General features: G+C 39.1%; 3 protein-coding genes and 1 long non-coding RNA gene across 4 annotated transcripts; all 4 read right to left on the reverse strand.

Annotated features, from left to right (window-relative positions):
- Positions 1-3,595: 3,595 nt before the first annotated feature.
- Positions 3,596-6,257, reverse strand: hoxc11a (homeobox C11a). The gene is made up of 2 exons (XM_061903311.1): positions 5,344-6,257; positions 3,596-4,477 (listed from the first exon to the last, which is right to left on the reverse strand). The coding sequence occupies exons 1-2, from the start codon at positions 6,113-6,115 to the stop codon at positions 4,245-4,247; spliced, it is 1,005 nt and encodes a 334-aa protein (XP_061759295.1). The 5' UTR covers positions 6,116-6,257; the 3' UTR covers positions 3,596-4,244.
- hoxc12a (homeobox C12a) lies at positions 4,355-16,672 on the reverse strand. Its single transcript, XM_061903312.1, has 3 exons — positions 15,888-16,672; positions 14,716-14,975; positions 4,355-4,477 (listed from the first exon to the last, which is right to left on the reverse strand). Exons 1-2 carry the CDS (start codon positions 16,522-16,524, stop codon positions 14,737-14,739), a joined length of 876 nt encoding a protein of 291 aa, XP_061759296.1. The 5' UTR covers positions 16,525-16,672; the 3' UTR covers positions 4,355-4,477; positions 14,716-14,736.
- A 7,783-nt stretch (positions 16,673-24,455) lies between these two features.
- On the reverse strand, positions 24,456-28,096 carry hoxc13a (homeobox C13a). Its single transcript, XM_061902251.1, has 2 exons — positions 27,290-28,096; positions 24,456-25,541 (listed from the first exon to the last, which is right to left on the reverse strand). The coding sequence occupies exons 1-2, from the start codon at positions 27,951-27,953 to the stop codon at positions 25,285-25,287; spliced, it is 921 nt and encodes a 306-aa protein (XP_061758235.1). The 5' UTR covers positions 27,954-28,096; the 3' UTR covers positions 24,456-25,284.
- Positions 28,097-44,446: 16,350 nt separating this feature from the next.
- On the reverse strand, positions 44,447-121,572 carry LOC133553916 (uncharacterized). Its single transcript, XR_009807011.1, has 3 exons — positions 121,438-121,572; positions 74,187-74,248; positions 44,447-44,740 (listed from the first exon to the last, which is right to left on the reverse strand). It is a non-coding gene; the product is annotated as an uncharacterized LOC133553916 (long non-coding RNA).
- Positions 121,573-138,581: the final 17,009 nt, after the last annotated feature.

Genomic DNA, 138,581 nt, shown 5'->3' on the forward strand with positions numbered 1-138,581 from the left:
GAGTAACATTTACATTAATTTACTGTGAAGTAAAATTCTGTATACATAAATACAAGGGCGCTGTATTTTGTACAGTAATGTGTTGTAATATGATATAATACTGTTTTGTTAAATGCTGATAAAGTGACCTGTGGTAAACTTCACTTCAAAAAAAACAAAAAAAGCAATAGCACTTTAGATAGAAACTGAACAGATACATGAATGAATAAATAAATAAATGACAATATTGCTGTGTGACATTCTCATAATACAAATGTTCCAAAATATTGCGTTTTTTTTTTTTTCAAGTTTCGTGATTTACTGTGATTGATTGTGATTCATCAAAATTACTGATAAAAAAAAGAATAACAGCACTAATAAAAACATGAGTGTTTAAAGTTAGATTTAAGTTATTTTGTTTGGTTATGCATGTATTAATTCTAAGGTGGTAAAAAAATAATAATTACCAAGCATAGTTTTCCTCACATCTGAGTCATTTTTATCATGTATCATCTTGGGGGCGGCATAGCGTAGTGCAGTGCTTCTCAAATGGGGGTACGCTTACCCCTGGGGGTACTTGAAGATATGCCAAGGGGTACGTGAGATTTTTCAAAAATATTCTAAAAATAACAACAATTCAGAAGTCCTTTAATAATATATTTATTGAATAATACTTCAAGAAAATATGAATGTAAGTTCATAAACTGTGAAAAAAAATGCAACACTGTAATATTCAGTGTTGTCAGCTAGATTTTTTTGTGGACATGTTCCATAAATATTGAGGTTAAAGATTTTTTTTTTTTGTGAAGAAATGTTAAAATTTAAGTTCATGAATCCAGATGGATCTCTATTACAATCCCCAAAGAGGGCACTTAAAGTTGATGATTACTTTTATGTGTAGAAATATGTATTTATAATTGAATCAGTTGTTTATTTTTCAACAAGTTTTTAATTATTTTTATATATTTTTTTCCAAATAGTTCAAGAAAGACCACTACAAATGAGGGATATTTTGCTATGTTGTACAATTTAATAAATCAGAAACTGATGACATAGTGCTGTATTTTACTTCTTTATCTCTTTTTTTCAACCAAAAATGCTTTGCTCTGATTAGGGGGTACTTGAATTAAAAAAAATGTTCACAGGGGGTACATCACTGAAAAAAGATTGAAAACCACTGGCGTAGTGGGTAGAGCGGCCGTGCCAGAAACCTGAGGGTTGCAGGTTCGCTTCCCACCTATTGACATCCAAATCGCTGCCATTGTGTCTTAGGGCAGGACACTTCACCCTTGCCCCCGGTGCCACTCACACTGGTAAATGAATGAATGATTGGTGGTCGGAGGGGCCGTAGGTGCAAACCGTCAGTCTACCCCAGGGCAGCTGTGGCTACCGATGTAGCTTACCACCACCAGGTGTGAATGAATGATGGATTCCCACTTCTCTGTGAGCGCTTTGAGGATCTAACAATAGAAAAGCGCGATATAAGTCTTACCCATTATTATTATTATTATGTTATTTTAAATGTCAAGACTGTTGACTCCCAAAAAAAAAAAAGAGAAAGAAAGTAACTCTTAGCAGCGCGGCTTGCTTAATTATAAAGCTGATTGCTTTGTTTTCCTGCAGTATATTTTCTTTTTCCCTTTAAACTTGAGACAGTTTATTCCGCCACATAAAAAACACGGTCATTTGACTCCCACCACATACACGCAAGTGCAAAAGTCACACTGAGGAGGACTCATGATGTCAGCGCGCACGTCAGGAAACATGTTCCACATCCCTGCTGCAGGAGAGCAAAAACCAGCACAGAGGAAAAAGAAGCCATGGGCGAATTGGATCTGGGCCCCCGTGTGGCAAAGAGTGGCAACACCACTACAAATGATCCAGGGCCAAGGTTGGTGGGTGTAGCCAAGGATGGGGGAAGGATGCGGGGGAGGGGATCCTGCAGCCTTGATCTCTGCTATGCTTGCCCCCCCCCCCCCCCTTATGACATTGTGCATATTATGGATGATCTTGATAGGACTCCACATACACACAAAAAATAAAAACATTCAGCAGAATACAGGTAAATGATACAAACCACGTAGGCAAAACAAGCTCCACTCATTATCATCCCCCTCCCCCCCATTTGAGATTTGACCACTGGGTCAGCCACAAGCAAAAATTAGTCGTATTCATGCAGAATTAAACACTTAACTATGCATGTAAGATAGACATAATTTAACAGATTGTTACAGGAGGTAAAAAGGCGGTAATTAAATGACACACACACACACACACACACACACACACACGCACACACACACTAGGAGAAAGTCTCCAGGCACAATAAAGACTATTTACTGGGCGTCCCAAAGCAGGCTAAGTTACCTGCTGTAGTTTTTAACGCCAGGGGTCAAAGTTGAAGCCTGCACACATTCCAGGTTCTGTTCCCACTCATTCTCATTGGCTCTTTCGGACAGACACACACACACACACACACACACACACACACACACACACACACACACACACACACACACACACACACACACACACACACACACACGCACACACACACTTACACACACATACACACACACACACACACACACATCCGGGCTAAAGGAGGGAGGGGAGAAGGCTCCTTGATTCCACTTTATTGCAGCGGGTTAAAGGTGAAGGCCTTGACATTATTGAAGTTCAAAGACTAGATTTCCTTATAAAATGTTGTGCAGTGGATATATTAGGAATAATATGCAGATATTATGAGAACAACATGATGGGGTTGGCGGAAAAAAGTTTAATTGTTTATGATGTTTGAATTGTTTGATTTCATGAATAATAAAACAAGTGCTGCAGGTTGTAAAACATGGGAGAATGTTTTTTTTTTTTGTTTTTTTTTAATATGCATGAAGATGAGTTTTAGGGGTATATGCAAAGTTACAGTACGAGTTCATGTCGAAAGCGTCTTGGCAAATGTACCCCCCTCGGACATGCGGCCTTGCATGTTTACTATTTACTGCGGAAGAGAACGCCTTTTCGGCCCGAACAGAAGGTGCAATTAAGAGTAAAAAATAGCCATTTAGTGCCTGTGTCTTTATGGCGGTGTCTAGACTGGACAACAAGAGTGGGGATTCCATTTAGTGGCCACTAAAAGAGCTTATCGTTGCACTCTCTGTCTTTCCAGTTTTTTGGGTGCAAAGCATGCATTGCTCCTCTTTTTTAAAGCGGCTTAAAATAGCCAGGAACAAAATTGGGGCAAGGCTGCGTGAAAGTGATCTGTTTTTACGTGTCTCGATTATGGACGTGGACACAATTTACGAGAGAAATCCGTCACGAATGCAGGTCATATTTATAGGCAGATGTTATTTCAGGTGCAGTTCAATAAAAGCACAAAAAAAAGTCAGAAATTTTTGCCTATATATTCTTTGAGTTTATTTGATATTATATTAATGATACACAGGTCGACAGTATGCCCGCCCCCTTCCCTCCCACACACACTTTCGCTCCCCACGTTATATGAAATCAAAAGCACCAAATAATTTAACAAGTATTGGTATTAAAGCTGTTAAAGGTGAAGGATAGCAGCAGTGAGATGTAGAGAAACGTATTTACAAAGTATACAACGGTGTGTGTGTGTGTGTGTGTGTGTGTGTGTGTGTGTGTGTGTGTGTGTGTGTGTGTGTGTGTGTGTGTGTGTGTGTGTGTGTGTGTGTGTGTGTGTGTGTGTGTGTGTGTGTTGGGTGGGAGGTTATAATTTCACAGATTGGACGTCACATTTGTTATTGCAGCTTGGAAAAATGTTTATATATATGTGTGTGTGTATATATACATATATATATATATAGTATATTCTGGTCGAGAAATAATTACAATTATATGATATATACATGGACCAGAGAGCTGGGGGAGGAAATATGTCCGCGCAATAAGGATTATTGTTATTACATTATATAAAAAAACTAAACAAAAAACATTCGGAATAAACATAAAAAGAGACAATACCAGCATCAGTGAATATTTGCAATAATTATAGGCCTATTTTCTGAGAACCAGCTAGAAATTCACCGCCACCCGTGCGCAATATAAGAAAATGGCAACTTTTTTTGTCAACCTCATGCAGGCCCTTTAAAAAAAGTCCACATTGCACTGTTGGTGATACAGTGGGTTTTTACACCCCACCCCTTTTTTGTTGTTTTTTTGTGAAGCCCAGTTTACTATAGTTTGAGTGGAACAATTGGCACTGACCGAGACTGTGACAATGCACGCTCCTCGCATGCCCACACTCACAACAAAGGGTTCCCGGAGAAGTACTGCAGGCGGTCCCTGCTCAGCTTCTTCTCCTTCATTCGTCTATTTTGAAACCAAATCTTCACCTGGCGGTCGGTGAGGTTCAACATGCGGGAGAGCTGCAGACGTTTCTCCTTGTTGATGTAAACGTTAAAGAAAAACTCTCGCTCCAGCTCACGGATCTGGAACTTGGAATAGGGACACCTCTTCTTTCTTGTGCGCGGGGTGCCTGCAAATGTAGAAAAAAAACAATAACAACAATTGAGGAGAGAACAGTGTGCAGAAAAAAAATTGGGGAATATAAAGTGTGGCTGTCGTGGAGAGCGTTAAAAATATCGAGGTAAATAACAGCAAGTGACAGCATCTAAGCATGTGTTTATCTCTTATAAATTGACGACAGCAAAAAGCATTCATCTGGAGCTCAACTCACAATTTACACACTCTTGGAACTCAGCACGAATTTGCAACCTTTGCAGTTCTACCTGGGTGATTTATTTATATATATATTTTTTGCAATAAACTATATATACATATATATATATATATATATTATAATATTGTGGTTAAAGTTGAGAGAGGGAACATTGAAAGTCCTTTTTACAAGAATCCACATTTCCTCTTATAAAAGTCCCACATATCCTTCTGGTGGTGTTGGGGCCAGCATGCATGCTAAGTGTGCAGCATGGCTAAAAAAAACATGCAGCCTTTTATATATATATAAATATAAAATACATTTCACAAGACGCCAACAGCAATGTTCTGCCCAATTGGTTTTTACACATCACACACACAAAAAACTCTTAAATGCAAGTTCACGATCAAAGTTGTCAAAATAGCTGTGTCTCTTTATAATAATAATAATGATAATGATAAGAACAATAATAATAAACACAACACACTCTCCCAGTGTGGTGTGTGTAAAACATGGCCATTTTTTTTTTGCGTCGTAAAGATTATTCTCATTGCAAGAAAGAGCTTTTTGTGAGGTTATAATAAAATCCTTTGAATGCTTATAAAAGTCCACATAAAGTGAGAACGACAAAACAGCGGGCTAGTCCCTTTAACCTCTTCCCCCATTTTACAGCTTCTACCTACTGGAGTGGCTGCTCTTGTTTCCGGTGCCTTCCTTGGTGGCTGCGGAGGACGACGTGCACGAACCGGAGTTGGTGTGCTCTTCATCCGGATCATCGTCGTCCGCGTCCGCGTCTTTGTCCTGATCCGAGGCAGCCGGGAGAGAGCCTGCCGAGCCGGACTGCTGCTGCTGGGGGTCGTTAGCTGCAACACCGCCTCCTCCACCGCCGCCGCCGCCTTGCAGCTTCCCCGCCTCGGCCTTTTGTAAACAAGAGTCCGTCTGATTGTCCGTGCTGCTACAGTACGCCGTCTCGAAAAAGCGGTCGAAGCCCTGCGGGAGGACGTTGTTTTTGGCCACGCCGGAGTAGAAGCCCGCGGAGGGGTGTCCGGAGCCCGGGTGGTGGTGGTGGTGATGTGCGTGATGGTGGCTGTACACGCTCTCGTTCTTCATCAGCATTTCTGTCATGGTGGAGGGCGGGAGGCAGTCCCGGTGCACCAGCTCCTCTCCGGCCGAGTAGCACGACGCGTAGTTGCTCCGGTGATGCCATTTGCTGGCCGCGTCCAAACCGTACGACACCTCCCGCACCGGCTGGGAGAGGTTCGTGGAGTACGGGTAGCTTATCTGCCGGGACGGGGCCTGCGGGAGGAAGGACGACACGGCGGAGAACTCGGGCACGTAGTAGGTGCAGCTGGGGAGGTAAAGGTTGGACGCACAGCCCGCCCTGTCCCCAAAGTCGGATGTCCGGTCCTTGCGCGTCTGGGAGCAGAAGTTGCCCAGGTTCACAGAGTTAAACATCTTTCGCGCTCCGTCGATAAAGATGTTTTGGATACGAGCTGCAGCACTCGAGAAAAATTTGGGAAGGCGAGATGACGCGCAATCCGTCTAAGTCGCCTGGCGGACACGTGATCGAAAGTAGATATTGTCATATATCAATTTGGAAGAGTTGCATGTGTAGGAGTGGTTGGGGTTTGTTACATCCACGGGGGGTGGGTTGGTGTGGCGGTGGTGGTGTAGGTGTGGAGGGGTGGGGGAGGAGGGGGGGGGGTGGAATGCTTCAAACGAATCATTTTCATACACAAAATCGAACACATGCGGAATTTTTTTGAGGGGGGATTTTTTTCGGACAATGTGACGATTAGTCGGCCATACTTTTGTTGGCGTAATGTATGCGTTTTCCGGCGTGTCGTGGCAGCTCACAGGTAAGACATGGTGTTGTTTTCGTGATTATTAATATGTGACATATCCTCCAACATGACATTTTATCCACAGCATTATTGACACTGACATTTACGCAGGGTAATATAAAATATGCCTTTGAAAATTGCGCGCTATATAAAGCATGTCAGTGCGTACAGCAGTCAAAGAACAATTGCGTATCATAATAAACAGGCTTAATCATGATTGTTTTCTCTGTGTGTGTGTGTGTGTGTTTTTTTCAGCAGGTATAGGGACTCTCACGTGCAGTCCACGGGCGCTGGTTTGTGCACGGAGGACCATCCTGCAGGACACTTTCACGCTGATCTGTCAGTGCATTCGTGATGCGTTTTGATTCCCGTTTTATTTCCACACCGGTGGCCAGGCAGGGCGAGCCTGTTGCTCCAGAGAGTATATTAAACACAGGTGTCAGCAGGCTTTACGTAACGTATTAATTTCTTATAAATGGTATTTTACGGGAGAGGAGGTGGGGGTGGTGGTGGGGGGGGGGGGGGGGGGGGGTCTGCTCAAATGAAAACACTGGCATGCATCTTGCACTTCATCGTCTATAATAAACGTGCTGTTAAACTAACATGCAGAATATACACACAAATGTGAGGTACATCTACTCGGATGTGCTTTGACTTTGGATCAGAAGAACCACCAGCTGGGACCTCTTTGCCTCTCCTTCCAGTAAGAAAATGCAACACCTCAGCTACTTTTATTCCTACTATGTTGTCGTTTTGCTCATTTCAGGTGACATAACATTTTTGCATTTGTTATTGGGATATTCAAATGTGTCGATTTTTATGTTTGGCTGATCCCTTTCGATCTAAAAAGTAAGTCCCAGCTTGCTGTATTTTTGCAGCTAAATTTCGAAATTAATCAGGCAGTGTGGTTGTTTTTTTTTTCTAATAAATTAACGAGTGGTTTTGAAAAAAAAAATGCGTTTGTGTGTTCTTTCCAGCCTCGTTGTAAACTTTTAACAGTTCTGTTGAGGGCCGTCTTGCACTCTATATAGACTAACAGATACAATAACACGGTGGAATTAATATAATGGCCTATTGTTTATGATTATTGGACACTTCCGAAATCCAACAGTGGACTTTTGAATTATTAGCCAATATTTTGATAGCACAAAAACGCACCAATGATTACTATACGAGTCAAATAACAATATCCATTTGGAGTTTTAAGATATCCCAGCTGCACTTGAAGGTAACACACAAGAAGACAGTATTGGTAGTAGTAGAAGTAGTAGTAGTAGTAGAATATAGTGTATGTAAGGAAAAAAGGTGGTAATGGCATTAGCTTGTTTACTGCCCTTAGTGACAAAAGCTTGTCTCACATGATGCATCCAAGTACAAAGAAAGCAGACAGCTGTCCAGACACAGCACTTGAATTTGACCACTAAAATCGTCTCTACGTCCACCATAAAACTTGCAATGGTTCTAGTAACACTAAATCCTTTTGTTCTACAAAAAAAAAACCATAAAGGCTGAGAATGAGGGGAATTTGGATTTCAGTCACCTGTAGATTATCTTCACGAAATACTGCGGTGCACACATTTTGTTAAAAAAAATAAAGAAAAACGTAAAGCGTTCAGTTAAAAAAAAAAATCTAAGTGAATGTAAAAAGTATCCTAGATATTTCCTTGAGGTCTGAACAATAGGACTAAAACAATATTTACGCGTGACGACATATGCACGGCAGATGCTATACAAGACTGGTAAGAAAATATTATTTCTTTTTTTAATCGGACATGCTATCAGGTTGCATCCACGGTGTCGTGCATTGACGTCGTCGTCAATCTATGCCATGAATAAGTGATCCAGCGATAATAATAAAACAAGAAATGGAATAAAAACTTATGTGGTGCAAAGGACTCCCCGGCATGAATTAAAGCGTCTAAAGCGACGGCCAATGGGCCCTTTTGCAGCATTTACATCGGGGCGTTTGTCATAATGTGTCAAAATGTGAGCAGCAAACGTCCATCACTTGGAAATATTTGTCTAGTGGGGGTTTTAAGGCTGCCTATCGCCGCACTGGTGCGCGCAGATTACCAAAGAATGAGGTTTATCATGTGTTTATTTCCTTGGATGGCTGACTCACAGCAGCTGATATTCTGCTCGCAGTAGGACCCTGGACAGCCTGTTTTGCTTGCACCAAAATACTGTTTGCACTCGAATGTCAGACCTTGTATTATCGATACCATGGAGACTCTAAAGCTTGCTTTAACTGATTATGCAATATTAGAAGGTGTTGTCCCAATGCATTCAGCCCACTTTGCGTGAAAGCCTTCTCTGTGGAATTTAAGCAATTTAAGCAAACTCGCTGCTTAATTACAATAGTTCACTGAGTTGTCACCCTCTTGTTAAGCTGATGTGCTCCAAAATAAAAGCGTTTTTTTTCTTCTTCTTTTTTATGAAGTTGCACAACACCAATTTAGAGCGCCTCCACCCGGTTAACACCGAGGATCCAAAACAGGAGCAGACCCTGCACGCAGAATGGCCGCCCTCTCTTTGCCTGTGGGCCGGCTCACCGTGGGGGGAAAGCCCGTGTAATCATGTTACTGTCCCCTCATGGCCTAGATAAGTTTAATTGGATGTAAGTCGGCCTGTTAAACTTGGCTGCGTGAGGTTGCGAACACTTTCAAGCCACACTAAAGAGGCTTGTTTTTTTTTTCTTCTTCCTTTTTTTTTAACTGAGCTCTCCGTGAATGCACCACGCGTGAAGCCTCTGTGGCTATAACAAAAGCGCGCAAGATAAGAGACTTTCATCTCCAGAGTGTATTTCTCCGACCCCTGCGAGCACATAAAGCTCCCACAATCACTTGGTGACTTGCCCCTTATTATTATAATTAAGTATGTAATAATTGCGCGTCACTAGCAATCGGTCGCAAAGGAGGAAAAAAAATGTTTATTATTTTTTGAGCGTGCACGTTAATTTTTCAGCAATTTAGAAAATAATTTATAAAATTTTCTGTGGTCTTCTCCGCCAAAGGAATGGCTTGAATATTTCTTTGCAGACAGGTGTTGTCAAAAAGTGGAATATATTTTAGAGCTGCTATTTTTGCCTTTAAAAGATATGTGGTGATATCAGCCAGTAGCTTATTGCTTAAATATCATTTTAGGTGACAAACGAAACATAATATTATTATTTTAACATTTAACACATAGACGAATTGGCTACTTTTCATTATCATGTCAAATATGCGGTCCGAAAACCAAAGAGCTTTGGAATGGTTAAACTAGTATTCTAGTATATGGATATTTATAAATAATTTAAAAGTGTTCCCACGTCAAAGACAATTATTGGAAAAACTATTGTTTAAACATATGTGTTTTTATTTCTATTTTGTTTCCTAACTTTTCAAGTTCCTACAAAAACACAATAATCTAATCCATTATTATTATTATCATGGTTGTTATTATTGATTTGTTACTTTTCAGTGACAAAGAAAATCTAAAGTTTGTTTTAACAAAACCCTAACGCAAAAAAATAGTTAATTTTTAACACACAAAATAGTTCATTTTTAAAACTAGAGAGACACACAAACACGTTTTTACACACGAATTAGGCATAAATTAAAATGGATGATTTTGACAAAATGTGTTTGTGTTCGGAGGGCGAGGAGGCAGTAAAGTTAACGTCAACTGTATTTGTGTTAAGTTAATACATGACGACGAGCTATTAAACTATCTTTAGTGAGGACCTAGAAAAAACAATTTACATTTTCTGCAAAAGTAAAAGTGGGTTAAGTAAAACTATACTTTGACGTTTAGTGAATTGTTTTTTGGGAGTCAATTGAAGAACGATGCGGAATGAATACTTTTCAAACTTTTGAGAAAAGAACATGCGTTAAAGCTCCCATATTTGCTCTAACATGATAAATTCAAATAATATACAATACAGAACAAATAATTGCAACAACGTCACTGCACCGACCTGACACCTAAATGCTCACGACAGACCAAAAACTACAATATTATAAAAAAGCTGTAGTGGTCATGCACGACGCCTTCAATGTGGCCGTTTTTTGTTTGTTTTTTTCCACACAATGTTTTCCCCCCTTCTTTTCTGTCAATTAGAGACAAGTGCTTGGTAGTGTGAAGGCAGCAATGAAACATTACACAAGCTTGTTGCGAAGTGAGAAGATGTGAGATATATATATGGCAACTCATCTAAACATCATGTCAAAATCAATAAATGAGAGCTTGGAAAGAAGAAAAGCGAATTGGACCTCTTCTGTTTTTTTTTTTCTTATGTGAACTATTCGACCAGTGCAGGAGACACACACACACACACACACACACACACACACACACACACACACACACACAAACACACGCACACACACACGCACACAAACATATGCACGCGCACTCACACTCATGCGTGCGGACCCACACACAGCAAGGCAGGGACAACACTGCATGGCGTCTACTTTTCGCGCCACGAAGGTATAAGGAGCAGCTCTATATGTGGCCCATGTGACACAAGTTCTCTGCGAAGGGCACCGTGAAGCTCACTGACCTTTGAGACGTGGAGACAGGCCGCCATAAACACATTTGGTCAGTCTCAAAGTCAAACTTGGTCCTGAGCATGCAGTGACACACAGCTATTGTTCCAAAGTCCTGCAAAGCCCCCAGCAGGCTTTTACTATCCGGATGTTTCAAGGTTCCCCCGCACTGACCACTGTTTTCTTTCCAGGGGGGTTTCTTTTATCGGGGGAAAGTGAATGCAGCCAATTAGAACACATGCACACACACACACACGCACACACACACACACGTACACACACTACAGGCAAATGTGCTAACGCAAAACTCATATTGGGACAAAGGGAGAAGAAGCCAAAATGGGGAAAAAAAGAGGCAACGCAGCCAAAGTTTGCTTTGAGAAGTTCAAGTTAAAGTTGCGTGTTGAGACCTCATGAAGCCTCCCCAACTTAACAACACGTTTGCAGGAATCCACAAACATTTCTGCAAGTTTTGGCACACATGTAGAGATACTTGCAAAAAAAAAAACCCCAAAAAACCCTTTAGGCATATAAAATGCAATACAATCTCATTATCTTCGAAAATGTCTGAGTTAGATTTTAACGATGCATTTTTTGGGGGGGTGTTTCGGTGTCTGGGACTGACCTTGGTTGTTTAAATATGTGCCCTATACAGAGTTGTGTAGGCCAAGCAAAGGTGCAAGATGGAGCATTTTGCATCCATTACGCACCGGCAGGTCACTTCACAAGGCAGCAAACAAACATGAATGAACCTGTTTATCTCCCTTCATGGCCAACTGCGCGTTTGACAGCTAAAAATATTCCTGATGGACTCATATCACTTCTTGTTATTCCATCGCCGTTTGGGCGTTGCGTTCGATGCGGGATGTATTTACTTCAGCTATGATTAAAAATTGCTTTTGGGAAAAAAAAAATCAAAGCACGTGGAGCGGGTAGGGACGTGACGAGTGACGTGGATTTAGGATTGAAGTCCTGCGTGGACTTATTTGAGGAATTCCATGTGCGGGATTCTTCAACTCCAGCTGTTTGTCATCATCTGCGAGCCACAAAAAAAGTGGTTCTCCAAAAATATGCCAACGTGGAGGGTTATTTTTTCTTTGCAAAAAAAAAAAAGCATCCTAAGTTGTCCCACCATTTCAAATAATACACAATTTAGATCAATACATTTTATCAGAGCGGATTTGTGGTGAATTTGAATATGCACGAGTTAACGAAATAGCTCACTAGAGGCCACGATATAAGAAAATACACAGTCAGCAACTATGAGCTCAAAGCCATTCGTGCCCTGACAAGTCCATTTCCACTGGCTTAATTAATGACATTTCGCGGTGTAAGACATAGTTGGCGGGTGAGAGTGGCCTGAAAAGACAACAAACAGCAAACGGTTCCACTGCTGAGGACACACACATGCATGCAGCTCAGAAGGAAGGGACATACACACACAAACACACACAATCTCAATCAAACACACACACAGCAATCCATTGCTTTACTCTTCCTTACCAGTAGGGAGAGCTTTGCGGGTGTTACGTTTATGCAATAAAGTCATTTAATATGCATGTGTGAACACTTCTACAGGGCAGGGGGTGCAAGTTAAAATAGTATGTGTCCGGTGGGCTTAGAACCCCATTAGTGACTTTACACATATTTAGCTGCATCTTATAAGCATATGTTAAGGTTTTTTTTTAATCACAAGAAAATGCATATCCATATTCCAAGACCATTTGTCATGTTTTTTTGTATTTTTTTTTAGTTTATTTATTTATTTTTTTTTGAATGTAGAGTTGTTATTTATTTTTATGCATATAAGGCGTCCCTATAATAAAACAAGGCCGGCCTGTGTGGGCTCCTATTGCCTCTCGTGCACAGCGTGTGCAATTATGTGCCAACAAAACACCCCTTCAAATACTTCCAAATGTGCCATTTACTGTTCAGATCTGCACTTCATTGCCGCCGACGCGTATATTTTGGGAGCATGTCAGGGTCCAGTAACGTAATCACACAAGTCGGGCCCCAATGACAAGACTGAGGGAACAAGCCATAAACATTGCAATATTCTGTTTATTGAAGACCGTACGCATATACATTCATATCAGTATTACTTTATACAAGACAATGAAGCAATCCTTACAAGCGCAAAGAAAGGAATGCAAATGAGGGACGAAATCAAATGAACCATCATGACAAACGACTACTACACTGAGGGTACTATGTCTATTTTTTTTTTGGGGGGGTCGGGGGGATACTTTTGTTTATAAGAAACTTTGGCAGTATATAATATAATAGGCCTTCAATTCCAACCCCTCTACGACGACAGATAGGCTATGGAATGCAACATTATTGTTCAAGACGATCAATAATATAAAGTTCCATTACGTATAGCAATAACGGACCCTGCGAGGATAGCTGGATCCAAACAATCGAGTAACATGAGTATAATTACATTTTACAAAGTTATACACGAGTACAAGGTGGGGGGGAGACAACACGGAGAAAGGCCCCCGCGAGATCGCGCATCCTTCCGCCTCCATATTTGTTGGCCCTTCCCAAAATATCATAACGTAAACAATTATACATTCGTTGTTGGTGACGAAAAAACGCTTGTTCATGTTTGAAATTGTACAAGAAGAAAAAATGTTTAAAAAAATATATAAGAAAATATAGAGATGAAGAAAAAAGTCACCTAAATAAAAAAGTGTCCCGCTTAATATGACTTATAATTATTTCACATTAATAACATGCTGCAAATACACTGCTCACTGCTACAGTTTACTCGTTAGACTTGACAGATGGCGCACTGCATTCGCCCCGCTATAAGGTCGCACACACGAACTGATATTATTGGTATTATTCATTGAGATATCTACTTATGTGAGCACCAAAAAGTATACAAAGGCCTTGTTTTTTTTTTTTTTTTTTTTTTTTTTTTTTTTTTTTAAAAAGGGGCGCACCTTCACAGGCACTAAATACATGAATTAATATTGTTTAGTCTTCTAAAAATCTGGACATGGACATCAGTTGCCTGGTATAATATTGTTGTTTTTAAAACCAATTGAATCATTGCAATGCATGTCAACAAAGGCGATATATGCACTGAGTTTGCGCGACTTTTAAGCCTTCGTGCAGGCTTCCTGCCCGTGACCATGAACGTGCGTGGCCCAGATATGGGATGTCCTGCACACATTTTGTGTGTGTGGAAGTGGATTCCACTTTTAACACATTCACGGAATGATTGCGTGGATGCAACCACCCTAAGGGGCATATTTATTTTTCAATTGTATTTTTTTTCTTTCAGGTTTTTAAACAAAAATAATAGGCCTTATAAAAAACTTCCCACTCTCGCGCACACACACACGCGCACACAGAAACGCTCAATTAGGGTGTTGTTGCGAACACATTTTCCTCAAATTAGGGAGTTGTAGTCAACTCTAAAACTATAGAAGCCCCCCCATACCCACCCACCCACCCACCCAGAAATTGTGCGATGGCAGCAAAAGTATAAGAGAATGTGATGAAAGAGGAAAAGAAAAACTATGAGCGTAATGTGAGAGATGGACATGAAGGTGTGCATGCACAGAAAGAAGACCCATATGAGAAGGTTTGGCTCTTTTTAGTACTTTTTCTTTGTTTTTCTTTTTTTTTTTTTTTGTTGTTGGGTTTTTTTCTATAACGGATTCACCTTCCCGCAGCCGCATCACCACTAAAAGTAGGCCAGAGCTTGCTCCCTCAGCATGAGTCTCTTCTTCTTCATCCTGCGGTTCTGGAACCAGATTTTGACCTGCTGGTCGCTGAGGTTGAGCCGGTCCGAGAGCTCCCTCCGCCGCTGCCTGGTGATGAACTCGTTCAGCATGAATTCGCCCTCCAGCTCGGCCAGCTGAAGTTTGGAATAGGGCTTGCGCTTCTTCCTGGTCCGGGTGTGCATCGGGTACCACGGGGCACCTGGAGGAAGGAAGAGGAGGAAGATGGTGAAGAAGTAGGGGAGGAGGAGGAGCATGCACCGCATTAGTCACCACAGTTGCAAAATCACGGTCACCTCCAAGGTTATGGAGAGTCTGGAGGGGCGTCTTGTCTATAGGGGGTGGGGGGGGTGTGGCTCTCTGAGAGTTACTAATTCATTTAACAATCTAAAATAATCAAGGGGCATGAACATATCGCATCATGTTTGCAGACATGAACTCTGCCTTGCATTAGTAATCAGACAAAGCCTACAATGCCATTTGTTTTATCCCTTCCTGCGTGGATGACATCTCCACATTCCAGCAGGAAGCGAAATGCTAAATAAACATCTTTCATTTCTGCCCCTCCACGCAGGCCAACAGAGCGCTTTGTGTCGCCCAAAGTTTTACTGTTGCAGTTAAAGTTGCATTAACGTGATAATTAACCCGGTGCCTGCTTTATTTGCCAGTTTCCCAGCACGTTAAATTAGTCTTGAGTACACATGCAACAGATATTAATCCCGTTTACAAGTCATTAAACAACAAGGGAGAGGGTAAAAAAAAAGTCTTGGAGAGGCGGATCTCAGCTCCCTTCCTATGTTCCATCATGAACGTTAGCGCGCCATTTCTAAGCACCAATTAAGAGGCAAAAGTGCCAGGGATGAGGTGCAGGCATGCAGGAAGATGATGACGGCCTTGGGAAGGGGGGAAACGGGTTCTCCACGGTGGAGTGGACGCACAAAAAGCACATGGCGTGAGGAGTACTTTAGGGCAACCCCTAGTGGCGTGTGCGCACCACGCAAGTCTTATAATGATGCGTTTCTATACATCCGTGCAAACGCAGTGTGCGTGTTTTTTAATTAATATTATTATCATATATGGTTATAAAGGATGCACAAAAGGATGCAGCACCTACCTCCGCCTGCGGCTATGTTGTTCGCATGGCTTCCCGGGGACACCAAGCTCTGCGTGTCGCTGGATGGAGGCTTGCTGTTCTCATTCAGCAATGACGAGCTGGAGTCGGACTCCATGGATTGACAAGACGGAGGGTCCTGCGTCAACTGCTCGCTGCCGTACTCGTATTTGGAGAAGGCGGCCGCGGCTGTGGCGGCTGCGGGGCCGATCCCGGCGTGCATCCCGTGATCGGATGCGAGGGATGAGGAGGATGTGTCCCTCGCCCGGCTGTCCTCCCGCTTCAGGCCACCTGAGCCGCCGCCGCCGCTGCCGCCGCCGCCGCCGCCGCTGCACGCCTCCCTGGCTCCGTTGCCGTAGTAACACTTGGCCTCCTCGGCTCTGCTGATCTCACACGAGCGGTTGAAGGAGGGGTTAATGGACACCGGGCTGCTGAAGTAGGACTGGGAGTATCCATTGCACGGCTCCGAAGGATTCCACGGGAGGGAGCAAACGTTGTCCCTCCTCGGGTAGGAGAGAGACGGCAGCCCCGCCAGTTGTCCCCCCGAGGCTCGAAAATTGGGAAAATAAAAGGTGTCTCCAGTGTGGATGTTTACCAAAGGTCCCACAAACCCCGGATTAAGGAGATTATGCTCGCCCATTTCCGCGGGCCCGACCAACAGCTTCTAGTTTATTGCAATCTGACATTTAACATAGTTAAACCTGGGGGGCCTCCTGATTGGTCACCCTCAGACCACGTGTCCGGGCCAAGTTCTGCTACACGGGGTACCACCCACTCTCCGTGGCTCAGACAAAACAAAACGTTAACTCCTCTATATCACCGCTATATATGTTTTTTTTGTCAGTTTTTTTTTAAATGACCGTAAATGTGTTTTTATTTAAGAAACAAAATGTACAATCTTGTTTCATTTTCAGATTTGAGTCACGGGGCCGAAAGGAGGCAGTGCTGCTGCAAACGCCTTCTTTTGTTGAAAAAAAGAAGAAGAAAAAAAAAAAAAAAGAAAAGAGGAAGAAAAAAAAACCTCCCACACTACTAAAGGAGCTGTCCGTGGCCTCGTTTAATACCTTTACAAGCTGGCAAAAGTTTTTATTTTTTCTTAAATGCTGTATCTCGTGAAAACTGTGTTCTTTCTTTCTTTCAATGATGCTTCTATGTGGCATCTTGTACCAAATTATGGTTGAATTCCTTGTCACATAAAGACGTGATGTCCCAATTTTACAAGCCTGTTTTAAAGAAAAGACTGATGCTCATTGCACTATTTACAGTATGAGAGGGTCAGCAGGTTGAAGTCAGTGGCTCTGTAAAAAAAAAAAAAAAAAAAAAAAATGGAGGCGACGCCATTCTATACAAGGTTACTTTAAGAGGGTATATTTCACCTAATATTCTATAGTACACCTCACATGAACACGTTTAACAGATACCTCAATAAACTAACTCTGATGGGATTGTTATAACTCTCACAATTCTTTTATATGATTTTTACTGGATAACAGGGGACTTATAACCAAGACTCTATCGTCCGCGCTAATTAGTTGATTTGTGGAGTCTCTTCAACAAACATGTGATCATTTGATAAGGGCAAGCCTGTTTTTGAAAAAAAAAAAAGACTTTCAAAGCATTCACTAACTTTATGGGGGGAAATGTAGTTTTTATACATGAAAACTTGCATCATAACGATTTAATACTCAAACATCTATACGTGCAAGGAACTATCACGCCAAAATGCATCCCAAATTTTTTTGCATTAATTCAACAATTCCACAACTGCTATATGCAATATGTATAATTTAAAAACGTGAAAGATATAACAAAAAAAGTTTAAAAATAGACACGGCAAACTAAACAATATTACATATTGGTATTGGGGATGTTTAAAACCTTACGAAAAGTTGCAAAATAAAGGCAAACAGTGGGAGTTGTGCAAGAGGGAAAGAAAAAAAAAGTTGTTATGATACAGGCCGGCGGCGCGCAAGTTATAATCAACCCAAGTTCACGTGTGCTTGAACTTGGTTTTGAACTCAAAATTGTTAAAATAATACAAACATATATGTATGGAATTGATAGTGAGAATAAAGTTTTATTCACATGTGTTCAACGTGTGTGCACTGCTCGGATACGCATATTGGACGCCAAAGTAGTAGTTAAAGACGGCCTAAAATAAAAATGCAAAGAATTTAAATAAGCGGAGAAAAAAAACAGTGATATAATTAACTGTCAGCTCTGGCAACAACAAGTGAGCAGAGCTGCTGCGTGCTTTAAAAGTGCTCGTTACGTGCTTCAAATGTGCCAGTGCAGTGTTATGTGAGAACTCCAGCAATCGTTGAAACAGTATTTGGGGAAACTTTTTTTTTTTTTTTTTGCAAGCTAGTTGACATTTGAGAGCCGTAAAGTTAATGTCATCTCATGCGTATACACAAATAGAGAGGGGAAAATAGTGAAAAGAAGAGAGTTAATTTGGTTAATTATCGCTGCGTCTCTGTCAATGCATTGGCCTATATTGCTTTTTTTTTTTAAATAAATCTATATTTTCAGAGTGTACTTGTACATTCATTCTTAATGCTTTGGTCTTATGTGGAGCGTTAATACGCCATAGCGCTTCAAACCCTTATAATAATAAATAGCAGAAGCCAACCAGTCCAGTGTGACGTTTACAGCAAAATGGCCTTGCACATGCAGGCAGCCATATGTGTGTGAGTGTGTGTGTGCGTGTGTGTGTGTATGTGTGTGAAGAAGAGAGAGACAGAGAGAGAGAGAGAGAAAGAGAGAGAGAGATAGGGAGAGAGAGAAAGAGGGAGGCTGGTGTCGTCTCTTTACCTTGCGGAAAATAGGGCCATGTGTCGGGTCTCCTTTTACGCACAAGTGCAGTTCTCAGCTCCCAAATGTCCGCAGTTGACTTTCCAACTAATGCGGGGTCTGCTCGGGGCATCTCCCGCTTGCTCTGGATGATGTCATAGCTGGCTCCAACATCCATTTGCTCTCATTAAGGGGGAAAAAAGCCCAGCAAGTGATAAAAAAAAGCCAAGTATATCGAGCATAGAGACAGTCAAGGTCACTGTCTAGTACACCGTCTCCTCGATAATGGAATTACCCTCCTGGAATCCATTGGTCCTGTCCAGACGGGGCAATAGCCCCAAACAAAAGGCCTTTCTTCCCATTTTCTCTCTTTGATTCTGTGAAGGCAGGTTGTTATGGCCTTGTGCAATCCTTTTTAAAGCTTCCTTCAAGGGAGAGAAACAGCCAGGAGAAAGGCCAACAAATTCGCACAAGCAAAGTGCTAAAGTTTAACTTGAAAACTTCACTCGGGATTATCTTTTAAACGGGCTCACATAACACGCAACGATACACGCCCGCACAAATCATCTAGGAATGTTGATAAAAAAAATAAAAAAAAGGTTTTGTTCATAAAATAATATAATTCAGGAAATTCATAAAGGTGCCCCTTTATACTATGACATGTACTGTACATCACTTTGAAATAAAAAAAAGTTGTATAAAGTGATTATTTAAATAGGTAACATAAAAATAACTTTTTTAAAAGTATATTATTTTCACGTCAATATGAGTAGTAGTGAAATGTTAAAGCTATTTTCCAATTACTTAATTAACTCACATATATTGCCCCCCCCTCCCCCCCAAAAAATTAAAACGTCCCCTTATTTATCCATAATTATCTCACTCCACTTAATTACAGCCGGATTTATCAAAGTGCGTAAAAAAACCCTAAAGTGAGCACAGGACGTGAACAAATGTGCTAAAAAGTACTATGACATTTAAAAAGGGTAATACTAAATTTGATCAGCCTCTTCCTACTTCTTTTCGGACATGTACTGAGAAACTGGAAATACGTCATGTACCATTTTGTCAATGTATGCATGCTCAAATTAAATCAGGCATATTTCAATATCAACGAAATAAATTAATAAATCCAACCGTAATTAATTGTTCAAAATAAGCATATGTTTGTCTGTTTTATTTGTATCCCTTTCGCATCATATGCACTCAAGAATATTTATATTAAATTGTAAACTAAGCCCTTATTTCTTTACTGGCATTTATGTAAAAAAAACAAAAAACGTGTATTACATTAGAATTCCACACATGGAATAAAAATACTACTCCTGGCTGGTATTCATCCATACACAATTATATTCTCTCTTGAATTGTCCAACTATTTATGCTGACATTTTTATAAAAATGAAAAAAATCCATCACAAAGTCAAAATGTCAGAAAAATACACTGCTGTGACTTACACTGTTATTTGTGTTTCTATTGCAGGCAAGAAAGCAACTGCACTTCCTGATATTTTCCACTGGTCACCACCAGAGGTTATCAGCCCCCTTTCCATAGCTCTCACAGAGGCCTGGTGCGCCACGCACACACACACACACACACACACACACACACACACACACACACACACACACACACGCACACACGCACACACGCACACACACACACGCACACACACGCACGTACGCATGCACGTGCACGCGCGCACACAATGGCAGAAGCACTGTTTTGATTTAAAGAAAAACAAAACAAAAAAACTGTGTTTAAACAATTTACTAAATAAAGACTAGTCTTCATTTATGTAAACGTGTGTATGTGTTATTTTTTGAAAATTATGTCATATTTGTCTTATACGGGGATACATGATTTTGTTGTGAAACACACACACACACACATACACACACACACACACACACACACACACACACACACACACACACACACACACACACAAAGATTAACCTAGAATTCATGAGTTGGTAGATTCTACCGATAAAGGATTAAAAATATTAACTTGTTCACAACTTTTCCTATTAGCAATCATGTTGTTGCCGTGTTTTACACTTACATTCAGTCGTTTAACAACATATACTATTTGTTGTACGTTTTTTAGGTTGTCCTATGAAATGCTAACGTTTAAAGATGCATTTACCATTGAATAACATTGCACTTCTTCTATCCAAACGTTGTGTTTAATTAGTACTGCAGAATTATTTGGAGCTAAAGTTAAATAAGTTTGCCAACATGTTGCAAAATGTTTGTAAAATACCAACAATTACAAATGTAGTTTATGAAACTACTTCCACGTATAAGCTTGCTCTCAATTTTTTATTAACAAACAGAACACTTTTTGTTCAGTATTTTGTACTATGGTGAACAGTTGTCAGTACTTAGTCGGTTTGGAGTGTGATTGAAAAGATAAATAATCAAGTACAAGTCCAAGTGGGCCCTGCTGCCACACACACACACACACACACACACACACACACACACACACACACACACACACACACACACACACACACACACGCACACATATGTGTATATATATATATATATATATATATATATATATATATATATATATATATATATATATATGAAAGGAGAAAAACATGCTTACCTTTAATGGTTGAATTGAGGACGACGTGGTGATATTATTCATTCCCTCTGGCTGCTCGCTGGGGCTTATATGTTGCTGGGAGGGCTTCAATGTGCTACCTGTGCTGCCTGGTGAAAAATACACCACCTCACTATCAAGCACTGGCGACTTCCAGAGGCCACAGGAGCTACTTTTTTGTGGGCTTCTGTTTAAAAAAAAAGAAAAAAAGAGAGAGACAAAAGAGCAGAGACCAAATGTTAATGCAAGGCTCTGAGAGATGGTCAGAAATGCAGGTCAGAGGATTTTCTCCTCACTTCCCCTTTTTTATGTATTTATGGCATGTCATTAAGCTCGTCTGTCTAGACGAGAAAATAACACCTTGTTTGCACGCAAACAAACCGCCGGCATTGGTGTCCAGCCCCCTATCTATTATGCACAATCTGCCGCCATGTCAAGGTCAAAGTGACTGCATAGTCATGGTCAAGGGTAAAATCAGGAGACTAACAACTTTTTTTTTTTTTTTTTTTTTTGCACGAGAACCCCAAACAGTCCTGCATGGGACCAAAAAACAAACAAAAACAAAGTCAGCTCGTGTTCAAATCAATGACACCATAAATAAAAAAAGTTGCTATATTTTCAAGTGGATGCGTCACAACTTTTCACCTATCAAATTACAGCATGGTTATCGATCAGTTTGGGCGACAAAAGAACAATTTACAAACTTGCAAATGTAAAGGAGCTAAAGTTGCTTTGAAGTACTTCGCTGTGACAAATTTATGATAATCCGACTTTATGATGGAGAATTGTGGATGTGGCATAACATTTGGTAATTGCTTTGCATGTTTGAGTAAGATTGTTTTTTGTTTTATTAAAAATATCAGAGTTGAACATATAACTATACTATTATCATGAACACTCAAGTTCAGAGAAAATTTGTGAATCTCATGGATGTAAAATCGAGTTTGAACTCTCTCAAATACGCATGAATATTTCTAAATACGTGCATGCGTGCTGCAGCTCATAGAGACAATTCATGACCGCAAAATACTATGATATTTACAATAATGAACTATAGAAATGTATATTTACGAATCAAAAAGCACAGAGTGAGATATCAATGTAATAGGTCCGCACAATATGCGATAATAAAGTATAGAATTGTTTATTTACAAATGAAGAAGCACATATCGAGATATCAGTATAAGTCTGCAAAATATGCATTAATAAAGTATCGATTTTTTTTATTTACAAATGAAGAAACACATAGTGAGATACCAGTGTAATAGGTCTGCACAATATGTAATAATAAACCGTAGAATTGTTTATTTACAAATGAAGACGCACACAGTGAGATATCAGTGTAATTGGTCTGCACAATATGCAATGATTAAGTAAATACTTTTTTATTTGCAAATGAAGAAACACATAGTGCGATGTCAGTGTAATAGGTCTGCACAATATGGACTAATGAAGTATATAATTGTTTATTTGCAAATTAAGAAGCACATAGTGAGATATCAGTGTAACAGGCCTGCACAATATGTAATAATAAAGTATAGAATTGTTTATTTACAAATGAAGAAGCACGTAGTGCGATATCAGTGTAATAGGTCTGCACAATATGCAATAATCAAGCATATATATATGTTTTTTTACAAATGAAGAAGCACACAGTGAGATATCAGTGTATTAGCTCTGCACAATATGCAATTATAAAATATATAATTGTTTATTTACAAATGAAGACACACACAGTGAGATATCAGTGTAATAAGTCTGCACAATATGGACTAATGAAGTATATAATTGTTTATTTACGAATAAAGAAGCACATAGTGTGATATCAGTATAATAGGTCTGCACAATATGCAATAATCAAGTATAGAATTGTTTATTTGCAAATGAAGTAGCACACAGTGAGATATCAGTGTAATAGCTCTGCACAATATGCAATTATAAAATATATAATTGTTTATTTACAAATGAAGACACACACAGTGAAATATCAGTGTAATAGGTCTGCACAACATGCAATAATCAAGTATAGAATTGTTTATATGCAAATGAAGTAGCACACAGTGAGATATCAGTGTAATAGCTCTGTACAATATGCAATTATAAAATATATAATTTTTTATTTACAAATGAAGACGCACACAGTGAGATATCAGTGTCATAGGTCTGACCAATATGCAATAATCAAGTATATATTTGTTTTATTTACAAATGAAGAAGCACACAGTGAGATATCAGTGTAATAGCTCTGCACAATATGCAATTATAACCTATATAATTGTTTATTTACAAATGAAGACGCACACAGTGAGATATCAGTGTAACAGGCCTGCACAAGATGCTATAATCAAGTATAGAATTGTTTATTTACAAATGAAGAAGCACATAGTGCGATATCAGTGTAATAGGTCTGCACAATATGCAATAATCAAGTATATATATTTTTTATTTACAAATGAAGACGCACATAGTGAGACATCAGTGTAATAGGTCTGCACAATATGCAATTATAACCTATATAATTGTTTATTTGCAAATGAAGTAGCACACAGTGAGATATTAGTGTAATAGGTCTGCACAATATGCAATAATCAAGTATAGAATTGTTTATTTACAAATGAAGACGCACACAGTGAAATATCGGTGTAATAGGTCTGCACAATATGCAATAATAAAGTATAGAAATGTTTATATACAGATGAAAAACCCAAGAGTGAGATGTCAGTGTTTCCCCCCGGCAGTAGCCTACTCTCTGCACATGCGGCGATATAGGAGCTGTGCATGTGCATCAGCAAATGAGTCCGGGTAGAAAAATGGGCATCGCTGCCGTGCTATATAGCACACGGCAAGAAGACGGTGCAGCATCTCGCATGCCATCACTTTGACGCCATGATGCCTGATAGGGTTTTAATCACCTACTTTGCCAGGAGGCACGTCAGGCTGCACGCACATCCGCTTGATGGTGCCGGGAGCCGGGCATCGTCGTACAGCAGTGATGGTGGGTGGCGGTGGGTGATGGGGGGAAGAGTGCCAGTGGCTGAGTGATTGGAATATTTGATCATTTTCATTATCATTTATTTATGAAAACATAACTGCAGGATATGCCATTCAACACCACAACATTATAGTGCAGCAAAGTTACAAGATTGGCACGACACAAATAAAAGGAGTGTGCATCCATGTGTAATACGCACTGACTTTAATGGTTTACAATCATTGCAGTTGCATGACAGAATCCTTCTTGGACAAAAAGGAAAAAACATACAGGTATATTGTAGTTTACAGTTCGGGCCATACTACATAATATGTTTTAAATAATAGAAAATGCATTGCACTACACGGATAAACAACATAGCATTGCAGCCTCGAGAACATACAGTCGAACATACAATAAGAGCCTCTGAAATTTTTAAAATGAATAATAAAAGAAATAATTTCACCCAAAAGTCCTCTTTTTTTTTCTTTTTGTCGTTGAAGGATATTAAAGTATCCTGGATTCAACCGGTCTTTACGTCCAAAACATTCCTGTCTGCATGGCGATTATCTTTCCACAAAAGTCAGCAAAAAATCAGTCTTGATGGGTTTTTTTTTAAATGTGGTCGATCCTTTTTGTGATTTGGTTTGGATTAGAGAGAGGGGGACAGAAAGAGAGAGCGAGAGAGGAAAATGGGAAATAAAAAAGAAAAAACACGCAATACTGGACTTTGAAATACAGATATCGTTTTAAATATTATATATTTATATATGTACAGTCATATAAAACAAATAATTCAGCATTTTCACAGTTTTTTTAGAGACATGCTCTCTAAATCGAAACCGGTGGGCTGCGTGTGTTGTTTGGATGGCAATGGCCATGGAGGTTAAATTAAAAAAATAAAATTAAGATGATCTTTGATCTTTTCTTTCCGATGTGAGCCGGATGCTGCAGTGGAGTTAAGTGTAAAATAATAATTATTTTTTTTGGGGGGGGGGGGGGGGGGGGCGCCATCTGATCAGGTGGTGTGCAGGTGGTTGCTCTTGGATTTACTGACGAACTTCTTCTCCTTGACCCGCCGGTTCTGGAACCAAATGGTGACTTGGCGCTCTGAGAGGTTGGTGGCGGCCGAGATGCGCCTCCTCTTGTCTTTGGTGATGAACTTGCTGGCTGCGTACTCCTTCTCCAGCTCCTTCAGCTGCACCTTGGTGTAAGGGACGCGCTTTTTACGGCCACGCCGGTAACTGCTCACCTCAGGCTGCAGGGGCACCACATCTGCATGCGGGGAGAAGGACATGGTCAAACGGAGAGCCGTAAATGCAGGCAAATGTCAACGCCTAATGGGGACAATATGACCGTGTTTTTACGAAAAGGTTTATGAATGGAGACAATGTCCTGACCGCTTATAGAATTATTAATAGTAAAGTGCATGGCGCCCCCTCTGCTTCATTGCATTTGCATGGGGCTGGGGGCGCACAAACCCACGGTGACCACAATGAATGTACGCACAATACAAACATACACTTATAGTCTGTTTCCATGGCTACCAACATTTCCACCTTCTTATATTCGCCTATCTTGATCCAAGTCTGCCTGCACGGCTGCACGTCACTGTGCAACCTGCTGTGCCAAGCTAAACAACTGCAGGCTTGCTGCATTTGTGCAAGACCTGTCCCAGGGAATTGTGGGTAATACTGTCAAGAACACAAACAATGGCAGTGGAGGTACACACAGGAGGGGGGTGAGAGAGAGAGAGAATTCTAAAAGTTTATTTTATAGCCAAGATGCTAGAAAGTTATGGGGGGATCTACATGGTGAAAATTCCATGTTGTATATATATATATATATATATATATATATATATATATATATATATATATATATATATATATATACACCATGGAATTATATATATATATATATATATATATATATATATATATATATATATATATATATATATATATATATATATATATATATATATATATATATAAAGACTAATAAGTGATGTGTACGTCAGAGCAGCTGACATATTAGCAAGATGATTATCCTTATCTTTACTGTGGGTGCATGGACTCTAAGTGCCAGTTTGGTGCCAATCAAAATGGGGTGATTACTTCTTGTCCTCTTGAAGCAAAACAGTTTGTGTGAGTGTGTGTTTTGAGCAAGTGTGTATGATTGAATGCATGCCCGTCGTGCTTGCGTGGTTCTTTTTCCATTATGGAGAGAGGGGGGGGGGGGGGGGGGGTATCAATGTAGTATATGAAGTTGAGCCAATGTGTATTTGCCCTATATGTGCATGCATTTATACCACAGAAAGCTGCTATACAGCAAAACATTTTAGTGGCATATATATGTTGTTATATGACATATCATGCCTTGGACATGGTCACAAGTAAAGCAAATGCATGATTCTTAATGAGAAGAGCCATTTTTTGTATGTAACATGACACTGAGTTGTGTGTGTGCGCACGCAAGTGTGTGTGTGTGTGTGTTTGTGTGCAGTGAAACAAAGTGTAGATCCTGATATATGCAACACATCACAGGGCGTTGAGATTTATTGGCACAGTCCAAACAAGCTAAGCCACTATCTTGTCATAAAGAGGGCAAAGGTGTTTCTTATTCTGCGTGACTGAAACTCAACTTGTGTTCATCCATCACATGACCTCAAAAGGTGGCTTTCTGAGGTCATGTTATTATGCCTTTCACTGTTACTCGTGTTTTTTTTTTGTTTTTTTTGTTTTTTTGGGGGGGGGTTATTTTCTGAAAAGCATGCAGGATTTGGTGCATGTCAGGCTAAAGGACAATATAGTCTTAAAATAGATTTGTTGTTGATAGAACATTCTGAGTATATTTTAGTATCTTTTTTTAATATAATGGAACACAATCATTTTAAATATGTCAAAATGATACAGCGTGCATGGTCACGTGAAAAATATAGCTCATCTTTCAACAAAACTGGCGACGAAGGGAAAAAAAATATTTGAATTTTGAATTTTTATTTTTATTTATTTTTTTACCTGGAAACGGTGACTTCCACAGATGGCTGGACTGCGTTTGTTCCTTGGAGCAGTACACCTGCCCATCCCAGCCATTGGAGAGAGCCCAGTGCTGGTAGCCCTCCATGGGGATGAGAGCGTCGTGCCGCGGCTCGGGGTGGCCACTGATGCTGGGCACCACCGACACGTCCAGATAGCCCGGCACGGCCTGGTACGAGCTGGCGAAGCTGGGGTAAAAGGCAAACTCTTTGGCCCGGCTCGACAGTTCCTCGGTGGGGAGCGCGCTGCTGGGCTCGGCGTATTTGTCTGCGGGGTGGTACGAGCACGGCTTCTGCTGCAAGTTGACGTTGTGCGAGTGGGACAGCCTGCAGCCGTAGTAAGGGCCCCCGAACGGGTAGCCGTAGCTGAGCGAGGCGCCCGAGGACGACTGCGGGGCTGGGCACTGGCGCGCGGAGTCCGGCGTGGAAATATCCGAGTAGACGGAGCCTTGGTGGCTCGCTATGGTGCCGGAGTGTCGTCCCAGGGCGGGGTGCGACATCAGGTCCCTGCAGTGGGTCGCGGGGCAATTGCCGCTCAGTCCCTCCATTGCTTGGCTCTTATTCGGTCCGCTTTCATTCGGGCTTTTTTCATAAACGTACATCAAGGTGTCCGCCCAGCGTGGATGCACAAGCAGCGAAGTCGTCATATCAGGGGCTGCCGATGCTTTTTAAAAGTCGACTTCTCCAAGACGGACACCTCATTTCCAACTACATTTAACACCCGGCGCATGCGCACAGGGGTGCCCCTCGTGTGTCCACTTCATTAAGGATGTGGCACGTGATACGCTAACAGGTCCTCGGCACACAGAGCCAGAGAGCCGGGCCGGAGCAACCCTTTAAAGAGACACTGGCTCGCCTGCTAGAGCTTCTCCTGCACAGCACGCCGCGCTGCCATTGGCTCCGAACAGCCAGCCTCACTCCCTTAAAGGGAAGTTTGCACACTAGGGGCGATAGTGGCAAATGAAAACAATCTGTGGATTTTAGCCGGCTTCCAGGCACTGCAACAGGCCATCTCAGGCAAATCCATCACTCTCATCTTCACATTTTTTTTTCTTCTTCACCTCACGACACCCTATGCTAAATAAACCCTGCAGAGGTCTTCCAAATTGCCTACAACGTGTAATTTATATGTTTTTTTCTAAATAAGGCACACCATACTCGCTTTGCATTTGTTATAGCGATCCATGAAAAAGCTATGTCAAAACATATGCTTTGATTCTAACACTGCGTTGTTATTTTCATCGACATCTTCTAAAAGTACGCATTTGAAGGCTGGAGCTACACCTTAAAACATTATGGGTAAAAACGCACACCATTCACATTCTAAAATAATATTCCAAAAGTGCGTCAATTGTGCCTTAACAGTGGCATTACAGGTCTCTGGAGGCACGTCATTCCATATTTTTATGAATCATCCTAAAGTTTTTTAGAAGAAAGTAGGACTTACCTGTTGATTTAAGGCATGTGTGTGACAAGTGCATAAATACATGATTCACATTCCCCTATATTTGTTCACAATAAATTGGAATTTCACTTTGCTGTGGGCAAAAATGCATCATTGCATTATTTCGTATTCACGAAATTAGTCAAAAGTCTTCAGAAGTGCATAAAGTGGGCATATGGGCGGGGTGGGGCAGAGGTAGTCACCTGACGGAATGAATATTGTCAAACGGGCTATACTTGGATAAAATAAATAAAGAATTAAGCTTGTTACTTTTAACTTCAAGTTTCCAATAAAATTAAGTTCTGAGTATACGTTTGTTTCATTAACAAAGCAATTGCATGCATCTATGTAACTCAAATAACGTTAGGTTTAATGCCATAGAACAAAAATAAAGATACCATTCACAATCCACTGGCTCGTCGTTCAAGCAATAAGACTAATACATTACCAGAGCAACTTTACGTGTGCACATGTCAAAGTAAAACATGAAATGTAGAGCAACCATTGCATGCAATAATAGCTAAAAACATATTACAAATGATCATGATCCTTTTAGGAGCATGAGAAATAAAGGCTTATGTAAATATGCGTGCAATATCAGAGCAAATCAGTGTGTTGTATGGCTTCCTACGCGCGCTATGAGCTATCACAACAACTGTATATTCATACGCAAAACGTCAATGTTTAACACTCACTGCAGGTCAAAATGAAAAACAAATAATAAAATAAGTATTGAATGCAATAATAGTGCAAAACATATTAGCAGTCATGATCGTTTTAATGTGCATAAGAAATATAGTCCCGTATGTAAATATGCGCGCAGTAAACTATATCGGAGCAATGTGGTAAATATGCGCACAACAAGCTATCAGAACAACTGCATATTTACGCAAAAAAATCCATGTGCAATGGTCACTGCAAGTCAACTAAAATATAAATTATACAGGATCAATTGTATGCTCTCCATTTTCCCAACATACCAAAAAGAATAGTTCAAATCATATGACCTGTCATGCATTTCGGTGCATGAGAAATAGAGTTATTTTAGTGAATCTGGTACTATATACTTTCATAGTCCAGTGTGTTATGGATAATATGCATGTGCACACTAATGTATCAGAAGAATACTCACAAAACAAGGCTGTAGGCATGCAGGATTATTCATACACGAAGTGCTTTTTACAAATGCTTGGAATAACACGAAGGCAAATAAAATAATAAATAAATATGAAATCGACCTCAAATTAATCCTGAATTAATTAAAATTAAAAGCAAAACGTGTCAAAAAATAATATCAGTTGTATGCACAGCTGAAAATAAATGCTTAATGGTCACTTAAAAAACACAATATTGACTATAAATGAAAAGTTTGCATGCTATAGTCATTTTTCCCAAAATAACATTTTAAACATGATGATCGTTCTAAGTGAGAATTAGTCCTCTGTGTTATATAAACATGCGTCCACGCTAATAGAGCAGGTCCTGTGTTGATGTAAATGTGTGTGTTTACAGGAAGTCATTCCAGGTAAAGCCGTTGCCAGGATGCTAAATGGTGATTCTAAGTTTGACAGTTACCGTAGAAATGAAAGTAATATACTTACAATAACCCCTCTTTTCAACGTTAGTGTAACTTAAAAAAAAAAAAAAAGACCATTCAGTCATTGTCATTATTATTATTATAATATTTTCTGTAGGTCATACCAGATAAAGTTGTTGCAATGACACTAAATGCTGATTCTTAGTGTGACAGTTAAATGAAAGTAATATATGTAATAGCCCTTCTTTCCAGTGTCAACGGGACATTTAAAAATACCATGCAGTTATTAACTATTATTATTATTAATAGAGCCAGACAGTTTGTATACACATACATGAGCACCACACAAGTTGCTGACGCTGCAGGCAAAGAAGAAAAAAAAGAAGAAGAAAAAAAAGAAGAAGATTGCGTGCAGACGCACAACTTTTTTAATTAGACGCCATGCTAAGAAGGGGACAACTATTTGACAACATGGCTTTATTTGATCGCAGCTAGCATCCTAGTGCGAAGAAATGCAAAACCAGAACATGCGCCACATCCTTCTATAGTGTCTAGGTGTTTATTTGGAAAGACAGGCGGATTAATTTCTAGCCGTGGCACTATTTGGAGGTGAACATGTCAGCCATGGGAGAGGCCCACGCACCGAGTGTCCATAAAGTGGACTTTTTGTGCTGCCTCTCCCTGCACGAATCGCTCCTATAAAGCAGCTTTATGCTATCTATTTATATGCCGCATGTGTGGGGAAGAGGAGCCTCAATTTGCTCAACATTTTTGTGCTGACTTGTCATGGGAAAGGTGGCCGCAGCGTTTGCCTGCATGCACGCCGCTAAGGAAGCAGAGCCCCCTCTATCCTTTTTTTTTTTAGGAGAGGGACTATGGTTCTTTTGTCTTAAGGAAAAACACAAGCACGAAGGGCCCATAGGCGGCAGCTGCACGGAAGTCCAAGGTCAAGGTAAAAAAAAAAAACTCAGACAAACAGGGTCGTAATCAGAGTCTAGACGGACAAGAATGAACTTCACACTATGTAAACTAGCTGTTATTTGAAGGCGCTTATTCTCTAGCATTTGCTGTGTGAAGGCACATCATCCAGAATTTTAGATGGAAATTCGACCAGAGGGTTTGTTTATATAAGTAGTTTCCCCCCAAACTAGCTCGCAGTACCAACGAGCTGATGCGTTATGCTTTTATTATTATATCTTGTATAGTTCATCATTTTAAAAATTGCAACAACAACAAAAAAATACCCATATAGTGTTCCAAATATATTGGACTTTTTTTCCCATAACTATGGTAACAACAACAACAAAAATACCCATATAGTGTTCCAAATATATTGGCTTTTTTTCCATAACTATGGTAAAATGCTACAAAATAAATATGGAATATTACAAGGTATTTTTCTTTAAAAAGGGGCACAAATTACTTATATTAAAAAATAGGGATGTCTTCTGTTTTGTTTGTTATGGTGTCTTAATATTTAATAAATAATAATACACCACAACACTTATCCACTTAATCGATTTTACAAATGGCATCACTTGTCAACAAATAATTTTAAAATATACACTTCTAATTTACAAATTCCATTGAACCAACAAATTAAAACCTATAAACGATAGGACTAAAAATATATAAAAACAAGCCAGGAAAGTAGGTAGGTATGCAGTAAAAAAAATACACATGAGATAGTAGTTATCAGACATACATCAATACAAATTTTAGTCCAACAACAAAGCAACAAGTTTTCAAAGTCTCATCATATGAAATATAACTTACTTCACCAATTATAATTTATTCATTTATTTTTATTGAAATTAATTATGGAGTACATTGTGAATACATTGAGAACAGGAAGTGAACACAAGTTTTTGCAACTGTTATGTAAAAGAAAAGGGGTTAGGATTAAATAAACTCTGCTTCTTCCTACTCCTTTTCGAACATGTTGAAAAGAGAAACTGGAAATTGTGATGTATCATGTTTTATGTTTGCATGTTCGAAATAAACTCAACTCAACTCAAAGTGTGTGAGACGAGTTTAATATGTATTATACATAATTAACCCTGCTAAAAGTAGGCTTAAAATACCCTGCACAAGTAATTTTTTTTCATTATTTTTGATACATATGAATACATTTTCCCCGTTATATTATTTTGTCTCTTTGCAAATTGCACTTTGCAAGTCCCCCCCTCTCCTCAATGTATTTTAAATGCTTTATAGATATGAGAACTGCAGCATTCACCACTAATCTCTGCATGCAACTTCTCTTATACAACAGGCCTACATGCCAACTATGACTATCTGGACAAGCAGTCGTGGGGTGTTGTTGTAAATATCTTAACAAGCAGACTTCATGTCCTTCCAGACAGACACTGTATGTGTGTGTGTGTGTGTGGGTGTGTGTGTGTGTGTGTGTGTGTGTGTGTGTGTGTGTGTGTGTGTGTGTGTGTGTGTGTATGTGTGTGTGTGTGTGTGCGTGTGTGTGTGTGGCATCCATACCCACACATATGCTGCCTACCTGCGGCTTCCGCTCTCAGGAAGCTTGGCTGCATGGGCACAAGACGGCGCTCAGACCTCATTAGCGGCGTGAATTTAGCCTGCTTTAACCTGGGAACTGGAGATATCTCTATACCAGTATTCTCCTTACTAAAACAAGTTCACAACAAGTTGAATAAAAATGAACAGGGATCAATCTCAGAGTGATGCAAGAGGTGGTCCATGCAGGTAAACATGAAGGCTGCAGTGCACACATCCACTGGACAGGGGGAATAATAAAGCCACAAAAGCGTCCACGTGTATGAAATATAAGGTGATTTTTTCCCCTGAGAAAACCATCATGTGAATGACTAAATACTTTACAGGAAATAAGGCAACTGCTCACCCGGTAAGTTGAGTCACTGCAGCTATGAGTGTGTCTGTGTGCCTTTTAGCTTTTAGACCAGACTGGATGCAACCTGGGCTGCTGCAAAAAAAATAAGTTTCTCCGACATTTCACCGGCGACGCCATTAGGCACACTTGCCTGGAAATATCCATTAAATTAAGCTTTTGCCATAAATATTTATGCTCATGTTTGTACGTGCATAATTGTTATTGAGGCTGATACAGGTGTGTTGCGTCATATGTATCAACACATTGAGTATGCCTTATGCGTAAAACAAGCAACGCATTTACAATAGTAAACATAATTGTAGTGTTTAAAAATGACCGTGTAAGTCAAAATTGAGCATTGTTCTTTCACATCTCGTTCGATTGTGCATGTGCAGGTGTGTTGTAATATATCAGTAAATGTGCAATTGCCTGACTGTGTGAGCAGATGAGGGCGTTGGAAATATGTATCTGAGAACCAAAAACGCCATTGCATTACGCTTCAGGGTTGTGTTCAAGATCATAAATGTTTGCATAAAGCTATCGACGCATATTGGACGCGAGGGGAAATGGAACGAACATGCACAACTGTACGGGTTTAGAATTGAACACAATGATAATTTACTAATAACAAAATGGTGGGACGTTAAAATGTGCAATTGTGCAAACTTGTCTTCTGGTTTTTATCAAGCATTAGGATTGGCAAATTCCTGCCACATTCCTCATCACGTTGCTCAAGAACTTTTTTTTTTTTTTTACATGTTCCACATCACGCCACACTATTGCTCAAACTCAATGAACTATCACAACACAAACTTCATCCACGGGAAGTTGCCTGATCCAAATATGTGACTATAAAGTGGTCACTTCAGGCCTCCACGGCGCCTGGTTTGATTGATTGATTGAACGTTTTATCAGTAGATTGCACAGTACAGTACATATTCCTAACAATTGACCACTAAATGGTAACACCTGAATACGTTTTTCAACTTCTTTAAGTCGGGGTTGACGTTAATCAATTCAGGTTGCCAGGTGTATAGCCGCTGCACATCCATATTCCAGTCAAATCTTGAAAACATCTGACAAAAACACGTTTTTTTTATTTATTTATCGCTGACTCATGTAGCACAAAAGGGTTTTCTTTATGTATATATTTTTTCCAAATAAAATACCGACATGTTTGCGCACCGTTCATTTGCGCGCAGTGTGTCATTAGTCAAAATAAACACAGAAACCCCCTTATTAACATTCCAAAGTTAACACGTTTAAACTCCTATAGCCAGAGCTGCAACGCAAAAAGACGAAGGTATGAAAAGAGCGGGCGTCGCCATTGCACTATTCCTATTCATATCATATACGTTATGGCCCGGGCATGGTGAAAATCCAGCAAAACCCTTGCTTCTCCCTACACGATATTTCATCACTGCACACTTCATTCTGTATAAATAATCATATCCAATGCAGAAGGGGTAAAAAAGTTAAAATGCTCAATTGTATATACACTTTCCATTAGGGATGGGCGCATGAAGTGTCCTGGAACACACTTTACATATTTCATTTGAGTGAAAAGTTGTTTATTTCTCAATTATATGCAACATGTATCCAATTGCTATACAGAGTTCACAAAGCATATATTGTCAGAAGCACCTGCACACATGCACCTATTGCAATCTATATGTATCATATATATTTACAAAAACAAAAATAAGACTTAAGTTTTGTTAGTCAAAGGGGGTGCACAGTGTTTGCATTTTGCAATGCATCATCAGTTTCTAGTAGTTTGCCTCTCGCATGAAACTAAAACCCCGAAATCAACAACTTTTTTTTTTTTTTTTTAAGGCATATTTATTTTTCGGAATACAACACTGGAAAGCATCATAATGCTGCAGGTTAGTCTATTTTTGTGCTGGCTTTCACAAAACATCCAATATTGGTGCATCACAAGTGAAGGAGGGGAGTTAAGGGACGTTATTTTTTTAAATTCTAAACATTACATATTGCAATGAATGCGTGCATAAAACACGCAGCTACCATTAGATATGTGCAGGCATAGTCAATTATAGGACTCTGCGACAATGTTTGCACATTGATATGAACTATTAGACCAGGGGTCGGGAACCTTTTTGGCTGAGAGAGCCATGAAAGCCAAATATTTCAAAATGTATTTTCGTTAGAGCCATATAATATTTTTTAACACTGAATTCAAATACATGCGTGCATTTTTAAGTAAGACCAACATTTTTAGAGTATAACAAGTCTCTTATTCTTTTTAATAACATTGTTATTCTAAAGTTAACCAGAAATAAATATAATACTTCTTACCAATAATGCGACATCTTGGTCAGGTGCGATAGAAAACGGATTGTTGTATTAAAATGCATGAGAATGTTTTATAATTTGAATGTTATTTTTAACACTGTGATTACCAGCGGAATTATTCATTACTTATTCTGTTAAGCAACGTCAGCTAAGAGTTATCTGAGAGCCATATGCAGTCATCAAAAGAGCCACATCTGGCTCTAGAGCCATAGGTTCCCTACCCCTGTATTAGACTGTGGATGGCAGTGTGAATGTGTGCTTCTTTATTCCCATTGGATAAAAGCCACATAAGGGGTGTGATTTAGACAAACTAGTGCATGACTCTCGCCAGCTCTGTCTTTTAACTTGCTCATTTCCAACCTAAATATTCCTTGTGGTGCAGGTTATTTGTGTTGTCACATAAGAGGTGTCCGGCTCGCAGTGAGGTGCAGGCACACACAGCAGACTAAATAAATCCTCGTCGGAAGTCCAAGTTCAAGTTAAGAGAGGCGGTGGTGGCTGCTGGCAGACAAAAGACACACACGTTCATCGTCAATCATCTCAGCCTGCAGCCTCCATTATGGCAGAAGAAGTCTGCAAAAAAACTGTCCCACATTCCGAAATTACCAATTTAAAAACTCAAGCATTTTAATGTTCTGCAGATATTTTTGTTTGTGTGTTCTCCTTTTTCTTTTTTCTTTTAGTGATGAATAAGTCCATGTAACTAAAACAGGTGTCGATGTGCAAAATCCACACGCAAAAAAAGAAAAATAAATTCTAGAACTTGCCATTACTTTTCATCCTGTGTATACATTATTATTGAGCAACATAGTGCAGTGTTAATCAATTTTCTTCTCACTGGGAACATTTTTCACGTATATGCATGCCCCCAACCATACAATTCTCTTTTTTCACTTTATACTCTATGCCAGTGGTTCTCAAATGAGGGTACGCGTACCCCTGGGGGTACTTGAAGGTATGCCAAGGGGTACGTGAGATTTTTAAAAAAATATTCTAAAAATAGCAACAATTCAAAAATCCTTTATAAATATATTTATTGAATAATACTTCAAGAAAATATGAATGTGATTTAATAAACTGTGAAAAGAAATGTAACAATGCTATATTCAGTGTAGACAGCTAGATTTTTTGTGGACATGTTTAATAAATATTGATGTTAAAGATCTCTTTTTTTGTGAATAATTGTTGGGAATTAAGTTCATGAATCCAGATGGATCTCTATTACAATCCCCAAAGAGGGCACTTTAAGTTGATGATTACTTCTATGTGTAGAAATCTTTATTTATAAAGGAATCACTTGTTTATTTTTCAACAAGTTTTAGTTCTTTGTATATCTTTTTTTCCCAAATAGTTCAAGAAAGACCACTAAAAATGAGCAATATTTTGCAGTGTTATACAATTTAATAAATCAGAAACTGATGACATAGTGCTGTATTTTACTTCTTTATCTCTTTTTTTTTTTCAACCAAAAATGCTTTGCTCTGATCAGGGGGTACTTGAATTTTAAAAAATGTTCACAGGGGGTACATCACTGAAAAAAGGTTGAGAACCACTGCTCCATGCAGATTATTCTTGTGTCACTTTTGACTAAGACTGTCACAGGGGTTCAACTGCCAGCATGTTCGTTTTGTGCACGCACGTTACTGTTACCTAAACCAAAATATTACAAATAGTTCTAGCCATGCATGACACACACACACACACACACACACACACACACACACACACACACACACACACACACACACACACACACACACACACACACACACACACACACACACACACACGCACACACACACACACACACACACACACACACTGCAACCACTCCAGCCGCAATGATAATTCTGTTAAATATCTGAGCCGTGTGAATAAATGTTTATGACTAATCCACAGATGTACATGTGTACCTAATGTTTTGACCAATACATTGCATGCTGTGCCTCCTTTCTCGAAGGGCAGCATCGTGCTCTTTTCGTGCAAGTAAATGAAGCCACCAAAATATTAGCAACAAAGTGTGTTATGTAGTATATTGAAATGTACAAGCACACCACCATTAAGGACATGTCAAATTAATTGAGACATTGCATCATTGTTTTAATGCAACGTCACGCATAAGCCCCCCCGCCCCCTCTAAAAAAAAAATCCCTAAAAAATAGAATCCTCCATGCTGAATTATAGAAAATACTGTCTGTACGCACAATAAAAGTCCCGCCTGGTTATGAGGGCTTATTTGCACCACAATATAGATGCATACTATTGAAGATGACATTTAGACTATATTATGAGTCATTTAAGAAAACACACTCCAACTATAACACACGCATTCTCACAGGAAAAAAAAGTGCAAAATAACCTGATCACGCAGAAAGACGCAGGCCTGCAACGAACAGAACCATGAAGTCTTTGGGCCGGGCGTTTGGTCAACTAATGCTGCAAAGGAAACACAAACTGTGCGTTGAGAGATTCGATCAACACAATACAAATATAGCAGTCCCCCCCCCCCCCCCCCCTGTATAGAGGCTGTTTAAATCTAATTTGAAATAAGTGTAATTTTAGAAATATAATACAGTAAATATAGTGCATTACTTTTGCGTGCATGAAGCAATTAAGTGCAAAACACACTCTTTTTTGTGCCATGCAGGCACTTCACTGAAGCCATTTATCACGCGTTTCCATTGCAGCAATTTATAATTAGAGCTATACAAAATGATGGCAAATGATGGAAAATCCATTTGAAGTATTTTCAGATGGTTGATAAATAGTTATTCACAGCATCACGTACAGTAGTCAAACTATGCGCACTTTTAAGCCATTTTTTTGTCTTTTTGAAGCTGGCAAAGCTTTGACTTAAGGGACTTCAAAGTTGCGTATTTTGGGAAATAGCGTGTCTTATTTCAAATTCCTGTTAAACACAAGCAAGCATGCATCTTCAATGCGGGGGCAAACATGAGCTTGACATTGTCTCGTTGGGGACGAGTTTATTTATTTATTTTTTTATGTTACCTGTTGCCTGAATGTCCAAAATTCATTCTGAGTTGAGACGCAACTACGTCCTTTGCGCACATGACGCACCAATCAATGCAGACAAAACAATTAGTGCAGCCTCATTAGTGCCGCTGCACTGCACACATCATTCATGAAGTTCAAGTTCAAAGTCACTACACACACACACACACACACACACACACACACACACACACACACACACTGCTCGGCTGCAGCAGAGCATCCTGACCATGCAACATGGCACGATGCAGTAAACAAGTTCGATCCGTTAAACACACAAGTCCCTCTTAAAATACACATTCTAACCAGCTTTTATTATAGGAAAACAGAAAATACTTTTATTCAGTAAAAAAAAAGTAGTTTTGGTCAAGAAAAATCTGCCATTTGGACGCAAATAAATCCCAAGGAATCTCATTTATTTCATATTCGATTATGTTATTGCGCTTTCTGAATTTATACAGCATGCAAGAATAGAAGAAAAACAAACGAAAAGTTAAAAAAAAAACACACTCTGAAGTAACATTTAGTATCTTTAGGTCACGTGTAAAGTGCGCATGTGCGCGCAGGGTTATTTCAGACTTATTTAATTGCAGCGTGGGTTCATTAAATACACACATAATTATAATGTAATGATAAAAAGGCATATTGTGAATGAAATTCAAAGTGTACAGTCTTCTATTACAGACTAACATGTGAGAAAAGTGTCTGCTCCATGGCACCGCTGTGGGACGTAAAAAGCAAACCTTGGTCCACATTTTCCCGCGCTATTATGAACGCATGACCGGGACTGCAAATAATATTTCGTAATTTTCGTTCACGGGTGGCCTTTTTTTGACGAAAAATAAAAACATAAAAAAAGGCACGCCAAGATTATTATTACTATTATTAGTAGTAGTATTATTATTATACTTAAATAACGGTTCCAGGGCTTCATTTCGTTGTCTATATAATTGCATATGTGTACTTAAAAATTTGTTAGAGGGGTTTATATCATAAATATTAAAAAATAATAGAAACAGACATTTTCTTTAAAGGCCTAACAACCTGTTGACTTACAATGCTTAGTACAAAAAGTGTTGAATTGGGTTTGACATATGACATCTAATAACTTAAGATAACAGAAATGTCAGAAATAAGAACACAAACGAGCACAGTAATATTGGACTGGACGTCATGGGGCTAATGCTGATATTAATATATAAAACATGAGAGCGTAAGTACTGTTTTGATAAGCCATATCTGCAAGCAAGCCATTGTTTGTTGCCCACAAACATAGTTTATCTGACACAAGCTGTTTAATGGTTTGGCGTGAGTGCATGAGCATGCAGGATAAGACCAGAGCTGAATCCAGTCTCTGTTAAAAGGGATTTATACTTTTCACTGAGCTGAACATGTGATCATGTATTACATATTGCAAAGGCCGCACTTCATAAGGCAACTTAGGACAGGAATTCACTGTGCATTCTGTGGCTCCTCTGAACCCCTGAGGGATGCATTGCTTGTGGCAAATGGGTCTTGTGTAAACTCTTCTCAGATTGTCTTGTGAAACACTGGAAATATCCCCAATGTGAAATATTTGTTCACAGTAAGAAGGTCGGGAAATACTTGGAAACCTTCAGCCTGGCTAAACCTGCTGGGAAAGTTCTTCAAACGTGTTTCTTCTATGCTACGTATGACCAAAGCAAAGTCATGGTGATCTTCCAGCTAAAAACCGCAGGAGTGGTGACTTTGCAGCTGAAAGCCGACGTGGCCGCCCCAAGCTCAATAACTGCAGCAAAACGTTGCCACTGTACATTTAATATTCATGCTTTTTACAGTTTGGATCCTACTGCAAGGTTATTTGTTTTTATTACATGAGCCGTAATGGTTTGTTGCTGCAAACCTATTGGTATGATGCAGTGTCTCACCAAGTTTAAGATGTATTCTTATGCTACATAATACATTGCATTTGATGTTGGTCTTCTGTGTGAATATTGCTTATGGAATTGCATAATTGTATAACCAACTTGAACAAAAGGTCAATTGTCATCTGTGGATTAGTTGACTATGAATTCTACAAAAATGTGTTGCCTGAACTTTGTCATTCAACTGAATTAAATTTAAAAAAAATACTGCATTGTTCCACGGTACTTTTAGAAAGCAGTTCCCCAGGATTTAATAGCTGCATGTCTGTGTGCTTTTTACGTATAAGGAACATTACAGTCTTGATGGAAGCCATGCGCGAGAGACATCATTATATGTACCTGCATCAGGTATTCAATTAACAACATGTTTGTTATTGTGAGGGTAGAGGTTAGTGCAACTTCACTTACTCCACTGAGAGATTTTTCTAATATCCTGAAACACCAAAACAGCTCAGTAGGGCAAGAACATATTAAAAACAGCTCACGGTGATGCAGGCTGTTCTAACTGCTAACAAACATTTTAAAATACTTTTCTCCTCAAGGAAAGGCTTTCAATATATGTATTTTTCAGTGTAGAGTAGACCTTTTGGATCTCATTACATTGTGCAGGTGTAAAGTGTTGGTCACAGTGTTTACTTCACTGCCACGCACACAAACACACACACACACACACACACACACACACACACACACACACACACGCACACACACACACACACACACACACACACACACACTGTGATTATTATGATCAAGAACACAACCGACTCACGAGTACTTCTGATAGCAAATTATTTTACACAAACAAATCTCTTGCAGTATTTGCTGTAAGGTGATGACATAATTAGTAAACCAATACACAAAAACAATGACTAAAGCCTGGAATACCTTTACTGTACATTTATTTTGTGCTTTCGTGCCTCATAGTGTAAAGTCATTTTGGGTGCAAATAGTGTGTGAAATATTTCCAAAAATAAAGTTTTGTGCTCCTTTTTTTGCCCTATTTGAGTATGTAGGTTAACTCAGAGAGGGTATTTTTTTGGGTGGACGTTTACAATTCCACCATTCACTGTGTATATTGTACATACATCATTAAGTTATCTTCAAGGTCCATTCAAAATTCTCAAAATATTTATTTTTTATCTGTGATTTCCCAACATGTAATGTTGACATGTTTATATGTGATTTGTCTCGGAATAAGACACACCAACACTAAAGTAGAGCACACTTTGAATAAATGCATTCAGTCAATTGGAATATATCGATAAGATAACACTATTTATGGAAATGTCGTGATCCTCGTGACATAATAATGTTTATACAGTAATTGCATTAATCTTCTGTGTAATTTTGGATATATTTTCTTCTCCATTCATAGTTAATGCAAGTGAAAGTGGCTTACTGAAGTTGTAACACATGCTGAGGTGATATTGATGTACAGTATGCCTACCAGTTTGTGTTTTACATATTACTGGTTGCCTTACTGTTTTGTTAGGTTTTTTTGTTTGTTTTGTTTTTAAATAACCTTGTACTGCTGCAGGCAATGTTTTACTGTTTAAAACATATGTGGTTAACATTGTACATGAATTATGTCACGTGGAAGAAAACCTGTTAAAATATCATGAGTGTATTTTAATTAGCAGCGCTTTAAAGAAGGCAATTATTTCATTGTACACAAATGCAATATTAAACTTGAGGAAATATTCAAATGTTAAGTGTGAGCATGTTCACATTTCCTTTGACTGAGGAAAACTATTCCAACTCCATTTAGGTTTTGATTGAACATAATTTTAGTGGATAGTGTTGTCACTCAAAAATATTGTTGTGTGGGGATTGATTGTTTTAAGACGTGTGCATTATTTTTGACCTTGAGTACTAATGTGATCCCATTAGATCAAAAAGTAAATGTAAGTATTTGCTTCTTTAATCCTATGAAAAAATGTTCTTTGCTAACTACATTCCATTAAACCTACAGGCACTTCTAAATTATGCACAATAAGGATGCAGTCAATTCAGATTAGCATCCAGGTAGATGGCAATAATGGATTACAAACGATGATGAATGAAATATGATGAATTATTAATTATTCAACCCAACAGCGGAAGCAGATACTGTATGCCAATTTCAAAAATACAAAGCAATAGAGTTCATCTATTGGTTATTATTATTCAACATTGCCAACAGATTTATACTGCATAAATCATTTATTCATTCCTTAATTTCTGATCTCTCGAATGATTTAAAATAGCCATTTATTTACTTTCATTATTTACAGAATAATTTCATTTTTAATTGCAATTTTGGAGAGGTTTGGATCCCGGTCAGAGTTCAGACGACCTTGCCGTTAAGTTTGCTAAAACCCACGTATTTGGGAGTGCTGCGCCAGAAAAGGTTGTCCAAGTAAAAACTAAGCAAAACAAATCCCACAGACTGACTTGTTATAGTGACCCTGACAGGAAAAACAGAAATACAACATCTTAATATATTACACCTTTTATATTTATTTATCAATGCATAACATTTTTTTGTTACTCCTAATTATTAGTTTTATATACTTATTTTGCAACACTGTTTCTTTCACTTTCCTTCCCTGCATATTGTTACAGTTACACAACCTCCATTTTTTTCTCTCCTTATTGAAAGTAGTGACACCTGAAAATAGGAAGTGAAGTAAAGCAACATGAAGAAGTGTTATAAATGAATAACCAGTCATATACCGTACATGATTAAAGGCGTAAAAGTGAATAAGATCTGCTGACTTCTAAACCTTTTGGACATGTTGAATTGTGCAAGTGCAATCCTGTGACAACACTAAATGCAACTCTTCCTAAGCATATCTGAAACAATTAAACCATGGCCATGACCATGACCATGACCATGACCATGACCGTGACCGTGACCATGACAGGAGGCTCCACCAAAGATGCCAAAACATGAACACCAAAGAACACACACAACAAAGTTAATGATCTAACATGCATGAAAAGAAAACATTCTGACCGTCAATGTGAATTGCACACAATACAAAATGTAAAACAAAGCAGAGGAAATCTGCAATGTATATGATCTTAATAGCACCGGGGTGGCCTTCTGATGAGTGTTCACACTGCAGCAGCAGGAAGTGACCATGCTGATCTACACAATTATTTTGCCAGACAGCAGGAATGAGCCCTGGAGGTTCCTGCCTGCAACCAAGCTGGCAATTTCACATTCTGCACAAGAAAAAAAGGAATTCTTCTTCAAGCCTTGGCACTCTGCTGTTACATCGTGCTTTGTTGCACTCCTGCTGTGCTAGCACCTATCTGACATGGATTAGACTGTTTTCTGTTTTGAAAGTACAATTGGAGCTGTTGTGGAAACCCTTGCAACCCAATTAATGTAAAGTGTGCAGCTTTTAGTATGAAGACCGCATCACAAATGAGTTGCCGAGGTCCAAAACGTGTTTCTTTTTGCCTTAGTGTTTATTCTTGTAAAAAAGGTACACTATAAAACTATTTGACGAATACCATACAAGGTCAAGTTAAATTAGTTTATTGAGGAGGAATACATCTGTGTTAGTATAAAACCAAAACATATATTTATATTTAGGCTTGGCCTAAATATATATATATATAAATATATATATATATATATTTAGGCCAAGCCTTTCCATACCAGTAAAATAGGTCTGTTTAGACACCATGACCCAAGTGTACTCTTTAATCACAAAAAATAGTACCATTTTGTATGAAACTACAAAACAAGTGTTTTTATTGTTTAAGTGTGTCACGAACATGCAAAAAGTTACAACATTATACATCCAATATTTCCACTTTGTTATTATATGGCCAAAACAAGTGCGAATAAGCACATCTTATTTCATCCTGCAGTACACTTTTCCATTCCATAGCAATTACTGACACCTTCTTTCCCCTCCTCTTACCAATTTTTACACAAATTATATCCATAAATAATAAATAATAATTTTCTTAATAAATAGTTAAATATGTTGTGATTCACATTGAGATGAAAAAGATTCTAATTTTTTTAAATAATGTTTAAACATTTTATCAAGATTTTTTTCTTTGTACTTTGCAAACACTTTGAGTTTGAACAGTTTCCTAAGTTGGGTCATATTAGTACATTGTTTTTACTTATTTGCTTAATTCATTCCATAATTCAATTCCACATTCTGATATACTAAACATTTTAAGTGTTGTACGTGCATACACGTGTTTTAAGTTAAAACATTTCCTAAAGTTTGTATTTCTCATCTTTAGTTGAAAAGATTTGTTGAACATCTTTGGGTAGCAGGTTATAGTTTGGCTCTGCGCTGAGATGGCGACTTGACCAGGCTCGATCACCCCTTGCGACTCTGAAAGGGACAAGTGGTAGAAATGGATGGATGGAAGGTCATAGTTTGGTTTGTACATGATTTTAGCTGTTGGCAAATGCACAAACTTATTGAATTTCAATATTTTTGACTCAATAAATAAAGTGTTCTCTTTATCCAACATTATGTATTGTTCTAACTGACCTCTTTTCTACAACGAGTAGTGAATGAAATTGTATGACATTTGTAGTTATTTTACACAATAACTTAGAAATGGTAACTCTAGCAAGCAATAGAAAATCGAACCGATTTTTGGTCCAAAAGATAGGTCATTATTTAAATAATTATAGTCACCTTATGTTTTATATTTTTAATGAGATTCACAAACATTTCATCATGTATTATTACACCCAACAACAAACTGAATGTCTCTTCTGACTATTTGTATTTGTGTTTGACTTTCTCTTCTGCTGTTAATGAATAGCATAACTTTAATTTGACTGAGATTCTAAGGTTTGTTTTTGTTAAACCATTCCTTTGTTATGTTAATTTCTTCTGTTGTTTGAATTAGTTTACGTGTGTTCTCTCCTGGAAAAAAACACTGTTGTGCAATCTGCAAATAATACTAACTTTGAGTCTTTGGTGACTTTACAAATGTCATTTCCATAGAGATTGAACAAATGTGGTTCCAGTTTTGATCCCTGGGGTACGTCGCAAGATATACCCAGCTCTGTTGACATATCACAGAGGTTCTCATATTGATCCCTGTTGGTTGAGTGGCTTCTTATCGATTTCAAGACCAACCCTATGATTCCATACCAAAGTGATTTGTCAATTAACATCTTATTATTAATTGTGTCAAATACTTTTATAACAGTTGATCCATATACACTTTACTTTCACATTATTTTTGATATTATGTATTGGTAATCTCTTCTGTAATTTTTATGAATGCATTGGTGTTGAAATGTTGGCTCTGTATCCATATTGGTTCACCGAGAGTGTTCTACTTATGTGTTCTATTTGTCAAACCGTTTTTCAGTAGAGTTAAAACATTGTGGAAGTAAAGAACTAGGTCTATAGTTTGTAAAGTGGTGATTGTCTCAAGTCTTAAAAAATGAGTAAAACTTGTGCTATTTTCATTTTGTTTGGGAATTTTCCTGTTTTAAATGATAATTTGGGGATTTAAGTTGAAGGTTCTGAAATTGCTTCAATAAACATTTTAATCGTTTCCATATCAATTACGTACAGGTGAAGTCTTGGATTTACTTTTATTGGTCATGCTTTGGCTGGCACACTTATTGGGGGACAAATATACAGTGCATACATACATATATACATACACACACACACACACACACACACACACACACACACACACTCACACACATGCACGCAAACGCACGCACACAAACACACACACACACACACGCACGCATACCCACACACACACACTGTACATACATCCACATGCACAGTCACTGTACAAACATACATTCTTTATTATGTCTGGTATCATATTTGGATACGCCATATATTCTGAGATATTTCTTTTGTTGTTACTTTTTTGTTGTTGTTGTGTCTCTCTCTTGTCTCCACATTTTTACCCTCTGTCTTATTTTTTTCCTCTTTATTCTAACCCTTTTTGCTCCAGTCCGTTCGTGCCAAAAAAACAATTTTTCCATTTAGTAAAGTCAAATACAATTAAGTAAACAAGATATATTTCCCACTCTTCTCTTTTCTAAAGTACGTTTGTACAGCAGACGTGGGCAGACATAAACAACACAGTGGGGTGACGTTTAGCCACTATGTCCGACCCCCCTTCTGGTACAGCTTGCCAGAGAGCCTTAGGACTGCAAAGAAGGCTAAAGACACACCATTTTAATCAGGCTTTTTACTAAACTCCTATGTTTTTGTTATTCATTAGTGTGTTGTTTTCTATCATAATAATTAATATCGCTACTATTATGCTCCCAAAGTTAAGTTGTTATTAGCTTATTGTAGTAATATTTAGATTATTCACATTTTATTTTTACCAATATTTTATCATGGTTATGGTTATGTTATGAGTTTATTTCGAACATCATACAATTACAATATGGTACATCGTAGATTCCAGTTTCTCTTTTCAACATGTTCAAAAGGGAGTTTTATTTAATCCTACCCCTTTTATTTTACATAGCAATTGCTCACAATTGTTTTCACTTCTTGTTATTAATGTATTCACAATATACTCCACGAATAACAATATTAAAAATAAATAATTAGTGAAGCAAGTTGCATTTAATATGGAAAAATTATTACGATTATCAATAAATTCAGGATCTGTATTATGGTTCTTCTTCTTTGTACTTTGTAAACACTTTGGGTTTGAACAGTCTTTTGAACTGGAAAATGTAACTGGAACATTGTAGGATTGACCCGATACCAATATTTTGGTACCGGTGCCAGTACCAAAATGTATTTCAAGACTTTTCAATACCCTTCGGTACTTTTGTAAATAAACAGGAGCACAAAAAAATTGCATTATTGGCTTAATTTTAACAAAAAATCTTAGGGTACATAAACATATGTTTCTTATTGTAATTGTGTCCATAGATAAAATAGTGAACATACGAGACAACTTGTCTTTTATTAGTAAGTAAACAAACAAAGGTTTATAATTTAGTTGCTGACGTATGCAGTAACATATTGTGTCATTTTCCATTGTATTATTTTGTCAAAAGTATGAGGGACAAGTGGTAGAAAATTAATATTTAATCTACTTCTTCATTTACTGTTAATATCGCCTTACTTTCTCTTTTAACATGTACTATCTACACGTCTGTTAAAATGTAATGATAACTTTTTCTTCCGTTGTTTGATACTTAACATTAGTTTTGGATGATACCACACATTTGGCTAAGGATCTGATACCATGTAGTTACAAGATCATACATTGGTCATATTCAAAGTCCTCATGTGTCCAGGGACATATTTCCTGAGTTTATAAAAACAGTATACATGTTTAAAAAAAGGAAACAAGATTTTGTGATGCTGCAGTGAAATCATGTGTCGTGAAGCATCTTTAACTATTCCTCATCCTGCAGGGATGAAACTTGTAAGAAACATACATCATTTGTCGCCATGGAGGCAAGGATTAGTGATTTAGAAGTAGTTAAAACACTGCCAACTGCGGCTGGACATTAGCCGTTAGCTAGCTAGCCATGTCTTAAAGCACCTCTTGCTGGGGGCATGTCAGTGTTTCAATTTAACTTCACCTTTATTGTTAGTTTTTAAGCCAAAATGCATCCGTTCATTCTTTTCTGTCTACACAAATTGTCTTTTTGTAAGTACTCCATGATTGTGCGATGCCAAACATGCTCCTCTCCTCGTAAACCAGCAATGGGCCTTCTTGCCCGTTAAAAAAACGGGTGAGCGGGCACCGGTCCATTTTAGAGGCAGGATAATACCGAATATAATTCATTAGCATCGCAGTACTACATTAGTACCAGTATACCGTACAACCCTACCCTAGTACATTGTTTTATTTCTTTACTTCCATCCATCCATCCATCCATTTCCTACCGCTTTTTGGCGCCTAGCTCAGCTACAATCGGGCGGAAGGCGGGGTACACCCTGGACAAGTCGTCACCTCATCGCAGGGCCAACACAGATAGACAGACAACATTCACACTCACATTCACACACTAGGGCCAATTTAGTGTTGCCAATCAACCTATCCCCAGGTGCATGTCTTTGGAAGTGGGAGGAAGCCGGAGTACCCGGAGAGAACCCACGCGTTCACAGGGAGGACATGCAAACTCCACACAGAAAGATCCCCGGCCTGGATTTGAACCCAGGACTGCAGAACCTTCGTATTGTGAGGCAGACGCACTAACCCCTCTGCCACCGTGAAGCCCTATTTCTTTACTTAATCCTTTCCATTATTTAGTCTACATAGTGACATACTAAAGGTTTTAATTGTTGATCGTGCATTCAAATGTTTTTAAGTTACATTTTTCTTGGAAGTTATATTTCTCCTCTTTTGTTGTGAATAATTGTTGTGCATTCTTGGGTAGCAGGTTATAGTTTGCTTTGTGCATACATGTAGCTGTTTGAAAATTCACTGTTGTGGAATTTCAATATTTTTGATTCAATAAATAAAGGGTTTGAGTGTTCTTTATAGCCAACATTACAACATGTATTATTGTAACTGATATTTTCTGTAACACGGTTAATGAATGAAGTGTACTTTTGTAGTTGTTGCCCCATATTTCTGCACAACAACTCAGATATGGTAACACTAGCGAGCAGTAGAGAATATTAACAGATTTTTGGTTGATGTATTTCTTATCACCTTGTTGTATATTTTTATATAAGCTTTACAATTACTTTTTATCATCAATCATTATGCCAAGTAATTTGATTGAATTTACTCTTTCAATGTCTACTCCGTCTATTTGTATTTGTGTTTAACTTTCTCCTCTGCTGTTACCGCATAGCATTATTTTAGTTTTACTGAGGATTAAGGATAGTCTGTTATTGTCAAACCACCTTCTGTGTGTTCTCTCCTGAAAAAAACTCTTGTATCGTCCGCGAATAATGCAAACTTTTTTGTCTTTTGTATCCTTACAAATGTCATTTATATAAAGATTGAACAATTTTGGTCCCAATATTGATCCCCGAGGTACGCCACAGGATATAATTAGCGTTGAAGCTACAGCTTCACGTATTGCTTCTTGTTGGTTAAGTAGCTTTGATGCCATACCGTTCTAATTTTTTGATTAAAATATTGTGATTAATTGTGTCAAATGCTTTAGTTAGAGCCATAAACACTGCCGCTGCACATTTTTTACCATCTATTGCATTAGTAATCTCCCGTTATTTTCATTAAAGCCGTCAAAGTTTAAATATTAGCTCTGTATCCATATTGGTTCTCAGCGAGTATTTTATTTTTGTTTGTGAAACTCTTTAATCTGTTACTGAACAGTTTTTCAATGATTTTTTTTTAAATTGTGAAGGTAAAGAAACCGGTCTATAATTTGTACGTTAGTCTTTGTCTCCAGCCTTTTAAATTGGTGCAACTTTAGATATTTTCATTTTGTTTGGGAATGTGCCTGTTTGAAATGATTGGTTACTGATATACATTAATGGTCCTGAGTTCTCTTCAACAACCTTTTTTGTCGTTTCTCTTTCAATCCCATTACAACCAACTGAAGTCTTGAATTTGCATTTTTTTCAAGATTTTGACTATTTTCTCTCTTGTCCCTTTCGTGAGGAACATTGAGTGGGTATTTCTATATATCAATCAATCAATCAATGTTTACTTATATAGCCCTAAATCACTAGTGTCTCAAAGGGCTGCACAAACCACCACGACATCCTCGGTAGGCCCACATAAGGGCAAAATATATGGTGTCATTGACGTCCTCAGTTGAAACTGGGTCTGGAATAATTTCCTTCAATTTAGGTCCAATATTTACAAAGTAATTATTGAAGCTTTCAATTACTTCTTTCATGTGTTCATTATTTATGCTTCTGTCTGAGAAGTATTGGAGGTGATCCCTCTTAGTGCCATTTTTAGTCATGCTATAAAAAATGCCCCATGTGTTTCATACCATGTTTTAGATGGCGTTAATTTTAGTTTAGTCAGTGACCTAAGTTTTTCCTCAAATCCTTAGTGCCATGACATTTTAGTTTTTTGTTTTGTTATTGTCAATACAGCTGTCTCTCTCTCTCTCTCTCTCTGTGTGTGTGTGTGTGTGTGTGTTTTCTTGTATTTCTACCCTTCTTGAGACATAAACAAGTAAAAGTACCTTCAATACGAGGACTGGTGAACAAGTTAGGACCAAAATCATGGGGCCGATACAGAAAACCATTGCATCTAATAGAGAATGTCTCATTTGCATACCCTCGTGGTGAAATCTATCAAAATTAGGGTGGTCCCATAAAAGAGAGATTTTTCCAATTGACTGTGTCAGTTTTAAAAGTGCTCCTCCTATGGTCAACATATGAAATAACAAGTGTGTGTAAACATTTGAAGTGCTCCCCCTCTGGCCAACATATTTAATAACAAGTGTGTGTAAGAAATTGAAATGCGCAGCCTTTGGCCAAAATAAAAAAAATTAAAAATATATGTGTTTAGGGATATACTGTAATAACTTGAAGTAAATAATGAAGATTAAAACACATTTACAAACAAAAAATTGCATAGTTTGTATATTTTATGAATGTTGTAAATAAAAATCTTTATATATCTAGAAAGGGTGGTCCTAAAGAAGATAGGTGTTTTTCTGAGGTCTCAAGAAGGTTTGATTGATTGATTGATTGTACAATGCAGGACATATTAATAAATTAATGGTAACAAGTACAAGAACGTGTGTGTGTGTGTGTGTGTGTGTGTGTGTGTGTAAGCACGCGTGTTAGCATGTGTGTGTGTGTGTTTGTGTGTGTGCGGGTGAGTGTATGAGTTAACGAATGTGTGTGTGTTTGAGTGTGTGCGTGTCTGTGTTTTGTTCTCTTCTTTTTTCATACAGCACTTTGTGTCTGACACTGAATGAAAAGTGCTATGTAAAAAATGTTTATTTTGATTTGATTTTATATGATTTACTCGAGTGGCTGGGCAGGGCTAATAAAAAAAAGGATCTTTTCTTTTTCACAATTTTGATAATTTCCTTTTCTGTCTCATCAGTGAGGAACATTGAGTTGGGATTTATTTATTTGGTGCCAATCAAGTTTTCAAATGACCCGGGTTCTGGAATCTTTTCCTCCAGATTTTGTCCAATATATACAAAGTAGTTATTAAAGCTTTCAACTACTTTGTTCATATTGTCAATTGTTATATTTTTGTCTGGGAAGTATTGGGTTATCCTTCTTAGCACCGTTTGATGCCCGATGTTGTTCCAATGTTGATTTTTGTTCCTGGCGAATAAAGGACAATAATATTTTGCTCCACATGTTCGTAGTCTGCTAGTTGGCTCGTTTTTATATGTTTTGTACTCTAAAGTGTTATAAATGTTCCGTATAATGTATTCTCCTTATTACAAGTATTTTTCAATACCTTTGTCATCCATGGTTGATTGTTTATTTTATGCTTTTTACTCATTTGTTTCCATGGACCATGTTAGTCATAAAGCATCATTAAAGTGTTTTAAAAATTACTTCATCTACATCGATTTTACCGTACAAATTGTCCCCACTTTGCCCTTCTATATCATTCTGAAAAGCAATTATACTCTTCTCTCTGTGCGTAGTCTCTGAAATTTATTGTTGTCATACATCTTCCTCTTCTTGTAGTTTCCGTCAAAGATTGAGAAAACTGGAAAGTTATTCACAGACCACATCTAGTGTTATTATTAAAATTATTGGTAAAATGTTGTACTGTACATTTATTTCGGATAGGTTTAATAGAAAAATAAAGAAGATAAAACAGAACAAACCTAACAACAACAACAACAAATGAGCAACATTATACATTATATATATATATGTATGTATATATATATATATATATATATATATATATATATATATATATATATATATCCTTTTTTTGGTCTTGTCTGCCTCTTGTTCCCACATTATCCCCCTCTTCCTTTTTTGTTTTTCTTATTTCCATCCCCTCCTGCCGCAGTCCAGCTGCACCAAGCACTAAATATTTTCAAACATGTACTAAAGTCAAATACAAATAAGGCAACATCCCACACAGCAGATAAGGGCATCTACATCAACAATATGATTTGGCTGAGCGGCTGGAAAGGACAGATTTTGTAATTAAAAAAATACAACAATTTATATATATATCTATATATATATAGATATATATATATAAGAAGAGAAGAAAAAACACACAGACACACACACGCACACACACACACACACACACACACACACACACACACGCACACACAGCACTATTAACAGTAACAAAACAAAACATGGCATGGCACTGAGGATTCGAGAATAACTAAAATCAACGCCGTACATGTACATATATGTTATTGTATGTTTTATTTCATGTATATATATATATATATATATATATATATATATATATATACATATATATATATATATATATATATATATATATATATATATATATATATATATATATATATATATATATATATATAGGGTAAAACATATGACCAAAACACATGTAAAAATTAAAATGTAAAAAATATAATAGAACTACTACTTTAATACGTTAATGAAAAAAAAAAAACAACAACAGCAAAATAATAAAAAACAGATAATTAGTGAAAAACCGGATTAAAAAGTTCTGTTTTTAGCCTTTTTTAGAAAAAATTCTACGCTCTCTGGAGTCTGCAGGCTCTCTGGAAAGCTGTTCCACAGGTGGGGGCCATGGTGGCTAAATGCCGCCTGCACCGTGGGTCTTTGTTCTGATTTTTGGTCAAGCTAAAAGGCCAGTGCCAGAGGACCTCGGGATCCGCGAGGGTTGATACGATAAACCAACACTATTAGTTTTTGATGATCTAAATTCCACCTGATGTCATTTAAAATTTTTAAAACAGCTGTCTCCGCCCTGTGGTTCATGCAGACTGATGTCTTTTCTAAAATGCTATATTTATTTAAAAAGTCATTAACTTGGTTAAAACCAAGTTTTTCTAAAATGTGACTTAAAAACAGTAAGTTAGATACAGGTCGGGAGTTATTAAACACGTTTGGGTAAACTGCTGTTTTTCAGAAGGGGCCTCACCACGTTTTATATATATATATATATATATATATATATATGTATATATATATATATATATATATATATATATATATACATATATGGGTAAAGTGGGCTAGACTTGTATAGTGCTTTTCTGCCTTCAAGGTACTCAAAGGGCTTTGACACTATTTCCACATACGCCCATTCACACACACATTCACACACTGATGGCGGGAGCTGCCACGCAAGGCCCCAACCATGACCCTTAAGGAGCAAGGTTGAAGTGTCTCGCTCAAGGACACAACGGACATTACTAACATAGCGGAAGCCGGGGATCAAGCGGGAACCCTCAGTTTGCTGGCACGGCTGTTTTATAAACCGAGCCACAATATACAGTAGGATATTCTTTAGAGCGATATTATCTTGTTGCAGGACCTTAATTTCTTGATACATGGCTATATTTTCCACTTGGAGTATCTTTATCTCTTGTCGTATTTATGTTTGTTACTTTAGAAGATTCATCACCAGTGTTCGGAAAAAACATTGTCACATAATAACGACGCTACTAACGCTGTTAGTTTTTCCAGTGATGAGTAATCTAATTCAGTAGTATCATCAAGTACCACCTCAGAATAAAATGTGGCTCTCCAAGTATCACCATAATGACCAACATTAAAATACAGTAGCGTAGTAGGCCCAAGTAGTCATTAAAAACAAGGCAGTATAAAAAAAAAAAAAAGTACATTTATTATTTTTGTTGACACACAGTTTGAACAGTAACATTGTATCTATACGTGTAAAGAGAGAGTATGGCCAATTAAATGAGAGGCACAATCTTTACTACCAAGGACATGTGCTGCTATGTTCGGAACCATGCAAACGCAGTCTTTCTGACCTTAGTTTTCCTGACAAAATCAATCAAAATGATAATTCTAAATATAATTTTTAACATACTACAGCTCATAAACTTACAATAAAACATGCTTTTATTTCGTCAAAGTATAATTGTGCGGCCATATTTTAATGCACTCTGTTGAGAAACCATAGCACGCACACAATGGCACAAGAAACTCCAAAAAAAATACACAGAACGACCAAAAAAAATTACTTATTCCCCTCTTTTTGCCAAACTCTTCATTAGCTTTGGAACAAAAATCATGGAGAAATTGTGATTTTTGTGTGAAGTATGTCAACTGTGCTGTCTGCTTCATTGGACACATTCTTTCAATCTCTGTACTCCAACTATTTGTATATATGTTTGACTTTCTCCCTACTGTTAAGGAAATGCAATTTCTTAATTTTACTAAGATTGAAAGCTAGTCTGTTTTTATCAAACCATCGCTTCAATTTGCTAATTTCTTCTGTTATTATTTGTATTAGCGTCTGTGTGCCCTCTCCTGAGCAAAACACGGATGTTTTGTCTTGTGTTTACCTCTCACAAGACAATGTATTTGGTGGCTCTGCAGTGTTGATTACGAACCTTCACTTCCCATAGCTGTTTTCTTTCCGGGTTGCGACGAAAGCGACGTAAAAGCTTTGCGCAATTTTCGCGGGTGGAGCAGCCCCATGCTGCACAACAGGGCATTTTTACACGTCAACAAACGAACAAGGAATCACCGCGGACACATAGCATCAGCCAAAGCTGGTAGGAGTCATGGCGCCCTCTAGTCACATACGTGCCTTTTCGACCAATCAGTGAGGTGATGGTCTGAAACCGGGTTGACCATACTGTCTTACACTCAGACTAATGAGACCCGTACCACAGATTGAGAATCTGATCGAATTATAATCAAAATTACTGTTATGTACGCTACAACGCTGTTACCGATATGTTTGATCTAACATCATTTTGATGCAGACAAGACAGCTTTATGGTGCGTGGGAAGTCTGAATTTTTTCAGTTCCTCGTCTGAAATGTCAACTGGAACACTTAGAAAGTCGGAGCCTTTTCACCAACTCTGAGTTGGCTTCAAAAATGCCTGCTCTGAATTTAAACAAGAATATACGTTTCTACAATATCCGATATTAGCACTAGAAAACTGATTAGTTTTTGTCACACTAGATAGATAGATAGATAGATAGATAGATAGATAGATAGATAGATAGATAGATAGATGGATAGATAGATAGATAGATAGATAGATAGATGGATAGATAGATAGATAGATAGATAGATAGATAGATAGATAGATAGATAGTACTTTATTGATTCCTTCAGGAGAGTTCCCTCAGGAAAATAAAAATTCCAGCAGCAGTGTACAGAATTGATATCGAATTTAAAAAGTAAAAAGTAAAAAATGAGGGTATAAATGGAAACAAAACAGAAAAATATTACAATAAGAAAAAAAATAAAAAGCAACAATGAGAATAAAAATATAACAGTACAATAAGAATATAACAAGACAAAGTAGGCAGTAGTGACCATGTTATGAAAACGTATTGCACTGTTATTGTTTTGCATCCCCTGTCATCCTAGTATCCCCCCTCACCCCCAGAGAGGAGTTGTACAGTCTAATGGCGTGTGGGACAAAGGAGTTTTGAGTCCATTAGTCCTACACCTGGGATGAAGCAGTCTAGCACTGAACAGGCTCCTCTGGCTACTGATAACTGTATGCAGAGGGTGACTGGTCATCATCCAGGATGCTCACTAGTTTGTCCACAGTCCTCTTCTCTGCTACCGTCACCAGTGAGTCCAGTTTTATTCCAATTGTAGAACCGGCCCGCTTGTAGAACCGGCCCGCTTGATCAGTTTCTCCAGTCTGGAGCTGTCCTTAGATGTACTGCCCCCCCAGCACACTACCATGTAGTACAGAACACTGGCAACCACAGACTGGTAATACATCCACCAGAGTTTTTTTTACAGATGTTGAAGGATCAGCCATATACAGTACATTGCTGAATGCTTATATATGGTAACGTTAGTTAATGTAAATAAACTACATGTTCTTAATGTGGTTTATATGTTCCACATCTCCAGCAATAGCCCCTGGATTTCCTTTTCATCCATCATGTTTGAAGGTTGCAGAAAGAGTACATATTTACCCATAAGTTGTTTCTATTTAGGCAAAGCAAGTGCAAGAATAGTTTTTGTGGATCTTTATTTTCCAACCTCGTAACTGTAACGCTGACACCTTGGCTGTGACGTCATTCAGAGGTCTAACTTCAAAGTCTGGAGGTAAATGGAACGCGCCATTAAAATCCCAGCTAGTTCATTTCTGGAAGTAGCTCTTTATTAGTGGAAATGCCAGATGCCACAGACAGACACACACACACACACGAACACACACACACACAGGCAAACACACACACACACGCACCCCCCCCCCCCCCCCCCACACACACACACACACACAGACACACGCATGCACACACACACACACGCACACACACACACACACACACACACACACACACACACACTCTTGCATGCTACTACTACTACTACGAGGGAATAATGAACATTTAATAAAGTGACAATCAACAATAATAATAATCCTACAATACCCCACTTGGGTACTATAGGCACAGCTATTGACACACGTTCAATCACTTTAACTATCGGTAAAATAAAAAAATAACATAATTACTTTTTAAAAGTAATTTTTCTAACACTGTCCACCACATTATCTTTGCGCTTCCAAAGGTCCCTTTTCAAGCTGTCATTCTTGGTGTGCAGGCTGTTTATATTTTCTATATATGTTCTCTGATCCAATATTCTTAGACTTGCCATGTCTGCTTTCATGGTTGATGTCAGCTTGTCTATTTTTTGCAAGACCAATATGATGTCCTGCTTCCAGTCGTAAATCTTTTTTAGCAGAAAGTCATTTGACGAGACTGAAAGATTGAGATTGGTTATGTAGCTTGGGTTTTGGCTCCCTTTGATAGCTGCTTCGTGACGGCGGTTGCCTCCTTGGCAACATGCGGCACTTTTTACTTTGAATTAATTTTTTACATTGCGCCGATCAGAGCTCAATTGGAGGTTTCAGCCCGTCAACTGAGATCACTATGTGGTCAGAAACACTTGCTGGTGTTATGTTAATGGTCTTCATTGTTTATGGGGGTGAATTTAAACTGAATCATTTTTGAGATTACAGCGTTTTTGTGGCAGGGTGTAAATATTGTTATAGTATTAGTTTATGATGAACATGAAAATACAATATGGTATATTACATATTTACTTACGTTTCTTAATACAGCATGTCCGAAAAGAGTAGGAAGAAGCAGAGCTTATTTAAACCTACCTCCTTTTCATTTAAAGCAATTTCAAACCCATTTGTTTGAATTTTCTGTGCATAATCTGTTAGAGGAAAAAAAAAAGATTAAATAAATAAATTAATAATAAATAAATGATCAATAAACTCTCAATAAGTAATAGTTATATAATAGTTCCTGTTCTGTCTCCCTGTAATGTTTGTCTGACCTTGAATGGGATTGTGCTGAAAATTTTAATTTCCCCTCGGGGATTAACAAAGTATGTCTGATTCTGATTCTGATTTTTTTTTAAATTATGATTCACATAATGAGATGAATAAGATTGTCTCATTTTTCAATAATGTTCATGATGTTAATCAGGATTCCTCTTCCTTGTACTTTGTGAGCACTCATTTTGAACAGTTGTTTTTAAACTGGATCATATTAGCACATTGTTAAACTTTTTTACCTATTTTTTCCATAAGTCTATTCAACATACTGATATACTAAAGGTTTTAAGTGTTGTATGTACATACACATGTTTACATTTGTTATGGGTACATTTCCCCCCCAAGGTTAAATTTGTCCTTTTTTGTTAGGAAGAGTTGTTGTACATTCTTGTGTAACAATTTATAGTTTGCTTTGTGGATAAATTTAACTGTTTTATCATTGATTCTTATTCAATGAATAGAGGGGTTTCAAAGTTCTCCATGTCCAATATTATGTATTAGTCTTACTGACATTTTTTGTAATGAATGAAGTGTACTTTCGTAGTTATTTTCCCATATTGTTACACAATAACTTAGATATAGTGAGACATAAAGAGCAGGAGAGAAAATTGAGTGATTTTTGGTCTTCAACATATTATGTGCTTCATTCATTATTGAAATATTATTTGCCCCCTAATTGCATATGAGATGTCCAGTGAATTGTATTGTCTATTATCACACCTGACATTTTTGGTCTTTTACCCCATCAATGTGTACACAGTTTGTTTGTATTTGTGTTTTTTTCCACTATTACCAAATAGCATTATTTTACTATTACTCATATTTAAGGGTATTTTGTTTGTGTCAAACCATCTTTTTAATGTATTCTTTTTTTCTATTTAGTCTTTGTATTAGCTTGTCTGTGGTCACTCTTGAACCAATTGGTTGAATCCTTTAAGTCCTTTGTAACTTTTATAAAATGTCGTGTGTATAGAGATGATTAGTAGCTGTTAATGTGACGATTACGGGGCATCGTGGTGATGGGGGGTCGTTCTTTCTTGATGCGGTCGGGCTCGAACACAGCGTGAAGGTAAGAAATTGTGATTTATTTAAAATTAAATCAGACTATGAAACTGAAAACTTGCACAAGGCACAAAGGGCAAAACAAACAGAACTAGCATGGGAGCTAGAAAAAAACAAAAGCGCTAGCATGGGAGCTAGAGAAATAACAGGTATTTAGCGTGGAAGCTAGCTGGTTGCGAACAGGTACACAGGATTGGGATCAGAGTCGTCACTGTTGTGAAACACAAACTAGAAGGTAAGACTGAATGAAAAGAAATGGCAGGCTTAAATAAAGACGTAATCATAAGAAACAAGTGGCAGGTGAAACTAATAAGTAACCATGGAGTGTGAGTTTTTCTTGCCCTTATGTGGGTTCTTCCGAGGAATATCGTAGTCGTAGTGGTTTATACAGTCCTTTGAGACATTTGTGATTTAGGGCTATATAAATAAACACTGATTGATGATTAATGGAGACAAGATGAACAAGTGCGACCAGGAACTAAGACAAACATTAGCAGAACAAAGTACAAAAAGACTCAAAAACAAAACATAATATGATCTGGGCAGCGGATCATAACATAACCCACCCCCCTTATGGGACAGATTCCAGATGTCCCCCAAAAAATAACATGAACCCCCGTCCCCCACGATAAGAAAGTTCAAGAGTGAAGGGAGGGCGGAGAGAGGACATGGCAGAGGGTCGCCAGGCCATGTGTCCTCGAATCCACAGGAGACAAGTCAGGTGGCGGCGGAGAATGGAACGCCGCTGCCGCAATTGTCTAGGTGGGCGACCTTGAAAAGGCCACATCCGTGGCCGACGGGGAGGTGGGTACCCTTGGCGAGGCGGACGACCAGGGCATGGCCACATTCCGTGGCCGACGTGGAGGTGGGCGCGTTGGCACCGTCGTCATGGCGGGCTTGGAAGCAGCAGACGAGTCAGGCGTGGACGCAGCAGCGGACGAGTCAGGTACGCGGGTGCTGGAGGCGAAGCAGGCTCGGGTGCAGCAGACGAAGCAGGCGCGGGTGCAGTAGACGAAGCAGGCTCGGGTGCCGCAGGCGAAGAAGGTGCGGGTGCAGCAGACGAAGCAGGTGCGAGTACAGCAGACGAATCAGGCGGCGTCGTCGTGGAAACAGACGGCATCTTCGTCGTCGTGGAAACAGGCGGAGTCGTCGTCATCGTGGAAACAGGCGGAGTGGTTGTCGTGGATGTGGAATCAGTTACTAGAGTGTGATCCAGCCTTGGGTGAGGTGCTGGAGTGTGATCGAGCCTTGGATCAGGTGCTGGAGTGGGATTCAGCCTAGGGTCAGGTGCTGGAGGGGGATCCAGCCTAGGGTCAGGTGCTGGAGTGGGATCCAGCCTTGGGTCAGGTGCTGGAGTGTGAACGAGTCTTGAATCAGGTGCTGGAGTGGGATTCAGCCTAGGGTCAGGTGCTGGAGGGGGATCCAGCCTAGAGTCAGGTGCTGGAGTGGGATCCAGCCTAGAGTCAGGTGCTGGAGTGGGATCCAGCCTAGTGTCAGGTGCTGGAGTGGGATCCAGCCTAGGGACAGGTACTGTAGTGGGATCCAGCCTAGAGTCGGGGGCTGGAGTGGGATCCAGCCTAGAGTCGGGGGCTGGAGTGGGATCCAGCCTAGAGTCAGGTGCTGGAGTGGGATCCAGCCTAGGGACAGGTGCTGGAGTGGGATCCAGCCTAGGGACAGGTGCTGGAGTGGGATCCAGACTTGGACTTGGACTAGGAATAGGACTAGGACTAGGACTAGCACCAGGACTAGGACAATGACTATGACTGGGACTTGGACTATGACTATGACTTGGACGAGGGCTAGGACTAAGACTTGGACTATGACTAGGACTTGGACTAGCTACAGGTGCTAGCTGTGGTGCAGGTAGAGGTGTCCTAGCTGGGGGCTGCAGCTTGGCGGGCCGAAAGACAGGTGTAAGCTTCTTACTCAAAGTTCCCACAGATGCTCGCTGGACGCCAGTGGTTCAGGTTTGACAGTAGTTTTAATATATTCAGTTTTTCTCAGGATCACGCTTTTCTGCTCGACTTTTCAGTCTCACCAACAGCAGCAGCCCCTCCTCCGCTGGCCGTTTACTGTTAAAGACAACAGTTGATTAGATCAGCGCGTACCACCTGCGACATCTAATGAACTTCTAGCTGCGTCTCGCCGTCCTGCCCATGCCACCCCCCCGTCTGAGGGTGCGCTGTCTCCAGCCACCCAGACGGGGTCGCTGATCTTTCTACCTGCAGTGTGCTAATCAGAACTTCCCTCCACAACAGGTAAAGGAGGCCGCGCAGGAGGTTGCAGCTTGGCGGGTCGAAAAACCGGCGGTTGTGGCCTAGCTGGGGGTTGTGGCTTGGCTGGGCGCAGATGTGCTACCTCCTCAGCACATATCCCAGCACTAGCTGCCTGTTGCTGGCTGTGTTTTGGAGGGAGAAGTTGCGGGGTTGGAGCGTCACTGTCGCGAGGCAAAGCCCCTTTTGTGCAACTTCTGCCATCGCTGACGAGTGCGAGCAGGTTGAGAGGGGACATCAACGGGCCAGACGGAGTCGAGCGGGACCAGGAATCCTCCAGGGCCCCACAACATGTCCTCATCTGCCGAACAGCGGAGCATCTCTTCCTGCATAGCTCGAAATACAGCCCATGTTCCTTCGTCGACCTCTGAAAAGCCCGCAGCGAAAGAACCTTTTTCTGTTTGCCTCCTACTGTGACGATTACGGGGAATTGTGGTGATGGGGGTCATTCTTTCTTGATACAGTTGGGCTCGGACACAGCGTGAAGTTAAGAAATGATGATTCATTTAAAATTAAATCAGGCTATGAAACAGAAAACTTGCACAAGGCACAAAAAACTAAACAAACAAAACAAGCATGGGAGCAAAAAAATAAAAACAAAAGTGCTTGCATAGGAGCTAGAGAAATAACAGGTACTTAGCGTGGAAGCTATCTGGTTGCGAACAGGTACACAGGATCGGGATCAGAGTCGTCACTGTTGTGAAACACAAACTAGGAAGCAAGACTGAATTAACAGAAAAGGCAGGCTTAAATAAAGACCTAATCACAAGGCAGGTGCGCGTCAAGAAACAAGTTGCAGGTGGAACTAATAAGTAACCATGGAGACAAGATAAACAAGGAAGTGCAACCAGGAACTAAGACAAACAGCAGAACAAAGTACAAACAGACTCAAAACGAAAACATAATATGATCCGGGCAGTGGATCATAACAGCTAACTTTTTATCTGTATTGATTGTCTACGACCCTTCCACTTGTATTTATACATTTGTCCAATCCAATTTTTCAAATATTTAAAAAAATACTGTAACAGGTCTATAGTTTATAACTCTTCAGTCTTAGTGTGTGAAGTGAATTATATTGATATTGCGCTTTTCTCTAGTGCAGACCTGGGCAAACTAAGCTTTCGAATCTGGCCCGCCGGACATTCCCAAATACGTTTTTTTAGATCTTTAAGATGGAAAGTGTAGCTGCCATTATGATGTGCATTGATGTTTTCTAATGACCGTAAGTCTTCAACTGTAAAAAGTATTTTAATGGTTGTAATTTGCGCTTTTGGATGATATGCTAGTTACTATGGTAATCTAATTAGTTACTATGGTCATTTACATAACAGCAACTCAGACGAGCCATCAAGCAGTGTGGGTGGAAAGCGTTTCCACAGAGGCGGAAGGAGATTTTCACAACACAGTTCTAATGAGTGAAGTCTCCAGAGGGCTCAATGGTGTACCCAGCGTCCCAAGTACACCCCTCTCCATGCCATACCCTCCATATCCTGTTGGACTCTGCATGGCAGGGTCGTCCTTTTTCCTGAGTCAGGCCTAAGCCTGACCGCATACCATTGTCTCTTATTTTACTGCTCAGTTGGGGTCCTTGCGTTTAATCCGGAGCCAGTTGCTGGCTTTTTCGGCAGCACTTGACATGGACTTGATAGCCTGTTGGAGGGAGTGTCCCTTCATCCCCATTTTTCTCAAAAAACTGATGGTAAATGTGGCAATAAATCCCCTGCATCCCACCTCTACTGGTCTTTCAGCCGTTCTGGGATGCTTCAGCTGCCAGGTCAGAATATTTGTTTTTTTTCCTCTCGTAAGCCTCTTCAATCCCTTCTTCTCATGGTACTGTCAGCTCCACGACATAAGCCAGCTTTGCTGTTGGAGACCACAGGACCATGTCTGGCCGGAGTGTTATAGCCATTTTTTCTAGGGGGAAACACAAGCTTTTTATCAAGGTCTACTTCCAATTTCCAACCTCGAGCCGACTGCAGGATGCTTGCATTATTTGGTGTCGTTTGACACTCTTGATGTTGGCCAGCTGGTACAAAATGTGTGAAATGGACCTTTCCTGCTGGTGTTTGTGGGAGATTGTGGTGGTTCGCCTCTGTTCCAGTGTTAATGCACTACAACTTGAGTTTTCCTGGCAACAAGGTTTTATTGATGCAATCCATGTAAGTGATGGTATCCTTTTTTGGTTGCTCAAACTGCTCTGTGTCTTTGAGCCTTGCGTTGTACCACCTTCCCAAGCTCTTTACTGGCATTTCTGAAACAGTTGGTACTGGTGTTCCGCTGACATGAAATCTCTGGTCTGTGACTTGGCCTTTCACAACGGAGATACTTCTGCACTTGCTGGGCTTTAACTTAATCCGTGCCCATGTTATATTTGAATGAAGTTTCTCCAGCAGTCTCTTGGTGCAGGGAACAGTTGTTGTGAGTGTTGTTATATCGTCCGTATAGGCTCGAATTGGTGGTAATCTCTGACCACATTGGAGTTGTTCTCCTCCAACCACCCGTCTTGAGACTCTAATAATGATCTCCATTGCCATCGTAAAGGCCAATGGGGAGATGGTGCACCCAGCCGTGATCCCTACTTCCAGAGATTGCCATGTTGTGGTAAAGCCTGATGTTGTGAGGCAAAACTGCAAATCCTGGAAATTGTGTTTTACGAGATTTGTGATTGTAGTTGGCACTTGGAAGAATTCAAAGACTTTCCACAGCAATTAATGAGGGACTGATCCATAGGCGTTGACCAGATCAAGGAACAAGACATGAAGATATTTTCTTTCTTTTTTTGAAGTCTGGATTTGATGCCACATGATGCTGTTATGTTCGAGGCATCCAGAAAAGTCTGCTATGCCAGCCTGTTGGATCGATGTATTAATTAAGTGGTTTTGCTTCAGATACTTTTTTAGTCGCTGTGCCAATACGCGAAAGAAAATCTTTACTTCGATGTTCAGAAGGTTTATTTGGCGAAACTGTTCAATAGTGGTCGAGTTCGCCAGGCTTTCAGGATGATCTGCTTGTCCCACACCACTCTCATGTTTTTCCACAGGAATCTCAGAACCTCTGGAGCGGTCTTGTAGACACTATACAAAAAACCATTAGGCCCTGGTGCAGATGCCAATCTTGCCTTTTTTACTGCCTGCTTCACCTCGCTCAGCTTGGGAGGGCTGACATCAACCTGATATTGTGCGGGTGATATAGGAAGGCTATCAGTGGGGACAATGATCGGTTCATGTTTTTTCTCATCGGTATAGATGGTTGTCAGATATTCTTCAACCTGATCTTTTGATGTTTTCAGAGATCCACTCTTCTCTTTTGTGAAAATCCCTTTCACAAATTTAAAGGGGCCTTTGTAGAAGTCGGTTCTGGCTTTTTCTTTCTTCTTCCGACGCATCCTTAGGCTTTCCGCTCGACGGAGTTTTGAGAACCTCTGTTTCAATTCCTCTTGAAGGAGGTCGATGCCTTCCCTTTCTTCTGCTGTCGCCTTTCTCCACAACTTTCTTAGCTGTCGCCTTTTTTTTTTTTACAAGTAGATGGATTTCTTGAAGCCGACGAGATTTGGGGGCGGGAAGCATGTCTTTCTTTCTGCCTTGTTCCTTCACTCCACATTTCTTCTCTCTGTAGCTGTAGATTAGGTCACCCATCTTCTCCAGCTTCTTTTCGGCTGATCCTTTGATGTTAGTTAGGATAAGGCTTAAGTCTATGTTGATGGTTTCCCACTTCTTGCTGTTAGACTTCGGCCATTTCACCAACGACTTACGTCCTTGCATGTTTTCCTTTTTGCGGTGTACTGGGTATGGTCTTGGACTGGTGGTTCTGCCTGAACCTTCCTCCTCATCCTGCGGGGTGCTGATGCTCTCCGGACTGTGGGTTTCTTCATGTCGCTCAGTTTCATCCGACAGAAGCCGGTCTATACGGGGCCCTGGGTTAGGGGTTTTCAGGCATTTCTTCCGTCCTTGGTGAACTTTAAGACCATAGGTTGATGTTACTTTAGCCCATCCACACAGAAACGTCTGAAGAACATGACCAACTGCTAGTTTCTCAAGAGTATTGATAATACCTTCATTCATTGTTGTGTCCATTCCAGGGGTCGTTACCGGGAGATCAGCCTGTGAGTCTTCTTGCGCCCTTGCTCTTGCAGACTCTAGGGGTATTCTTCTTCTTGAACTTTCTGTAGCCAGTTAAGGTGGCTCTTGAGCCCTAATAGGGTGACGGAGCCTGCTGCTGTGGGTAGCTAGCCCATAACAGCCCCGTTGGGGTCTATTTCCTCCTGTCAGCTGTCTATCGAAGCTGTCACATGGCCTTTCCCTTGTCGTCAGCTGCACTTTCACAACAGTCACTGGGTTTTTCTTCCAGAAGATCAGTAAAGCAAATAGAACTAGATGTTTCAATCCCTTTGGTAAGTAGGGAACAATCTTGACGGTAGCAGTCGGTGTGGAGTGGTGAAAGGGAGGGTAAGTATGTCATTGGGGTTTTCGTGTGGGCACCCTGCTTCATCGAAGAGGACTCAACGGTGTACCTAGCGTCCCAGGTAAACTCCCCTCCATGCCCTACCCTCCATATCCTGTTGGACTCTGGATGGCAGGGTCGTCCTTTTCCCTGAGTCAGGCCTAAGCCTCACCCCATACCATTGTCTCTTATTTTACTGCTCAGTTGGGGTCCTTGCGCATAATGCAGAGCCAGTTGCTGGGTTTTTCGGCAGCACTTAACATGGACTTGATAGCCTGTTGGAGGGAGTGTCCCTTCAACCACATTTTTCTCAAAAGACTGATGGTTGATGTGGCAATAAATCCCCTGCATCCCACCTCTACTGGGAAAATGCTTAGTGATATATCAGATATATCAGATTGTAGGTGGGTTTATTTTGTACCCTTTGCGTTATTATTTCACTGTTTGTTGCGTTTTACTTGATTGTAAAATATGTCAATCGAGAGGGGGTGTGACGTTTATATTTTGTGTTTTATCGTTCGTAGAAAAATGTAAAATTCCATCACGTTTTTTAAAGCGGTCCGTCATAACGTTTTTAGCATTCATTTAGACATTATTGTGAGGTTTTGTATTAGTGTTCTTAAAAATAGATATACCGGCCCTCAGACACATTTTTTCTCTCTAAATGTGGCCTTCGAGTCAAAATAATTGCCCAGGCCTGCTCTAGTGACTCAAAGCACTTTACGCAGTGAAACCCATTATCTAATTTACATTTAAACCAGTGTGGGTGGCATTGGGAGCAGGTGGGTAAAGTATTTCCCAAGAGACTTTACCCATGATAGTGACTCATTGATGATGGAAGCGGGGATCTATCCTGGAACCCTCAAGTTGCTGGCATGGCCACTCTACCAACAGAGCCACGTCACCCATAATAAATTGGTCCAACTTTTTCTAGTTTCAATTCGTCTGGAAAATTATAGGTTGCAATCTTTTAATATTTCTGAGGTTTCCTTAATAATAATTGTTTACTGTTTCCATATACATTTTGTTGTGTCTTCACTTTACATTTATTCAAATGTTTGATATTTTTTATTTTTTGTCAGATCAGTGAGATACATTAAGCCGGGATTCATCAGCCAAGTTCTCTATTGATAAAGGCTCCAGAATAATTTCTTTCAGGGTTAGTTTTTTTAGCACTGCAAACTTCACTACGATTGTGCAGCGCATAGCAGTAAGACTAACCATGAAAGTGAGTTGCTACCTGCTTTTTGCACGTAAAACTCAAACGCTCCCGCTGCTGAGAATGAGAATAAATATAGAGTTCAATTATATTCACTAAATGTCCCAAGTAAATTCTCATGAGAACATGTTGCCAAGTAAGAAATTCTCCGTACATCAGATACACCCTTGGGCATGTGTATTTGATGTGGCGGTCTTTCAGATAACTCCCACAGAATATTAATTTGGCATTCGACATCCACATGTAGTGCAGACTGGCGGTCTGCTTAATGGTCTAAGCTTGTGGGTCAAGGGTCATTCTAGAAGGTGCGGCATGTTCGAGTAAAGATCGGTCTGGTATATTGTTTTCGTATAAACACTGAGCAGTTCCAAAATACAGTGTAAGTTTCACATTGATTTCAAATAAATGTTTCCAAACGGGATCCATTCTAAATAGTATATGTTCTTTATAACAGCAAAATGGACCACAATGGAAACAAGCCTTTTGGCTTTTTGTGCCATCCATCTGCCTTTTTAAAGCATTACATGGATTCAATTCTTTAAGATGTCAATAAACTTATCAATCAATCATGCAATATTTTAGCTAACTATTATTATTTATTATTTGTACTATTATTGGTCAAGCTGGCTCAACAATTTGGTTGCAAAAAGTATTGTAAAAGCTGATATTTGGGGTAAAAAAAAAACATTGGGCCTGTACATGTGCTTCACTACAGCTATAGCTCATGCTGAAGGTGGTTTAGGATTTTAGGTGCGTAGTTGTGTTGGAGGGACTGGTTTTTACATGGGATGAGGGAAAATGGCTTACCGAATGTAACGTGCCTCATGAGAGGGGGAAACCGTCGCAGAGCACTTGATACGAGCACACTGGGAGCTGGCTTCCAAATGAGGTAATCGTACTGTGCCAGTCTGAGCTGCCAGGTCAAGAATTAATGGCATCAAAGGACAAAATGGAAAACTCAAATTGTTTTGGAAGCATATTGAAGCAAGAAGACCAAATCATGGAGACCAGCGCCTGTGACAAGACACTAAGAAAGGAAGTAAAAAGTACAGTCAATCTTCTAGTGAATGGCGACCAAGGAAAAGTTGATGTGAGCAGTTATTAGATTAATGAAATCCCAAGGCAGTTTTCAAACCTAGATCAATAGTTTTAAAACAACTGAAGTAGCAAAGATCTGTTGAAGAACAAGTTATATCATTACTGATGTTTCATTAAAAGTGCCCTGACAAGGGTCTGAAGCATTAATATGCAAAACTAATATTTCTAGTTGTTTTTTGCATTGACAAGTAAACTGTGAGCCCGATTCAGCAATAAGTTCCTAAGTTTTACTCTTATCTTTCTTCCTATGTGATTTCCTAAGAAGACTCCATTCAAAAGCATGACGCGTTCTTAAATGGCCAAAATGTTCCCACCTGCTGTTCTTAAGTTACTGACTGCCAAATGGTTAACGCATGCATGTCTTTCAAAATGTGTACATAAACACTCCCTTATATCCCCAATATGCATATGTAAACACCCTTAATTCCGCAATTTGCATAGGTGAACGCCCTTAATTCCCCACGTAAGGGCACATTTCCTGCGGAAAAGCCAAACATCAAACACACGGAGAAAACACAAACAGATTACAGAAAATAAATGTGTAATATCCCGCGGGGGATCCGTATTGTCAAAACATACATTTAAGAAAGGGGGACCGCTCTCGGTAGTCTAAAGCGTTCAAATAAACATTCATCCCTGCGGCATCTTGCTGTAGCAGCAAAAGCATTGACATTGTGTGAGTTGAGTCTTCAAAAGAGTCACCAATCACTAAATCAACGCCCCGGTAATTGATGATTGTGTGTGTGTGTGTGTGTGTATTTTGAAATGTCTATATATTGCTCATTTTGCTATATGTCTGTCTGTTATCTATCTATCTATCTATCTATCTATCTATCTATCTATCTATCTATCTATCTATCTATCTATCTATCTATCTATCTATCTATCTATCTATCTATCTATCTATCTATCTATCTATCTATCAATTTATTTATCTATCTATCCATCTATCCATGCATCTATCTATCTATCTATCTATCTATCTATCTATCTATCTATCTATCTATCTATCTATCTATCTATCTATCTATCTATCTATCCATCTATCTATCTATCTATCTATCTATCTATCTATCTATCTATCTATGATATTAGACAATAGAAGTAAGGGAACTTGTCACACTTAAAAACAAATAGGCCAGCCTAAGAGTGCTCTGGAGCGGTCCTAGATTTTGTTCTAACCTCCAAACAAAACCCCAGTTATGAAGCATTGGTGAATACAAAAATCTCCTTAAAAACTTTGTAAGTTGGCCTAAGAACGAAACTTGTTCTTAAGAACTGTTGCTGAATGGGGCCCTTAGTTCTTATTTTTATAGCAAAGGCAGGCTCCAAGTCACCTTTAACCCAAATTCGGACAAGCAGTATAGAAAAGCGCGATATAAATCTAATCCATTATTAATAATAATAATAATAATAATAATGGATTAGATTTATATCGCGCTTTTCTATTGTTAGATACTCAAAGTGCCAACAGAGAAGTGGGAACCCATCATTCATTCACACCTGGTGGTGGTAAGCTACATTTGTATGAATGAATATTATTATTGGAATGAATATTATTCATTCCAATAATATTACTATTATTATTGGAATGGATGGAAATAGGAAAGGCACAAAAGATGTTTCGCCTCACTGAGTGCAAAGGAGGTGGCTGTCATAAATGACAGTAATTTGTTTGATAAAAACCTGTATAATTTATAACCTGTGGACTGTTGATGCATGTTTGTGACCACGGTTTTTGTTTACAAGCTAACACATGCCACTTTCTGTCCCCTGTTATTAAGACACACCGTGCAAGTGGATGTTGTCGGGCAGATGTCAGCCTGACTTTAAAGGTGTGGAGATTATGAGGATGTATGGGAGTGTTTCCTATTGCCACAATTGTTGATGCGTGTTGTGTAGCGTGAGTAACACATTATCAAAGGAGTAGGAGCAGTCACAGCTCTCCGACTATTTCTGTAAGAACACACCAATGCAGCATTCAATATGTGCAATGAAACCATTATATATAACCGCATTGGTAAACTCATTTAGACTACAATACTCACATATTACCCAACTTAGTGGATGGTCATGGTTTGGGTCAAGGTTTATTTATTTATACAACACAATTTAAAAGCAGCCATTATTGTCCCGAAGGGCTGTAAAAATTAAACGTAGGAAGGAAAAGAAAAAAAAAATACAGGCACCTCTATAAATGCGCAGCTAAATGAACCAAACAAAAAAATGGTAAACAAAAATAAAAGAAGTAAACAGTGGAAACAAAATAAGGAATATCTATTAGAATTGCAAAAAGGCATGGACAAAATGTTATTTTCTCTTAAGTATTTTTTTTTTAAATCACGTCCTTTGTCATGCCTAAACATAACTGTGTTTCATACTCAAACCAGGCTTATTATAAGAGTAATAGCATCTTTTAATTTTGCTGGATGAATAACAGAGTAATAGATAAACAGTATTAAAATTGCAAATTTCAAAAATTAATCGAAAAAAAGTACACTGAATAAGTGCCCATCCATCCATCCATTTTCTACCGCTTATTCCCTTTCGGGGTTGCGGGGACTGAATAAGTGGTAAAAGAGAAATATAACACTGTGAGGCCTGGTGGGTTGTGCAGCGGTCGTCGGCGGCGGCGATCATTCGAAGGGAGTATGATTGTCCTCCTGTTGGTGGGATTGCCTTCAGGAGAACGCCTGTGCGTGGGTTCTTTTAAAGTGGGGAGACTGGTCCACAGACAACCACCACACTGTCCTTGGCAAAGAGAAGGCCAGGGTCCAATGGCATGGAGACCAAGACAATTGGGGGCCCATCTTTGCTGCAGCCTTCTCCCGCCTTTGTGACCGTTGTGGAGCTTCTATGCAACCATCATCCGCCCACTTTAACGTTTGAGGGTTTTTTCGACAAGAGAGACGCGCAGACTCTAACGTCACTTCTTCGCTGTGGGGAGCTGTATCCGGTGGAAAGGGAAACCCAGACGACCTCACAGCTGCAGGAGGCTGCAGGAGGCTGCCGTAGCTCCGGGCTGTCGGAGGACCGCCTATGGTGCGCCTACCAGCACTTGCTTTTCTCTCAGGGTGTCCTCTCCTAGCCTTTTGTCTTCCCAGACTAACCCACAAGGCAGCGGGGCTGTGGTTAGGTGAGGCCAGGGTGTGTCCACAAAGTGGGCCTGCGCATCACGCCTCTGGGGACCACTACATCAGTTTTCACACACCAAAATTTTTATTTTTTTGTGTACTGTTTTTGTTATTGTAAATCTAAACATTAGTCAGTTTTACAGCATATTTCTCGGTAATGAGTGGCCAAACAAAGAATACCATGTGTTAGTGACTCAATCTCTATGTTTTTGTATCGACTACAACTGCAAAATAAGCTGCCATGGGGCCAAAGAAAGTTGTGAGTGCCAGCACTTTGACAAAGAAGGTGAGAAATACTATTGAAGGATATACTTCTCTATATTCACTCCTTGTCATCATCGGCGAGAAGTCTTTTTTTATTGAGTTCAAATGCTAAAATAGTCACCATCGGGCCAAAGAAAGTTAAAAAAAAAAAAATTCCATTCGGAAAAAAAGTCCTACAATAGAATAAGGGTACCTACTGTATATCCTCTTCAACTCCCTCTCCACATTCGTCAGTTAAAGGGTCTGTTTGAAAATTGCTCATAGTTACAACTTTAAAGCAAAAAATATATAATAAGAACACCACCGGCCAGCTGATGTTACTATTACGGGTTCAACAGAAAATATTTTTTTACAATTACTAAGTTTGATTGATTGATTGAAACTTTTGTTACTAGATTGCACAGTATAGTACGTATTCCATATAATTGACCACAAAATGGTCACACCCTAATAAGTTTTTGAACGTTGGGGTCCACGTTAATCAATTCATGGTGCAAATATATACGATCAGCATAATACAGTCATCACACAAGTTATCATCAGAGTATATACATTGAATTATTTACAGTATTTACAATCCGGGGGGTGGGATGTGGAGTGGGTTGGGGTGGGAGGTTAGAATTGGTTAATATCATCACATATTATATCATCTGAGATATGGACATTGTAACAGTGTACTTTGTAGGTCTGACTTGTGATGTTATGATATTAAATGTTTATACATTTGAGTCGATATTTAAACATATTTCGCTGCATGTAAAACTATATTTATTCCCTATAAAAATGTGTTCCGTGTCAATATTTTGGGTGTCTGGAATGGATTACTTGGATTAATAATATTTCTTAAGCATGAAATTGTACATTTTGGATTGGCCCTTTCCTGCGATGGTGACTTGTCCAGGGTGTAGACCGCCTTCCACCCGATTGCAGCTGAGATGGTCTACAGCGACCCCCCGCCACCCAAAAAGGGACAAGCAGTAGAAAATGGATGGATGGATGGATGGATGGATGGACTGGCCCTTTATTGTGGCTGGCCTAAGGACTACGTGTGCAATAATATTGTAGTCTAATCAGCATTTTGAAATGCCTCACCTGAGAGGTATAAGGATTTTTCGTCAAAGCAGAAGTCCTCCCTAAAGCATGGTACACACATAGAGACAATTGTGCTGTTTTTGTCCTGATTCTCTCCCTTCTGACCAAAGACAGAAAACTCCCATTTATTTGTATGTCTTCTAAGACTGTCTTGTGGTCTGAGATGTGTTGAGTGAATTGGTCCCCGATAATTGGTTCCAAAACAGGAAAAGGCTGACCAGATGTCTGTAGGGAAAAAATATATTTATAAATTGTGACGTGGCACAGAAAATAGCCAAATTAAAAGCTTTTTTTTTCTTTTTTTGAATAAGCATTGTGGCTACTTTGGTAAGAAGAAGCTCTGCTGCTGTTGTAAAACACCTAATTTGCTGTCACTTAGAAAAAGCTTGACAGTTGACGCCTTAAAACTGTTTTCTTATCGCTTTCTTCTCTTCTGCACTTTATCTTTATATGAAACTCTCAAAACCATGTCAGTCAGTCTTTCAGAACGCCTTCCGGAGTAACATGGAATATGTGAAAAGGGAGTGGAGCTGTCCAAACCGTCATGATTGATTAAGAGTTTTGGTGTATTTTTAAGCCCACAAATTAAATGGGTTGTACTTGTATAGCGCTTTTCTACCTTCAAGGTACTCAAAGCGCTTTGACACTACTTCCACATTTACCCATTCACACACACATTCACACACTGATGGAGGGAGCTGCCATGCAAAGCGCTAACCAGCACCCATCAGGAGCAAGGGTGAAGTGTCTTGCTCAGGACATAACTGATGTGACGAGGTTGGTACTAGGTGGGGTTTGAACAAGGGACCCTCGGGTTGCGCACAGCCACTCTTCCACTGCGCCACGCCGTCCCTTAAAGTAAAGACAAAAATAAATAAATAAGTGTTTTAAATATAATGCATCTTTATATGAATGAATGTGAGTGTGAATGTTGTCTGTCTATCTGTGTTGGCCCTGCGATGATGTGGCCACTTGTCCAGGGTGTACCCCGCCTTCGGCCCGATTGTAGCTGAGATAGGCACCAGCGCTCCCCGCGACTCCAAAGGGAATTAGCGGTAGTAAATGGATGGATGGATATTTATGAGACATCTGGGTGGACCCAGGGATTTGCCTGTGTTTGTCTAATGGTAACTTTGCCGTTCACTACATCCATCCATCCATCCATTTTCTACCGCTTATTCCCTTTGGGGTCACGGGCCTATCTCAGCTACAAACAGTCTTTTACAAATAAATACTCACCTGACCTAAATACTTTAAGTACAGTATTGAGGTTTAATTCTTTATTTAAAAGTAAACAACCTTAATATGTGTGCAGAGTGTGTTTCATTAAACATTCATTTTTATTTACATTTTTTTTTATTTTATTTTCTTAGATTCTGCAGTTTGGAGGCCCCTCCAGCAGATTGCGCCACAGGCAACTGCCCGTCTCGCCTGTCGGCTAAACCAGCCATGCCAGCCATGGGTATTATTCCTATTAACGTCCTCAACAGTCACGCACTTGTAAAAAAACACACACAAAAATAAACCCAGACAGCCTTATAATTAGAGATGTACAGTACAGGCCTAAAGTTTGGACACACCTTCTCATTTAATGCGTTTTCTTTATTTTCATGACTATTTACATTGTAGTTTGTCACTGAAGGTTATCAAAACCCTGAATGGCAAACTATACACAAGGCCAAAGCCTTCACCCAAACAGAAGTGCCTCTTGTCCAAATGTGAGTTTGGCTCCCATTTCCCCCCAGAGGAGAGAACTGGAATCACATTCAAAACTTCCCAACAGCTGAAGGCCATCCAGCAATCAGGAAGGCTCTCACCTGAAACAATCAAGTCCGCTCCTTTAAGTCTGCAGCTCCAGCTGTGACTTCAGGCCCTACCACTAAAACAGAAGTAAACATGGAGATTAACCACACTAAAGAAGAAGTGAAGAACATAATTAAGATAGAATGCATTATAAAGTGGAAGGACAATTGGAATTAGGAAACAAAAGGTAGGGAGTATAACAAAGTCCAGAGGAGAGAAGGTGTAATGAGAGGAGGCAATAGAAATAGGACGGAAGAAGACATTATACTAGAATAAGATTAGGACATACATATCTAAATAGTTCATTGAAATTGATAGGGAAACATAATACAGGGCTGTGTGACTCTTGCCATCAGATAGAAAGTGTAGGACGTTTTTTAATACATTGTAGGAAATACAATAAAGAAAGGGAAATACTGGAAAGTAAGTTAGCGAAAGAGAAGATTAGGTTAGCAGTGGAAGATATTTTAGGTTTGCACTCAGATCATGTAGGTCAGTGGTTCTCAACCTTTTTTCAGTGATGTACTCCCTGTGAAAATGTTTTTAATTTAAGTGCCCCCTAGTCTGAGCAAAGCATTTTTGTTTGAAAAAAAGAGGTAAAGAAGTAAAATACAGCACTATGTCATCTGTTTCTGCTTTATTAAATTGTATAACAGAACATTTTTAATTTGTAGTGGTCTTTCTTGAACTATTTGGAAAAAAAGGTATAAAAATAACTAAAAACTTGTTGAAAAATAAACATCCATCCATCCATTCATCTTCTTCCACTTATCCGAGATCAGGTCGTGGGGGCAGCAGCCTAAGCAGGGAAGCCCAGACTTCCCTCTCCCGAGCCACTTCGTCCAGCTCTTCCCGGGGGATCCTGAGGCGTTCCCAAGCCAGCCGGGAGACATAGTCTTCCCAACGTGTCCTGGGTCTTCCCGTGGCCTCCTACCGGTTAGACGTGCCCTAAACACCTCCCTAGGGAAACGTTCGGGTGGCATCCTGACCAGATGCCCGAACCACCTCATCTGGCTCCTCTCAATGTAGAGGAGCAGTGGCTTTACTTTGAGCTTTGGCAGAGCTTCACACCCTATCTCTAAGGGAGAGCCCCGCCACCCGGCGGAGGAAACTCATTTCGGCCGCTTGTACCCGTTATCTTGTTCTTTCGGTCATGACCCAAAGCTCATGACCATAGGTGAGGATGGGAAAGTAGATCGACCGGTAAATTGAGAGCTTTGCCTTCCGGCTCAGCTCCTTCTTCACCACAACGGATCAATACAATGTCCGCATTACTGAAGACACCGCACCAATCCGCCTGTCGATCTCACAATCCACTCTTCCCTCACTCGTGAACAAGACTCTTAGCTACTTGAACTCCTCCACTAGGGGCAGGGTCTCCTCCCCAACCCGGAGGTGGCACTCCACCCTTTTACGGGCGAGAACCATGGACTCGGACTTGGAGGTGCTGATCCTCATTCCAGTCGCTTCACACTCGCCTGCGAACCGATCCAGTGAGAACTAAAGATCGCGGCCAAATGAAGCCATCAGGACCACATCATCTCCAAAAAGCAGATACCTGATCCCACGGCCACCAAACCGCAACCCCTCAACGCCTTGACTGCGCCTAGAAATTCTGTCCATAAAAGTTATGAACAGAATCAGTGACAAAGGGCAGCCTTGGCGGTGTCCAACCCTCACTGGAAATGTATTCGACTTACTGCCGGCAATGTGTACAGGGAGCGGACCGCCACATTAAGACATTCCAATGCCCCATACTCTCTGAGCACTCCCCACAGGACTTCCCGAGGAACACGGTCGAATGCCTTTTCCAAGTCCACAAAGCACATGTAGACTGGTTGGGCAAACTCCCATGCACCCTCAAGGACCCTGCCGAGAGTATAGAGCTGGTCCACAGTTCCACAACCAGGAGGAAAAGCGCAATGTTCCTCCTGAATCCGATATTCAACTATCCGGCGTAGCCTCCTCTCCAGTATACCTGAATAAACCTTACTGGGAAGGCTGAGGAGTTGGAACACACCCTCCGTTCCCCCTTCTTAAAGAGAGGGACCACCACCCCGGTCTGCCAATCCAGAGGTACAGCCCCCAACGTTCACGCGATGCTGCAGAGTCTTGTCAACCAGGACAGCCCCACAGCATGCAGAGCCTTAAGGAACTCCGGGCGGATCTCATCTACCCCCGGGGCCTTGCCACCGAGGACCTTTTTAACTACCTCAGCAACCTCAGCCCCAGAAATAAGAGAGTCCACCACAGATTCCCCAGGCCTTGCTTCCTCATAGGAAGACGTGTTGGTGGGATTGAGGAGGTCTTCGATGTATTCCTTCCACCTATCCACAACATCCGGAGTCGAGGTCAGCAGAACACCATCCGCACCATACACGGTGTTGACAGTGCACTGCTTCCCCTTCCTGAGGCGGCGGTTGGTAGTCCAGAATCGCTTCGAAACCGTCCGGAAGTCGTTTTCCATGGCTTCCCCGAACTCCTCCCATGTCCGAGTTTTTACCTCTGCGACCGCTGAAGCTGTACACCGCTTGACCTGTCGGTACCCGTCCACTGCCTCCTTATGTTTGAACATGGTGTTTGTTATGGACAATCTGTAACGAGCACAAAAGTCCAATAACAAAACACCCCTCGGGTTCAGATCCGGGCGGCCATTATTCCCAATCACACCTCTCCAGGTTTCACTGTCGTTGCCAACATGAGCGTTGAAGTCCCCCAATAGGACAAGGGAATCACCCGGGGGAGCACTTTAGCGGTATAGCTCGGTTGGTAGAGCGGCCGTGCCAGCAACTTGAGGGTTGCAGGTTCGATTCCCGCTTCCGCCATCCTAGTCACTGCCGTTGTGTCCTTGGGCAAGACACTTTACCCACGTGCTCCCAGTGCCACCCACACTGGTTTAAATGTAACTTAGATATTGGGTTTCACTATGTAAAGTGCTTTGAGTCACTAGAGAAAAGCGCTATATAAATATAATTCACTTCACTTCACTACTCCCTCGAGTGTATCCAAAAAGGGTGGGTACTCTGAACTGCTGTTTGGTGCGTTAGCACAAACTACAGTCAGGACCTGTCCCCCCCACCCAAAGGCGTAGGGAAGCTACCCTCTCGTCTACCGGGTTGGACTCCAACGTGCAGACTTTGAGCCGGGGGGGCAACAAGAATTCCCACCCCAGCTCGTCGTCTCTCACTGCCGGCAATGCCAGAGTGAATGAGAGTCCAGTCCCTCTCGAGAGAACTGGTTCCAGAGCCCTTGCTGTGTGTCGAGGTGAGTCCAACTATATCCAGCCGGAACTTCTCTACCACGCGCACTAGCTCAGGCTCCTTCCCCCCCGAGGATCGGACCACCAAGTGCCCTGCCTTCGGTTGCCGCCCAGCTCATATTGTACCCGACCCCTATGGCCCCTGCTATGAGTGGTGAGCCCATTGGAGGGATGACCCACGTTGCCTCTTTGGGCTGTGCCCGGCCGGGCCCCATGGGAACAGGCCCAGCCACCAGGCGCTCGCCATCGTGCCCCTACTTTGGGCCTGGCTCCAGAGGGGGGGGTCCCCGGTGACCAGCGTCCGGGCGAGGGAAATCTGAGTCCATTTTGTTGTGTATCTATAGAAGTCTTTGAGCTGCTCTTTGTCTGATCCAGGGGCGTCACTAGACCTAATACTGTACTGGGGCACACCTGGGGCACAAATAATTCATGTGAGCGTGCAAAGCGCGCAAGCAAAAACATTTTTAGCACTTATTTATTATAAAATATACATAAATTTTGCTTTAAACTATGAAATCATGTCAGATTATGTTGTATGGATCTTTGATTAACCACCTGAAATTAACTAATGCATTTGACCTACTTGTGCACTTTTTTACTCCAGACTTCTAAACTGCTACTGGTAAAAGCAAAAAGGAAGAGCAATGAATCTTTTTGAAATATTTATTGCAGTAATCATCTGCAAATTTAACATCTACAAAAGTAAAACAAAAAATAAAGCACGCCTACATCTCTGGGTTCTTTTATATTATCTAATTTCCATTTATGGCGATGTGACCAATCCTATTTCAGATATACACAAAACAATAAAGCCACAGTAGTAGAATAAATGAACAACTGTTGTGTGTCTGTTCAGGGAATCATTTTCTGAGAAGTAAACTGTAACGTTTTGTTTTCATTTTTGCAAAGTGGTCAATCACTCTGGACAGACATGGAAATATTACAATAACTGTTATACAGTTGACCAGTGGTTCCCAACTGCTGGGTCGTGACATAAAAGTGGATTGTGTGTCATTTTCAGTGAGTCGCAGTCAGATGTGTGCATGGAAAAAAAAAGTTTAGGGAGAAAAAAATTAAATTGTGGCAACAAAACTAGATATTTTTAGCCATTTTTCTAGTGACTATTAGTGAGTATTTTAGCAAAAGGCAAACCGACTAACAAGATGGAGGAGGACTCAGGACAGACATGGAAATATATTTTTTGAAAATCTAACTGGGGCAACAAAACCAGATATTTTCAGCCATCTTTCTGAAAACAAATATAGAAATGTTACTATTTTTTCTGGAAACAAAACCAGATGCTTTACCTATAGCCATTTTTATGGTGACAAAACAAGATTATTTTAGTCAAAGTCGCACCGATTAACAAGACAAGTCTATTGTGCTATTTTTCTGTGAAATAAACTAGAATGATTTAAAAATTTGGCTCACGACTTGATGATATGGAAAAATGTTTTTCTTCCTGAAGATAAACCATTTGAGAAGCACTCAACTCACACATGCTGACTCCAAATCATCATTGATGCAGAACCAGCAGACAATAACCAACATGATGTTTCATGTTCATTGGAAATTCCCCCGACAGCTCGTACAGCAAATAAATATGTTTGTCTTGATACAAGGAATAATGTTAGCTAACTTAGCATCAACTTAAGACAATGATGTTGCCTAGCTAGCTAGGACTTCACTTACATCTCTCATTTCTCGCTGCATCTCTCCTGCTGCGGGCGAATAACTTTCTGATATCCATCTAGGAGTTCCAGTTTGAGTCAAATCAAAATCAAAATAATGTAATTAGCAAATTTTTGTTGGCTAACGTTACCTACCTCACGCAGTGATTCTCATCCCCCCTCTCTCTCTCTCTCTCTCTCTCTCTCTCTTTCTGTCAACCGAAGTCTCGATCTACACGTGAATAAATTACCATATTAATTAGCCATGTGCTCATTGTTTCGTGGAGTGAATACAATAGCAATCAATTACCATACTAAGTAGTATGTGCTCTGTTGTCTATGTTACTAAACTCAAAACTCTGAAGCGTTTTTTTTTTTATTGGTGACATTTTTACTGGGGCACTGCCGATCAACAGTTGGGCACGTGCCCCAGTGAAATATGTCTGGCGACGCTCCTGGTCTGATCCCTCCCCTAGGACCTGTTTGTCTTGGGAGACCCTACCAAGGGGCATGAAAGCCCCCGGACAACATAGCTCCTAGGATCATTGGGACACGCAAACTCCTCTACCACGGTAAGGTGGCAGCTCAGGGAGGAGAAAAAAAATTAAAAAATAAAAGTAAACAAGTGATTCAATTATAAATAAAGATTTCTACACGTAGAAGTAATCATCAACTTAAAATGCCCTCTTTGGGGATTGTAATAGAGATCCATCTGGATTCATGAACTTAATTCTAAACATTTCTTCACAAAAAAATGAATTTTTAACATCAATATTTATGGGACATGTCCACAAAAAATGTAGCTGTCAACACTGAATATTGCATTGTTGCATTTCTTTTCACAGTTTATGAACTTACATTCATATTTTGTTGAAGTATTATTCAATAAATATATTTATAAAGGATTTTTGAATTATTGCTATTTTTAGAATATTTTTAAAAACTCTCACGTACCCCTTGGCATACCTTCAAGTATCCCCAGGGGCACGCATACCCCCATTTGAGAACCACTGACGTAAGTTATAAAGCATTGTACACATATTTAAAAAACACTGGGCTAAATAAAATAATATAAAGTAGGGTTCCATCTCATCGACACTCCATAACAGAAGGTGGCGGTAATGCACACTAGAAGGTTGCTTGCCAATCGCCATTAAACCAAAGAAGAAGAAGCCTTGGCCAACAAACACTGCTCTAGGAGAATTTGCCAAATGCAGTAGTGCCCAAGTCTTTACAGAGACCAGGGTGGCTGACGGTGAGATGACTTATATCATTTTGATGTTTGATTTGATATGCGGAATTTAATTTAATTTCCAAGTGGTTGTTAAGTGTTTAAATGCCAAATCCAAGCTGTTAAGGGTCACTGTATGTACTTTTGGACACACTTTTACTTTAAAAATGGTTTATTGGAATGTAATTTGTTTATTTTGGTCCCTAAGTGCTTTTATATTTTTCCACCTTCTCCACAAGTTTTTTACCTTACAACTATTTAATGAAAAAAAAGAGAGACAATCAAGTACAAAATAAAAGGAGAAACAGAGATTTGACTAATCATTAGATTAAAACAAAAAGTGAAGTCCCAGTGTAACCCCTAGTCAAAAAGTCAAAACCCTTTTCAAGTTAGGGGAGAGCACAAACAAACAAAACATAACTTAAAAATGTGTGTTCATTAAGTTATGCACTTAACAAAACAGGGTGAAATAACTGAAAACATGTTTTATATTCCAGTTTCTTCAAATTAGCCACCCTTTGCTCTGATTACTGTTTTGCACACTCTTGGCATTCTCTCTCCGAGCTTCAGGAGGTAGTCACCTGAAATGGTTTTCACTTCACAGGTGTCATAGTTCTGATGCCTTCAGTGACAATCTACAATGTAAAAAGTCATGGAAATAAAGAAAAAGCATTGAAATAAGACGGTGTGTCCAAACGTTTGGGCCTGTACTGTATATCGTTAAGATGTTATCAATACGATACCCCTATTGATATTCCTTATCGATACCGGTATTTATCGGCACTTTTATCGGTATACTAAATGTAATTTGTGAAAATAAATATGAGAAAAAATGCATTTAAATTTAATTAGCATTTATATTAGCATAAGACATTGAATACCTCCAACATGTACGGCACATTAGGGGATGCAAAACAATAACAATAACGGTGCAATACTTTGTCATAAAATGGTCACTACTGCCTGGTTTCTCTTGTTATATTCTTATTTTACTGTTATATTTTTATTCCCATTGTTGCTTTTTATTTTTATTCTCGTTGTAATATTTTTCTATTTTCTTTCCATTTACACCCCATTATTTATTTTTTATTTTTTTAAATTGATTTCATCTCTGTACAGTGCTGCTGGAATTTTAATTTTCCTGAAAGAACTCTCCTGAAGGCATCAATAAAGTACTATCTATCCATCTATCCATCTATCTATCTATCTATCTATCTATCTATCTATCTATCTATCTATCCATTTATCTATCTATCTATCTATCTATCTATCTATCTATCTATCTATCTATCTATCTATCTATCTATCTATCTATCTATCTATCTATCTATCTATCTATCTATCTATCTATCCATCTATCTATCTATCTATCCATCTACATCTCAGAGCGGGAAAGTCTTTTATCAACACCTGTTTATTAAAGTCTTAAAGAAGTCAACTATGTGTGCAGTGCAAGGTGAAATGCAGTTACCGTATGTCATTTTCTTGCAAACACCACACTGATCCATCACTGTGTTTCAATTCATTAAAATTACACTTAGCTGAAAATAATATTTCTGTATAGCATGCAAGTGCAAAACACAGACCTTTCACCTGATATATCATGTCAAACATATTCAATAAATCAATACAATAAATTAGCATGTTATGTGAATGTGCATTTTGTAACAATAGGATTTGTTATTTGTGTTTATGTTGCACACGGACGTATTTAAGTGACGGACTAGAAGCCACACTGAGTGTTAACAGCTACCGATGTATGTGTGTGTGTAGTCTGTGGTGTGTATTACATAAATAAAAAGACCCAGTGAGCCAATGTAATGCTCAATCGTCCATTTTTTAATCAAGAGACAGAAGGAATTGAAACACGTTTAAACAGGGTGTATTTTTAATGGCATGCAAACGTAGCGCAATTGAGTGACGTTTGATGGCAACCACAGACCTGTCAGTTACAGCAGATGGTAACTTGCATCAAATCAACTTTATGGATTATTATCCATCCATCCATCCATTTAATTGCTTCAATTTTTCACGAGTGGATTAATACTGGCCTGTGGATTAATGGATCGTAAGTAGGACGGTGGATAAAACGCGGTTGTGACTCGTCATGAGTAAGGTGCGTTCACTTCAAACTGACACAGTGTGCGGGACGCCGAGGAACTTTTGAGGGGGGAAATGTTGTTGTGTTACAAACTTTTGTATAGTTTAGCTTCCTTATTTGTTATTTTTCAAAGCTGGTTAGTACTGAATGTGACAGCGTGTCATATTTACGTAGGTCAGCTGGAACAAAGAATACCGATAGTAGTATCGTTAGTCCAGAACAGGGGCGTCACTAGACCTAATACTGTACTGGGGCACACCTGGGGCACAAATAATTCATGTGAGCGTGCAAAGCGCGCAAGCAAAAACATTTTTAGCACTTATTTATCATAAAAAATACATAAATAGTGCTTTAAACTATGAAATCATATCAGATTATGTTGTATGGATCTTTGATTAACCACCTGAAATTAACTAATGCATTTGGCCTACTTGTGCACTTTTTTACTGCAGACTTCTAAACAGACACTGGTAGAAGCAAAAAGGAAGAGCAATTAATCTTTTTGAAATATTTATTGCAGTAATCATCTGCAAATTTAACATCTACAAAGGTAAAAAAAAACAAAAAGAAGCACCCCTACATCTGTGTTCTTTTATATTATTTAATTTCCATTCCATCCTATTTCAGATACATCATGTGCAGGTCAAAAAAGCAAAACTGCTCGGTGTGCTATTAGACAGTCAACTGTCATGGTCCCATCATATCGTTAGTATTTTAATGAAAATGGGAAGAGAAAGTGCTCCACCTTCTTGACATCCTCAACAATGGGTCAAGTTATACAGTCCTTGGTTTTCTGTCATCTTCATTACTGTCCTATAATATGGTTTGCTACAAGTAAGTCTGACCTGAACAAACTTCAACTTGTTCAAAACAAAGCGGCTAGACTGTACTTAAATGTTCATTGCGCATTTAATTTATGCATTCACATCTGTCCTGGTTGTCTGTTGAACAAAAGATGCAGTGTAGTCTCCTTATGTTCTTTAGAACTATCATGTTGGATCAATCACCAGATTACTTTTACAAACAATTTTTAAAATCAACTAAGACACACATTCATGACACTAAAAATGCCAGCAATGGCTATTTGGCACTTCCTGCTCCCAGGACCAATCTCCTCAAACATACAGTCATGTATAGATGTATATCATTCTGGAATATATTGCCATCACACATTAATCTCTCACAAAGTAAATTGTCATTCAAGACAGCTTTGAAGATACACCTATTGCAGCTACTACCCACATGATGTGAATTTTTTATACTAGTTTTAACTAGCTATTTTATCTTATGTTGTATTTTTCCATTGTATGTTGGGTGATGCATGTATTCTTTGTATTTTAATTTTGTATGCTCCTATATGGACTCCAGGAAGACTAGCAGTTGCCTTGGCGTCAGCTAATGGGGATCCATTCAATAAACAATAAACAATAACCGACATTATGTTTCATGTTCATTAGAAATTCCCCCGACAGCTCGTACAGCAAATGAATATGTTTGTCTTGATACAAGGAATAATGTTAGCTAACTTAGCATCAACTTAAGACAATGATGTTGCCTAGCTAGCTAGGACTTCACTTACATCTCTCATTTCTCGCTGCATCTCTCCTGCTGCGGGCGAATAACTTTCTGATATCCATCTAGAAGTTACAGTTTGAGTCAAATCAAAATCAAAATAATATAATTAACAAATTGTTGTTGGCTAACGTTACCTACCTCACGCAGTGATTCGCATTCTCTCTCTCTCTCGCTCTCTCTCTCTCTCTCTCTCTCTCTCTCAACTGAAGTCTCGATCCACACGTGAATAAATTACCATATTAATTAGCCATGTGCTCATTGTTAAGTGGAGTGAATACAGTAGCAATCAATTACCATACTAAGTAGTATGTGCGCTGTTGTCTATGTTGTGTAGACTTAAAACTCTGAAGCGTTTTTTTTTTTATTGGTGAAATTTGTACTGGGGCACTGCAGATCAACAGTGGGGCACGTGCCCCAGTGAAGTATGTCTGGCGACGCCCCTGGTCCAGAATCGTCACGGTCCTCATGGACCGACCTATAGGAACCGGTACCAAACAATTCTGGGACTTATTATACATCCCAACTTAGAATACAACTCAAATTGTCTACTTTAACAGTGATGATGCAGGACAAAAGGAAATAATTTGTCATTAATGTCATGACAGGTTTAGACTTTGTTAATTTTCTTTATTGAGTTTGGTATTGTTTCCCTTCAAGCGCTCTTGTTTTCAGTGTTACTTCCTGTTTGCCTCACTACTCTTGCAATCTGAGCCCATCTGTTCCAATTGATTGATTGATTGATTGAAACTTTTATTAGTAGATTGTACAATACAGTACATATTCCGTACAATTGACCACTAAATGGTAACACCTAAGTAAGGTTTTCAACTTGTTTAAGTCGGGGTCCTAGCATTTAGGTGCCATCTTAAAACCCATTTACCGTATTTCTTTGAATTGCCGCCGGGCATATAGTATGCGCCTGCCTTGAATTGCTGCCGGGTCAAACTTGCTTCGCAAAATAATTAGCGCGTGCTTAGTATTACCGCCGGGTCAAACTCGTGACGTCACAAGGGACACTTCCCCTGTCATCATTTTTAAAATGGAGGAGGCTGATTTCAATACCGGTAATTTGAAATCGCATAAAGGGAAGAAGATTAAGAGCTATTCAGTAGGATTTAAGGTCCAAGCTATTGAATACCGGTATGCTAAAAAGAACAGTAAGCAGCTATGTTTTATTAATGAAGCTGTGGAGAGGTGGAGCCGACGGTCTGACCGACAGGCAGGGCACGCTGGATGGTCCCCTGCTGGCCCCACTATGGACTGGAGTCTCACTATTATGTTGGATCCCCTATGGACTGGACTTTCACAAAGATGGTGGCAAGGAGGCGGTGTCGGGAGCGAGCGGAGAGGAGGAGCGGAAGAGCGACCTGGACGGAGGTTTTAATTGAAAAATAAACTAATTCAAACTGCTCAAGCCATGTCTTTCCTTGGTGGTCCTGGGAACCCGCAAGACGACGGCTTGAGAGCGTCACAATACTGTAGCTGTGTGCGTCCAATATGAGTCATCAAATGACTCCCACCTACTGGTGGTAGAGGGCACAAGTGATCCTTCTTGCGACTACTCGGCTGCAGAAGAAGTGACAATGAGTGACGTGGATTGTGCGGGTGTACGACGTACCTTTTAGGATGTAACACCTATGCTGGCTACGTAAACAACCGGGCTGAAATAAAAAATGTTCCTGTCCTAAAAACCCAGTGTATTATTTGTACAATAACACTTCCTCGTGGCAGCGGTGGGATAAAGAGATCACCCACGGAGCAGAACGGGAGGGGGAGTTTTCCAAAGCTAATTCTGTCGTCGCCCCCGCACTTGGGGAGCCGAGCTAACTGATATCAGCGGTCTGATAGCAGTTTTCCAAACTGGACTTTCAACCGAAGCATGAGGTAATAAAGGAAGATCTTCATCGAGACAGAGAGACTTTTAAAACTGAAGAAAGATAAGGAAGACTTCTGTAAACAAGTTATTGATGCTTTTGATCAGAAGGAGCTGGTATGGATTTCATTTATAAGTAATGGTAAGACCATAATAAAGTTTTTTTTATTAAATGTGATTTTCATGATGGTATCCTTACATCACACTCAAATTTTTACTGCATGCCTTCGGTAAGTGCCGGAGTTAGAAGAGGTTTTAAAATAATTCGCGCATGCTTACTTTTACCGCATGCCTTTGGTAAGCGCATGAGTGAGAAGAGGTTTTAAATTAATTAGCGCCCCGGCGTCAATTCAAGGAAATACGGTATATACTTTAGCCTTTAAATAAACCCCCTTTTTAGACCAGTTTATCTGCCGTTTCTTTTCTTTTCTGCTCTGCCCCCCTATCCCTCGTGGAGGGGGGGGGGGGGGGGGCACAGGTTAGGTGGCCACGGATGAAGTGCTGGCTGTCCAGAGTCGGGACCCGGGGTTGACCTGTGCATCGGTTGGGGACATCTCTGCGCTGCTGACCTGTCTCCGCTCGGGATGGTCCCCTGCTGGCCCCACTATGGACTGGACTCTCACTATTATGTTGGATCCCCTATGGACTGGACTTTCACAAAATTATGCTAGAGCCACACGACGTCCATCGCACCGGTCCCCAAGGTTTCTCATTGTCATCCCACTGGGTTGAGTTTTTCCTTGCCCTGATGTGGGATCTGAACCGAGGATGTCGTTGTGGCTTGTTCAGCCCTTTGAGACACTTGTAATATAGGGCTATATAAATAAACATTGATTGATTGACTGACTGAAGTTGCCGATCAGGGTACTCTATATATGCTTGATCATTGTTTTCTGTTTTTGTCGTAATTGAATGTTTCCTGTGCACTTCCAAGCTGCACTTTAGCTACTTTGTTTTTGACATTGAAGTCATGTTTACCTGCGCTAAACCTGCCATCCCTGCATCTTGGGGATCAAGACCAACAGAGCCTAACACAATTAAGGATATGCCGATCAATCTGCCACCAACGAGTATCGGCAGATTTTCATAGTATGTGATCGCAAATGCTGATTGCTGCCTTTTGTGGCAATCAGAAAGGTCGATACCCTCTGCACGAGACTGTATCTACTTTTAGTCCTGTGGTTGACTAGCTACCAGCTAATTGTTTATCTTCATACACAGACTGAAAACACTCCTCCAAGTAAATAATAATCACTTCCATTACAGAAAATAAACTGCATTTCTTCCTATTTTTAGTATCATTATTAATGATTAAGATGGTGCTTAACATGTTACACAGCAGCTAAGCTAGCTTGAAGCAACATAAGAAATAAATGCAGATTAAGTTTAAGAAGTGTAGTTGGAAGCACCTTATAGCAGAAAGTAAGCAATTATTAACAGAAAATTAACAATTAGTTTAACCAAGGGGTCTCAAACTTAAAGGGGAACATTATCACAGTTGCTGAAGGGTTAAAACCAATAAAAATCCGTTCCGAGTGGCTTATTTTATTTGTCGAAGTTTTTCTCCAAATTTTACCCATCACGCAATATCCCGAAAAACGGCTTCAAAGTGCCTGATTTTAACCGTCGTTATATCTACCCGTCCATTATCCTGTGACGTCACAGCGTGACCACACAGAAGCAAACAAGGCGGATAGCACAGAAAGGTATAGCGATATTAGCTCGGATTCAGACTCGGATTTCAGCGCCGTAAGCGATTCAACAGATTACGCATGTATTGAAACGGATGGTTGGAGTATGGAGGCAGATAGCGAAAACGAAATTGAAGAAGAAACTGAAGCTATTGAGCCATATCACGACAGACAGCGGCACGGGAGGAAGCAAGGACGAATTCGGCGATCGCCTTCCAACCAACGATTGGTATGTGTTTGTTTGGCATTAAATGTGGGTGGAGGGAAAGGCTGGATGCAAATATAGCTATAAATGAGGCATAATGAGCCAATATGTACATACAGCTAGCTTAAATAGCATGTTAGCATCGAGTAGCTTGCAGTCATGCCGTGACCAAATATGTCTGATTAGCACACTCCACATTAAGTCAATAACATCAACAAAACTCAGATTTGTGATTTCGTTGACTTTATCGTAGGAAATGCATCTGCTTTGAGTTTCGCAGGATATCCACACATTCTTGCCATCTCTGTCGTAGCATAGCTGTCGTCGGTACAGTGTGCGGAACAAACGAGGGACTTTTGCATCTTTTGGCCACTGGTGCAACTTGAATCCGTCTCTGTTCGTGTTTTTACACCCTCCGACAAAACACCGACGAGGCATGATGTCTCGAAGGTACGGGAACACAGTCGAAAAAACGGAAAATAACAGAGCTGATTTGACTTGGTGCGTGTAATAAGATTGAGAAAATGGCCGATTGCTTCATGTTGTGACGTCACGGGTGAGAGGTCATCGCTCAACAGGCTATCAATTGAAAGGCGTTTAAATCGCCAAATTCACCCTTTTAGAGTTCGGAAATCGGTTAAAAAAAACATATGGTCTTTTTTCTGCAACATCAAAGTATATATTGACGCTTACATAGGTCTGGTGATAATGTTCCCCTTTAATTTACCTGGGGGCCACTGGATGCAGATTCTGGGTGAGGCTGGCTGCAGGAAAATATTTCATAAAAAAAATGTTGCATAATCCTTGGCATGTCTAGTTGTATAATGACGTTTAAAATTCTATCTCTTGTGCACCGCAACTTTTTCCGTGCAAATAAGACACGTCGGGGTGCCGATGTGCTGAACAAAGAAATATTGCATCTCCCACTTTTCCTGGAATTGTCTTTGCTCATCACGAACCTTTCTCTTCACTGCAGGCTTTGAGAAAGACATGTTTGGCGTTGTGGAATATATTTGTGTTTAGCCGACGCACGTAGAATTATGTTATTTCCGCAATGTGTGTCGTTCCTCTTTTCCTCCCTACAGCAACACGGCGGTCAGTGGATAATAAAGTACCGGGACAGCAAGCACAAAAAAGTGACGTCTCCCGTAGTGTTATCTGGCGTCATATAGAAATATATGTAGTGTTCATCGTGTGAGGCAATGCAAATTAAACACACACAAAAAAAAAAATAACGGTTTGAATTGGTCCAGGTTATCGGGGACTGTTATTACTGACGGACAGGTGTCGCAGTGTGACTGCAGCAAGGCATGTAAGAAAACCCTCGTCTCCATGGTAACGTTTCTGTCGCTTTCACTCATTTGCAGCTTTTCCACTAACGCAGGGGTAGGCAACCCAGAACGTTGAAAGAGCCATTTTGGACCCAAATAACACAACGCTGTCAAGCGCCATTCATATAAAACTCACGGGCCATTAAACTTTCAAATTATGGTGGGGGCTGAAGAATACCGTCTCGCGGGCCGCAATTGGACCGCAAGCCGCGTGTCTGAGACCCCTGGTTTAACGGGAGTTAAAGAGAGGATAATATAACAGCTGGTAACTGCTGGTGTGTCAGCATTGTCGCAGCCCGAAGTGCACCTAATGTAAGGAGGGCGTATTGATTCATAAATAGGTGGTGTCGACGCTAAGGGTAATATAAGAATCTGATCAATACTAGAGTGATCAGACATAGTCTTTTATTTTCTTAAAATCATGTTTTTTGTTAATGTAAACAAATTCAGGGAATCATTTCTTTGACACAGGAGGACTTTGAGGGCAAAACCCATTGAATTAAAATGACTAATGAATAATAGTTTTTGCTTTAGTTTTAGCCATTGCATACTATTGACTTTGTTTGCTCAACTGTATGAAAAATAAAAATATTTACAGTTAATACATATGTCTGTATCAGTATAGGTATCAGCCAATCTCACTCATTGATGATCAGTTTCAGAATCTGCAGCAAAAATACTCTGATCGAAACATCCCAAGGGATAACACTACTGATTAAGACTGACAACAGTCTTCACATTAAGAATACATGAGGCATTGTTTCGATGTATATTCCATCATTGTTATTAATTTTCAATTGTATTGTATTGTAAATGATCAAAGATTATTGTTGGCTCCTACACTACACAATGATAAAATACATTCCATTGTAGGTCTTATGGTCAGAATCACTCTCTCCCTGGTCTTCCACGCAAAAAGACATTACGCTAAATAAAAGTAAAGTACTTTTGTTAATCCTTACATGATATGCAACTTTTTGATATTTTTTTAAACGTGTACAAAATATGGTTGTACGGTTTACCGGTATTAGTATAATACTGCGATACTAATCAATCATATTTGGTATTTTACCGCCTCTGAAAGTACCGGTTCGCCAACCCCTTTTTTTAACGGGCATGACTGCGCGTCGTCGTCACATTGGGACATTGCTAGTTTACGAGCAGACGAGCATGTTCGGCAGCGCACAATTACAGAGTACTTACAGGCAGACACAGCGTGATGACAGAAAAGGGAGAATGGATGCATTTTGGCCTAAAACTAACGATAAATTTGAAGTTGTAACACTGAAACACCCACCGGAATAAGTGCTTTAAGATATGCTAGCTAGCTAGCGGCTAAAGTCCAGCTCAAGTCAGCAGTGTTTTAGCTTCTTCTAAATCCGTAATCCCTGTCTTCATGGCGACAAATAAACTAAGTTTCTTACAAGTATCATCCCTGCAGGACGAGGAATAACTAAATATGCTTCACTATACACCGTAGCTCACTGGCGTCACTATGTAAACAAACACCATGGGTGGATCTACACCTGACATCCACGTAATGATATCAAGTACAGGAGCGTATCTACTCGATATTACTATGACTATGTAGATATATTTTGGCATCAAAACATCTTTCGTGTTTTTTTCATTTATATTATGTTTATATATTTAGGAAAGATGTCCCTGGACACATGAGGACTTTGAATATGACCAATGTATGATCCTGTAACGACTTGGTATCGGATTGATTCCCAAATTTGTGGTATCATCCAAAACTAATGTAAAGAATCCAAACAACAGAAGAATAAGTGATTATTACATTTCAACAGAAGTGTAGATAGAATATTGTAAAAGAGAAAATACGCAGATATTAACAGTAAATGAACAAGTAGATTAATAATTAATTTTCTACCACTTGTCCTTAAAAAAATTGGACGAAATAATAGAATGGAAAATGACACAATTTGTTACTGCATATGTCAGCAGACTAAATTACGAGCTTTTATTCGCTTACTTAGTAATAAAAGACAAGTTGTCTTGTACGTTCAATATTTTATTTAAGGACAAACTTGCAAAAAGAAACGTAAGTTTATTGTACCGTAAGATTTTTTGTTAAAATAAAGCCAATGGACCCTGCGATGTGGTGAGATAGGCACCAGCGACCCCAAAAGGGACAAGCTCGTAAAAAAATGGATGGATGGAATAAAGCCAATAATGCAATTTTTTGTGGTTCCCTTTATTTAGAAAAGTATCGAAATAATTTTCGTACTGGTACCGGTACCAAAATATTGGTAGCGGGACAACACTAGTACATAATTTAATGCGACTTTTAACAAGTGGTATCTTCTTACAAACGACCTATACTACCTTGTAACACCAGAAATGGTTCCTGGGTGAACACAGGGGAGAAATTAAAACAGGCCATTTGCAGTTTTTTGAGTTAGTTTTTTTGTGAAACAGATTGTTTAATCACTATTAAATTTGATCAATGAATGATTTGTTTCATCAAGTGACTGCAGTTTATTAGATACAACACATTCACTCAAATTACTTTCCTGTGTTAGTCAAAGTCCACATACGTCACACCTAGACTTAAAAGGGTAATATTTGCTGAAGGACATTTTATGTGAAAAAAGGAATGAACGCATGCTCTTTGATCTTATTTGGGTCAACTGTTTGACCGCCCGCTATCGGGATTGATCATCCGCGTTAAACACACGTTTGCTGTGAAATTCAACTTTGAAAGTTGCACAGTGTAGAATGTGAGGTCCCAGTGCGTTTTATGGCTGTGGAGTGTACGTGTTTTTATGGATGGAGTGTTATGTTGTAACGTGCACGCAAGGACACAAGTATTCAAACAGCAGCCGAGCAATACACGCTCCCAAACGTGGTTTTACTGTGGTGATCTAGTGCACACAAAGAGAGAGCAATGTGTCTCAGGAGGAGAACAGCTACAACATAATGTAGAACTCTAAATAAAATCTAAACTAGATTAGAAAAGCCCTGCATTGTGTGTAACAACCAGCAGTTTGTTCTCTAGCTTTCATATCTGTTGGTCTGTTGTTGACATGAGTTATCAAGACTGTTTTTTTTTGTGAGTTTTCTAAATATTATGCATAGCTAAAATCAAAAAAATGTAAGACCATATTCTACATAGTTTAGCCTAATTGTTAAATTAAGTCATATGTATGTCCCTTTATGCGTTACGGTGCAGTATTTTGTCTTATTTTGTATTATTAGCTGGTGGCGATCCAGAAAACTATTCACCAAGCAGGACTGTTTATTTCTGGATTAAGGGTGACAATGCTAACAACACGACAGCTAATGTTAACCAAAGCAAAAAAGGTGACCAACTTTTGTCATGACCCCTTTTTTGACGCACTTCATCTTTAACCGCTGCACCGTCGATAACACATCTCCACATTGGCGAGCCTTAGGCGTAAGCATTGTTAAAAGACGAGACGCGAGATGTACTAGTACTGGCGCCACTTAAAGGCCTACTGAAATGAGATTTTTTTATTTAAACGGGGATAGCAGGTCCATTCTATGGTTCATACTTGATCATTTCGCGATATTGCCATATTTTTGCTGAAAGGATTTAGTAGAGAACATCGACGATAAAGTTCGCAACTTTTGGTGCTGATAAAAAAGCCTTGCCTTTACCGTAAGTCGCAGATGATGACGTCACAAGGGTGAGGGCTCCTCACATCCTCACATTGTTTTTAATGGGAGACTCAAGCAGCAAGAGCTATTCAGACCGAGAAAACGACAATTTCCTAATTAATTTGAGCGAGGAGAAAGATTTGTGGATGAAGATATTGATAGCAAAGGACTAGAAAATAATAAAAAAATAAAATAAAATAAAAAGCGACGGCTCCGGGCGGCGGCAGTGTGAGCGTTTCAGATGTAACTAGACACATTTACTAGAATAATTATGGAAGATCCCTTATCTGCTTATTGTTTTAATAGTGTTTTACTGAGATTGTAAAGACATACCTCGAGGTCGGATGGCTGCGGTGAACACGCAGTGTCTCAGAGAGAAGCCGAGGAGCCAAACTCACAGCTGCCTTTTAAACAGCTACTGCAGGAGGACGAATAATCCAATGATGTCTCCGGTAAGATATATATCAGAATTTTCCCATTCAAAAACATGCTGGTTGACGTAGCTAAACATGTTCACTTGACCGCTCTGTGTTAAAAACAAAGAAACACCGGCTGTGTCTCGGTGCTAAAGATAGCTGCAATGCACCGCTTTCAACCAACAGCATTGTTCTTTATAGTCTCCATTATTAATTGAACAAATTGCAAAAGATTCAGCAACACAGATGTCCAAATTACTGTGTAATTATGCGATGAAAAGTACGACTTTTAGCCGTAACTGGTGCTGAGCTAATATTTCCTGACAGTCCGTGACGTCACGCGCACGCGTCATCATTCCGCGACGTTTTTGACAAGAAACTCCGCGGGAAATTCAAAATTGCAATTTAGTAAACTAAACCGGCCGTATTGGCATGTGTTGCAATGTTAATATTTCATCATTGATGTATAAACTATCAGACTGCGTGGTCAGTAGTAGTGGGTTGCAGTAGGCCTTTAATGCTATCAAGACTGCTATCAGCAGCTGTTCGTAGCAATGTGGAATTACGAAATGCTAACAACACGACTAATGGCTGTAGCTGCGATTGTCAATTTTACCAAATTTTTGCATAACAACACCCGCGCGTGGTTTCCGCACATTAAAGCCCAGTTGAAACTTTGAGGAATTACTCAGGATCAGTGTTGGGACTAACGTGTTACGTCGTAACGCGTTTCGGCGGTAACTAGTAGTCTAACGCGTTATTTTTTATATTCAGTAACTCAGTTACCGTTACTACATGATGCATTACTACATTATTTTATGTAATTTTTTCATGTAGTATTAGCTAGAAACTGAGAAGATCTGAGTGGGTTTTATTGAAGAGCTGCGTTGTCGTCCTTCTGATTCTTCTTGTGTCACAAGGAAGAGAAGAGGCGCGCTGTGTGAGTGTATGTGTGGGGCGGGGGTGGGGGGGCATGGCTGTGTTTACTAACAAGACATCATCGCGGAGCCAAAGCCAAGTTTCTTAACATGGCGATATTCTCACTACTTTTGTCGAGCACAAAAAAAGAATGTTTTACTGTAGTTAAATGCAAGTTGTGTCTTGGATCAAAGATCCCATTTACTGCCCAAAAGAGCAATTCAAATCTGCTGAAACAGCAACAAAAGCAACATGCTTCGACAAAGCTAGTAAAGAGAGACACAGACTCAGATGCCACTTCACCTCCACCTCCACCTCCACCTCCACCTAAGGATTTTAATGGAGGCACTGCTAGCCAGGACAACATTGATAAAGCCATTGCAGCGTGTGTGCTAGAACAGTTGTTCTCAAATGGGGGTACGCGTGCGTACCCCTGGGGGTACTTGAAGGTATGCCAAGGGGTACGTGAGATTTTTTAAAAATATTTTAAAAATAACAACAAATCAAAAATTCTTTATAAATATATTTATTGAATAATACTTAAATATGAAAATATAAATATAAGTTCATAAACTGTGAAAATAAATGCAACAATGATATTCATTGTCATTCATTGTTGACATTTGTGGACATGTTCCATAAATATTGATGTTAAAGATTTATTTTTATGTGAAGAAATGTTTAGAATGAAGTTGATGAATCCAGATGGATCTCTATTACAATCCCCAAAGAGGGCACTTTAAGTTGATGATTACTTCTATGTGTAGAAATCTTTATTTATAATTGAATCACTTGTTTATTTTTCAACAAGTTTTTAGTTATTTTTATATCTTTTTTTTCCAAATAGTTCAAGAAAGACCACTATAAATGAGAAATATTTTGCACTGTTATACAATTTAATAAATCAGAAACTGATGACATAGTGCTGTATTTTACTTCTTTATCTCTTTTTTCAACCAAAAATGCTTTGCTCTGATTAGGGGGTACTTGAATTGAAAAATGTTCACTCGGGGTACATCACTGAAAAAAGGTTGAGAACCACTGTGCTAGAAGACATGCAGGCTATTTCTTCAGTGGGGTCATCCGCTTTCAGGCAACTAATTAACATGACAGCGGGCATCAAACGGCAAATGGCAGGAAAACATTTTTCAAGTTCCTCAACAGAGTGGACAGTGAGTACATGAAAATGGAAAGCAAGCTAAAGAAGACACTCCAAACTATGCCTCTGCTCATCATTCATCCCTGAAGGTACACACACTCTTGTAAATTCTCTTATATACTCTTTCATTCTAGACTTCTAGAGTGTTTGATCATCAATCAATCAATCAAACTTAATTTATATAGCCCTTAATCACAAATGTCTCAAAGGGCTGCACAAGCCACAACGACATCCTCGGCTCAGATCATCACATCACTCTAAATGTATAGAGCAGGGGTCACCAACGCTGTGCCCGCGGGCACCAGGTAGGCCGTAAGGATCAGATGAGTAGCCCGCTGGCCTGTTCTAAAAATAGCTCAAATAGCAGCACTTACCAGTGAGCTGCCTCTATTTTTTAAATTGTATTTACTAGTAAGCTGGTTTCGCTATGCTCGACATTTTTAATTCTAAGAGAGACAAAACTCAAATAGAATTTGAAAATCCAAGAAAATATTTTAAAGACTCGGTCTTCACTTGTTTAAATAAATTAATTTATTTTTTTACTTTGCTTCTTATAACTTTCAGAAAGACAATTTTAGAGAAAAAATACAACCTTAAAAATGATTTTAGGATTTTTAAACTCATATACCTTTTTACCTTTTAAATTCTTTCTCTTCTTTCCTGACCATTTAAATCAATGTTCAAGTAAATACATTTTTTTATTGTAAAGATTAATAAATACATTTTTATTTAAATCTTCATTTTAGCTTCTGTTTTTTCAAAGAAAAATATTTGTGAAATATTTATTCAAACGTATTATGATTAAAATAAAATAAAAACTATTCTGGCAAATCTAGAAAATCTGTAGTATCAAATTTAAATCTTATTTCAAAGTCTTTTTTAATTTCTTTAAAAAATGTTGTTCTGGAAAATCTAGAAGAAATAATGATTTGTCTTTGTTAGAAATATAGCTTGGTCCAATTTGTTATGTATTCTAACAAAGTGCAGATTGGATTTTAACCTATTCAAAACATGTCATCAAAATTCTAAAATTAATCTTAATCAGGAAAAATTACAAATGATGGTCCATAAATAGTTTTTTTAAATTTTTCTAAAATATTCGAATTAGCTAGTTTTTCTCTTCTTTTTTTCATTGAATTTTGAATTTTAAAGAGTCGAAATTGAAGATAAACTGTTTTAAAATTGTATTTTCATTTTTTTTGTGTGTTTTCTCCTCTTTTAAACTGTTCAATTAAATATTTTTTTTCATCATTAATTCTCTACAAAAAAAACTTTCATTATATGTATGTAGACCACATTGCTTAGCAGAGTTCAGTGATGCAAATGTATGTCAAGTTGATCAACAGATTGTATTATTCTCAAGTGCAATAACACTACTGAAATGAAGGCTAAAAGGGCATTAAAGGCCTACTGAAACCCACTACTACCGACCACGCAGTCTGATAGTTTATATATCAATGATTAAATCTTAACATTGCAACACATGCCAATAAGGCCCGTTTAGTTTAATAAATTACAATTTTAAATATACCGCGGAGTTTCCTGTTGAAAACGTCGCGGAATGATGACGCGTATGATGATGCGGGTTTGTGACGTTATTGGTTGGAGGGGACAATTAGCCCAGTACCACTTACAGTTAAAATACATCATTTCATCAGATGATTACACAGTTATTTGGACATCTGTGTTGCTGAATCTTTTGCAATTTGTTCAATTAATAATGGAGACTATAAATAAGAATGCTGTTGGTAGAAAGCAGGGGATTGCAGCTGCCTTTAGCACCAAGACACAGCCGGTGTTTCTTTGTTTGTTGTGAAGGTTTAACACAGAGCGGTCAAGCGAACATGTTTCTCTACGTCAACCAACATGTTTTTGGCTGGGAGAATTGTGATATCTACCGGTGACATCAGTGGATTACTGGACCTCCGCCTGCAGCAGCTGTCAAAAAAGGCAGCTGCGAGCTTGGCTCCTCCATGGCTTTCATCAAAGACACTGGCGTTCACCGCAGCCATCCGACTTTGAGGTATGACTTTACCATCTCACTAAAACACTATTAAAACAATAAGCAGATAAGGGATCTTCCAGAATTATCCTAGTAAATGTGTCTAATTACATCTGAAACGCTCACACTGCTGCCGCCCGGAATCGTCGCTTTTTATTTTTTTTTGCCTCACTCTAACTTTCCTTATCCACAACTCTTTCATCCTCACTCAAATTAATAGAGAAATCGTCGCTTTCTCGGTCCGAGTAGCTCTTGCTGCTTGAGGCTATGACTATAAACAATGTGAGGATGTGAGGAGCCCTCACACCAGTGATGACACGCGCACATCGTCTGCTACTTCCGGTAAAGGCAAGGCTTTTTTATTAGCGACCAAAAGTTGCGAACGTTATCGTGGATGTTCTCTACTAAATCCTTTCAGCAAAAATATGGCAATATTGCGAAATGATCAAGTATGACACATAGAATGGACCTGTTATCCCCGTTTGAATAAGAAAATCTCATTTCAGTAGGCCTTTAAACAGCTCTGCATTTATTGTATTGTTCATTGGTCTTGCCATATCTAAATTACTGCATAGAAATTTGGGGCAATAACTACAAAACTTCACTACATCCCCTGGTTACAATCCAAAAACGTGCGATAAGAATTCTACACAAGGTGGGATATTGTGACCACACAAATATTTTATTTTTACAATCTAAATGATTAAAACTGCCTGATCTGGTTGATTTTAATATCAATCAATCAATCAATCAATGTTTACTTATATAGCCCTAAATCACTAGTGTCTCAAAGGGCTGCACAAACCACTACGACATCCTCGGTAGGCCCACATAAGGGCAAGGAAAACTCACACCCAGTGGGACATCGGTGACAATAATGACCCAGTGGGACGTCAATTACTATTTAAAGCAAACAAAAATTTTCCACCTGCCAATATTCAAATACATTTCAAACACAGAGAAGGAGTTTATAATCTAAGGGGGTGTAGTATCTTTAATATTCCAACAGTAAGAACTACGAGGAAAAGTTTGTGTGTGTCTGTGCATGGAGCGAAACTTTGGAACTGATTGGATGTGGGGCTCAAGCAATGTCCAAATGTCCATGAGTTCAAAACAAGATACAAAAAAATGGTATGGGCAATGTATATGAATGTGAACATGGATGCCTAAGTGTTAAACTCTATCACTGGCTAATAATGATTATTATTATTATTGTTGTTGTTGTTGTTATTATCATCATCATCATCATCTTCACTATTTTATATGTATTATTGTCATCATTTATTGTCATTGCTATTGATATTGTTCATATTGTTATTATTATTGTTATCATTATCGATATTATTATTGTTTAGTCATTGTTGATATTATCATTATTATTATTACGTCTATGACATCACCCAACTAGTTAAACTATATGAATTAGTATCAACAAGAGGAATACATTGAATTGTGTGTGTGTGTGTGTGTGTGTGTGTGTGTGTGTGTGTGTGTGTGTGTGTGTGTGTGTGTGTGTGTGTGTGTGTGTGTACAAACAATCCTATATGCAATTTGAGTAATACTAATTTTCTGCAAATGTAAAAACAAATATGAATTCTGACTAAAGAATTGGTGCCGATGGAAACTAAGAAAAGGGATTTGGGTACACTATCTGGAGTACAGGGCAGGCGAGTGGGGGATCTTATGTTCGTGGATAACTCCTCTGGCAGGGGGCTCCCCTCGTCTCTTTTAATGCACAGCATAGGACACATAGCAAGAGTGGTCCTCAGGTCCTGTTGATCAGGGGCAGTAGCTCCACAGCCACAGATCCACTATTAACCACTAATATCACAGTCAAAATGAAAGCTTGTTCCCATAGGCACCATAAACTGTTAATAATGTTTAGACAAAAGTGTATATTATATATACTATTATATTTATAGTATTTATATTAGGTGTGTGTGTGTGTGTGTGTGTGTGTGTGTGTGTGTGTGTGTGTGTGTATTTTGGGTATATGCATGTGTGTATGTATGTGATTATGTGTATGTATGTGTGTATATATATAAATATATATATATATATTTATGTATATATATATAAATTGTATATATGTGTGTGTGTATATATGTGTGTGTTGTGTACAAATGTGTGTGTACATATGTATATATGTAAGTGTGTGTGAATTTAAATGTATTTTATATAGACAATATATAGCAGCAACCACTGAATTGAATTATATTATATATATTATTGTATTATATATTGTATATATATATATATTGTATATGTATGGGGGTGGGACCTAATAAGTTTACTTCTTCCCACTCCCTTTTGAGCCAATCTTGACATCTACAAAAGATTAGTCACATGTAATGTTTTCAATGTAGGTGTAAAAATAATGTATCTATATATTTCTTTATTATTTTATGTCATTCTCTTGTTTTGTTTGCATGGCTCAAAATAAACCATTCATTCATAAAAGAAGTAACTAAATAGTTACTTTTCACAGTAACGCATTACTTTTTGGTGTCAGTAACTGAGTTAGTAATTGAATTACTTTTGAAATAAAGTAACTAGTTACTTGTTTTCAGTAACCAACCCAACTCTGCTCAGGGTACAACAAAGTATTTCCAAGTACTGTCGTGGCTGTGTTGTAGTGGCCGAGTGACATCAATAGCGATGACACTGAGGGGGCTTAGTACTGTAATCTTAGAATGTAAAGGTGACGATTATGATATTTCGTGGTTAGAGAGCTCATATTGTTTTTATAATGTATTAATAATAATACTACTTCGCGGAAATGTGTTTAATGAGGTCAGGCCTGGAACCAATTAGCTTCAATAAAAAAGGAACGACTCCAGTAAAACATGACAATAAGATTCAATACAGTGGATCCCTGCATAGTCATCATTCAGCATATGTGTCCCCACAGTCACAAATTTGTGGTCGAGAATTAAAAAAAATAAATAAATAAATAAATAAAAAATCATGTATCTTCCCCATGCTGAAAAATCTGTAAAAGTGTATCCCCCTGAGAACTGGTGTCCTCTGCAGTGGACATTTGTATTAGTCAATTACTTTGGTGCATTTTTCAATCAATCAATCAATGTTTATTTACATAGCCCTAAATCACAAGTGTCTCAAAAAGCTGCACAAACCACAACGACATCCTCGGTACAGAGCCCAGTTCAGTTACAAATTTCATTTAAAAGAATTATCCTGTTGTGCCAAACACAAACGTCCACTGCAGAGGTATAAATATATATACATATGTGGTAGTAAAACAGAAGACTCTCTGACAATGATCCAAGAGGACAGAGAGGCCTGCACAGCATGAGAGGCGCATCCCATCACAAATCTCTTCAGAGGGAGAAGGAGGCGACGTTACAGCATGTGGAGGAGCGGTTGTCTGTTGACCAACCCTGTGACTCTGAGTCCATGACTCCACTCTGAGGCAGTGCTATGTTTTATCAATCTTATTGATAATAGACATTGAAAGGGTAAAATAAAACACATTTTTGGGTGTAATAATCGATGATAAAATGAATTGGAGATCTCATGTACTGTTATGATCTGCTGCCCGGATCATATAATGTTCTGGTTTTGATTCGTTTTTGTATTATATTCTGTTAGTGTTTGACTTCCTTTGTTTCTGGTTTGTTCTGTTTCCATAGTTACTCATTAGATTCACCTGCCTCTTCCTTTTAACGCGCACCTGTCTTTTGATTACTGTCTTTATTTAGCCTGCCTTTTCTGTTCATTCAGTCTTGCCTCCTAATTTGTGTTCGCACAACAGTGACGACCCTGATCCTCGATTATGATTCCAAATCTGCACTTGCTTGCTTCCACGCTAAGCCTTTGCTCTTCTACCTCCCATGCTAGTAGTTTTGTTTTGCCTTTTGGGCCTTGTGCAAGTTTTTCTGTTATCTCTCTAGCTCCCATGCTAGCGCTTTTGTTTGTTTTCTAGCTCCCATGCTAGTTCTGTTTGTTTTGACTAAGTCTGTTTGTATTTGTTAAAAAAATTAATTACAGTGGGGCTAAAAAGTATTAAGTCAGCCACCGATTGTGCAAGTTCTCCCATTTAAAATGATGACAGAGGTCTGTAATTTTCATCATAGGTACACTTCAACTGTGAGAGACAGAATGTGAAAAAAATTCCAGGAATTCACATTGTAGGAATTTCAAATAATTTATTTGTAAATTATGGTGGAAAATAAGTATTTGGTCAACCATTCAAAGCTCTCACTGATGGAAGGAGATTTTGGCTCAAAATCTCATGATACATGGCCCCATTCATTCTTTCCTTAACACGGATCAATCGTCCTGTCCCCTTAGCAGAAAACCAGCCCCAAAGCATGATGTTTCCACCCCCATTATTCACAGTAGGTATGGTGTTCTTGGGATGCAACTCAGTATTCTTCTTCCTCCAAACACGAAGAGTTGAGTTTATACCAAAATGGATACATGGATGATACAGCAGAGGATTGGGAGAATGTCATGTGGTCAGATGAAACCAAAATAGAACTTTTTGGTATAAACTCAACTTGTCGTGTTTGGAAGAAGAAGAATACTGAGTTGCATCCCAAGAACACCAGACCTACTGTGAAGCATGGGGTGGAAAAATCATGCTTTGGGGCTGTTTTTCTGCTAAGGGGTTTCTGCTAAGGGGACAGGACCATTGATCCGTGTTAAGGAAAGAATGAATGGGGCCATGTATCTTGAGATTTTGAGCTAAAACCTCCTTCCATCAGTGAGAACTTTGAATGGTTGACCAAATACTTATTTTCCACCATAATTTATAAATAAATTCTTCAAAATTCCTACAATGTGAATTCCTTGATTTTTTTTTCACATTCTGTCTCTCACAGTTGAAGTGTACCTATGATGAAAATTACAGACCTCTGTCATCATTTTAAGTGGGAGAACTTGCACAATCAGTGGCTGACTAAATACTTTTTTGCCCCACTGTATTTCTTACCTTCACGCTGTGTTCGAGCCCGACTGCATCCCTGAGAGAACGTCCCGCATCACCACGATGCCACGCAATCGTCACATATACAACATAAAGTAGTGGGAAACACATCAATAAATAAATAAATGGGTTGTACTTGTATAGCGCTTTTCTACCTTCAAGGTACTCAAAGCGCTTTGACACTACTTCCACATTTACCCATTCACACACACATTCACACACTGATGGAGGGACCTGCCATGCAAGGCGCCAACCAGCACCCATCAGGAGCAAGGGCGAAGTCAATAATGAATAAAGCAAAACATGTACTAGACCAGGGGTAGGGAACCTATGGCTCTTGAGCCAGATGTGGCTCTTTTGATAACTGCATCTGGCTCTCAGATAAATCTTAGCTGACATTTCTTAATAAACAATAAGTAATGAATGTTTCTTCTGGTAATCACAGTGTTAAAAATAATGTTCAAAATATAAAACATTCTCATGCATTTCAAGAAGTCGCATTAATGGAAAGAAGTATGTTATTATTGGTTAGCTTCAGAATAACAATGTTGTTAAAAATGTTGGTCTTATTTAAAAATGCACGCATTAAGTTGTATTGCGCGCTAGTGTTACCATATCTGAGTTATTGTGAAGAAATATGGGGTAACATCTACAAATGTGCGCTTCATTCACTAACTGTGTTACAAAAAAGATCAATTAGAATAATACATAATGTGGCATATAAAGAACATACAAACCCTTTATTCATTAAATCACAATTGTTGAAATTCAATGATTTGGTGCATTTGCAAACAGCTAAAATTATGTATAAAGCAAACTATAACCTGCGACCCAAGAATGTACAACAATTCTTCTCAACTAAGGAGGAGAAATATAACATTCGGGGGAAATCTATTTTAAAACATTTTTTATGTACGTACAACACTTAAAACCTTTAGTATGTGGAATTAAATTATGGAATGGATTAACCAAAGAAATCAAACAAAGCACCAATATGACTTTGTTTAAGAGACTGTTCAAACTAGAAGTGTTCCCAAAGTACAAAGAACAATAATTATGATGAACATCTTGAATCTTTTTTTTGAGACAAAAATTATCTATATATTTAATATTTGTTTGCTTACATATATATATATATATATATATATATATATATTTATATATATATATATATATATATATATATATACATATATATTTACTTATTTATTTATTTATTAATTATTTATTTGTTCACTGTTCTGTTACAGAGAACAAGGAAATTGGATAAAATTGCTATGGTATGAAAAGTGGTATGATTAAATAAGCTCTGCTTCTTCTTACTCCTTTTCGGACGTGCTGTAATGAAACAACTGGAATTGTGTGATGCATTACATTGTATCGTATGTATGTTCGAAATGAACTAAAACTAAACTGAACTGATTTCGTATGTTCTACTGATAATATTTATTATCATTTATTAGTGGTGAGTATATCCAACCATTTTTTTTCATTTATTTTCTTTTGATATTCAGCATCAGACATTCCGATCCATTTCATCATATTTACATACATCATATATCTGTTGTCTGCCCTAAATGGCAAAATACACAGAAGAAAGAAACAGCAGGAAAACAAAAATATATTTACAACTACATCAATTACATAAAGAAAAAATAAATAATAATACATCACAAATAATATTAATCAGAAATAAAATAAAAGACGATATATAAATACAGTAAACATATTGTGTATATATATACTATGTATGTATGTATATATATATATATATATATATATATATATATATATATATATATATATATATATATATATATATATATATGTATATGTATATGTGTGAAGTGAAGTGAAGTGAATTATATTTATATAGCACTTTTCTCTAGTGACTCAAAGCGCTTTACGTAGTGAAACCCAATATCTAAGTTACATTTAAACCAGTGTGGGTGGCACTGGGAGCAGGTGGGTAAAGTGTCTTGCCCAAGGACACAACGGATGGCGGAAGATGGAATCGAACCTGCAACCCTCAAGTTGCTGGCACGGCCACTCTATATATATATATCTATATATATATATATAGATATATATATATATATATATATATATATATATATATATAGGGAGTAATCTTTTTTTTTTTGTTAAACAGTACAATCACTAATTCAAGAAATTAAAGCCAGGCTTATGGGGCGTGACATAACTGACCCAGTTTTTCCAGTATGAAGTACATTTCTCCAATTTATAATTAATAAAAGCAGTTATCTTCTCCATTTTATTTGTGTCCATAGTAATTTCCATCATATATATATCCATACATTTTAAATGTGTATTTATGGCTTTAACTTGGCTTGTGATTCTGTGCTTCTTCGCTTCTTAGCTACCTTTGTCACAAATAAACAATAGCAATTGAAGAGAGATGGGAAAGGCTCTAGATCTGAATCTAATCTAATAATTACAGCTGTCGCTTTCATTTCAAATGTTGAGCTGAAATCAGAGGAGAACATAAACGTCAAGCAGAGTTTGGAGGGGGAGGAGCGAGCCGACGTAAAGCAGCTGCATAACCCAGGCTTTAAAAATTAGACATTTTTATGGCCATTCTGGATTACCTGTGTTTATTTGCAATTTGCGGGCGGTTTCGGAACGTAACCCCTGCAAATAGCGGGGATCTACTGTATCACCGCAAGCAAAGTCAAATTAAAAGTAGTCAAATGTGCCAAAGCTGTTATCTCAGAAGGATCAATGATGCGACTTACCGGGACTGGAAGTAGTTGGACATCACAGTGAGGTCATTAAGGAAGGTCTGTTACAATTTCTCACACATGCAATTTTTATGGCGAAATTATGCTTCAAAATAAAAATCAGTGACATAATAATCAATAATTCATTTGCTGCCACTTTATGTTATGCCTCATCAACATTCAGTTGCTGTGTCCAATCACCATAGTGATTTCACTCGGGTCTTAAATCAGTAATGTGGACTTTTTCCTATCACGATGTCTTCTAATTAAAATGAAGTTTTCAGTAGACAGGCATGCTCACATACTTCTTTCATATTTCAATATACATTTCAACTGAGGGATTGGAGAGCAAAAAAATTGCTTGGATCTTGAGATGTCCATAAATGAAGCTATCACAGGAAACTACTCAGTTCTTGTTGCATACACAGGCAGCCTGAGTGAACGTTGGCCTGGTGTTTTTTTGTCTGTTTGTTTTTTTTAAATCATCCATCCCATCCATTTTCTACCGCTTGTCCCGTTCGGGATCGCGGGGGGTGCTGGAGCCTATCTCAGCTGCATTCGGGCGGAAGGCGGAGTACACCCTGGACAAGTCGCCACCTCATCACAGGGCCAAAAAAGAGGGACTGGTCTTTCACAATATTATGACCCACTCGACGTCCATTTCATCCGGTTCTACATCACCCACATCTGCGTCATTCACAGTGATGTCCCACTGGGTTGTGAGTTTTTCCTTGCTCTTTTGTGGGGTCTAAACCGAGGATATCGTTGTGGCTTGTGAAGCCCTTTGAGACACTAATAATTTAGGGCTATATAAATAAACATTGATTGATTGACATTCACACTCACATTCACACACCAGGGCCAATTTAGTGTTGCCAAATCAATTAAGTCTCAATCTAAGTGCTGAAAAGTTGATAGAATGTAATAAATGGTAAATGGGTTATACTTGTATAGCGCTTTTCTACCTTCAAGGTAGTCAAAGCGTTTTGACACTATTTCCACATTCGCCCATTCACACACTGATGGCAAGAGCTGCCATGCAAGGCCCTAACAACGACCTATCAGGAGCAAGGGTGAAGTGTCTTACTCAAGTACACAACAGATGTGACGAGGTTGGTAGAAGGTGGAGATTGAACCAGGAACCGTCAGGGGACTGGCAAGACCACTCTCCAAACATCGCCACGCCGTCCCCCCTTGATGGTTGCCCTAACCACGACCTATCAGTAACAAGGGTGAAGTGTCTTGCTCAAGGACACAACAGACATGACGAGGTTGGTAGAAGGTGGGGATCGAACCAGCAAACCTTAAGTTGCTGGCACTGCCACTCTCCCAGCCCCACCACGTCGTCCCCCATGATGATTGTACTTTGGTGGGAATTATTACAAACTAACCCATGAAGGTATTTTTTTTTTCTAATCTGTATGGCTGGTGAGTTAACAGGATCATTTAATCTGTGAACAATAAGTTTACTTGTGTTTTGAATACACACATGCCAAAAAAATATATTTTTTTAGAGTGACAACGGCAAACATGTTTTAGGCAAATCCTAATAAACCTAAAGCAATCGGACTCGAATGTTCCAATTATGTACATGTTAAATGCTATAACACTACACTGAGGATTCGTTTCCACAACCCTATCAATACAACAGGAAAACATTTTCTTTGAGTTATTGAAACCTTTCAGTTACGGACTGATTTTGAATATCCCAAAGTAATTTAAAATAGGAATTAAACTATTACTAGTATTTGACTTTTTGGAATGCAGGTCTGTCCTAATACACTATTTGTGCTTGGCTGTGGGTGGGTCAGTCTGTAGTATCGATTCCAAACATTGTAAAACAAGCTGATGGTAACATTTCAGTTTGTACGTATTTTAATCCTGTGGCATACCCCAGGGATTAATACTGGGACCAAAATTGTTCAATCTTTATACAAAAAACATTTGTTAAGTTACAAAAGGGCCTAAAGTTAGTATTATTCTTTCTTATTTGATTCTTTAGATTTTTGCTCAGGAAAAAACACACAGAAGATAATACAAACAATAACATAAGATATTAATCAACTGAAGAGATGGTTTGACTACCACAGACTATACGTTAATCTTAGTAAAACTAAAATAATGCAATTCTCTAACCCTAAGAGACAAAATCTAACAAAAATACAAATAGACAGAGTAGACACTGGACAAAAGAAAAAAAATATCTAGGCGATGATAAAAGGAACTGAAAATCTCACACACAAAATATGCAAACTAAAATGGCAAAAAACACTTTTCAAATTATGTTCTGGACCAAACTCTGTCATGTTTTGTGGTCACGTTCTGTTTGGTTTCGGACTCATTATGCACTCTTGTTTGTTTTGTCACCATGACAACTCATTAGTTTCACCTGCCTGATTTGTTTGAACTCACGCACCCGTTGTTAACATGTCACTACTTAAGCCTATAGTTGCCATGTAGTCGACCTAGCGACATCACCTTTGATTCACTCCTGATACCTCTGACATTATCCATGTTCGTTTTTTCACGTCACAGTAAGTGTTTTCAGTTTTATGTCCACAGTTTAGTGAGTTTTTTAGTTCATGTTTCATGGATGGGTTTCATGTCCTAAATTGTTATTGCCCCCGCCTTGTGCACGCCTTTTGTTTGGTACTTTTTGAGTGATTAATTAAATCATGTCATTACCTTCACGGCTTGTCCAGTCCAGTCACTTTGCACCATGGGAAAACAGACCACACTATAGTCCAACTCTTGCCAAAATCACATATTTTCTACTGCTAGCTGGTCTTAGTTATTTCTCCCTGTAATGTTTGTCTGCTCTTGAATGGGATTGTGCTGACAATCTTAATTTCCCCATGAGGATTATTAAAGTATTTCTGATTCTGATTACCTTATCTTAACTATTGCGTAAAAATATGGCGAAATAACAACAACAGTGTGATTGATTAACTAACCATGTAACGAAGGAGGTTGGCAATAGGGTAATACATAATTTTGGCTATCGAGAACATTCAAACACTTCATTTATTGAATCCGAAATACTGAAATTTAAGGATTTGGTGCATTTGCGAAAAGCTAAAATTATGTTCAAGGCAAACTATAACCTGTTACCTAAGAATTTACAATTCTTCTCAACAAAAGAGGAGAAATATTACCTTGGATAAAAATTAAACTTAAAACATTTGTATGCACGTACAACACTTAAAACCTTTACTATATCAGTATATGAAATTAAATTATGTAATGGATTAAGCAAAGAAATTATACAATGTACACCATGATCCAGTCTAAGAAACTGCCTAAACTCTGTGTTTACAAAATACAAAGAAACTGAATCCTGATAAACATATAGAACCTTCTTGTAAAAATCTGAATTTAACTATTTATTCCTGAGAACTTGTATTTATTTATATATTTGTACACAGACTAAGCAGGAAGTGAAAAAACAAAGGATTGAATAAGATCTGTTTCTTCCTACTCCTTTTAGGACATAATGAGAAACTGAAATATGTGATGTATCATATAATAATGAAAACTAAAATACAATACAATAAAATAAACTAATAATAAGACCATTAGCATTAGTATCATCATCCAACTAGCATGTTGGGGTTGATATTTTTCAGTTCTCGTCCATGTTTAAATTCACAATTATCTGTGTTTTTTGTTGTTGTTTTGTTTATTTTGTGAACTTACTGATATTGATATTGATATATTAGTATATTTCTTACAAACCAAGACAAGTGCTCTGACCAGAAAAGCTTTGGGGGCAAAAAGTGAAAGGATATAAATGCACTATTTTTGCACTATTGACTTACTTTGCTCAAATAATTGGGATAAAGTTATAGTGCAACATTGTCTTATAATATATGCATTTATTGTTCAATTTTTTGGTAAACTTTGTATTTTTGCTGAAAATATTTAACTGTGATTATAATCATGATCAACAAATTAAGGCAAAATTACAGACTTATTCTTGAAAAACGTCACGGTAAAAGTGTTTGTATCGGAATCAGCATACCGACTGTACCTGGAACCAGATCGATCTCCCAATCTGAGTGTGAACTAAATTATACCCCCAGGTTTTTATTACATGACAACAAAGCTCTGTTCTTGGCTGCAACATCCTGTATGTACATAATTAGGAGTAGGGGTAAAATGAATCGCAGCAATGTGGGAATTAATTGTCTGAATGTATTTATGAGCTATTATTTAAAATGATATTGAAATGATCAAACATTGTCACAGGACTCTGGTAGTTGAGTGTTACTAGCTAGCAAAAATTATTTATTAGTCAGTGGCAGTAGCGCTTCCTCTGCTTGTGTAAAGAATTTGGATTCTTCCTGTTCTTCCTGAATGCATCTTCCTCCCTTTGTTTCCCTAACTTGTGACAACGTTCAGAGAGAAAGGTGGCTGTCTAAATTTCACTCTAAAGAAGAAAGATTTACAAACTCTCAGGCCAACAACATTTTCAATAAATCAATCTACAAACCTCTCGAATCAGGCAGCATGATGTTTCTCTCAACTGTGATTAATTTCCATAGAATGTTGATACCTTCTTTTCAGGCGATTTGTCGACAAGCAAACAAATTGTATATCCGCATCAGAGTACCATTTACTCATAAACTGCAAAGATATTCAGTTCAGACTATTTTCTTTGGGATGTGTAAAAGAGATGGTGTAAAAAATGACAATTTGGTGGCGTCACATCCAGATTAAATTTATACAATTCAGGAAAAAAAAAAAAAGAAAAGAAAAGCGCTCAGTCCAATGCAGACCTCTGCTAAGTTATCAAAAAGACAGGACAAAACACAATAGTGAATGTACGGCCACATTGAGAACAGGCAGTTATGCAAATGGTAGAAGTAGCATGGGTTCTGAGAGGGATAAGGCAGGAGATGAGATAGCTTGCTCTGGGCACTTAGTATAAGACCTTATACCAAAAGAAGTTCATTTTCAGACAAATACTACAAAAACTACACACGCACACACCCACACACACGTACACACACCCTCACACTCTTCTAGACTAAATCCACACATAGTATACATGTTATTTTATTTTCTCTATATACTATGTTTAATTGTGTTTGTTAATTTACTGCCTTAGCTGAGAACCTTGCATAAGCCTTTCTGGGTTTCTTTTCTCACCTGCACTTATTTCTTATTTTTTATTATGTATTTCTCATTATTAGTTTTGTGTCTCCATGTTTTTTTTAACAATTTAATAAATAAATCACAAATAAAAATACAAAAAAATAAAGCATTTTGGTTGCTCCTTTTTTTCTAACAAATTCTGTGACATTGGGAGCTGTAATTTTTTACAAACTGCCCACACTTTAAATATAGCGTTCTCACCTAATGAGATGCTGTAAGTGGTAATAAGTTTTAAACCATCATTTTTTTTAAATCATATTAATTACACTTTTTCAATTTGATTAGTCACAATAAATCACTGTTAATTACTTGTTTGCATACATCACAAATGCAATTTTATTCTCAGAATGTCATACAGGAAAACTGTACAAATGTTTTACTTGAGTGCACGTCATTTTTTTTTTCCTGCTCAAAACTTGCAGTATTATGAGAAGTGCACATTTTTAAACAATTCTGCAATGATGGATATAAGTTGCTGATGTACACCGATAGATAATGTATCAAAGACATTCATATACATAATTCAGAGTACACTTTTGTTTTCAGGCAATCAATCTTACAGACATATTCATAATTTTTTGTACAATGTGTCTTGCCAGCAGATTATGTGATTATTTTGTGTTTTTGCAGGATACATGATTCATTTTTGTGAATAATCACATACATTAACATGTTGACTTGGTCAGTCCTAGTCCTAGGCAATGTTGGAGATACTAACGTTAAGTTTGAATATTTGCAGTTTAGAATGATTGAACTTGAACCTATTTATTTCTGAGTTCTCTGGGTTTGAATCAAGTCTGAACACGTGTCTTGTTCCTCCGTAAGTGTCCAGATCAAGTAGAAGTGGTTTCTCTTTTAGACAAATAATGTATACACTGCTGTACTTTTAATAGGTGAGGTTATTGAAAGAACCATAAATCCATCCTTCAGTAGTATATCATGAAATTATTGATCCATCATGAAATATTTATATTTCCGTTCTATACCTTTCGGTGGCTAATTATTATACATTTTAGCTTTGACAGTGTGACTGTGGCGTGTGAATGTCGACATCTAGTTGAGCATACTGCTGTGTTTACGGCCTTGAAGAGCTCTCGGAATGACTGCATATATGAGCTTGTTCATGAAATGTACACTTTTGCATTATTTAAACCTTTTTGTACAAAATTCAGTTCAGTTTCAGTTTATTTCGAACATGCATACAATACAATCATCAAATATTTCCAGTTGTTTCATTACAGCACATCCAAAAAGGAGTAGGAAGAAGCTGAGTTTATTTAATCCTACCCCATTTCATACCATAGCAATTTGGCCTTGTTCTCTGTAACATAACAGTGAACAAATAATACATAAATAATATACCATAGTAAGTAAACAAATATTAGATATATAAATAATATTTTTCTGAATAAATAAATAAAACTAATTTAAAAAAAGGGTTCAAGATGTTCATCATAATTCTTATTCTGTGTACTTTGTGAACACTTCTAGTTTGAACAGTCTTTTATACTGCATCATATTGGTGCTTTGTTTGATTTATTTGGTCAATCCATTTCATAATTTAATTCCAATTACTGGTATGCTAAAGGTTTTAAGTGTTGTACGAGCATACACATGTTTTAAATTAAATTTAGATCCTCTAAGATTATAACTCTGTGTGACAGTTTTTATTGAGTTAATTACTTTTTTTTCCTTTTTAAACATGCAGAGCAGTTGAGAATATAGTTTTGGAACTGTGCTTGTGTAAATTGTAAAACAGCACTCATTCCTGTAAATTATAATTGTCCAAATAAGTATAAAATATACATCTTTTGTCTGCAAAAGACTTCAGTTTCATTAGGTTTTTTAGTAGATGGTGTAATGTCCAGCTGTAATGTGATATTGTATATATGCAATGACATTACTGAGGTAGTCAAAAATGCATGAATAAATTTCACAATTTATTTGGAACATTAAGACATTAACATCCATCCATTTTCTACCGCTCGTCCATATAACCAATATGGTCCATAAAACACATAAACTACCCACATTGATTTCATACACCAAAATCCTGACAATTGTAAATATAGTCAGTGGTACAATATTTTTTTTCTGTCAGAGAAAAAAAATTAAGCTACAGTGTACACATTTCATTGCTTACATACTAAATTTGGGAGGACGTTGGTACAAAAACAACATTTTGTATGCATGTTATTGGCTTTAAACAAAACGTACTTACATTAACAAAAATACATCATTAAAAAAAATCAAGATTTGCCTTGTTTGACAGTCAATAGCGTAACATGCAGGCACACACACACACACACACACACACACACACACACACACACACACGGACACACACAGCAGTGGACAACTGCAAAATGAATATGATTGATTCCTCTAGGTTGACTGGTTTATAATAATAACAGAACACATTAAGCATTAGTAAAATACATTAATTAAATTTCCCAATTTCAAAGGTATAAAGCATATGCAACTGTGTATTTTTCAAAACTAAATTTGTAAAAATGATCAGTCATATTTAATAAGTGATGTGAAATATTTGCACAAATGGCAAAACAGTGAAATTGATTATTCTGTTAAATGATGTTTTACTGTTTAGTAGCAAGCGCACACATTTGATTTACATTAAATACAATAATTGGAAACATCGACAAAAATTTCACTTGTGCAATTTGCTGGATGTTGAGCACCTCAAAACTCGATACAAAGAAAGTAACTGAAGCTAGATTGCTGCACATTTACTGCGGTGACCAGCAGAGATGACATCATTGGGATTTTATTACCTCCGCCAAGGATGTAGTAAAATCGGAGGTTAGGTTTTCATTACAATTTGTTTGTTGTTTGTAACCTTTGTTCTCCACCTTTGACTGATATCAAAACATAGTTTTCACTGCATGCTCGGTAAAACTATTTCACTTGGGAAGCGGCAACACTTTTCACTTAAGCTGCTTCTACTAATATGACAGTGTTAAAATTCAACATGAAAGTTACAGATCACTATTTGTAATAGCATTCATCATCAGCTGGAATTTAGCAAGTTTCTCGGACCAAATCTGCATGAATATTTGTAAAAATTAATACACTCTATAGTCAAGGCAAAAACCTACTAAACTGTACACAGCGCTCAGTAAAGTGCGATCCCTATCCATGGCCAAAAAAAAGCTGTACATAAACAATAATTTAGCTTTGTTTAAGGGCTTTGCAAAAATGTAACAGGCTCTTATAATGTTGTTTATGAACCTTGATCAAAGTTTTCTGAAAACCAGCAATGGGTAAGAACTTTCACTCTGCCTAGTGCACCGAGTGCAAACAACCCACAGGTTAGTCATGCAACATCTGGGAGTGTCATTTTGGTAAATTTTGGTGATACGTTTTAAGTATTTATGGGCAGTTCATGAGTCGAAGCATTTCACAATTTTATCATTGCACTGTTTTACTAGAAACTCAAATATCAATAAAGTTGAAAACAAAAACAATCTAACAGCCAGTTACAGTCAGTTTTTCTATAAAAATGGAATTCAATCCTTTAACTTTTAATAGGAGGTTTGCTATTTGTTTTATGCTTGAATTTAGCAGGGGTCTTTTAAGTCTAAAATGTGGCGAATTAAAATAACGTTACTGTGGTGCATCACTTCTGCCCCACTTTTAATGTATAAAAATGTAATCTAAAACATTTGTATGCACGCACAACACTTAAAACCTTCAGTATATCAGTTTGTGGAATTACATTATGAAATGGATAAAGCAAAGACATCACACAATGTACTAATATAATCCACTTCAAGAAACTCTTCAATCTTAAAGTGTTTACAAAGTACAAACAAGAAGAACCATGATAAACATTCTGAATGTATTTCATCCATCCATTCATTTTCAAGATAATCTTACTCATTTCACCATGTGAAATATAACTTTATTTACCAATTATATATGTATTCATTTATTTGTATTGTTATTACTTATGGAGTATATTGTGAATAAATTGAGAACAGGAAGTGAACAAAAGTTTTAGCATCTGCTATGTAAAGGAAAAGGGGTAAGATTAAATAAACTGTGCTTCTTCCTACTTCTTTTCGAACAGGTTGAATAGAGAAACTGAAAATGGTGATGAATCATGTTGTATGCATGCATGTTCCAAATAAACTCAAACTCATAAACAAAACTCAACTTTTAGACATTTAAGTAGAATTGCTAATTTTTAAAAAGTCTTTAATACCCTCTAATTTGGTGGTTTTCCTATAATTTTAGTGGGTTATCCAGGTGTAAGTAAGCACACACCCTTGTCTGGAGTGGTAATGTGCCCTGTTAATAATTACCTCCATATATTCGTACACCATTGTCATAAAGGGCTCGCAAGATTGCTCACTAAACCATTTGCTAGTTGGTTGTGTATTGCTTGGCTTTGTGGACATATTTAGTCAGGTGGGTGGAGCTTAGTATGAGAAAAAGCTTAACGGCTCCTCATCCAATTGTGACTCAACGGAGGAGGAGCAGGGCTGCACAATTGCATCCGACAACAACGTTTCCATTATTAATATTATTTTCTGACACTTCATTCAATCGCACAAGTGGACCATGTTTTCATCGCATCTGCAGAGGTAACTTTGTTAGACCTCTGTTACCATTTCAGAGCAACATGTAAACCATTAAGTATCCTCTTATCAAACAAGCTGAGAACTATTGCTATCATTCATTTTTGGGCAAAGTATTTTACAATACTTGTACGCTATCATCACAATAGTACCGCCATTTACTACATTTCAGATCATGTGTGGTAGTTTGACTGAAACCTGAAAATAATAATCATTGAATACTGTTGTTTTGTGTGCCAGTGGTGGCAATTCGGTTTGTCCATCTTGTTTCGCGTCACGTCAGGCTGAGCTGAGGTACAGACATCTGGGCATTTATTCTGCTGGCAAACAATAGCTGCTGGCTGGAGCTTAGCATACTTTAGAACAACAAACTGTGTCGGTTGAAATGGACAGATTTGCCAGCTCTAATTTTAGCTGGATTCTAAATCCAGCCAAAACATTCCGGCTGCTCTGAGTTGGGCCAGTCAATGATAGATGTGCTGTGCATAGATAATCTACTGTAATAGATTATTTTGACATCTATTCTTACAACAGGCAAAATACTAAAAATGTGCCATATTAAACTTCAAAGGGTTGGTTTAATAGAAAGTCTGCTGATTTATTGTTTACTTTAACCTGGTGGTCCCCTACCATTTTCGACCCACGGAGCAGCTTGCCCACAGACAGTACAGCAATCTAATGTTGTTTATTTTTTTATTGGTTATGTGTTGGTACAGGTACAACATCAAACTAAAAACACAAATCGGTATGGGTTCGGAACCAAAGCTTTGTGCTAATGTGACATCAGAATAAAAATCACTTATTTCCTTTATTTCCATAATTGATCTGCGCTTACATAAAATCTGTAGTTATTTACAAAACTTTTTTTTTTAAATGTGTCTTTTTTTTGTTTACATTATCATGTTTGACCAGTTATTTAACCCTTAATATGTCGCCATCTCTTTGTCACTCACATTTTTTATTTTCTAGCTTACATTTTAATTGTGACGGTGACCTAGCAGCTTGGTACAAACTGAAAAAGATTTGTAATATTTTGTCCATTACAAATAATGCACCTGTCATACATAGAACCCATGAAACACACAGCCTTGCCGTATGCTAGCAGAATTGTATATTTTTTGCTTCTTCGACCATTTTTCATGCGGGGCAAACTCCCGGCTCACCGACTCTTCACCAATCACTTTCATTGCATTCCAATTCTTGTACTATCGAACCAAGAGGCAAGTATCGACGACGATGACGATAAGTCAGTTTTGAGACAATTCTTATTCTTCCTCTGTGGATGATTGAGTGGTCGAAGCAACAAAGACTGGAGGGCAAGTAATAAATCAATGAAGACCTTGTTTCCCCGGGGCTATTCAGCCACTTGGGGTGTAAAACGCTCAAAGGCAATGAGCACTTGAAAGTCTGGAGCTGTGGATGGATTCTGACCAGCAATTATCCTGTCTGCGTGTCCCAACAACACATACCAGATAGGTTTGGGCCTCTTCTGCAACAGTCATAGTTATGGACGGACAGATGCTAATTGCACTTTTCAGACCCACATAGACAAAGCGCCTCTGGCCATCACTCCTAAAACACATGCCACACAGCCTGCACCACCCACACCACACAGGCAAGTTATTGATGACCAGTGACGGCTCTCCTCCTCGCCTGAGCTGAGGTGGCCGCCATGGGCAACAAAGCAGTAAAAACAACTTGTCAAGGTAACGCAACTTGCTCATCAGCAGTTCCCGTCACTTGTCTTGTTATTCCAGACAGATATCCCATAAAGGTGTGTGCGTACGCTGCTTCTATTTCTCGTCATCTACAGTTGAGTGCGATCGTCCGGCACTCTGTATTTTCTTTTTGGGACGCTGGTCAGTGAGGAGAGGGCTGACCTGCACCTGTCAGGAGGATTGATGTGTCCAACCGGTGAGCAAGAGGTGGGTTAGGAGACATGGGAGCAGGGGCAGCACACATTAAATCTGATGGACAAGACGAGTGGGGTTGGGGCCCAAGTTGAAGACCTGAAGGCGGTCAAGAGATGAGGTAAGAAGGAGGGGTGGATGATTGCGGGAGAAGGTGACAAAAGTGCCTCTACCTTGGATATCTTCAAGGTGACTCAGTATTACATAAACATTCCCAAGGGGGTTTACTACTGCAGAAAGGGATTGAGCGCTAAGGCAGAGCAAGAATTTCAAGGTGTAGAAGCTTTTTGCAGATGTCCAAATACGCAGTAAATCACTGCAAAGACCTCAAGGCGCTCAAATGCTTTTTGACTGAATCTGTCCCCCAGCCAGAAGGCTTCCGAATGACTAAAACATTAACAGGAGTCTTCAGCGCATAGCGGCAGCCGTCCACCCATCCCCCCACTAGCACCTACACAATCCCAAGGCTGTGCACACATGAGGCTAAACCAAAATGGCCTCCATTCAGATGTTGTCCGAATGCGGCGCAAACGTTTGAAAGCGAGAGAATGCCTAAGCAGACCGTATATGTGCACAAACTACTATTTAGCCGCTTGTCCCTATTCCCCTGAGTCATAAAGTTGCCATGAGCATTTTTTCAGTGGAGAGGTTTGTGTGTCGAGTTACAGGTGTTCTTTTTAACGCAGTCGCTCAAAGAAAAAGGTTTATGGCATCTTCTATGGAGGGCTGAGGAAACAGAAGTGACATCGGGCTTGAAAAACATGTTAAAAATGGATGTTGGCACAATACACACCAGGCTTCTTGTACGATCAACATTAAAGAGGAAAAAAAATGCTAAACTTTAAATTACACCATTAGCAAATCTACTTGGAGAGAGGGATCGAAATAAAGTAGCATTAGAAATAATATTTATTATAATTAAAAAAAAACTGAAGCCACAGCCATAACTCAGCTTATAACGATCAGAAATGATTTGGTTTTAAAAATATCAAATAAATAAAGCATGAAATTAATATTCAGTAAGGCATTTAGTGCTGCACCGTTTTTCAAATGTGCTGTAACATTAATGTTTCCATTTCTTATTGCTCGTAAATAGCATAGTATGTATGAAAATCATGACATTGTTTTGAACAGTTTTATCGGCATAACATTAGAACTACAGTTTGAATTCATTGAACTGTAATGGTGATCTAACTTTGGAGTGTGTTTTTCTGTCTGCTGTTTAAACTTTGTGCATGCTAAACATTGTTTTACGGCCTTAACATGGGCGCTCATTTGTCAATGGGGCACCATCACCATTCTGTATCTTATTTTGCTCCTCCTGACCTCGAAGTGGAAAATAAAACATGGCTGGATGCTTGTGTATAGTGAACATTAATAGAAATATATAAACCAGTATAGGCCTAAAATTACAAAAACATCAATGAACTATACCTACCACTCAAAGTCATGCAGCAGTATTTTCAAAAAAAGCTCTCATTTTAACATAATTTTTTTACAATGAAAAATGTTCTGCATGCGTGGACATTGTTTGATAGGAGGGGGAAAAAAGTGACATCTGCAGAGGTCTATGACGCGTTGCTACCTTCATGCGTGTGCTTGACTGCCCCCTGGCAGATGCACTTGTTATTGCACCTTCATGTCAACACAGATGACCACTCCCTAGAAGAGAATTTGAAAAAAAAAACAAAAAAAACACACAGCCTACGTTTAAACATTTGTCAAAGTCTTCCCCCTTATTTTCGTCATTACAACGTGTCAATTATAAATATCTAGCTATGGAAAATGCAAGAAAATATTTTTTGCACACATATGGCTTTTTAGACGCTAATATTTATATCATTTTGTATTGTTTAGAATATGCAAACTCTGCAAATGCTTTGAAATAATAATTATTAAAATAAAAACGAATGTTTATACAGAGTTTAGGACTATTGCTTTAATTCACATTTTTTGTCAGTGTATGCATAAATACATTTATTTTTATTAATCTACATTTTGAAATATTAAATGCAGTTAATCAGTCACACCAATATTGTTTCCCATTAAACACATATTACAAGTAATTATTAAGCGTATATTATTATTATTATTATTATGTACAGTCCTTTGAGACATTTGTGATTTAGGGCTATATAAATAAACATTGATTGATTGATCACCATATCACAGGGATGTCACGTGGTCAATGTGATTTGAAAAACGACCTTATTCTAAACAACACTGTGGGAAGATGGTCTCCAATGTATCAATGAGATAACCCAAATAAGATCGTGGCAGGTGTTACACGATAATTTGTATTAAAACAATAATAATAATAATAAAAAGTTCAAGCACAGCTGCAGAGTATATGTGTGTCAGGATATTTCACATAAAGCTTGCATGTTCACAGCTCCACTCGCTGTCACATGGTAAGGTTAGATGTGCTATTAAACTACCCTCTGTTACAGGCACATGCTATGTGACTTCACTGCAGAGTAGCCCCAAAATTGACACTGTGGAAATGGATACTGCATTACAGTACTGCAGTCAAACTAAAGGTGGCAGCACAGTCCCTGACAAGACTTCACTCAGTGAGACCATAGGATGCCAAAGAGCATCTGAAAAACCACCCCAGACCCTGTAGCTTCATGAATGAGGCCAGTCTTGCATGTGGCAAACCACTGATGGCTTTATAAACTGCAACTATTGGCCCTTAACAGTCAATCAATGGCCTTTCCTCCATTTGAAGTGAGAAATACAGCAGCGGCTGTTTTCACAGCTAAAGAGAGTTTTGTGCTCACTGACACCTGATAAATAGATGTAAAGGACACTCTGCCATACAGCGAGGACACTTTTCCGGACAGGCCTGCATGCTGTACGACGATGTACATTAATTTGTTAAATGATGTCACCAAACCTTGGCACTGAAGTGAAACCACACAAAGGGTTCAAATGCAATTTAAATGGCACTAGAATAAAATGGCGCAACGACCAATTAGGCAATGAAGGCTTTTTTTCTTCCTTTTTTTTTTTTTATAGAAGGTCTTATTTCTCAAAGACAAGCTAAATACTTACCCGGCACAATATCGGGTATAGTGGTACAATGTAGCAATGTCCAACATCATTAAAAATTCAGCTTTTGTTAAAAAATATATATATATATTATAAAGTTTTATTATAATCGACATTGGCATTGACATTTTTTTTGTGCGTTTTGCTCTATGCTGAAGTATGTTTCAATGTTTTGTTTAACCCGATTGGCTACTCAAGAGGGTCTAATAACTGAAAAAAAGTCATATTTTTTAAATTAATATCTATGACAGTGTCCAAAATTGAGCATTGCTTGCAAAGGCGAAGAGGTTTTCATACAGTACATACTGCACACTTTATATATATATGGTGGACCTCATTAGTGTACCCAATGAAGTGTCGAGTGGGTTATTTTAAAAAAAAAAAAACCTTGTCACAATGAAACCTGATACAAACCTGGAATTTGTCATGCTCTATATTGTCACACAATACATTATATTTGGACGATCTGAGTGAGTCAATCTTTGCTAATACAGTCCCAGTGACAGGGGATAAATCCCCTATAGGCTACAAACAGCAGATCAATATAGAAAGCATGTAAACAAAGCATGGTGGAAATGAAGTTAAGATGGGTAGAGGACAGGAGAAAAAGGAGGGAGTGTGACCAGTAGCGCTTCAAATAAAGCACATGGCCGGGAAAGAATGGGGAAGTGGGGTAAGAGGAGTCTGCTACCAAAGTAAGGAGCAGCAGGAATGCAAATGAGGAGATGTAAGATGCACGGCCATGATGGAGTGAAAAGAAGGACAGGAACATGCAATATAGATGGGAGAAAGCAAGAAATGATGGACAGAGGAAAGCGGCTCTGTGTAGGTGTTAGTTGTATAATTCTCTACAACACTGCCCCAATCAGCCCTCTCCAAAACACCCTAGCCCCAACCCTTCCCCAGTAGCTGTCCTTTTCCACCTCCACATCCCACCAGGGTGTGTGCCTCAACACTGTGTGACACCAAGAATAGTCTGTGGCCACTCTGGCAAGTGATTAAGATTCCGCCGTGATGCGACTGCAGCACTTCGCAAATGGAAGACTGGACATAATTTCCCTAAAATGCTGTTTTTTATCACCTATTTCCCCTTCATCAGCTTGCCGCACACGATTGATAGCTGATGGCACCTCTGACAACTTAACGATTTTATGGTTAGATTTATCGGCTATCTGCTCCTCTCCTTTTACAGCTGAAACTCTGTAAAAATGCTTATTTCTGGGATAAGGAGAGGGAGGGTGCGCGTCTGTGTGTATGGAATGGTATCATACCCAGCAAAATGAGTGGATGAGAGCGATGTGCCTCTACACTGCATTGCAGCCAAGAAGTGGCTTTCTATGACTTCATAGCTATTTGAAAGCCTAAATTATGTCTGCATAGTACCATATATTCAATAATACTGTAGAGATAGTGGAACACTAAAGTATCATAAGCTCGTCAACCCTGAAATTTGAACCATTAAGTATCATCTAGTACATTGCAATCTTGATATCACATCACAATTGTGTGATTCTTTTTTATTTTTACTCTGAAGCAAATCGGCAAAATACAACATTGTCGGGATTGTTCCATTCAGGTCACATCAAGCACACCAGAAGTTTGATTAATGCGCAGTACATTAAACGCATTATGATGGATCATTGTGCTGCTCAAGTCATAACGAGCTGAGCTAATTGCAGGAGTAGTGTGGCTTCTAATGTGAAATAGATCGTACACAAGTTAGTTTTTTGAGAGTGGAGGAAAAGTGGGTAAAGGTGTGTTATCGCTGGACCTACTGGGCTGCAGGAGAAGTGAGGCCATCCCACGAACGCCTCCCAACCAGGACAGATTTACAACCCAGTACAGGCTCCCAGTTAGCCTTCTCCTCTTCTCCACTGATGGGCCTGGCAGATCACAGACGAACATCCCAGGGGACTTAAGTGTGACAGGAAAGGGGGGAGAGGGGGAGGAAAGGAGAGAAAAAAGAGGAAGAGAAAACCAGTCTGATGACATCAGTGAATCAAAGACAGCCAGGAGGACACACCCTGGAATGGGGTAATACCACACATGTTTTAACGGGGAGCGTCCATAATTCATTACAGTTACCAAGGATACAAGGAGCACCTTTGGAGGGAGGCTGCAAAAATGATCTCAACTACATGTTGTTTGATTCAGGCCATGCACTTTGGGTGGGGGGTCGAGGGGGATGGGGGAGAAGCGGAATTAATATTAAAGCCTACAGTGAACTTGACCTCTACATAGTGAGATCAATCCTTGATTGAATCTAAGCAGCACATTTGCCGTGTGCATGCTTCCAAATCAGTTCTGTTGTATATATTAATTTCAAAGTTGTAGTCGCAGTTGTGATTCAGATTCATGGTTTTAAGTCAGCTCTGTTGGGAGTTCTTTTTGGGCTTCCTTCTAGGAAAAGGGTGGACAAACTTTTGGGATCAAGGTCCATTTTTAAGCTTCAAAACTTACAGAAGACAAGGTCTTTTGTAATGTTGAAAAAAAAAACGTTAAAGGAATTGTACAGAATATCCATCCATCCATTTTCTACCGCTTATTCCCTTTCGGGATCGCGGGGGGCGCTGGCGCCTATCTCAGCTACAATCGGGCGGAAGGCAGGGTACACCCAGGACAAGTAGCCACCTCATCGCAGGGCCAACACAGATAGACAGACAACATTCACACTCATATTCACACACTAGGGCCAATTTAGTATTGCCAATCAACCTATCCCCAGGTGCATGTCTTTGGAGGTGGGAGGAAGCCGGAGTACCCGGAGGGAACCCACGCATTCACGGGGAGAACATGCAAACTCCACACAGAAAGATCCCGAGCCTGGATTTGAACCCAGGACTGCACTAACCCCTCTGCCACCGTGAAGCCCAGAATAACACAATGCATTTCAAGGTGCAATACAATCCAATGACCTAGGCCAGAATAAACAACTGGAGAGCATGTGGCCCGCAGACCATTCATACTTTTTTGATTGATTGATTGATTGATTGATTGATTGATTGATTGATTGATTGATTGATTGATTGATAATTTTATTAGTAGATTGCACAGTTCAGTACATATTCCGTAAAATTGACCACTAACACCTGAATAAGTTTTTCAACTTCTTTAAGTCGGGGTCCACGTTAATCAATTCATGGTACAAATATATACTATCAGCATAATACAATCATCACACAGGTTAATCATCATAGTATATACATTGAATTATTTACATTATTTACAATCCAGGGGGTGGGATGAGGAGCTTTGGTTGATATCAATACTTCAGTCATCAACAATTGCATCAACAGAGAAATGGACATTGAAACAGTGTAGGTCTTACTTAGTAGGATATGTACAGCCAGCAGAGAACATAGTGAGTTCAGATAGCATAAGAGCAAGTAAATACATTAGAAGTACATTTGATTATTTACATTAGGTTATTTATAATCCGGGGAGATGGGATGTTAATGGAGGAGGGTATTAGTAAAGGGTTGAAGTTGTCTGATATTTGTTTTGGCTGTAAAAGATAATACGAACAGTTTCTCGGACATGAAAAAGTAAGAACTTATGTGGTTATGGACAAAGCATACAGAAAATGAGAATCAACAATGAAACAAAAACCTAAACCTCAAAAGGAGTCATCGTCTCAACTTAATCTTGCACTATGAAAGTTTCTCCAAGAGGTTTTCTGGTATATGCTAGTAAAATACAAACACACCTGTCAACTTATCGGTACACTGCAGTACTTTGATTACTTCTGCATTGCAAACGCAGCTACTCCCGACCCATAATTATCTGAAAGGAGGCAGTCAACTCCCTCTTCTTGCGTCCCAGGAACGTCATGGGTGCATTTGGAGGATGCGATCTCTGACTCTCCTGGGTAAGCTAGTTAGCTTGTTAGCTAGCTAACAACAGAGAGATAAAAAATAGATTAAACTATAATTTAAGCCGAAGTGTGCCAGCTATAATATGTCAGTCAGGTAAAGTTAGAAAGAGATCGGAAATAGTCCAAGTTATTAGATCAATAACAACATCTTCAAGAGACAATGTGCCTGGCCATACCTGTCCATGTACCTTTGTGGAACTTTCTAAACACCATAACATCCTCACAAAATGCTGTTTTCTTTTTTGAGGACACTAGACAGATGTGATGGCTTTTTGTTGGTATTGGTGCTATTCTGACTGTCCTTCGTCCGTTAAAAAAATTACTCATTGTTTCAAGTTTTATTCGTCACATGTAGAGTACACCACAGTGAAATGCTTTTTTCCATGCTCTTCAGATAATGCATACAGTAAGTACCAAAAATACAAAAAATTTAATAGCTCTGATGTACATTAATTACAAGACAATAAGTAGTTATGGTAGAGGTATCAGTACAAGTAGAAGTACAGTAGTCAAATACAGTACCAGTATCAAGATCAAATAGTATAACAGTATATAGAGTATAGGAAGCAACAAATATTAAAGTGTCTACAGTTCTTTGGCAGTTGAGTAGTGACAGTTGTCAGAGCAAAGGTAATGGAACAGTATGACTTCTTTATACTCTTGTTTTTACATCATTTACAGTCATTCAATGAACAGTATTGTGGTCTGGTAATTACAGTGGTAAGTAAAGTGATTCTTGTGTGTGCGGTTTTGTGCAAATGTGATAGAGTGTTAATCAGCGATGCAGTTGTTTTTATCAGTATTTTTCCTTCCCTTGATTTTAAATGGACAAAAGTTCAGTTATCTTGTAACAGCTAATGAGCAGCTAAGTTATAGCATAAATAAATATTTCTGAATAAATGTAAAAGCCAATGGCTGAATTAGAGCCAATGCACGCTTCATAATCCAATTAGTCGACTACCCTTTAAGATAGTTGTTGACTGGTTGACTATCAAAGTAGTTGTTAGTTGCAGTTCTAGTAACTAGAAAAATAAATCTTGTTCTCAGCAGACCAGACAGGCTCTGTTTTAACCCTCATGTGCTCAGCGCAGACATGATCACCTGTACACAGTATCGGCACATATTAGTTTAGTTTTCATTTTAACAAATAAATGAGTGGGAATGTTGTCTGTCTATCTTTGTTGGGTCTGCGATGAGGTGGCGACTTGTCCAGGGTGTACCTGCAGCTGGGAGAGGCTCCAGCACCCCCAACAACCCTGAGGGACAAGCGCTAGAAAATGGATGGATGGAAATTTACAAACTTCATAGTAAACACATCCACATTTCCATTGCTTGATGTGCTCATTTGTGTCAATGGGATTTTAACATTTAAGGGACGTGCTGTAATAAAATTGACCAAAAAAATTATAATAAAATGAAAATGACTGCATGCGGTGGTGGTAATGGAAAATACTTTGAATGGTAGTTGCCATTTTGTTATGCTTAGATGGCCTCAGTGAATTTTTTTTATAATTTTTTTTTAATTTCAGATACATTTTTAATATGGCTTCACGGTGGCAGAGGGGTTAGTGCGTCTGCCTCACAATACGAAGGTCATGAGTAGTCTGGGGTTCAATCCCGGGCTCGGGATCTTTCTGTGTGGAGTTTGCATGTCCTCCCCGTGAATGCGTGGGTTCCCTCCGGGTACTCCGGCTTCCTCCCACTTCTAAAGACATGCACCTGGGGATAGGTTGATTGGCAACACTAAATGGTCCCTAGTGTGTGAATGTGAGTGTGAATGTTGTCTGTCTATCTGTGTTGGCCCTGCGATGAGGTGGCGACTTGTCTAGGGTGTACCCCGCCTTCCGCCCGATTGTAGCTGATATAGGCACCAGAGGCCCCCGCGGCCTCAAAGGGAATACGCGGTAGAAAATGGATGGATGGATGGATTTTTTAACATAAATGAATATACATGTTGAAAATGACCAATATCATATCATACCATACCATTAACCAAGTAGTTTAACGCTACAATTTAAGAAAAATATTAAGATAATAAAGACTAAAAACATTGTTTTATTGGTCAATGAATGTTCTCATTCATCCATGTCATTGTAACTTCATCATTATGTCTACTCGGATGAAGCTGAAACGTTTTCTAAGCCAAACTAAACAGTCCAGTTGTGATCGATTGAATGCTTTGAGATTTCAATAACCTAGATGAATGAGAACATTCAAAGACATTTTTCTAAACATTTTAGGTGGGATACCCTAAAAATGGTGCGGGAATATGAAAGATTGGCTCGCAAGGTTGCAGATTACCGCAACCACCTCAGATTTAACCGGAGATGTAGACAAAATGGCCTAATACCCACAAGCAAACGCTTTTGTTCCACCATGAAAGGCCACAGGACAGACAAAATTCCTGTTGACTGGGCAAGAATGAAAACATTTCGTTCCTGCCAGCTGATAAGGGGAAATGCACAGTAATTCTCAACACAACTGACTACCAAAACCAGTTTCCTACACTCCTCAAAGACTCCAACAAATATGAAATACTCAAGTGGGTACAAGAGGCGAATCATTGAGTACTTACAAACTCTACAAAAGTCAGAAGCCATCAACCGGACATCGTATTACTGATTATACTCACAAGAAACCATCTCTGGTGTGTGGTCTTCCAAAACAACACAAATATGGGGCTCTCCTCAGACCCATTGTCAGCAGCATTAACTCTGGGACATACAATATTGCTAAGTATATGGCCAACATCTTAGGTATGAAAAACTTCAAATCATGTCCTAAACTCAATTGACTTTGTAGCGAAGGTCAGAGATCTAAAATTAGAGTTTCATTTGACATTACCTCCCTGTTCACCTGTATTCTAACCCAGAATGCAATAGAGACAGTGAGGCAACATCTACTAGGTGATCACACCTTACAGGACAGAACCACACTAAACCCAGAAAAATATATGCCCTTTGTTGCAACTTTGCCTTAACACTACATAATTTCAATGCATGGGAATGTTTAAGTCGACAAAAACATGGTTGTGCCTTGGGATCACCTGTATCCCCAATAGTATCAAACCTTTACATGGAGGACATGCAAAAGAGAGCCCTGAGCTCTTTAATGGAACACCACAAAGTCAATGGTACAGATATGTGGATGACATATGTGTGAAAATCAGAAACCAGAAGCCTTTACCGAGCACATTAACAAAGTGGAAAAAAATGTAAAGTCCACACGTGAGGATGTCAAAGACAGAACGTTGCCTTTTTGGACTGTAATGTCCACATTGGAGAAAATAGGGGCCTCCATGTCAGGGTTTACCGAAAACCCACACATACAGAACAATACCTAGTTTTTGATTCACACCACCTACTGTAACACAAACTGGGCGTTATCAGTGTTGTGATCCGCTGCCCGGATCATGTTTTGATTTAGATTTATAAGTCTTTTTGTGTTTTCTGTTTTGGTCTCATTCGGTTTCCGGTTTGTGGTCCTCTGTTTGTTTACATGGTAACTCATTATTTTCATGTGCCGCCTGTTCCGAACGCGCACCTGTGTTTTCTGATTCCTGTCTTTGTTTAAGCCTGTGTTTTCTGATTACTGTCTTTATTTTTTAGCTGCCTTTTCCGTTCATTCAGTCTTGCTTCCTAGTTTGTGTTCGCACAACAGTGACGACTTTGGTTACCAAGTTCTGCTTATGCTAGCTTCCATGCTAAACCCTTTTGTTCTTTCTAGCTCCCATGCTAGTTCTGTTTGTTTTAGTCAAAGTCTGATTTCATTTTTAATAAATCATTTGTTTCTTACCTTCACGCTGTGTTCGAAGCCCGACTGCATCATTGGGAGAACGACTACGCATCACCATGCGCCCCAATCGTTTCAGTAGGAAGCAAGCAAGTAAAAGTTCTCTTGCTGCGGGCATTCCGGAGATCGATGAAGGTACGTTGATGGTCCTCCGAGCGATGGAGGCAGAGATGCTCTGCTGTGCGCCGGATGAAGACATGATTTGGGGACCTGGAGGGTTTCTGGTCCCGGTCGACTTCATCTGGCCCGGGGAGGTCCCCTCTCAGCCCGCTCGCACTAGTCAGCGAAGGCGGAAGTCACACAAGAAGGCTTCGACTCACGACAGAGACGCTCCGAGCCCACAATCCTTTCTTCCGGTACACAGCCAGCCACAAGCAGCCCAGTCTTCCTCCTAGCAGATGTTTGGTAATCCCAGCTCGTATTTTGCCAAACACTTCACTGAATGGGCTATCAGTCAGCTGGTGACTGGCACGGATGACGTCATTCCGTTGACGCCCCCCGATGTAGTCATCCCGTCCACATTTGATGACGTCAGAGACGAATAATTTTTTTTTTAACACTGAAATTTCTGTCCCTCAGCCATTTTCTAATGTCTCAAACAATACTATTAAACATTATCAGGACATTTTTTCAAAATTTCAGTCTAGTCAATCCCAGTCACCTATTTGTTGGACTCCGCTCATAAGGACTCAAACCCCGCCCACGTCAGTGGCCTTTTCCTCTCTTTCTCAGGTGGATGTTTGGAGAAGATTTTCTGGACAATCGAAAGGGGGGAAAGTCTTCCCCCCCCTGGCCTCCCTCCACCCACCCTTAAGGACAATCCCAGACCACAGGGAGCTACGGAGGTAGCACAGCTGCGCCCAGCCAAGCCACAACCCCCAGCTAGGCCACCACCACCAGTATTTTGACTAGCCAAGCCACAACCCGTAGCTAAGCCACCACCACCAGTCTTTCGACTAGCCAAGCCACAACCCCCAGCTACGCCACTACCACCAGTCTTTCAACTAGCCAAGCCACAACCCCCAGCTAGGCCACCACCACCAGTCTTGCGACCAACACCTGCTCCAAGTCTGGTTTCCACACCAGCACCTGCTCCAAGTCTGGTTTCCACACCAGCACCTGCTCCAAGTCTGGATTTCACACCAGCACGTGACCCAAGTCTGGTTTCCACACCAGCACCTGACCCAAGTCTGGTTTCCACACCAGCACCTTACCCAAGTCTGGTTTCCACACCAGCACCTGACCCAGATCTGGTTCCCACACCAGCACCCGACCCAAGTCTGGTTTCCACACCAGCACCTGACCCAAGTCTGGTTTCCACACCAGCACCTGACCCAAGTCTGGTTTCCACACCAGCACCTGACCCAAGTCTGGTTTCCACACTAGCACCTGATCCAAATCTGGTTCCCACACCAGCACCTGCTCAAAGGCTGTTTTCTAAACCAGCACCTGCTCCCAGGCTGGTTCCCACACCAGCACCTGCTCCCAGGCTGGAGCCCACACCAGCACCTGCTTCCACGACGACGACGCCGCCGCCTGCTTCCACGACTACGACGGCTCCGCCTCCTTCTTCCACGGCGACAAAGTCTCCGCCTCCTGCTTCCATGGCAATGATGACTCCGCCTCCTGCTTCCACAGCGACGACAACTCCGCGTCCTGCTTCCATGGCGACAACGGCGCCGCCTCCTGCTTCCACGGCGACGATGATGCTGCCTTCTGCTTCCACGGCGACGACGGCGCCGCCTCCTGTTCTCATGACGACGTTTCAGCGACTTCGAGCTGGCCTGCTGCGCAAGCAGCAATCAGGGGCCTGCAGGCGGCCCTCTCAGAGGTCAGTGTATGGACGCCAGTGGCGCAAACAGCAGCGAAACACAAGACTTTGTCTGAGAACTCTCCGGCCGCTCAACTTCTGGCACCACTCACGCCCACCTTCTCGGCGGCCACCGATGTGTGGCCTTTGCGAAGTCGCCCGCCTAGACAATTGCGGCAGCGGTGTTCCATTCGCCGCCGCCACCTGACTTGTCCCCGGTGGATTCGGGGACACATGGCCTGGCGACCCTCCGCCATGTCCTCCCTCCACCCTCCCTTGCCTCATGAACTGTCGTATAGTTGGGGGGGGGTTTAAGTTTGTTTTTTTCCTGGGGACATCTGGTATTGGTCCCTTAAGGGGGGGGTCCTGTTGTGATCCGCTGCCCGGATCATGTTTTGATTTAGATTTTTGAGTCTTTTTGTGTTTTCTGTTTTGGACTCATTCGGTTCCGGTTTGTGCTCCTCCTCTATTTGTTTCCATGGTAACTCGTTATTTTCACCTGCCCCCTGTTCCGAACGCGCACCTGTGTTTTTTGATTACTGTCTTTATTTAAGCCTGCCTTTTCCGTTCATTCAGTCTTGTTTCTTAGTTTGTGTTCGCACAACAGTGACGACTTTGGTTACAAAGTTCTGCCTATGCCAGCTTCCATGCTAAGCCCTTTTGTTCTTTTTAGCTCCCATGCTAGTTCTGTTCGTTTTTGTCAAAGTCTGATTTAATTTTTAATTTTTAATGTTTCTTACCTTCACGCTGTGTTTGGAGCCCAACTGCATCATTGGGAGAACGACTCCGCATCACCATGCATCCCAATCGTTACAATCAGAACCCTACAATATGGAACTGATAATGTTCCTACCAGCCCACAGGCCAAAGAGAAAGAGCATAGGTATTTGAGGGAATCCCTCAAAACCTTGGTATCCCAGCTGGTCGTTTGTGAAATGTGCTTCCAGATCCAGAAATAACAAGAACAGAGTGGATAAAGAGGAAAATGGTGACATACGCAAAAATATTGTCATTCCATAGGTATCAGGTCTATCTATTTTTATTTTTATTTATGTTAATAAGGATGCAATGTTATGCACAGGTGTACTTATAACAATTTTATTAACAAATAATACTATTTATAGTCCGGGTCAAGGCAGGGGGCGGAGTTAATTGAGAAACACTGCTTTAGGGTAATATGACTCAAGTAAAAGTACAAAGTAGTCATGCAAATAATTACTTACGCAAGAGTAAGAAAATATCAGTGAAAAAAACAACTCAAGTACTGACTAACTAGTGACTAGCTTCTGATTTATTTGGTAGTTATCTTTTTTATGGAACTTGCACTACAGTCATAGTTGGTGTCTCTGTGTGTGTGTGTGTGTGTGTGTGTGTGTGTGTGTGTGTGTGTGTGTGTGTGTGTGTGTGTGTGTGTGTGTGTGTGTGTGTGTGTGTGTGTGTGTGTGTGTGTGTGTGTGATATGTTATGACAGGGCTAATGCTCTCATGTGCGCAGCTAAAAAAAAGGTCTACAACATACCGCAACATGTTTTTTGTAGTTGGAAGTGGAATTCTTGTAAGTGTGAACATTTCCAATGATACAGAGTATAATATAAATGCACATTTTGTAGTTTGTAAGTAACATTGAAGAGTTGTGCTGTCTCGTCTTAAGTCATGTCACTTTTTACAGGGTGTAGTTATGTGACTATTATGCTCTGTTTGGTGGGTGAAATAGAGTCAAAGGTCACTCGTGCTTACGTTGGATTGGTGAGCAGACTTATGTGACAGTTCCGGCTGAAAAAAGTGATTAAAGCAAGCAGTAATCAATATACTATAGATAAATTTATTGATATTAATAAATGTAGCGATAGCAGTGATTTAAGGGAGTAAAAGTAGTGTTTCTTCTTTAGAACCGTGCTCAAGTAAAATGTATGTTGCATTAAAACCACTCTGGCGAGTATAAATCATTCAAAAAGGTACCTTGGTAACGGAGTAAATGTCTTGTGTCACTACCCGCCTCTGCTCCCCAAACTCTCCTCATGCACACAAATGTGTGCATATATATATATATATATATATATATATACATACATATTCTTGTGGCTATACAGTACAGGCCAAAAGTTTGGACGCACCTTCTCATCCAATGTGTTTTCTTTATTTTCATGACTATTTACATTGTAGATTGTCCCTGAAGGCATCAAAACTTTGAATGTACACATCTGGAGTTATGTACTTAACAAAGAAAGGTGAAATAACCGACAGCATGTTTTACATTCTAGTTTCTTCAAAATAGCCACTCTTTGCTTTGATTACTGCTTTGCACACACTTGGCATTCTCTCGATGAGCTTCAAGTACACCTGTAAGGTGAAAACCATTTCAGGTGACTACCTTTTGAAACTCAGTATTAAAAAGTGATGTTTTCGATACAACTGAAAAAAACCTTTTATTTATTTTGAGTACATAAGCTCTACTTTCATCATGTTCTATAAAATTATTTAAAAATGACTGTTCAGATAAAAGCTATTTCGCTCTTCTCTTCAACGAAGACATTTCAAAATAACACATTTTAAACATGTAATTATGAAACAGTATCATACCTTGAATACTTGATATTTTTTCTTGAAGTTATCATACCGTCAGAATCTCATCCTGGCCCATGCGCAGTCTGCGATGTGGACATATTTCGATATACCGGAGAAAGACCCGCAAATAGCGATCTGCGCAATGTGCAAAGTGAAAATGTCAACAGGGGGATCTTCTGCGAAGACGCATAAACTTTGTCTGTGTATTTGGTCTGTACATTGTCACTTTTATTTTATAGTTTTGTAATGCCAATGATAAATACATGTTATTTAAATGCATTCTTTAAGGGATACGTATTATTTTTGCAATTGCAATGCCTTGATTTTAGTGAGGTTAGTACACAGTCATAGCCATAAATGCAATGTAATAAAAATTGGCATAATAAAATCTTTCATTGCTTCGGTTTTCAGCCTAGGTTTACTTATTTTTGGCCAAGAAGTTTCATTTCAGTGCATCTCTAATACATATTGTGTCATAAATATTGTGTTGAGACGTTTATCATAAATGCCTCAACTTATAAATGCAAATGAATCATGCAATCTTTTGGTCGGACACATTGTAGGTACAATAGATCATTCTCCATCATCAGGAAATGTTAAGATTGTTAGTCTGAGGCAGTGCATTCTGATTTATGTTTATGGATGTGTTAAGTACATTATCTATTGGTGTACATTTGCACTTATTTACAGCACAGCATTTATTTTGAGAGCACATGCTCCTGTACATTAACAGCAGACGGTTGCCTGAGAGGAGGCACTGTGCGGGTTGCTACAGTCAGTGATCAGTTTGACACATACGCCAGTGATAAGATGAATGAGAAGACTCCGACTGATATGCTCGGTGGTAAATTCCATCGTAAAATACACCCCGATAAGACTGTTACCAGGTTTTGATCAAATAAATGCATGCATTCTTTCACAGTTTGTGTATACAATTTAGATAGTAAAATTATGTTTGTTTCAAAATATTGGTATCTTTCCTAAAGTCAGTTTAAATTATGCAAGCAAGCAACTGACTACGATTAACTGTGGTTAATCTTCCAAAGTGGGATTAATCTAATTAAAAAATAATTGTTTTACAGCACTAACAGTACTGTATACACCACAAATAGATTATTAAAATGCACATTGTGTGTTTACTTTATGTCCAATTGTAAGCATGTTCATGTAAATACAACATGAGAAAAAAATAAGTGTGTGCCTCTGAAACAAGGCATAGCCATGGTACTCAGGGGTTCTTTTTTCCATTGTGCTCACTGGAATGCTTAATTACTGTGATTATTCTCTGCAATAGCTGGTAAATTCTCTATCTTGGGTTTTATTGGGGTCCACTGAATTATAGTTTGACTGTGATTTGGAAAAGCAAACGCCCACCTTTTTAAAAATTAAAAAAAATACAGATAAAACACAGATTTGGAGTGTTTGGGGTATTTCTGCTTTATATGGGTGTTTACCGATTCCTGAGCTGCACATTCTGCACATTTTCCAAGTAAGGCCAGACTATGCACAAGAGACTCGATGAGGATGAAATGAGGTTATTACATACTTAAAAAGCTTTTGGAATGTACCACATGACTTTAAAACACTGAGCTTGATGATCACATTTCTTAGCACAACACCAACCCATTGGCAACACACTGTAAAAACAGGGCGGATGTGAATTATTACTATTCTGCTATATCCTAGAGCTAAAGGATAATGTAACGATTTAAGTCAGCTGTGTCTTCTAAAGGCCACAAACTGGCTCGATCTAAAAAATAGCATTTAGTAGCAGTTATATAAGCAGCCCAGTATTGTTATATCACTTCAAATATCTGATCAGAACATATTTACAATAGTAATGGCGAGGAGGCACAGTTGCGTGTCCCATCTTTCTTGCGCTATGTTCTTTAGGATACATCTGATTAGTGTGAATATTAATGTAGCGGAACATGGAGATGCAAGTACAAAAATGTAAAAAAGGAATTTGGAAGAGCTTTTTAAAGACGGCCATTTCATCAGAATCATTATTTTTTTGCGGTTCTCTGAAGGCTCGTAACTGGCGGTCTATGAAGAGAGACATGCCGCAGTGGGGCTTAATTTAAAACCAGAAAGGTCACTGCAATAAGAAAGGTCCTCTGCTCAGCCAAAAATATAAAACAGCGAGAAAAGGCAAGCAGTGGGAGTGGGAGGCGGCTGAGAAAGGGGCAGTAAGAAAGGAGATGAGAAGATGCCGATTGAGAGGGGGGCCCAGGCAGTGAAGAAGACGTTCAAATAATTTGGGAAGACGGTGTTATGGATAGGAATGCAAGACGTGGAAGAGAAAAAGTGAGCCTGGGTAATGAAGCAAATTGCAAATGAATTGGAACAGGCCGTGGATCAAACAGATGTATGAGTTTTTTTGTTTACTCTAATGGTGTTTTTGCAAGTAATTTGTTATAATGGCCCACAATTTTGGAGAAAAAAACTGCATCCATCCAGTCTGTTCAACAATCTGTGTTGGCACAAACACAAGCTCCCCGAGCGTTTTGCTTAGTTGGGCGCTGCATGCTTAGTACTGGACCAGTGTTGTACTGGTCAGATGGGAGATTAGCTTTGCCATATGCAACTCAGCACAATATCGCTATGACCCGATCAGTCTGTTTACAAGCATTGATGAGATTTGATTTGGCTGTCATGTGTCATGTGTTGGACTTGGCCTTGTTAACAATTGTAAACTGTTGGACTGCCCCCCCAACTGCATTCTAACAAACCTAACATCCATGTCTTCAATCACTTGTTTATCTATCAGTTCACTTTAGGTGTCCACTGGGTTTTTGACTGCACAACATTACATAAAAACTCACAGGAGCCTCATGGCAGCAACATGACAGCCTCTGATGTAAAGCCTTGTGCTTTGCACAGATAAGGCGGGTTCAATTTTAATGTTGCTAGCACGCCGAGACGCACCAGGCTCACTTGTAAAACAGAATGCCCCAATCGCTTGTAAACGCGCCAACCCAGGAGAAGGAAAGGGATGGGGGTTGGGCCGGCTGAGGTGGGGCTGCATTAAAAGGAGAGGAGGAATTCCACTTGCCCAACTCCGGCAATACGTTCGGTGGATCAATTTCATCTCTCAAATCCCCAATCTATTCCCCATCTCGTTTAAAAACTAATACCCAATTCCCATCACAAGTGCAGTAAAGCATATCTTGTAAAAGGTCACAGCGTGACCTCTGAATTCTCTTAACTGGCTTTCGGTTCCCCCACTTTCATTTGAAATACTGCAAAGCCAGGCTTAAAATCTGCACCTGCAATGGCGTAAATAGAGGCAACCAAATCAATGGTCGCTAATTCTGTCACATTGAGCAAATAGTAACTGGTACTGCAAACGGAGTTGACTTATATGGGAATTTTTTGGGATAGGCATATGTGTGGTGGTCACAGGCAGAATGCCGGCATATAAGTGGTGCATCCCCCGTGCACCCAGCTAGGGGAACTGATCAGATGGACGATCAAACACTAATCATTCCCTCACGGCCCATACCAAGTAAAGCTGTCATTAATTTTGCGGAATTACATCAAATCTGAGACATTCTTTATGTGGCCCACGGCCTGTAGACAGTTATACGACAGGGACTGCTGCGCTAAGCAGATGGGGCAGCTTGGCCGTGCATACTAAATACCTCCGTCCCCCATTTCACCATTTCCTCCCTCCCTTCTTGTACTGGCAACTACTTGGAGGCACTCTGAGCCTTCTCTTCGTCTTTTGTTTTCTACTGCCTCTCCTTGAATATATGATCACGCGGGTTGAACTTATTACGTCAGTCAACCCGCATTAATGGCCAATATTGAACCAAAAATGCTTAGCGGTGTGTAAATTGCCTGATTGGGAGTGTGGGGTGTGAAATAACAGGTTTTGCTACAAAACAGTAATCAAGACAAAACAATTCAATATGATGAGGGAATAGATTGCTAAATGTTTATGTTTTTCTCTTGGATGTTGACAAATCTAATGGTTGCACACAACAGAAGGTCATAATGCCATTTGAGGTTTCCTTGGCAACTGATTACAGCTGGAGGCAATGTGCAATTTATGACTAGTGACACATACCTGCGATTCCCTTTGAATGAGACATGTGGTACGCTATATTCAGAATGACCACCTCAGGTAATGAAACTGCAGTAGCACTTAAGGGAAACACCATTTTCTTATATTGAGAGGAATTCCAGGCCAGGTTGGAAATAAATACAATAAAAATAAGAAAATAAAATCAACAGACAAGAGGAATTAAATTGGTGCTGAATAGATTTGCCACTGATAAACAGCACTGAGACTTTTGTGCCAAAACAGTTTTTGTCCGATCTAATGCTTAAAACTAAGTTGTGTGTGTTTGTGCGTGTGTGTGTGTGGATGTACGTGCGCGTGGATGTGAGTGTGTGTTTACGACAGTCAAAGGAGGCATAAGAGCAAGCTGCCAGAACAAGAGCAAGCCGTTCTATGGACAATCAGTCGACAAATTACGACGAAGCTTCAACAATCCAACGAGCACTCACACTTTCTTATCATTTAAAAGTCAAGGCAATTCTCCTGAACAGAAAAGAGCATTAAAACTACAACATGGTAAAAATCAAGCAAACACACAAATACAATAAAGGCAGGCAACAACAGAATTTGCTCGTCATTGCAGTTGAAACTATTTAATTATCTCACTGCACAGAGTGGTACCACTAGCTTACATGGAGTCTGCATGCACACTATTAATCCACTTAAAGACAATTTATGGGGACTAAACATCGACTGTCCATCGACATAAAATTACTTGAAGCATCCTCATAGCATCTTGAGGAGGCTAAATTAGCCAAACTGGACTTACTAATTGAGGAGGAGTAAAAGAACTGTGTGACTGGATTGGCTGCTTGTTGAGCAGAGATAAATAAGCAGGCTATAAACTGGATGAGAACACCAATAACTATAATTATAAATTACCAACATTATTTAAGATGAGGTTACTGATGCGGGGTTACATTAACTCTAAATGCAATTTCTCCTGATACGCTTTTGGTTTGTGCATTTCATGGTCCCAGGAACGTCAAGCTGGATATATTGGTATGTAAAACATATTTAAACCCAATCCTTTATTTGTAAAGAAAATAATTTTTCAGGAGGAGGTTATGCATAGGTTAAATATTGTAAAAAGTGGTTTGAAAGACACAAAGAATAATACAGTAGCCAAATAAGTTCATATCCGCTATTTTCATTGTTATTAAATGGTAAATAAATGGTGAACGGGTTGTACTTGTACAGCACTTTTTTACCTTCAAGGTACTCAAAGCGCTTTGACACTACTTCCACATTCACCCATTCACACATACATTCACACACTGATGGAGGGAGCTCCCATGCAAAGCGCTAACCAGCACCCATCAGGAGCAAGGGTGAAGTGTGTTGCTCAGGACACAACGGACGTGACGAGGTCGGTACTAGGTGGGGATTGAACCAGGGACCCTTGGGTTGTGCACGGCCACTCTCCCAACTGCACCACGCCGTCCCTATTACTTTTATATAAATTGATTTGGGGATTAGATACCTGACAATGTGCTGGTCAAGCTGCTTGGTATTCAGAGGAGATATTCGAGGTTAAAATGGTTTAATTAGCCTATTGCTGGGCGTGGCCACCGCTGCTGCTCACTGCTCCCCTCACCTCTCAAGGGGATGGGTCAAATGCAGAGGTTAATTTTACCAAATTTAGTGTGTGTGTGTGTGTGTGTGTGTGTGTGTGTGTGTGTGTGTGTGTGTGTGTGTGTGTGTGTGTGTGTGTGTGTGTGTGTGTGTGTGTGTGTGTGTGTGTGTGTGTGTCTGTGTGTGTGTGTGTGAGACAATCATTGCTACTTTAACTTTTTAACTATTGCCGTCTCAAGGAAAAACGATCAGTTCTTTAGTTTCAACACACACACACATATATATATATATATATATATAGATATATATATATATATATATATATATATATATATGTCTTGATTGGATTATCCAGAGAATAGTGCTCGATACGGTGGTGGAGCGCAATATGTAGGTGTGGGAAAAAATCACAAGACTACTTCATCTCTACAGATCTGTTTCATGAGGGGTTCCCTCAATCATCAGGAGATTTTAATGGAAGCATTCACATACAATGGTTTATATAGAGCACAGAGTGGGTGGGTACAAGCAGGCGTAGGGTGTGGTGATTGGCTCATGTGTTACCTAGGAGGTGTTTCCATCTATGGCGGCATGTTGAAATGATTTCACTGCGCTTGTTGAGAGATGATAGATCTGGATGATATATAATAAACAGTTTCTCTTTTAAGCATAGGTTGCATCTTTTATTACCACTGTTGTAAGGTGTGCTGGATGCAAGAATTTGCCATGTTATTGAATATTCAACATTATTGTCTTTGAGGTTCCAAATGTGTTTGCTGAGTTCTGTAGAATTCTGCAAAGTCTGGTTTCTAAAGGAGGCGTTGTGATTATTCCATCTTGTTTTGAACGCTCCTTCGGTTAATCCTACGTACGTGTCGGATGTGTTAATGTCCTTGCGTATTACCTTTGCTTGGTAAACGACTGATGTCTGTAAGCACCCTCCGTTGAGAGGGCAATCAGGTTTCTTGCGACAGTTACATTCATTATTGGTTTCAGAGTCGTTTAGTCTGGGGGTAGGCAGTCCTTTTGCAATTGCTTTGTTGTGGTTTGAAATGATTTGTTGCATGTTATTCATACAGCTGTAGCTCAATTTAATGTTGTTCTTGTTGAATATTTTTCTTAGGGTGTTGCCTTTGGGGAAGTGTTTGTCGATCAGAGTGAGGAACTTGCGGCCGATGTTGGTTGAGACGTCTTTGCTGAATATATATATATATATATATATTTACAGGTGCTGCAGG

This window comes from Nerophis ophidion, linkage group LG06 (genome assembly GCF_033978795.1).
Source record: "Nerophis ophidion isolate RoL-2023_Sa linkage group LG06, RoL_Noph_v1.0, whole genome shotgun sequence".
In the NCBI taxonomy this organism is placed as follows: domain Eukaryota; kingdom Metazoa; phylum Chordata; class Actinopteri; order Syngnathiformes; family Syngnathidae; genus Nerophis; species Nerophis ophidion.

Excerpts from the sequence above, each read along its gene's own strand:
- hoxc12a (XM_061903312.1), bottom strand. The coding sequence starts at position 16,524 with ATGGGCGAGCATAATCTCCTTAATCCGGGGTTTGTGGGACCTTTGGTA. Across the intron at positions 14,976-15,887 it reads CAACATAGCCGCAGGCGGAG|GTGCCCCGTGGTACCCGATG; the intron begins GTAGGTGCTGCA and ends TCCTTCCTCCAG.
- hoxc13a (XM_061902251.1), bottom strand. The coding sequence starts at position 27,953 with ATGACGACTTCGCTGCTTGTGCATCCACGCTGGGCGGACACCTTGATG. Across the intron at positions 25,542-27,289 it reads GTGGAAGTCACCGTTTCCAG|ATGTGGTGCCCCTGCAGCCT; the intron begins GTAAAAAAATAA and ends CCCCGCATGCAG.
- hoxc11a (XM_061903311.1), bottom strand. The coding sequence starts at position 6,115 with ATGTTTAACTCTGTGAACCTGGGCAACTTCTGCTCCCAGACGCGCAAG. Across the intron at positions 4,478-5,343 it reads AAACAAGAGCAGCCACTCCA|GCACCCCGCGCACAAGAAAG; the intron begins GTAGGTAGAAGC and ends CTACATTTGCAG.